The following is a 144,179-nucleotide window of genomic DNA, read 5'->3' as shown; positions in this document are numbered from 1 at the left end:
TGTATCTCTGTTTTTAATAAATTGCATTTTATCCCATATAATCAATCATTCCTACATACCAGACTTAAGTGATTAAAAATTTCTTCTCTTGAAGCACAAAACTTCTTGATAATTAGTCAAAATCTGGAGACTAAAAGAGGTCGTATTTGCACAAGCATGACACATCAGGGTTTTTCATCATCATTAAACACTGTATTTATTGATAACTTGCTTAAAAGAATTATATGCTTAATTTTATGAAAATAGATCAGCCTCTCTATAAACATAAATGCTGCCAATGTTTTTTGTCTTGTATATTTAGGTGTTTGAGGGCTTCTGAAAATGGAATTAAGATTTCTGCAATAGCATCACCACAAACATTTATTACCATATTAAATTAGGTAAAAAATTTCAGACTGCTGTAGGCTGAATGCATTATCCATTTGAAACATACACTGATTATTCTAATTTTATATTTATCCAACAAACTGTTTTAAACTTGACTTTCTACCTGGTAAAGTAACATACTTCTAAGACAAGAAACTTTGGATTATAAAGTCTGGTTTGTCTCTTGTCTTGAACACTTAGTTATCCTCATTATCTTAATCATAAAACATGATAGTAATGTATGTCTTAGATGTTTATTGTACGAAAATATTTCAAAACTAGCAGACGCTTAAAGGAGTAAATACTTTAAAGGAAATTCTTCAGTTTATTAAAGCATTTTTTAGGTACGTATATATGCAGAGAAATAATAATTTCACCATTTCTTCTAATTGGAACGTCTCAAAGAAATATTCTCCACGGCATCATTGGTTGGATAGAATTTTTTTTTAATTAATTTTTATTAAGCTTCAAGTGAGCATTTACCATTCCAATCAGTCTGTCACATGTAGGTTTACATACATCTTACTCCCTTCTCCCACTTGCTCTCCCCCTATTGAGTCAGCCCTTTCAGTCTCTCGTTTCGTGCCAATTTTGCCATCTTCCCTCTCTCTCTATCTTCCCATCCCCCCTCCAGTCAAGAGTTGCCAAAACACTCTCCAGTGTCCACCTGATTTAATTAGCTCACTCTTCATCAGCATCTCTCTCACCCCCACATACCAGTCCTTTTCATGCCTGATGAGCTGTCTTCGGGGATGGTTCCTGTCCTGTGCCATCAGAAGTTCTGGGGAGCATTGTCTCTGGGATTCCTCTAGTCACACTCATACCATTAGGTACGGTCTTTTCATGAGAATTTGGGGTCTGTATCCCATTGGTCTCCTGCTCCCTCAGGAGTTGTCTGTTGTGCTCCCTGACAGGGCAGACATGGATTGTGGCCGGGCACCAACTAGTTCTTCTGGTCTCAGGATAATGTAGGTCTCTGGTTCATGTGGCCCTTTCTGTCTCTTGGGTTCTTAGTTATCGTGTGACCTTGGTGTTCTTCCTTTGCCTTTGCTCCAGGTGGGTTGAGACCAATTGATGTATCTTAGATGGCCGCTTGTTGGCATTTAGGACCCCAGGCGCCACAATTCAAAGTGGGATGCAGAATGTTTTCATATTAGAATTATTTTGCCCATTGACTTAGAAGTCCACTCAAACCAAGTTCCCCAGACCTCAGCCCCTGCTCCGCTGACCTTTGAAGCTTTCATTTTATCCCGGAAACCTCTTTGCTTTTAGTCCAGTCCAATTAGGCTGACCTTCCTTGTATTGAGTGTTGTCTTTCCCTTCACCCAAAGCAGTTCTTATTTACTGATTGATCAATAAAAAGCCCTCTCCCTCCCTCCCTCTCTCCCACCTTTGTAACCACAAAAGTATGTGTTCTCCGTTTTTTCTATTTCTCAAGATCTTATAATAGTGGTCTTATACAATATTTCTCCTTTTGCCTCTGACTCATTTCGCTCAGCATAATGCCTTCCAGATTCCTCAATGTTATGAAATGTTTCAGAGATTCGTCACTGATCTTTATCAATGCGTAGTATTCCACTGTGTGAATATACCACAATTTATTTACCCATTCATCCATTGACGGACATCTTGGTTGCTTCCAGCTTTTTGCTATTGTGAACAGAGCTGCAATAAACATGGGTGTGCATGTATCTGTTTGTGTGAAGGCTCTTGTATCTCTAGGGTATATTCCGAGGAGTGGGATTTCTGAGTTGTATGGTAGTTCTATTTCTAACTGTTTAAGATATCGCCAGATGGATTTCCAAAGTGGTTGTAACATTTTACAATCCCACCAGCAGTGTATGAGAGTTCCAATCTCTCCGCAGCCTCTCCAACATTTATTATTTTGTGTTTTTTGGATTAATGCCAGTCTAGTTAGTGTGAGATGGAATCTCATCGTAGTTTTAATTTGCATTTCTCTAATGGCTAATGATCGGGAGCATTTTCTCATGTATCTGTTGGCTGCCTGAATATCTTCTTTAGTGAAATGTGTGTTCATATCCTTTGCCCACTTCTTGATTGGGTTGTTTGTCTTTTTGTGGTTGAGTTTTGACAGAATCATATAGATTTTAGAGATCAGGTGCTGGTCTGAGATGTCATAGCTGAAAATTCTTTCCCAGTCTGTAGGTGGTCTTTTTACTCTTTTGGTGAAGTCTTTGGATGAGCATAGGTGTTTGATTTTTAGGAGCTCCCAGTTATCTGGTTTCTCTTCATCATTTTTGGTAATGTTTTGTATTCTGTTTATGCCCTGTATTAGGGCTCCTAGGGTTGTCCCTATTTTTTCTTCCATGATCTTTATCATTTTAGTCTTTATGTTTAGGTCTTTGATCCACTTGGAGTTAGTTTTTGTGCATGGTGTGAGGTATGGGTCCTGTTTCATTCTTTTGCAAATGGATATCCAGTTATGCCAGCACCATTTGTTAAAAAGACTATCATTTCCCCAATTGACTGACACTGGTCCTTTGTCAAATATCAGCTGCTCATACGTGGATGGATTTATATCTGGGTTCTCAACTCTGTTCCATTGGTCTGTGTGCCTGTTGTTGTACCAGTACCAGGCTGTTTTGACTACTGTAGCTATATAATAGGTTCTGAAATCTGGTAGAGTGAGGCCTCCCACTTTCTTCTTCTTTTTCAGTAATGCTTTGCTTATCCGGGGTTTCTTTCCCTTCCATATGAAATTAGTGATTTGTTTCTCTATCCCCTTAAAATACGACATTGGTATTTGGATTGGAAGTGCGTTATATGTATAAATGGCTTTTGGTAGAATAGACATTTTTACTATGTTAAGTCTTCCTATCCATGAGCAGGGTATGTTTTTCCACTTAAGAATGTCCTTTTGAATTTCTTGTAGCAGAGTTTTATAGTTTTCTTTGTATAGGTCTTTTACATCCTTGCTAAGATTTATTCTTAAGTATTTTATCTTCTTGGGGGCTACTGTGAATGGTATTGCTTTGGTTATTTCCTCTTCGGTGTTCTTTTTGTTGATGTAGAGGAATCCAAGTGATTTTTCTATGTTTATTTTATAACCTGAGACTCTGCCAAACTCTTCTATTAGTTTCAGTAGTTTTCTGGAGGATTCCTTAGGGTTTTCCATGTATACGATCATGTCATCTGCAAATAGTGAGAGCTTTACTTCCTCCTTACCAATCTGGATACCCTTTATTTCTTTGTCTAGCCTAATTGCCCTGGCTAGGACTTCAAGTACGATGTTGAATAAAAAAAAAAAAAAAAAAAATTTTTTTTTTTTTTTTTTCCATGATGTTGAATAAGAGCAGTGATAAAGGGCATCCTTGTCTGGTTCCCGTTCTCAAGGGAAATGCTTTCAGGTTCTCTCCATTTGGAGTGATATTGGCTGTTGGCTTTGCATAGATGCCCTTTATTATGTTGAGGAATTTTCCTTCAATTCCTATTTTGGTAAGAGTTTTTATCATAAATGGGTGTTGGACTTTGTCAAATGCCTTTTCTGCATCTATTGATAAGATCATGTGGTTTTTATCTTTTGTTTTATTTATGTGATGGATTACATGAATGGTTTTTCTGATATTAAAGCAGCCTTGCATACCTGGTATAAATCCCACTTGATCAGGATGAATTATTTTTTTGATGTGTTGTTGGATTCTATTGGCTAGAATTTTGTTGAGGATTTTTGCATCTATGTTCATGAGGGATATAGGTCTAAAATTTTCTTTTTTTGTAATGTCTTTTTTACCTGGTTTTGGTATCAGGGAGATGGTAGCTTCATAGAATGAGTTGGGTAGTATTCCATCTTTTCCTATGCTTTGAAATACCTTCAGTAGTAATGGTGTTAAGTCTTCTCTGAAGGTTTGGTAGAACTCTGCAGTGAAGCCGTCTGGGCCAGGGCTTTTTTTTGTTGGAAGTTTTTTGATTACCGTTTCAATCTCTTTTTTTGTTATGGGTCTATTTAGTTTTTCTACTTCTGAATGTGTTAGTTTAGGTAGGCAGTATTGTTCCAAGAATTTATCCATTTCTTCTAGGTTTTCAAATTTGTTACAGTACAATTTTACGTAGTAATCTGAAATGATTCTTTTAATTTCATTTGGTTCTGTTGTGATGTGGTCCTTCTCGTTTCTTATTCGTGTTATTTGTTTCCTTTCCTGTTTTTCCTTAGTCAGTCTAGCCAATGGTTTATCAATTTTGTTAATTTTTTCAAAGAACCAGCTTTTGGCTTTGTTAATTCTTTCAATTGTTTTTCTGTTCTCTAATTCATTTAGTTCAGCTCTAATTTTTATTATTTGTTTTCTTCTGGTGCCTGATGGATTCTTTTGTTGCTCACTTTCTATTTGTTCAAGTTGTCGGGACAGTTCTCTGATTTTGGCTCTTTCTTCTTTTTGTATGTGTGCATTTATCAATATAAATTGGCCTCTGAGCAGTGCTTTTGCTGTGTCCCAGAGGTTTTGATAGGAAGTATTTTCATTCTCGTTGCTTTCTATGAATTTCCTTATTCCCTCCTTGATGTCTTCTATAACCCAGTCTTTTTTCAGGAGGGTATTGTTCAGTTTCCAAGTATTTGATTTCTTTTCCCTAGTTTTTCTGTTATTGATTTCTAGCTTCATTGCCTTGTGGTCTGAGAAGATGCTTTGTAATATTTCGATGTTTTGGATTCTGGAAAGATTTGTTTTATGACCTAATATGTGGTCTATTCTAGAGAATGTTCCATGTGCACTAGAAAAAAAAGTAATTTTTGCAGCAGTTGGGTGGAGAGTTCTGTATAAGTCAATGAGGTCAAGTTGGTTGATTGTTGTAAGTAGGTCTTCTGTGTCTCTATTGAGCTTCTTACTGGATGTCCTGTCCTTCTCCGAAAGTGGTGTGTTGAAGTCTCCTGCTATAAATGTGGAGGTGTCTATCTCACTTTTCAATTCTTTTAAAATTTGATTTATGTATCTTGCAGCCCTGTCATTGGGTGCGTAAATATTTAATATGGTTATGTCTTCCTGCTCAATTGTCCCTTTTATCATTATGTAGTGTCCTTCTTTATCCTTTGTGGCGGGTTTAAGTCTAAAGTCTATTTTGTCAGAAATTAATATTGCTACTCCTCTTCTTTTTTGCTTATTATTTGCTTGATATATTTTTTTCCATCCTTTGAGTTTTAGTTCGTTTGTGTCTCTAAGTCTAAGGTGTGTCTCTTGTAGGCAGCATATAGATGGATCTTGTTTCTTTATCCAGTCCGTGACTCTCTGTCTCTTTATTGGTGCATTTAGTCCATTTACATTCAGCGTAATTATGGATAATTTTTTAGTGCTGTCATTTTGATGCCTTTTCATGTGTGTTGTTGGCCAATCCATTTTTCCACATGCTTTTTTGTGCTGAGACGTTTTTCTTAGTAGCTTGTGAGATCTTCATTTTCATAATGTTTAACTTTATGTTTTTTGAGTCGTTACGTTTTTCTTGGCTTTTTTCTTGAGTTATGGAACTGATATTCCTTTTTGTGGTTACCTTATTATTTACTCCTATTTTTCTAAGTAAAAACCTAACTTGTATTCTTCTATATCGCCTTGTGTCACTCTCCATCTGGCAGTTCAATGCCTTCTATATTTAGTCCCTCTTTTTGATTATTGTGATCGTTTATCTATTGATTTCCATGATTTCCTGTTATGTGTATTATTTTGTTTATTTATTAATTTTTTAGAGTTAGTCTTAATTTGTTTGTTTTTGTGCCTTCCCTATTTGAGTTGCATTGATATCAGGACGTTCTGTTTTGTGACCTTGTATTGTGCTGGTAGCTGATATTATTGGTCATCAGGCCAAACAATCTCCTTTAGCATTTCTTGCAGTCTTGGTTTAGTTTTTGCAAATTCTCTAAGCTTGTGTTTATCTGTAAATATCTTAATTTCTCCTTCATATTTCAGAGAGAGTTTTGCTGGATATATGATCCTTGGTTGGCAGTTTTTCTCCTTCAGTGCTCTGTATACGTTGTCCCATTCCCTTCTTGCCTGCATGGTTTCTGCTGAGTAGACTGAACTTATTCTTATTGATTCTCCCTTGAAGGAAACCTTTCTTTTTTCCCTGGCTGCTTTTAAAATTTTCTGCTTGTCTTTGGTTTTGGCAAGTTTGATGATAATATGTCTTGTTGTTTTTCTTTTTGGATCAATCTTAAATGGGGTTCGATGAGCATCTTGGATAGATATCCTTTCATCTTTCATGATGTCAGGGAAGTTTTGTGTCAGGAGTTCTTCAACTATTTTCTCTGTGTTTTCTGTCCCCCCTCCCTGTTCTGGGACTCCAATCACTCGCAAGTTATCCTTCTTGATAGAGTCCCACATGATTCTTAGGGTTTCTTCATTTTTTTTAATTCTTTTATCTGATTTTTTTTCAGCTATGTTGGTGTTGTTTCCCTGGTCCTCCAGAAGTCCCAGTCTACATTCTAATTGCTCGAGTCTGCTCCTCTGACTTTCTATTGCGTTGTCAAATTCTGTAATTTTATTGTTAATCTTTTGGATTTCTACATGCTGTCTCTCTATGGATTCTTGTAACTTATTAATTTTTCCACTATGTTCTTGAATAATCTTTTTGAGTTCTTCAACAGTTTTATCAGTGTGTTCCTTGGCTTTTTCTGAATTTATCCTAATTTCATTTGTGATATCTTTAAGCATTCTGTAGTTTTTTATATTCTGTATCTGATAATTCCAGGATTGTATCTTCATTTGGGAAAGATTTTGATTCTTTTGTTTGGGGGGTTGGAGAAGCTGTCATGGTCTGTTTCTTTATGTGGTTTGATATGGACTGCTGTCTCCGAGCCATCACTGGGAAACTAGATTTTCCAGGTAGTCAGCTAAAAAAAAATGCAGTCAGATCCCTATCTGAATTCTCCCTCTGGCTCCGGGTATTCGGATGTTAATGGGGCTGCCTGGGGAGGGTGGGGGAGGGATCAGAGAGCTAGGAGTGTAGCACCACAGAATATAGAGCTGAACACCGCGTTCACGCTCCGCCCCCGTTCGCCAAAATCTGGGCGGGACAGGTCCCCGGCTAGGACGCTGCTTTCCTTGCTCGGAGACCAATCACTTCCTCCCGGGGACTTCTCCCTCCGGTGCACAGCACCGCTCGCGTTCACTGGGTGGGCGTTTCCCACACGAACGGGTGGGCCCACCCCCAGGGTCTATTCAGGCGAGTATAATTGGGCCCCGCGGTCACGCCCCGCCCATGCACACGCCCAAATCCCAGCGGGACGACTTCCGGGCTGGGACACTGCTTTTCCCGTTCCGGGACCAGTCACTTCCTCCCGGGGACTTCTCCTTCCGGTGTGCCACACCTCTTGTGCGAACTGGGTGGGCGTCACCCGCACGGCCAGGTGGGCCCGCCCCCGGGTCAATTCAGGGGAATAAAAATGGACCCCGCGCTCACGCCCCACCCGCACGCGCGCCCAAATCCCAGTCGAATGGCTCCCTGTCTGGGACACTGTTTTCCCCGCTCCGAGACCAGTCACTTCTGGGGATTTCTCCCTCTGGTGTGCTGCGCCACATGTACGGACTGGGTGTGCGTCCTCCCGCACAAACGTGCGGGCCCCGCCCGGGGGTCACTTTAGGGAAATATAGCTGACCCCCCCCACTCGCGCCCCGTCCGCTTCTCGCCTAACTCCTGGTGGGATGGCTCCCCAGCTGGGATGCTGTTCTCCCCACTCCCAGATCAGTCACTGCCTCCTGGGTGCTTCTCCCTCCGGCTGCACCGCTACGCCGCCCGTGCCAACCAGCTAGACTTCCTCCCGGGATGGGTTCGGGGGGGAAGGGGTGGGCCCCCCTTCTGTGCCGTCTGCCCCCCGGGCTCTGCCCCAGATCGGGCTCCAAAGGTCACCTGCCTGGTACGCTGGCTCCTGGTTCTGAAAACGGTCGCTGTCTGCCCGTATTTGTTCATTTTCCGTCTCTAAGTCTGTGCTTGTTGTGCAGAGTTCGTAGATTGTTATGTATGTGATCGATTCCCTTGTTTTTCCGAGTCTTTGTTGCAAGAGGGATCTGCGGTAGCATCCACCTAGTCCTCCATCTTGGCCCCCCTGTTTTCAAAGTTTTAACTGAAACACTTTCTAATAACGCCACAATGTGTTTTTTGAAATATCATCACTATCCTTGTCCAGATTATAGATGTTTACACCTAGAGAATTTAACCTATACTCCTTTGGTATAAACCAAAGGAAAAAAAAAAAACAGAAAAATACTGCCATCAAGGCGATTTCAACTCATGGCGATCCCGTAGAATTTCCAAGGCTGCAAACCTCTATGGAAACTGACTGCCACATCTTTATCCCACTGAGGCTCTGGTGGTTTCGAACCAGCGACCTTTCTGTTAGCAGATTGCTTTAACCAGGGTTCCCTTCCCTTGGTTTAGGGACTAAAAAGTTACTGTGTTGGTGGCTCAGATTAAAAGACAAGGTTATTCAGTGTGTGCAACTCATGATTAGTGAAGAAAATTTGCAGCGTATAGAATTCATATGTTAATAATACCGTTTTTCTAATTTACGTATATAAACTATTTGTATCTCTATTTTGAATGAATTAAATTTTACCCCATATAAATCATTCCTATATACCAGACTAAGTGACCAAAAATTCCTTGTCCTGAAGCATAAACTTCTTGATTAGTCAAAATCTGGAAATTTAAGAGGTTGTATTTACATGAGCAAAACACATCAGGATTTTTCATTATTAGTCATTCACCAACAGTAAACAGCATATTTATTGATAACTTACTTGTAATAATTACATGCTTAATGAATGACCTATGAGAATAGATTAACCTCTCTATAAACATAAATGCTGTCTTTGTTTCTTGTTTATTTAGATGTGTGAAGCCTTCTGAAAATGGATTTATGGTTTCTGCAATAGCAACACCTAAATCTTTATTATTGTATTAAATTAGGTAAAAAGTTTCAGACCTCCATATGTTGAAAGCACTGTACATTTGAAACATATATTGATTATCCTAATTTTATATTTATTCAACAAACTGTTTGAGACTTGACCTTCTATCTGGTAAAGTAACATGCTTCCAAGAACAGAAAATTTTGGACTGTAAAACCTGGTGTCTCTTCTCTGCAACACTTAATTATCCTCAATTATTTTAATCATAAAATACGGTAGTAATGCATGCCTTAGATGTTTATAATGTGGAAACATTTTCAAAATAGGCAAACAATTAAAAGAGTAGGTATATTAAAGGAAATTCTTCAATTTATTGGAACTTATTTTCCAGATAAGTAAATTTGGCCCTCTATATAATCTTTTGAAAACCCTGGTGGCCTAGTGGTTAAGTGCTACGGCTGCTAACTAAAGGGACAGCAGTTCGAATCCGCCAGGCGCTCCTTGGAAACTCTATGGGGCAGTTCTATTCTGTCCTGTAGGGTCACTATGAGTCGGAATCGACTCAACGGCACTGGTTATATAATCTTTTAATCCTTTAAAAAAACAGAAGTAAGAATTTAATCCCTTTTTCTAATGGGAAATTGTCAAAGGAATATTCTCCAAACCATTGTTGGTTGGACTGCATTTTCCTAAAGAGAAAATAAAGAAATAGTGCATAACTTTTGTGCAGAAATATGACAGATACGTTTTTGTACTCTGTAGAACTAAAAGGACACATTGATTAATGGTTTAATTGAATTAGTCTTGGAATCATTCATTTATTTATATATTCACTTGTTGATTCAGTCATTCAAGAATTTATGACTGAAAGCCTAACATTTCTCAGCACTTGATTACTGTTTAACCCTTTTCTGTCAATTCTATTGACTCATAGCAACCGTTTAGGACAGAGTAAAACTGCCCCCCAGGGTTTCCAAGGCTGTACTCTTCATAGAAGCAGACTTCTATGTCTTTCTGTCTAAGGCTGGTGGGTTGGAACCACAGATTTTTTTCTTGGCAGCCAAGTGCTTAACCACTGTGACACCACAGCTCCTTTGATTAAAGAGTAAAACCTAGCTTTTAACATGGTGTTTAAATTCTGCAGGTATACATATAATGTAGTCCATTTTAATTTTTTTTTTAATAAAATATTCTCTTTTGTGTTATATTTATGTACTTTTATCTTCCTGCCTTATAATTTTTCTTCAGGGACAGGCTTAGGCCTACCCGCCCCCCAACATTGCTGAGATACTTGCATAGAGTTATTAAATGATTTTTATTTCGGGGGGGGGTGAATTTTCAATTGGTAGGTGCCTTAAAAAAAAAAATACACTCATTTATTTTTGATGGTTTAAATCACCTGAACTCTCATAGTACTTGACATGATGGGCATGGTGTTAGCATACTGATCGCTGGTTCATTGCTTTGTATCAGGTCATGACTAACAGTTGAAATTCTTATTTATTTTGAGTGAATCAGTGTTATGAAATGTTTGGTTTGACTAACATTCTACTGAAATGTGCTATACCAGCACCTATACACAGTTTTGTTTTCAATTCCAATTAATTGTGTCTTCCCAAACAAGATAGGAAAGAAGTGCAAAAGAGTGAGAGGAAGCATCAAAGTGAAAATAAGATACTGGGTCAAAATAATAATAATCTTGAAAAAAATACTATATTGTACACTGGATAGAGGAACACTTTCTTTAATGGCAATTTCTCCCAAACAGGCGATCAGTTGTACCTTATCCAAATGTGCAAACTACTGGCTAAAACGTCAGTGTGTATTCATGCTTTGAACATCTAGTAGACATCAGAGTCTTGGGAGGAATTGAGGAGATCATTGCCTCTTGGCAGTGAATTAATAAGACCCAATTAAATTACATGTGTGGGCACTAGCGTCATATATCTGGAAATACTAATAAACACAAATCTCATAAACTACCTTTCAGAGAAATGGTCTTTCGCCACTCTAGTAGTACGAAAACAAACAAGAAAATATGTCATTGAGTCAATTCCAACTCATAGCAACCCTATGAGAGAGAGCAGAACTGCCCCATAGGGTTTCCAAGGAGTGGCTGGTGGATCTGAACTGCTGACCTTTTGATTAGCAGCCATAGCTCTTAACTACTTTGCTACCAGGGCTCCTCTAGTACTATAAATAGTATGAAGATCATGGAACTTTGATTATCTCATCACTCAGAAAGTTTATAAGGAGAGAACGTATACATTATGGATGTTTTATACTCTAGAAAAAGCTCTGTGGTACACTTCAGCAAATATATCTCAGCTGCAAATTGGGCAAATATCTAATCTCTTAATTTTTTCTTCTAGAACCTTAGGTTATACAGATATGAGTCACTAAAATGTGTGCCTGCAGGAGTAAACAAGCAATTATATATTAAGGTAAATAATATTTTCAAGTAGCTAATAAAAAGTGTTGTCTATTGAGAAGGGGGCAGTGGTGGTTCAATGGTAAAATCCTTCCCTTCCATGCATGAGACCTGGCTCTAATTCCCAGCCAGTGCATGTCATGCTCAGCTGTCACCTGTCTGTCAGTGAAGGCTTGCTTTTTGCTATGATGTTGAACAGGTTTCAGTGGAGTTTCCAGGCTAAGATGAGCTAGGAAGAAAGGCCTGGCAATTTACTTCTGAAAATCAACTTTGGAAAATCCTCTGGATCACAACTGTCCTATTTGCAAATGGTTATGGAATGGCATGGGCATTTTGCTCTGTTGTGCATGGATCCCCTGAGTCAGAGGTTGATGTGGTGGCAGCTAACTGCAACAACCATTGTGAAGGGTGTGCATATAACAGCCCAGTGCTCACACCAACCCTGACCGTGGCTCCCTTAAGGTCATAGGCTTATAAAGCTACAATGTGGGAGTCCTCTGGATTGGAGGAACTTCCAGTCTCTTCACGGTGCAACTTATATCGTTTATCCATTATGGGGTTGTCTGTCTATTCAACTAATGCCTATTGTGCACCAATTTTTACGCACTTTTTTAGAGACAGTAAATAAATCAGACATCAAAATAACAACAACAACAACCACAAAAAGCCCTGCCATGATGGAACCTTAAATTTTATTGTGAGGGGAGAGGTGAATATAGGCTTTAAATAAATACATTACATATATTATTGTTGTTGATAGTTGAATTACAAGAAGATAAATGTAATGTAAAGAAAATGGGATGGTGTCTTGGTCTTCTAGGGCTATTATAACAGAAATACCACAAGTAGATGGCTTTAACAAAGAGAAATTTATTCTCTCACAGTCTAGTAGTCTACAAGTCCAAATTCAGGGCACCGGCTCCTGGGGAAGGCTTTCTCTCTCTGTCAGCTCTAGAGGGAGGTCCTCTTAGTGTAGGAACCTCAGGTCCAAAGGATGCACTCTGCTCCTGGCACTGCTTTCTTGGCGGTATGAGGTCCCCTTGTCTCTCTGCTTGCTTCTCTCTTTCATATCTCAAAGAGATTGCCTTAAGACACCATCTAATCTTGTATATCTAATCAATATAACTGCCACTAATCCATCTCATTTCATCATAGTGATAGGATTTACAACACACAGGAAAATCACATAAAATGGTGGACAATCACACAATCTGGGACTCAGGGCCCAGCTAAGTTGACAGATATTTTGAGAGGACACAATGCAATCCGTGACAGATGGCACAGGGGAGATGCAATTATTAAATGGGTGATCAAAGAAGACTTGATTGGGTGCTATTTGGGCAAAAACATGATGTTTAAGGGAGCAAACCATGCAGATGAATAAGGGAAGAGCATTCCAGGGACAGCAACAGCCTGATATAAGATCATAACTGGTTTGCTTAAGAAATAGGAAAAGATTATTGTGGTTAGGAGAAGGTGATAAATTAACCAGTGAGATTACAATGTTTCTGCCTCTTCACTGTCCTTCAGACACACTGCCTATGTTTCTTAGGAAAGAATTCCCACTCATACTATGTGTACACATATTTGCTCATATTTTAAAAATGGAAAGAGACTTTAGAAAATGTTTACACAAATGAAAAGAAAGGGAGAGAGTGGTGAGGACAGAACCAGAAGTAAGACTCCTTAAAATATACATCATTTTGTAGTTTTGACTTTGAGCCATGTGATTTTTTACGTGATTAAAAGCAGAAACATTATAACTCAGAACTTGCTAATCAACCTAGAGGTTTCCAAATACCTGGCTTCCCATGCACACCTTCTGCAGAATACAGTTATTCTATCAGTTATCTTCGTGTCACTGAGTTATTAAGACATTTGAGTAAGTTAACGGCCCTTTGAAAATTCTAAAATTAAATGATTTTCATTGGTCAATTTTGTTCAGAAGTAGACCACTGGGTCCTTCTTCCTAGTCTATCTTAGCCTGGTAGCTCCACTGTAACCTCTCCACCATGTGTGATCCTGCTGGTATTTGCAATACCAGTGGCATAGCTTCCAGCATCACAGCAACACGCAAGCCACCACAGTACAACAAACTGACAGATGAGTGGTGGCCTAACTCTAGACCCTACCATTTTTTAAACTAATTATCACAATTAAAGAAATTCATTCACAACAATGCATGTGATAGATACACACATGTAAAGATATATATTTATATACATAGAAACAAAACAAATACATAGAAATGTCCTAAATATACATCAAATTGAGGAAATTTTTTATAGTGTATATAAAACAAATATTAAGCAATGCTCAAAATAATGACAAGAGCCTATACTTTATCCCCATGTAATAGGGGAAATAGTATTCTTTTAATATATATTGAAATTAAGCTTCTCATATATGGTCATTTTTTTATCTGGGTTACTTGCTCACAGCCTTTGACTTACTTTTTTACACTCTGTATCTTTTATTTATGGAGGATTAAATAGTAAAATTTTATCATTTCCATTTCATAATTTTATAAACATTTTGTCACAGTTGCTTTCAAATTTTCCAGCATTGATTTGGTGATTTTGATACCCATATGTTATTTTAATAGCCTAAGGTATTATTGTTTTTATGTATTATCTTAGACATGATATCTTGAAAACTTTTAAAAATATATATACGTTTTACATATAAAACAAATTTGTGATATTTCCTGGTAGAAAGGTAAATTTATTAATCTATCTTGACTGAATGAAAATCTCCTGGGATTTTTTAATACCATAGGTTACAGGTAAGAGAGGATTGACCTTGGCATAGGCTTCCTAGTCCCACTCTTTTATTCCCTTTACTCCCTCTGCTGGTGCAGCCACTAAAATAAATGAATTATTTTAATCTATACTTCTACATTGCTGTTACATAGCAATACATATTAATTAAGGCATAATTTTACTTACGCTTTAAAATTTTATTTTAATTATGTATTTCATGATTTCACCACAATAAAGTGATATTAACCTGATTTTCTTTCTTTCTTAAAAAAAAACTTCTCTATCTTGTAGTTGTAAAAACATGTTATTGTATTGTCTTCCAAGAGCTTTAATTTTGTAACATTTGTTTCAAAAATTAAAATATAGAAATGATATATGACCAAAATTCTAACTGATAGAAACCTAATCTAGTTATACTGATGAAAGAGAAATTAAACTTTAAAGCAAAGATCATTATTAAAGGAAAAGAAAAATATTTCGTAATGATAAAAATGTCCATCCACTCATATAACACTTCCACAGATGTGTGAATCTAATAGCATAAAGTTCAAAATATGTAAAGCAGAAGAGGCTGACCAAGATGGTAGAGTAGTCAGACACTTCCTGTGGTCTCTCTTACAACAAAGACCAAAAAAACAACTGAGCTGATTATATATGACAATATAGGAGTCCTGAACACGAAAGGCAAAGTTGAGAAACCGTACTGAGCTGCAGGGGGAGGGAGAAATGGCTCAGAAGCAGAAAAGAGTTGCCAGACCTGACCCAGTGGGAACTGGCACCCCGCAGGCCAGTTCCAGTGGCACAAGCACAGTGAGGAAAGCAATAGCATTTAGGAGGTGTTTTCCATATCTGGAAAGAACAAGTGATGGAGAGTCTACTCACACCTCCAGAATCAGCAAATAGCAGCCCTCAACTGACAAAAAAAATACATGCCTTTAACCTACCATGCAGATCAAAAAATACCCCTTTAGGAAAAAACTCTCTCTAACTTACCTTTTTCCCTTCTCACCCTGCACTGGGTCACAGCCAGCTTCAGAGACTGCCTCATAGCCTAGCACTCACCCTGAACCACTCTCCTGGCCTTAGAGAAGGGATATTTTAACAAACAGGGAAAAAATAATCTGCCAGCTCCCCTAAGTTGGGTACTCAGGGCAGAAACAGCTCCTTACCTAGGCACAGGCATTAGGGGACCATGGATGTTGATTGCCTTTCACCCCTGCATAGACCTGTGTGAGCCCATTTCAACAGCATAGGCCCTCAGTGGCACAGTACAACAGGGTATATACTTGAAGTCTAACTTCAGCTGTTTCAGCTATGTGAAGGAGAGGCAGGTTCGTGACATATGATACCACTCTGCCTATTAAACAGAGTCCTCACCTACACACATCAGGGGCCTGAGGACTAGTGGCTTCACCCATGCCACCTAGCAACCCATGACAGAGGTCCAAGAATAAGTGGTGCCTTCCAGTTCTTACAGCCAACAGCATTGGGTGCCCAAAATCCAGCAAAAAAACCCACCCACCTATGTGCTCTAGGGAACAGGAACAAGCTTTCCTCACAGACACTCAGGGGCAGGGTCGGCTCCCTGCCTTACTAAAATCATGACCCCCTAGATACTTGTTCCTACAGCAATCACCTCTGCTCATCTAGGACTATAGGTGAGAGCTTACACCACACACTTGGTGACTGACTACCTAGACACCTGAGTTGAACCCATACAAGAAAAGTGAACAGATTCCTGGTCTCACATACCTACTAACAGGTCTAACCACCTGGTGACAGGAAATTAGAGCTTCAAAGGTGCAAAAAATCAAACTAGATCACTCGAGCAGCCTACTTGGACATATCAAAAAAAGTAGCTAAGACACAATAAGTAAACATAAAATAAATAAATACAATAATTTATTGATGGCTTAGAGACAACGGTCAATATGAAATCACTTAAACAGGCAGACCATGATGGCTTCAGCAAGCTCCCAAAACAAAGAATCAAGAAATTTTCCTAATGAAGAGAAATCCCTGGAATTTCCAGAGGTAGAATACAAAAGATTAATATACAGAACTCTTCAAGAGATCAGAAAGCAGACAGGCAAAACATAGAACAAGGCAAGCAGCACAAAAACAAAGCAATAGAGGAACTGAAGAAGATGAGAGAAGAGCATAATGACAAATTTAATAGGCTGTAAGAATCCATAGAGAGAAAGCAGACAGAAATCCAGAAATTTAACAATAAAATTTCAGAACTAGACAACTCTATAGAAAGTCATAAGAGTAGAATTGAGGAAAGGCACGTCATAATTAGAGAGATTGAAGATAAAGCACTTGACACCAACATATCTGAGGAAAAATCAGATAAGAGAATTTTAAAAATGAAGGAACTCTATGATTAATATGGGATTCTATCAAAAGCACTAACTTGGAGTACCAGAACAGGGGGAGATAACAAAAAATACAGAGAGAATTGTTGAAGATTTGTTGGCAGAAACCTTCCCCAATATTGTAAAATATAAGATGATATCAATCCAAGATGCTCACTGAACCCCACACAAGGTAGATCCCAAAAGAAAGTCACCAAGACATATTATAACCAAACTTGCCAAAACCACAGATAAAGAGAATTTTAAGAGCGGCTAAGGATACACGAAAAGTCACCTACAAAGGAGAGTCAGTAAGAATAAGCTCAAACTACTCAGCAGAAACCATGCATGCAAGAAGGCAATGGGATGACACATGTAAAGCCTTGAAGGAAAAAAATTGCCAGCCAAGAATTTATATCCAGCAAAGCTCTCTCTCAAATATGATGGTGAAATTAGGACTTTTCCAGATAAACAGTAGTTTAGGGGATTTGCAAGAACCAAACCAAAATTATGAGAAATAAAAGAGAGTACTCCAGTTAGAAAATCAATAACATCAGATAACAACCCAAGACTACAACACAGGACAGAACAACCAGATACCAACCCAGACAGGAAAACCAAAAAAATAAATCAAAGCTAAAATGCTCAAAACAGGGAAACAGCAATGTCCTTATGTAAAAGAAGACAACATTAAAACAAAAAAGGAATTAAAAAATGCAGTCACAGGCCTTTCTTTTGGAGAGGAAGTCAAGGCGTTATACATACATTAAAAAAAAAACAGTTGTTTAAATGTAGAAAAATAGTGGTAAATATTAAGGTAAATACAAAGGAAACTAACAATCCTACACAACAAAATAAAAAACAAGAAAAACATAAAGACTCAACAAATAAAAAATCAACAACAATGAAAAAGGGGAAGAGAAAATATATAAAGACAAACGACTCAGCACAGAAAATTAAGTGGAAAAAGAAACTCAACAACACACAAAAAAAGACATCACTAAACTCATGCCTATCAAATATTACACTGAATGTAAATGGATTAAATGCACCATTAAAGAGACAGAGAATGACAGAATGGATAAAAAAACACAATCCATCTATATGCTGCCTACAAGAGACACACTTTAGACTTAAAGACACAAACTAAAACTCAAAGGATGAAAAAAAATAAATCAAGCAAACAACAGTCAAAAAAGAGTAGGAGTGACAATATTAATTTCTGGTAAAATAGACTTTAAAGTGAAATCACCACAAAGGATAAGGAAGGACACTATATGATTAAAGGGTCAATACACTAGAAGGACATAACCACAATAAATACTTACCCACCAAATGACAGGGATCCAAAAAACATAAAACAAGCTGTAAAAACATTGAAAAGAGAGATAAACACCTCCACAATAATAGTAGGAGACTTCAACACAAAACTTTTGGGTGAAGGACAGAACATCCAGAAAGAAGCTCAATAAAGACACAGAAGATCTAAATGCCACAATCAACCAACCTGACCTCATAGACATATGTGGAACATTCCACCAAACAGTGGCCAGGTATACAATGCACAGGGAGCATTCTCCAGAATAGACCACATATTAGACCATAAACTAAGCCTTAACAGAGTCCAAAACATTGAAATATTACAAAGCATCTTTTCTGACCATAAAGCCATAAAAGTAGAAATCAATAATAGAAAAAGCAAGGAAAATAAAATCAAACACATGGAAACTGAACAACACCTTGCTCAAAAAATATTGGGTTATAGAAGAACTGAAGGATGGTAATGAATTGAATTATATCCCCCCCAAAAAATGTATATCAATTTGGCTGGGCCATGATTTCCAGTATTGTGTGATTGTCCTCCCTTTTGCAATTGTAATTTTATGTTAAAGAGGATTGAAGTGGGATTGTAAGGCTCTTAACTAGGTCACATTCACAATCCAATGTAAAGGGAGTTTCCCTGGGGTGTGGCCTGTACCATCTTTTATCTCTCAAGAGATAAAAAGGAAAGGGAAGTATGCAGAGACTTGGGAACTTCATACCACCATGAAAGCAGCACTGGGAAAAGAACATGTCCTTAGACCTGAGGTTATTGTGCTGAGATGCTTCCAGACCAAGGGAAGACTGATAACAAGGACCTCCCTCCAGAGCCAACAGAGAGAGCCTTCTCCTGGTGCCAGCGACCTGAATTCAGACTTCCAGCCTACTGACTGACAGAATAAACTTCTCTTTGTTAATACAGTCCAGTTATGCTATTTCTGTTACAGCAGCACTAGTTGACTAAGACAAATGGAACAAAGAAATTCATAGAATCAAATGAGAATGAAAACACATCCTACCAGAACCTTTAGGACACAACCAAAGCAGTGTTCAGAGGTCAAGTTATAGAAAAAAATGCAGACATGGAAAAAGAAGAAAGAGCCAAATTAAAGACTTAACCCAAGAACTCCAACAAATAGAAAAGAATAGCAAAAGAAACTCTTGGGCACCAGAAGAAAGCAGATAATAAAATTAGAGCAGAATTAAAAGAAATAGACAATTGAAAGAGTTAACAAGACCAAAAGCTGATTCTTTGAAAAGGTCAATAAAATTGAAAAACCATTGACCGAACTGACAAAGGAAAAATAGGAGAGGAAGCAAATAACCCGAATAAGGATTGAGATGGGCAATATCACAACAGACCCAACTGAAATTAAAAGAAATCATAAGAGAATACTATGAAAAATTGTACTCAAACAAATTTGAAAACCTAGAGGAAATGGACAAATTTCTAGAAACACACTACCTATCTATACCAACACAAACGGAGGTAGAACAACTAAATAAACCTATAACAAAAGAAGAGATTGAAAAGGTAATTAAAAAACTCCCATCAAAAAAAAAAAAGCCCTGTGCCTGACGGCTTCACTAGGGAATTCTACCAAACATTCAGAGCAGAATTAACACCACTACTACTAAAGGTATTTTAGAGCATTGAACAAGACGGAATACCCCAAACTCATTCTATGAAGCCAGCATAACCCTGATACCAAAACACACCACAAAAAAAGAAAATTACAGACCAAAACCCCTCATGAACTTAGATGCAAAAATCCTTAACAAAATTCTAGCCAATAAAATTCAAAAACATATCAAAAAAATAATTTACCATAACCACGTTAGATTCATACCAGGTATGCAGGGATGGTTCAACATTAGAAAAACAATCAATGTAATCAATCACATAAATAAAACAAAAGACAATGGACAAATGCCAGAAGTGAAACTAGATAACTGGGAGCTCCTAAAAATCAAACACTTATGCTCATCCAAAGACTTCATCAAGAGAGTAAAATGACAACCTACAGACTAAGAAAAAACTTTTGGCTATGACAAATCTGGTCAGCATCTAATCTCTAAAATCTACAAGATACTGCACAATCTAAACAATGAAAAACAAATAACCCAATCAAAAAATGGACAAAAGATATGAACAGCCACTTCACCAAAGAAGACATTCAGGCCCCTAACAGATACATGAGGAAATGCTCAAAATCATAAGACATTACAGAAGTGCAAATCATAACTACAATGAGATACCATCTCACCCTAAACAAGGCTGGCATTAATCCAAAAAAAAACACAAAATAATAAATGTTAGAGAGGTGTGGAGAGACTGGAACACTTATACACTGCTGGTGGGAATTTGAAATGGTACAATCACTTTGGAAATTGATTTAGCCCTTTCTTAGAAAGCTAGAAATAGAATTACCATACGACCCAGCAATCCCACTCCTTGGAATATACCCTAGAGAAATAAGAGCCCTCACACGAACAGATACATGCACATCCATGTTTATTGCAGCACTGTTTACAATAGCAAAGAGATGGCAACAACCAAGGTGCTTAGCAACAGATGAATGGATAAACAAATTATGGTATGTTTACACAATGGAATACTATGCGACGATAAAGAACAATGACAAATCCGTGAAACATCTCATAACATGGAGGAATCTGGAAGGCATTATGCTGATTGAAATTAGTCAGTTGCAAAAGGACAAAATGTTGAATGAGACTACTACTGTAAGAACTCAAGAAAAGACCTAAACATAGATCTAAACACAGAAGAAAACATTCTTTGATGGTTACAAGGGTGAGGAGGGAGGGAAAGAGAGGGATATTCATTAATTAGATAGTAGACAAGAATTATTTTATGTGAAGGAAAAAACACACACAAACACACGATACAGGGGAAGTGAGTACAACTGGAGTAATCCAAAACCTAAGATGTTTCCTGAATACAACCGAACACTTTGAGGGATAGAGTAGCAGGGGCAGAGGTCTGGGGACCATGGTTTCAGGGGACATCTAGGTCAATTGGCATAAAAAGTGTACTAAGAAAACGTTCTGCATCTCACTTTGGTGAGCAACATCTGAGGCCTTAATAGCTAGCAAGCAGCCATCTAAAATGCATCAATTGGTCTCAACCCACCTGGACCAAAGAAGAATGAAGAACATCAAAGACACTAGGAAAATATGAGCCCAAGAGAAAGAAAGGGCCACATAAACCAGAGACTCCATCAGCCTGAGACTGGGAAACTAGACAGTCCCCAGCTACCATCAATGAGTTCCCTGACAGGGAACACAACAGAGAATCTCTGATAGACAGAAGAAAAGTGGGATGCAGACCTCTAATTCTAGTAAAAAGACCAGACTTAATGGTCTGATTGAGACTGTAGGGACCCCAGAAGACATGGTCCCCTGACTCTCTTAGTCCAAAGTTGAAACCATTCCCAAAGCCAACTTTTCAGAAAAAATTTAGACTGGACTATAAGACATAGAATTGTACTGGTGAGGAGTATGCTTCTTGGGTCAATAGACACATGAGACTAAGTGGTCAGCTCCTGTCTGGAGGCAAATTGAAAAGGCAGAGGGGGACTGGAGCTGGTTGAATGGACACAGGAAATACTGTGGGAGAGAAGGAATGAGCTGTCACATTACAGAGAAAGCAACTAGGGTCACATAACCATGTGTGTATGAGTTTTTGTATGAGAAACTGATGTGAATTGTAAATTTTCACTTAAAGCACAATAAAAAGAATAATAAAATAAAAAATGTTTAAAGCAAAAATGTCAAGTATAGGGAGCAATATCCACAATCTTTGGGAAATATTTTAGGTACATTTCTCAATAACTGACAGAAAAAAGAAAAAAATAAATAAAAAAAGTGCTATAGATTACTAGAAAAATACAATTAACAAAGACATAATGGACATATGTAGAAGACTTTACCTAACAACTGTAAACCATACATTCATTACAAAGTCATCCAAATATATTTTGGTCATGTGTGCTACCATAAAAGAAACCTGGGCAAATTTGAAAGTATTAAAATCCTTTGGAGCACCGTCTCTGAACATTGCTCAGTTAAGCTGGAAATTAATAGATAAAATGATCTATTTCTCCTGCAAATATAGAATTCAAATATTTAATATATTATTTGAAATTTCCCTTGAGTCAAAGTAAACATCATCATAAAAATGAGAAAATAAAATACTTTTGGATAAGAAACATAGAGGAAAATGTATTTCTTCAACCGCATATATATATATTGAGAGAGAGAATGATTAAAAACAAATAAGGCAAATATCCCATCTTGAGAACCTAAAAAAAAGAATAACACTCAGCAAAATGTCAGCTTAGTTAGATATACCACACCTTCCTTCTACAGCAAAGATCAAAAAAATCAAGTGAAACAGATGCACGTAACAATGCTAGAACCCTCAAAGTCATAAAGAAGGATAAAAAATTGAAGCAAACACCAACCGAAAGGAAAAATTGAGCAAATGTAACGAACAAGGAGGGACATGGAGCAGAGGAACTCTGCCAGCTGTCCCAGCTCAAAGGAACTCTGCCAGCCATTCTGATTGATTGTGGTCATCTTAAGACAAAGCCAGTAGTGATCCGGATGAGGAACACAGGAAGGCAACTTCACGGTATCAACAAAAAAGCAACTGAGTAGATACACCCGAAGGGAAGCTAGGTGACCAGAACATGATCTGAATCTACAGTGGGAAAGCACAAGAAGGAAGGTAGGAATTCCAGGGATCCTGGTATACACAGAATTTGGGGGGAGCTGGAATCCAGCGATAGGTTTACTCAAGAGCGTCAGTCCCTAATCATAAAGGTGGGTGGCACCTACGAAGCAATAGATTCCCCACCCAATCAGATTACAGGCAGCCCCTTGCCCCCTACTATCACTTGAATGGGTCCAGGTCCCGATTGCTGACTGCAGCCAACTGGAAATGCCTGGACAACCTTGCGCAACAACTTGAGGAGTGCATTCCCCCTCCCCTCACACTCCTGATGACTAGAGGCATGAATCCCCCTATATTGAAGACAAGACCCTAGGGGCCACAGTTTGAGCCCCTTCTTCTGTCCCCATCACAGTCCCGTTTGCCTTCCCCCCCTGGGCATCTCACCAAGCAGTGGCAGCTACAGTGCTCCCACCCACCTGATCCCACCTCCTACCGAGCAACAGGCCCCGCCAAGCAACTTTGAGCTGCTCAGGAGATTTGGCCCCCTGACCCCACCACTGACCCACTGACCTCTCCAAATGGCATGAGAAATCTCGGACTCCCCAGGCTGCCTGGCACTGCACCCACCTGGCAAGTAGCAAGAGGAGAGCACACTCCCAAGCCCCGTCTCTCCCTACACACCCTATGCACTGACCACACTTACCACCCTACCTAATCAACAAGTGTCTTCACCCATTCCCATGCCACTGAACAGATGAGAGATGACAGCCAACTCTTACCCAGACTGCCCTCAGCCACCATTGAAGACCAGGGAACAGAGAACCCACTCACACCGTAACCCACTGCCCTGACCACCTAGTACAGGTGGTGAGAGCCCCAGAGCTGCCGGACTACTGACCAGCATAGCATATGTGTTCCTTCTGCCCATATACATAAAACAAAACAAAAAATCATGACAAAGCAAACATATAGTTAATTAATTTTTTTTTAGGTATATAGATATAAAAAATTAACATATAAATATATGAATAAAAAAAACCTTAATGCCTTAGAGACAATAGACAATATCAAATCACATAAAGAAGCAGGACAAGATGGCTCCAGAAAGTGACTAAACAAAGTGCCAGAAAACCTTCCTGAGGAAGATATAGTAATGGAACTACCCAATAAGGAATTCAGAAGACTTACATATGGGATCCTCAAAGACAAGAAAGAGATGGAGAAAACACAGACAAAACCAAGGAAAACAGACAAAACTCTAGAAGAATTCAGGAAAGAAATTAAAGAACAGAATAACAAAAAAAATAGACAACTGAAAACCTTACAAAAAGAGCAACTGCAAATCCGGAAGTAAAACAATAAAATATCAGAAATAGATAAAATAAAAAAGAACATAGAAGTAGAATTGAATCAATGGAAGAAAGAATCAGTGAAATAGAGGGGAAAAAATCCCTTGATACTAATTTGACTCAGGAACAACCAAAAAAAGAAAAAGAATGAAGAAACCCTAAGAGTTCTGTGGGACATTATCAAAAGGAATAATCTACGCCTGATTGGAATTCCAGAACAGGAGGAGACAAATAAAAAAAGCGCAGAGAGACTCTTTGAAGATTTAGCTGTAGAAAACTTCCCTAATATCGTGAAAGACAAGATTTCCATCTCAGAAGCCCAGTGAACAACATACAAGATAGACTCCAAACAAAAGTTGCCAAGATACATCATAATCAAACTTTCCAAAAATACTCAAAAGGAATTCAGAGAGCAGCTAATGAGAAACAAAATATCACCTTAAAAGGAACAACAATAAAACTAAGCTCTGACCTCTTGGCAGAAACCATGCAGGCAGAAGGCAATGAGATGACTTTTTTTTTTTTTTAAGCCCTGAAAAATAAGAATTGCCAACCAAGAATCCTATACCCAGTAAAATTGTCTCTCAAATATCATAATGAAATTAGAACATTCCCATATAAACAGAAATTAAGGGAATTTGTCAAAATCAGACCAAACCTACAAGGAATATTAAAGGGAGTCCTTCGGACAGAGAACCAGCAACACCAGCCTACAACTTGACATTAAAATACATGACAGCATCAGCCAGATACCAATCCAGATAAAAGACTTTCAGAATAAAATAAAGCAACAAAAATAAAAACAGGGAAATACAGATGTTAATCTGTAACTGAAGACAACTTCAAAACAAAAAGGGGGAGCAAATGATATAGTGATAGAACTTCCACATAGAGAGGAAGTCGAGGCAATATCAAGAAATAACAGGCTGTTTTAAACTTAGGAAGGCAAAGATAAATCTTAGAACAACTGCAGAGAAAATTAATAAATCTTCTCATCAAAATAAAAAGGAGGAGAAAAAAAAGAGTAAACACAAAATGAACAAAAACAAAGGAAATGAGAGGACAGTTCATAAATAAAAAGAACTCAGCACAGAGAATTAAGCAAAAGAAAAAAAAATCATCAGTACCACACACACACAAGTAAATAACCAAAGACAGCAGCAATTCATATCTACTGATAATCACTCTGTATATAAATGGTTTGAATGTACCAGTCAAGAAACAGAGTGACAGAATGGATTAAAAAAAAAAAAGTATGACCCATCAATATTACCTAGAAGAAATACACCTTAGACACAAAGGTATAAATAGGTTAAAAACCAAATGACAGAAAAAATATATCAAGCTATAAGTAATAAAAAAAAAAAAACAGAAGTGGCAATATTAATCTCTGATAAAATAAACTTTAAATCAAATGCCTTCATAAGAGTCAAAGAAGGGCACTATATACTGATTAAAGTATCAATTCAACAAGAAGACGTAACCATATTATATATTTACGGATCCAATGACAGAGCTCCAAAATACATAAGAAAGCTCTAACAAAATTGAAAAGAGAAAAAGGCAGTTCTAAAATAATAGTAGGAAACTTTAACATACTATTTTGGACAATGGACAGAACAACTAGAAAGAAACCCAGCAAAGATAGAGAAGATCTGAATAACACTATCAGTCAACACGACATATACAGAATGCTCCACCCAACAACAACACAGTACACGCTCGTCTCCAGCACACATGGGTCATTTTCCAGAATAGACCATATTTTAGACAAAAAAGCAAGCCTCGATAAATTAAAAAAAATAAAACAAAGCATCTTCTCTGATCACAACACTATAAAATTAGAAATCAGTAACTGGAAGAACAAGGAAAAAATCAAATACATGGAAATTGAATAACGCTTTGCTTAAAAACCACTGAGTAATAGAAGAAATAAAAAACAAAATTAAAAAAAAATCCTAGAATCAAATGAGAATGAAAACACAACATACAAAAATCACTGTGATACAACAAAAGCAGTGCTCAGAAGAGGCTTCATAGCAATACATTCACACATCAAAAAAGAAGAAAAGGCCAAAATCAATACCTTAACCCTAAAACTTGAACAAATAGAAAAAGAGCAGCAAAAATAGCATACAGTCACACACACAAGAAAAAAAAAATGATTAGACAGAAATAAATGAAACAGAAACTAGAAAAACAATAGAGTCAACAATACTAGAGGTTGGTTTTTTGAGAGGATCAATAAAATAGACAAACCATTGTCCAAACTGACAAAGGCAAAGAATGAGAAGACGCAAATAATGAGAATAACAAATGAGCTGGGTGACATTACAATAGAACCAACTGAGATAAAAAGAATCATAGGAGAATATTATGAAAAACTGTACTCCAACAAATTCGAAAGCCTAGCAAAAACAGGCAAATTCCTAGAAAAACACTACCAACCTAAACTAACACAAACTGGTATAGAAAATTTGAATAGACCAATAACAAAAGAAGAAATTGAAGAGGTGACAAAAAATTCTCAACAACAACAAAAGACTCCAGCCCAGGCAACTTCATTGGAGAATCCCCAACATTCAGAGAAGAGTTGACACCAATTCTATTCAAACATAGAAAAGGAAGGAATAATCCCAAATTCATTTTATGAATCCAGAAAAACCCTGATACCAAAGTCAAAGATACCACTAAAAAAGAAAATTATACACCAGTATTCCTCATGAATACAGACACAAAAATTCTCAAAAAATCCTAGCCAAAATAATTCACCAGTATATCAAAAAAAAAAAACAAAAACAAACACATCTTGACCAAGTGAGATTCATACAAAAGTGTGCAAGACAATAGAGGGTCCTGGACAGAGCTGGAAAAAAATGTAGAACACAATTCTAACTCAACAAGAATAGACCAGACTTACTGGCCTGACTGAGACTGGAGAAACTCTGAGAGTATGGCCCACAGGCACCCTTTTAGCTCAGCACTGAAGTCACTCCTGAGATTCACCCTTCAGCCAAAGATTAGACAGGCCCATAAAATGAAACAAGACTAAAGGGACACACCAGCTCATGCGCAAGGACTAGAAGGCAGGAGGGGACAGGAAAGCTGGTAATATGTAACCCAAGGTTGAAAAGGGAGAGTGTTGACATGTCATGGGGTTGGTAACCAATGTCACAAAACAATATGTGTACTAATTGTTTAATAAGAAGCTAGTTCTGTAAACCTTCATCTAAAGTACAATTTAAAAAAAAAAGATAAAATCATCTTGAAGACAAAAAAAAGTGTGCAAGAATGGTTCACCATTACAAAATCAATCAATTTAATCAACCACATAACTAAAATAAAAGAAAATAATCACATGGTCATTTCAGTTGATGCAGAAAAGGTATTTAATAAAATCTACCACTCATTCTGGATAAAAACTCTCTGCAAAATAAAAACAGAAGGGGAATTACTCAACATAATTAAGGGTAAATATGCAAAACCAACAGCCAATATTATTCTCAATGGAGATATACTGGAAGCATTCCACTTGAGAACGGGAACCAGACAAGGATGCCCTTTATCACCACTTTTATTAGATATTTACTGGAAGCCTAGATAGAGCAATAAGTCAAGGAAGGGAAATAAAAGACATCCAAATCGGTAAGGATGACGTAAAACTATCCCCATTTGCAGGTGTCATGACCCTATACGTAGAAAATCCCATAGACTCTACAAGAAAGCTATCGAAATTAATAGAAGGATATAGTAGAGTGGCAGGGTATAAGACCAACACATAAATACCAACTGGATTCCAGCACACTAACAAAGAGAACTCTGAAACAGAAATAAGGAAAACAATATCATTTATAATAGCCCAAAGAAAGATCAAATACTTAGGAATAAACCTAACTAGGGAAGTAAAAGACTTATACAAAGAAAACTACAAAACACTACTTCATGGAACCAAAATAGACTTATGTAAATGGAAAACGATACCATGCTCATGGACAGGAAGACTTAACATTGTGAAAACATCAATACTACCCAAAGTAATCTGTAGATATGGTGCAATCCCTATCCAAATCCAAAAAGATTCTTTAACAACATGGAAAAATTAATCACCTACTTTTTTATGGAAAGAAAAGAGCTCTCAGATAAATCAACAATCACTTAAGAACAAAGTAGGAGGCCTTACACTTCCCAATCTCAGAACCTACTATCCAGCCATAGTAGTCAAAACAGCCTGGGAGAATAGAAAAAGAAGGAATACTACCAAGCTCATTCTATGAAGCCACCATATCCCTGGTACTAAAAGCAGGTAAAAAAAAAAAAAAAAAGCAGGTAAAGACACCACAAAAATAGAAAATTACAGACCTGTATGCCTCATGAATGTAGATACAAAAATCCTCAACAAAATTCTCGCTAATAGAATTCAACAACATATCAAAAAAAAATAATAATTCACCAAGACCAAGTGGGATTCATACCAGGTATACAGGCATGGTTCAGTATTAGAAAATTAATTAATGTAATCCATCACATAAATAAAACATAAGACGAGAATCACATGATTTTATCAATTGATGCAGAAAAGGCATTTGACAAAGTTCATCATCCATTCATGATAAAAACTCTTAGCAAAATTGGAATAGAAGGAAAATTCCTCAAGATAATAAAGGACATTTATACAAAGCCAGGAAACGCTGGTGGCATAGTGGTTAAGTGCTATGGCTGCTTACCAAGAGGTTGGCAGTTCAAATCTGCCAGGTGCTCCTTGGAAACTCTATGGGACAGTTTTACTCTGTCCAATACAGTTGCTATGAGTTGGAATCGACTCGACAGCAGTGGGTTTGGTTTTTTTGGATACAAAGCCAACAGCCATTATCCTGCTAAATGGAGAGAGCCTGAAAGCATTCCCCTTGAGATCAGGAACCAGACAAGGATACCCTTTATCACCACTCTTATTCAACATTGCCCTGGAGGTCCCAGCCAGAGCAATTAGGATAGATAAAAAATAAAGGGCAGCCAGATTGGCAAGGAAGAAGTAAAATTATCTCTATTAGCAGATGACATGATCTTATACACAGAAAACCCTAAGGAATCTTCAAGAAAACTACTGAAACTAACAGAAGAGCTCAGCAGAATATCGGGATACAAGATAAACATACAAAAAATCACTTGGATTCCTCTACAGCAATAAAAAGAACATTGAAGAGGAAATCACCAAATCAATGCCATTTATAGTAGCCCCCAAGAAGATAAAAAACTTAGTAATAAATCTTACCAGAGATGTGAAAGACTTATACAAAGGAAACTACAAAACACTTCTGCAAGAAACCAAAAGAAACCTATGTAAGTGGAAAAACATACCTTGCTCATGGACAGGAACACTTATTCTATCAAAAGCTATTCTACCAAAAGCGATCTATAGATTTAATGCAATTCGGATCCAAATTCCAACGACATTCTTTAATGAGATAGAGAAACAAATCAACAACTTCGTATGGAAGGACAAGAGGCCCTGGATAAGTAAAGCACTACTGAAAAAGAACAAAAAATTGCGAGGCCTTACTCTACCTGGTTTTAGAACCTATTATACCACCACAATAGTCAAAACAGCCTGGTACAGGTACAACAACAGATACATAGACCAACGGAACAGAATTGAGAATCCAGATGTAAATACATCCACATATGAGCAGTTGATATTTGACAAAGGCCCAAGGCAGTTAAATGGGGAAAAAACAGTCTTTTTAACAAATGGTGCTGGCATAACTGGCTATCCACCTGCAAATAAATGAAACAAGACCCATACCTCATTCCATGCACAAAAATGAGCTCAAAATGGATCAAAGACCTAAATATAAAATGTAAAACTGTAAAGATCATGGAAGACAAAATAGGGATAATGTTAGGAGCCCTAATACATGGCATAAACCGTATACAAAACATTACTAACAATGCAGAAGAGCAACCAGATAACTGGGAGCTCCTAAAAATCAAACACCTATGCTCATCCAAAGACTTCACCAAAAGAGTAAAAAGACCACCTACAGACTGGGAAAAAGTTTTCAGCTATGACATCTCCGACCAGCGCCTGATCTCTAAAATCTATATGATTCTGCTAAAACTCAACCACAAAAAGACAAACAACTCAATTAAAAAATGGGCAAAGGATATGAACAGACATTTCACTAAAGAAGACATTCCAGTAGCTAACAGATATATGAGGAAATGCTCACGATCATTAGCCATTACAGAAATGCAGTTCAAAACTACAATGAGATTTCATCTCACTCCAACAAGGCTGGCATTAATCCAAAAAAACACAAAAGAATAAATGTTGGCGAGGCTGTGGAGAGATTGAAACACTTCTACACTGCTGGTGGGAACGTACAATGGTACAAACACTTTGGAAATCGATTTGGCACTTCCTTAAAAAGCTAGAAATAGAATTACCATAGAATCCAGCAATCCCACTCCTTGGAAAATATCCTAGAGAAATAAGAGCCCTCACATGAACAGATTTATGCACACCAATGTTCATTGCAGCATTGTTTACAATAGCAAAAAGATGAAAGCAACGAAGGTGCCCATCAACAGATGGATGGATAAATAAATTATGGTATATTCACACAATGGAATACTACTCATTGATAAAGAACAGTGATAAATCTGTGAAACATTTCACAACATGGAGGAATCTGGAAGGCATTATGCTGAGTGAAATTAGTCAGTTGCAAAAGGGCAAATATTGTATAAGACAACTAGTATAAGAACTCGAGAAATAGTTTAAACAGAGAAGAAAATATTTTTTGATAGTTACGAGAGGGGGGAGGGAGGGATGGTGGGAGAGGAGTATTCACTAATTAGATAGTAGATAAGAACCACTTTAGGTGATGGGAAAGAGAACACACAATACAGGCAAAGTCAGCACAACTAGACTAAACCAAAAGCAAAGAAGTTGCCTGAATAAACTGAATGCTTCGAAGGTCAGCGTAGCAGAGGTGGGGGTTTGGGGATCGTGGTTTCAGGGGACATCTAAGTCAATTGGCGTAATAAAATCTATTAAGAAAACATTCTGCATCCCATTTTGGAGAGTGGCGACTGGGGTCTTAAACACTAGGAAGCGACCATCTAAGGTGCATCAATTGGTCTCAACCCACATGGATCAAAGGAGAATGAAGAACATCAAGGACACAAGGTAATTACGAGCCCAGGAGACAGAAAGGGCCACATGAACCAGGGACTACATCAGCCTGAGACCAGAAGAAGTAGATGGTGCCAGGTTACAACCGATGACTGCCCTGACAGGGAACTCAGCAGAGAACCCCTGAGGGAGCAGGAGAGCAGTGGGATGCAGACTCCAAATTCTAGTAAAAAGACCAGACTTAATGGTCTGACTAAGACTAGAAGGACCCCGTTAGTCATGGTCCCCAGATCTCCTGTTGGCCCAGGACAGGAATCATTCCCAAAGCAAACTCTTCAGACAGGGATTGGACTGGACGATGGGTTGGAAAGGGATGCTGGTGAGGTGTGAGCTTCTTGGATCAGGTGGACACTTGGGAGTATGCTGGTATCTCCTGCCTGGAGAGGAGATAAGAGGATAAAGGGGGTTAGAAGCTGGTGAAACTGACATGAAAAGAGAGAATGGAGGGAGGAAGCATGCTGTCTCATTAAGGGGAGAGCAACTGGGAGTATGTAGCAAGGTGTATATAAGTTTTTGTGTGAGAGACTGACTTGATATGTAAACTTTCGCTTAAAGCACAATAAAAATTAAAAAACAAAACAAAACGAAAAAAACCTGTGGTTGCCAGAGGATCAAGGGAAGGGAGGGAGTGATGAAAAGTTGGAGCCCAGAGAATTTTTAGGGTAATAAAACTGTTCTTTATATTACAATAATAGTGGACACATGACATCATGTCTTTATCAAAACCCACAGAACTATACAACACAGAGTGAACCCTAATGTAAACTATGGACTTTAGTTGGTAATAATGTCTCAATATTGGTTCATCAATTGTAACAAATGTACCACACTAATACAAAATGTAAATAATAGTAGAAACTGGGGTTGGAGAGGGAGTATATGGAAAGCCTCTAAGTTTCCAGTTATTTTTCTGTAAATTTAAAACTTTTCTGAAAATAAGATCCATTAAATTTTAAAGAAAGAATGTCTGCCTTGAAAATTGTGTTCTATTAAGATTGATCGATCTGTGTATCTTTGTATCTATGTATGTTTGTATGCATGCACCTATCTATCTTATCTCTTAATCTATCATACAGTGTCACTATGAGTTGGAATTGACCAGACAGCACACCATAATAACAGGATCTATATGGGATCAAATTAACAACTGCTTCTTGAATGATTAGATAGGAAACTTTAGGGGCAGTGATTTTAAGCCAATAAGGGAGGAACAATTTGGAAAAGGGGAGTGAGAAAGGTTGCATAACTTGATGAATGTAATAAATGTCACCGAGTTGTACATATTGAAATTGCTTAATTGGTGCATATTCTGCTGTGTATATATTGAAGTGGATTGGAATTATAGGTGTGAGGTGTAAACTCATGGTTTTTAACATGGATAGATATAAAAATAAATACACATGAAAACATATATGTACATAAATATTTATAGAAACTTGAATGTATATTATACAAGGAATATATAACACTATATATAAAAGCATATACATTACTAAGAGTTGAATTTTTGGCCCCTATAAAAGAATTTCTCTGTTTATCATGATGTTGCTTATTGGTCCAGTTGTGAAGATTTTGGTTTTCTTTATGTTGAGGTGCAATCCATACCAAAGTTTGTGATCTTTGATCTTCATTGGTAAGTGTTTCAAGTCCTCTTCACTTTCAGCAAGCAAGGCTATGTCATTTGTATATGGCAGGTTGTTAATTAGTCTTCCTGCAATCCTGATGCCATACTTTTTATCATGTGTTTTAATGAAACAAATGAGTTAAGAAAAAAATGCATGTAAGAAATGGAAAGGTAGAGTCAAGCTTTTCATCAAGTATGCAATATTATTCCCATCAGAAAAGAATACAGAAGTAAAAAAAAAAAAAAAAAAAAAGACATTCTTGGATTCAAGTTGAAGACACAATATTCAACAATCTTTATATACCAGAAAAATCCATGTAGAAATTGTAAAAGAAAACATTTATTCCAGTAATAAAATATAAAACACCTACAACACTTCCATTCAAGGATGTCCACAACTTTAAGAGAAATTATACAATATTTTTGAAGGATATATAGCACATAAGGAAAACATAAATAGATTGAGAAGTATGTGGGAATCTTCAATACACTAAAAATGTCAATTCTGCCCAAGTTACAACATGCTTTGATATAAGAGGAAGGATCGGAAGGAAGAAAGATGATGTGATGTGGAAGCCTGGTGAGACTGGTATTGACAGGCCACGTTTGCCATTTACTGGCTTCTTGACCTTGAGCAATTTACTTCAGCCCTGTCTTTAGTTTCATTATTTAAGAAAATAAATAGTGTAATAAAAGTGATAATAAGAGTCGAGTACCCACCATATACAATGTCTGTGAGTGTTATATGAGTTTACATGCATGCTCAGCACAGTGTTTACTACCCAGGAAGTACTCAGTGTGCTTTCTTGTCATTATCATGCAAGTGAGAAGGAGGAGAAGGTTTTAGGAAGTTCACACTATTACGCAAGGTTGGAGGCATAGTTACCTTCCGTGCACTTAGTGTTTCCTAGAAAAGAAAGCTAATTCTGCCTCGTCCTTGTCCTAGGAGAAAAAAAGAGGAGGTGGAAAACAAAATAAACTATTATAATTAAAGACAAGGGAATGGATTCTCTGGAGTGTTAAAATGTTAAGTTCCTGTCTTGACTGTGGGGAAGCTGAGTAGGGAGTCTCCAGGAATGAAAATCCTTTCAATCTGTACAGCACTTAGTATTTTCCTGTGAAGCTACATAAGGTAAATTTTAAATAAAATCACTGTTCAGAGCAGGTATGAATTCCATATTCTGTGAGTGCTTCTAGAATTTAGTTGGAAATAAATTAATAAATTTAATGCTCAAAAATACCTCAGAAAAGAAACATTTATTTTCTTGTCCATGAATATATATTCATGTTCACAGGTATCTTATAAAATAGAGTGATATGGTTAAATTATGTAATATGCTTTAAAATTATGTTAAAATGAGTGATGGGGTTCAATAATATAACATATTGGAAAATTATGTTAAAATGAAAGGTGTTATGGTGACTCTGAGCCACTGTCATGGATGCTGTTGTATAACCATCCCTAGATGGGACCCTTAACTCTAGTTTATTTCATATTTCCATTCATTTATCAATAATGATAAGGGTTCCAACTGTGTTAGGTGCTGCTCTTTATTGATGATAGAGATTAATATATATTGTTGTGTTGTTGTTGTTAAGCGCCATTTAGTTGGTTCCAACTCACAGCGACCCTATATGCACAATAGAAGGAAGCACTGCCCAGTCCCGAACCATCCTCACAGTCACTGGTATGCTTGAGTGCATTGTTGCAGTCACTGTGACCATCCATCTCAATGAGGGTCTTCCTCTTTTTTGCTGACCCTCTACTTTACCAAGCATGATGTCCTTTTCCAGGGACTGATCCCTCCTGACAACATATCCAAAGTAGGTGAGACATAGTCTCTCCATCCTTGCTTCTAAGGAGCATTCTTGTTATGTGTATATATACATGTATATATAATTCAAATTGAATTAAACTCTCTATATATTAATATACCATGGACTGCCAGAAGAAGGTACATCTTGGAAGAAGTACAGCCAGAAGCCTCCTTAGGAGCAGTTATGGCAAGACTCATCTCACATACTTGGACGTGTTATCAGGCGGGACCAGCCCCTGGAGAAGGACATCATGCTTGGTAAAGTTGATGGTCAGGGAAAAAGAAGACCCTCAATGAGATGGATTGACACAGTGGCTACAACAATGCTTGAGCCCATGACAATGATTGTGAGGACGGCACAGGACCCAGCAGTGTCTCCTTGTGTTGTGCATAGGGTCGTTATGAGTCAGAACCGACTCTACAGCACCTAACAACACAGGTTAAAAAGCAAAAAGGCAATACATATATTTTGTCTCCCCAGGAACCTGCAATCTCAATGAAAATACAAAACACTCAGACTCATACTAAGTGATAAGTAAGATAAATAATCAGGTGAGACCGTGTAAGCTAATGCCAGTCATCTTGCTGAACATGGTGATAACTGACTCCATTCTTAAGTGATTTTTGCACTAAGCATTTTATAAACATTCTTTCATGTCATCCTTACAGTATTCCTTGGAAAAAGATGATACCTTTAGGGATAAGAAAATGGAGGCAGGAGTGGTTATGTAACATGCTACTTCTCAGAGATGGGAAATATAGGACATGAATCTTTTGTTGTTGTGGTGGTTATTTTATACCACACTACTACATCAGCTGTGAGAAAGACATTGGTGGTGAATACGAGTTAGAAGAAGAAAGGCAGGTGAGAATAAGACCTTAACCGACTGACTTGAGAGGCATGTCAGGCCACATTCTCTTTTCTTCTAGTAACCACAGCTCATTTGCTGAGGCTTTACATTTGTCCTGTACTTTTCTAAGCCCTCTACATGATTTATTTATTTTTTTTAGTGGATGACATTTGTGCACCTGATTTTTTTTTTTTTTAATTATTGTGGTAAAATATACACAACATAAAATTTGCCATTTCAACCATTTTCAAGTACACAGTCCAGTGGCATTAATCACACAGTGCTGTGTAGCGATCACTGCTGTGTGCTCCCAAAATGTTTTCATCACCCCAAACAGAAGCTCCGTGCCCATTAAGCAAAATTATTTTAAAATTATTTTATTAAACTTCTAATAAACCCCAAAGTTTACTTACAACATATATGTTAGATATAAAGAATTTTTGTAAAAATGCTTTAAAAAACATTGCCAGTGCTTTTGAAAATCATGGAGTCCCTCTGATTGCATAACCGTCCTGGGCCACTGCGGAGGTAATCATTATCCCAATACTTTGTTTATCATTCTCTTCTTTTCTTTTCTTCTCTTTTTCACCATACTTCTTATATGATACATTGTTTGTGTGTTTAAATTCATACAAACAGATTTATGAAGTTGTTTCCCTGTGGCCTTCTCTGTTCATTCAGCATTCTGTTCCTGAGACTCGTCAATGTTATTACCTTTAGCTTTGGTTTTCAACCCCATTGTCTGTTGTCCATGCACATTTGGTTGTTACAAATAGGGTTGCTATGCTCGCTCATCTATATACCATTACAAGGTCGTGCAGAATAGTCTCACTGCCTTAAATATGATGCCCTGTGTTCCCTCTACTCATCCATTCCACCTTCCCTTTTCCCCATGGCAACCACTGCTTTTTTTTTTTTTTTTTTTACTGTCCGTGTAGCCTTTTCCAGAGTTTCATATAGTTGGACTCCTACAGTATGTAACTTTTTCAGACTGGTTTCTTATACTTGGCAGTAGGCATTTAAGATTCCTCCATGTCTTTTTCTAGCTTAATAGCTCATGGCTTTGTATCACTGATTGTATGGAGTATGCCACAGTCTCTTTCACTTATTTATTTACTTATTCACTCATTTTTTAAATTTTTGTTATCTACTCACATATTGAAGGATATCTTGGTTGGTTCATAAACATACCTGTGCAGGTTTTTATGTTAATATATTTTCAACTCATTTAGGCAAATAGGCAGGAACATTATAGCTGGACCGCATACTAAGCCTATGTTTAGTTTTGTAAGAAACTGAAAAACTGTCTTCCAAAGAGGCTATACCACTTTGCAGTGCCACCAGCAATAAATGACAGCTCCTGTTGCTGTACGTCCTTGTAAGCATTTGTTGTCTGTTTTTTGGATTTTAGCCATTCTTTTAACAGGTGTGTACTGATATCTCATTGCTGTTTTAATTTGCAATTCCCTAATGACAGGTGACGACGAACATCTTTTCTTAGCTTATTTGTCATTTGTCTATCTTCTTTGGTAAACTGTCTATTCAGGTCTTTAGCCTGTTTTGTAATTGTTGTTCATCTTACCGTTGATTTTTAAATGTTCTTTGTTTTTTTTTTACATATCAGTACATTGTCAGATGGGTGTTTTGTAAATATTTTGTCTCAGTCTGTGGCTTATCTTTTCATTTTCTTAATGGTGTCTTTCGCAGAGCAGAAGTTTTTAATTTAATGAAGTTCTACTTATCAATTTTTTCTTTCCTGAATCGTGCTCTTTTGTTGTATCTAAAAAGTCATTGCCAAACCCTAGGCCACCTAGATTTTCTCTTATTTTATCTTCTAGCACTTGTGTAGGTTTACATCTTACAGTTAGATGTATGATCCACCTAGAGTTAATTTTTGTGAAATGTGGAAGATTTGTGTCTAGATTCCTATTTTTCATGTCAGTGCTCCAGCACCATTTGTTGAATGTGACAACTCTTTACTTGTTTATTTTGTTTCCTGATCATTGCTGTTATAACAGAGTAACCTATTTGTCAGTAATAACTTTTTTTTCTTATAATTCTTTGCTTATTTTTTGATTGAAATCTTGGACACTTGTGTCTCTTTTCCATCATTAGTCTCTTCTAAATTTCTGACCATGATTTCATGGTTAGTCTTGCTCTGGGAATGAGCACAGTATCACAGGATCCTGAAATCTAAAGGTCTTGTTGAGAAATGATGAGTTTAAAACATAAAAAAGAATATTCTAAAAAAAAAAAAAAATAGATGTGTGTACTATAAAACCAAAAACCAAACCCACTGCTGTCAAGTCAGTTCCAATACATAGCGATCCTATAGGACAGAGGAGAACTGCCCGGTAGAGTTTCCAAGGAGCGCCTGGTGGATTCAAACTGCTGACCTTTCAGTTAGCAGCTGCAGCACTTAACCACTACCACCAGGGTTTCCGTATGTACTATATCTCTCATAAAGTAAAGAAGTTTATTGTAAGAGAAAACAATGTAGATTAAATAAAATTAACAAATAAAAAAAGAGAAAGTTACAACTAAGAAAAACCAGCTCTGCAAGCATAACGAGTTGTAAATGGAGTCTAAAACCTTGTACCTCATAATATACTTAGTTTTGAGATGTTAATAAGAATTCTGGAGAAAATAAATATGAGGCGTCTAACATTCCAATCTGTCGGGGAAACACTGCTTGTTATACCGCTCCTGCCCAGAGGGCGACTGCTAATGCTGTGCACCATTTGACAGTAAATAGCCCTGTGCAGCTCGGAGTTTGGAGAAGTATTTTGCATTAGATCTATTTTTACAAGAATAAATACCTTGTGGAACCCCAATCCTGTCTGGAAAACGTTTTAGGATTATCTATCCTATGAGTAGCTTACACTGAGCTTCAAAATAGGACCTAATCTACCTGGTGAAGTTAAAAAGTAAGCAAATGCAGCCATATGTTACTAACTGCCTTAGTTATCTAGGCTGCTATAGCAGAAATATCACAAATGGGTGGCTTTAACAAACAGAAATTCATTTTCTCACAGTCTAGGAGGCTAAAAGTCCAAAATTCAGGGTACTGGCTCTAGGGGAAGCCTTTTTAACTCTGTCAGCTCTGGAGGAAGGTCATGGTCTCTTTGAGCGTCTGCTCCTGGGCCATCTTAGTGTGGCTTGGCATATCTCTTCTGCCATCTCTGCTTCTTGTTTAATTTCTTTATACAGGCAATCCCTGTTATGAATGTCTGACTTATGGACAACCCAGTTATTAACCAACTTCCATAAAGACTAGTATATTAACAATTTGAGGTACATACAGTGGTTCCTAGTAACAAATAGGTGCTACTTTGCTATGATCATCAAAACATTATTATTATTATTACTGTATTATTATGTTAAAGATATTTCAGTTTATCTGGAAGTATTTCTTTAATGTTTTCTATGAATAGAAAGGTACGCTATGTATATATATACCGAGACCTATATTTGACTAGCTGCCATTACATACGAACTGTACCTAACTGCTCAACTTACGTTCAAGTTCGACTTAAAGAAAGATTTAGAAAAGGAACTTGTTCATAATCTAGGAATTGCCTGTATCTCAAAACAGATTGACTTAAAAAACACCCTACACTAATGCTGCCTCAGTATAAAAAACACAACCATTTCCAAATGGCATTATAATCACAGGCATAGAGGTTAGGATTTACAATACATATTTGGGGGGGGACACAATCCAATCCATAACAATCCCTACAAGAAATTTCAGTTTTCTCTTGAGAAACATTTTTTCTTAACAGAATATTCTTGAAGAAATATACATACAAATCTTAATGTAGAGGATACTTGGTGATGCAGTGCTCAATACCTTCAGTATGCCACTGTTAAAATGCTATGAAATTTTGATATGGTCATATTTTGTCACATTCTCTGTGAGAAGACAAAGTGAAGACAACTTCAGCAAATGGATGAGGAGAGGTGAGACAGAATGACACAAGTAAGTGTGTGTTTATGTAAGTTCAGCCTGAAATAATGATATAGAAAAGAGAAAATCGAGAGGGAAACATGGGCTTTATATTTTTTTAGCCAATTCTCATTGAATAGTGCACCATTCGGCTTACATTAAAAGTTAAGTAGCAGAAATTTCAGCAAGACTTCCAATACAATTGTCCAACATTTATATGTATTTAATGACCAGGGCAGAATTATCCCCAAATGAGCTAGACAACTTTCTTCACTTAAAAAACAAGCCCTGGTAAGGTCTAACATGAGTCATATCTCAGAGATACTTAAGAAAAATCATGGTGAAACTTTGGAGTAACAAATTCTGTTTGAGTTAATTGGTCTATAATAAGAACTGACAAGTTCAAGGCAATTGGGCACTTATGACATGATTTTCAAAATAGATGGCTCCATCGAATAGTTCAGAAGAATCATTGCACAGAAATAAATTTAATTGCAGGGGTCAGTGGAGATTCAGTGGTAGAAATTTCACCTTCCGATAGGACATCCAAGTTTGATTTTTGGCCAGTGCACCTCACGTGCAACCACCACTGGTCTGTCAGCAGCGGCTTGTGTGTTGCTATGTTGCTGAACAGGTTTCAGAAGGGCTTCCAGACTAAGACAGACTTGGAAGAAAGGCCTGGTGATCTACTTCTGAAAAATCAGCCAATGAAAACCCTATCGATCACAATGTCCAATCCAATTGTGCATAGAGTTGCCATGAGTTGGGGCTGACTCGACAGCAACCAATAGCGACAAGTTTAAATATGTGAGAATTGAAATGATTAATGCAATAATAATCTACATCATGAAAATAATCTGTATAATAATGATAACCTCTTTTCCCCTGAATGAGCTTAAAGCCATGTCCTTTCTTGTAGACAGTGCAAGAGTGGTCTGTGGTAGGGAAATCCTACCGCAAACCTCCTCCCTGTCCCTACCAGAAACTGATTGGGCCTGGAACTGAGTCTACCCAAATTCCTTATAACCATTTGCTTAAAAAAAAAAAACATAAAACAAACAAACAAAAATATCTCTTTACCACCAATGGAGTGAAGTATGAGCCTGATTCTCCTTTCATGTTGATTGACAAAAATGATTCACTTTTGTTTTAGAGATTGCTCTGCTGAGCTTATAAGAGTTTCTTGGTTTAGTTTATCACCTCTTCAGAGGTGCTTTCTGGTAGATTAGTATCCCCAGGGCACAACCATTCTCTAAATGAAATTAAAAATGCTTTTGAGTTTTTCACTTTTTTACACACAACATCATTAGCTATTTATATAAACAATTAGACCTCAAAGGCAGTGCATTTTATTATCTCTCCACTTAAAAATGCAATTCGAACTCATGAGGCTGAACTCCACATCTCTGTCTCTGTGAATTTCTCCTAACTCACATGCCACTCCTAGGCTACTGACCATTTTGTTTTGTATATGTGTTTTTTTTCACCTCTCCTAACTCATGAAAATATATTACACTAATGAATCAGTAAAAGTGCATTTTGGCCTTCTTGTCTTATCCACCAGCCTTATGTTTCTCATTATGACGTCTTTTAGCTGTCAAGAATAACCTGTACTCATCTTTTCCTCATACGTGCATAATTACCTCATACATTAAAATTTAAATGCCACCTCCCTGAGGGACTGAATTGCTGGGATAAGGGCTGTGGGGACCACGGTCTCAGGGAATATCTAGCTCAATTGGAATAACATATGCTGTACATTCTACTTTGGTGAGTAGAGTCTGGGGTCTTAAACACCTGTGAGCTGCCATCTAAGATACTCCACTGACCTCACCCCTTCCGGAGCAAGGGAGAATAAAGAAAACTGAAGATACAAGGGAAAGATACAAAGGACTAATGGGCCACAACTACCATGGCCTCCACCAGACTGAGTCCAGTACAACTAGATGGTGCCTGGCTACCACCACTGACTGCTCTGTCTGACAGGGATCACAATAGAGGGTCCTGGACAGAGCTTCATTAGGTCAGTAGTGAAGTCATTCCTGAGGTTCACTGTTCATCCAAAGATTAGACAGGCCCATAAAAGAAAATGAGACTAAAGGGGCACACCAGACCAGGGGCAAGGACTAGAAGGCAGGAGGGGACAGGAAAGCTGGTAATAGGGAACCCAAGGTCAAGAAGGGAGAGTGTTGACACGTTGTGGGATTGTTAATGAATGTCATAAAACAATATGTGTGCTGTTTAATGAGAAACTAGTTTATTCCGTAAACCTTTATCTAAAGGGCAATACAAAAAATTTATATGCCACAATCAATAAGAAACATAACTCTAAATTAGAAAAAGTTATGTTTTTCTTAATTCTTCTAGACATTTCTATTTTGCGTACTGTCCTCTTAATTACATTCCACTTTGGTAGTTACTCTATCCGCAATGTTTTTTCTTGTTGTGGCCTCTTTCTCACTTTCTCTAAGCCTGTGGCCAAATGTCATCAGATAAGCGAGGTCTTTCTGGGCAATTGGATTCCCCAAATTGAACGTTCCCCTGCAGTCCTAACTTCTTTGCCTTACCTTTTTTCACAGCATTTATCCTCTAATGAATTAAGAGTGGTTATTTTACCACCATCTGATCACATCTCATGGTAACAACACATGTGGGCTGGGGCTTTTCCTGTTGTGATTGCTACACTATCCCCAGTTCCTGACAAAACTCAATAATAGTTGAATGGATAGACCTCAATATTCCCTGAATTTCTATTTTTGTGTTACATATGCTGTATAGGGGAGCCCTGGTGGTGCAGTGGTTAAGAAGTCAGCTGGTACCAAAAGGTCATCAGGGCGAATCCACCAGCTTCTCCTTGGAAATCCTATGGAGAGGCCTACTCTGTCCTACAGGGTTGCTATGAGTCGGAATCGACTTGATGGCAACGTGTTTTATATATATATATATATACACACACACACACACACACACATACTGTATAGGAGGTACTGGACAATTGCAGAAAGGGACCCCAGCATTTATACTTTTATTATTGCATGTATTTTTATATATTTTTTATTATAGCAGTATACATACAATAAAACTTACAATATTTCACCAGTTTCTATATGCTTCAGAATTGATTATATTCTTTAAGTGGCGCAATTGTTCTCGCTATTTTTATCCAAATTATCCCACCTCCATTGGCATACATTCAATGCATTCTGAGCAAACACCGCCACTTCCAGGTGTTGTATTGAAATGATTAAAGAATCTTTTCTCAGTACCTCCACTTAGGGCATAGAGGATTTACTGTAAATTATAAACCAAGCACTGTATAATGTAATAGGCACACAGATATTTATTAACACTGGTAGTGAAAGTACCTACTATCATGAGGGCAAACTTACAAATATTATTTTCAATCTTTGTTATCACATCAGTCACATACTGACAAGTGGAATTTATGTATCAGCTTATCTTTTAAGGAGTTTCTGATGTTTCAGACACTGTCTTTGCTTTTGAGAAGTTCCTGTTTGTAAGACCTACATCAATCATGTTGTTGTTGTTGTTGTTAGGAGTCATCGAATTGATTCTGACTCATAGTGACCATATGTGCAACAGGACAAAACACTGCCCGGTCCTGTGCCATCTTCATAATCTTTTTTATGCTTTAGTCCATTGTTGCAGCCACTGTATCAATACGTCTTAAGGGCTTTCCTCTTTTTTGCTGACCCTCTACAAAGCATGGTATCCTTCTCCAGAGATCGATCTCCCATGATAACATGTCCAAAGTATGTGACATGTAACCTCACCAGTCATCCTTCCTTCTAAGGAGCATTCTGGTTGTACTTCTTCCGAGACAGATTTGTTCATTCTTCTGGCAGTCCATGGTATATTCAATATTCTTTGCCAATATCATAATTCAAAGGTGTCAATCCTTCTTCAGTCTTCCTTATTCACTGTTCAGCTTTCCCATGCATATGAGGTGATTGACAACACTGTGGCTTGGGTCAGGCACACCTTAGTCTTCAAGGTGACATCGTTGCTTTTTAACACTTTAAAGAGGTCTTTTGCAGCAGATTTGTCCAATGCAATGCATCATTTGCTTTCTTGACTGCTGATTCCGTTGGTTGATTGTGGATCCAAGTAAAATAAAATCCTTGAATCTTTCAGTCATTTCTCTGTTTATCATAGTGTTGCTTATTCCATTTGTGAGGATTTTTGTTTTCCTTATGCTGAAGTATAATCCAGACTGAAGGCTGTAGTCTTTGATATTCATCAGTAAGCACTTCAAGTTCTCTTCACTTTCAGCAAGTAAGGTTATGTCATCTACATAACACAGGTTGTTAATGGGTTTTCCTCCAATCTTGATGCCCCATTCTTCTTCATATAGTCCATGAATTGTATAACATGAATATTATTATTCTGATTTTTCAAACGAGAAAAAAAAATGCTCAGAAGGTAAACTTCAGACAAGTTCTGCAATTTCAAAAGTGAAGCAATGCTGACAGATTATATTTCTCTCTGATTCTATAGTTCTTGTTCTTTGAGTTTCCTAATCTTGTTCATTCCATATTGATCACTGACTTACAGAATTTACTAGAACCATGTGCTTTATAAGGCATTGGGTAGACGTTTACCATATTAATGAACTGATGTTCTTTTTTGTCGTTCTAGATAACGGACTTATTAATGATGATGTGGGAGAATCAGACCTTCAGCTCAGAATTCATCCTTCTAGGAATCTTTGATCACAGCCCTACCCACATCTTCCTCTTCTCTCTGGTCCTGGGCGTCTTCACAGTGGCCCTAATGGGAAATACTACCATGATTTTTCTCATATACCTGGACACCCAGCTCCACACCCCCATGTACTTCCTCCTCAGTCAGCTGTCCCTCATGGACCTCATGCTGATCTGTACCATGGTACCCAAGATGGCCTTCAATTACTTGTCTGGCAGAACAACCATTTCTGTGACAGGCTGTGCCACACAAATTTTTTTCTATGCATCACTGCTTAGCTGTGAGTGCTTCCTATTAACTGTAATGGCCTATGACCGCTATGTTGCCATTTGCCATCCTCCAAGATACCCCAGTCTCATGAGTCTTAAAATTTGTGGGCTTATGGTTGCCTCTTCCTGGATTCTGGGATCTTCCGATGGTGTCATTAATGCTGCAGCAACATTTTCTTTCTCCTATTGTGGGTCCCGGGAAATAGCTCACTTCTTTTGTGATTTTCCTTCTTTGCTAAGCCACGTGTGCAATGACACATCAACATTTGAAATGGTTCTCTTTATCTGCTGTATAGTAATGATTGTTATCCCTGTAGTATTCATCATTGTTTCCTATACTAGAGTCCTTCTGGCTGTCATTCGCATGGGATCTGGGGAGGCTCGCCACAAAGCTTTCACCACCTGTTCCTCCCACCTCATGGTGGTTGGAATGTACTATGGAACAGTCTTGTTTGTATATATCCGGCCCACTTCTAATCGTTCCCTCACCCAGGACAAGATGGTGTCCATCTTCTACACCATCCTTACTCGCATGCTTAATCCCCTCATCTACAGCCTCCGCAACAAAGAAGTGACCAGAGCATTCATGAAGGTATTAGGGAAGGGCAAGTCTGGAGAGTAAATTCTGCAATTGTCTTTATTCTTTGTTTTCTGCTAAGTGCTTCTCTTCCAAAAAATCAGGTAATGAAAACTCTATGGAACACAGTTTTACTCTGACACACATGGTATCGCCATGAGTTGGAATCAACTCAAAAACAACAGGTTATAGGACTTTTATTGCAATGCATGAGATTTTTTTTTTCTAAGTAAAACCTTTTGTCCTTTAGTTGGTGTTAGCTGCTGTCAAGTTGGCTCCGACCCATAGCGAGTGGCTCAGTTCTGTGTCATCTTCAGGACTGTTGGTATGCTAAAGACCAGTGCTGTAGCCACTGTATTTTTGAGTGCCTTCCAACCTAGGGAGTTCATCTTAAACAATTACATTGACAATGTTCTGTTGTGATCCATTCGTTTTTCATTGGCTAATCTTTCTGAAATAGATCTCCAGGCCTTTCTTCCTACTTTGTATTAGTCTGGAAGCTCCGTTGAAACCCATCCTCCATGGGTGATCCTACTGGTATTTGAAATACTGGTGACAAAGTTTCCAGAATTATAGCTACATGCAAGCCATCACACTATGAAAAACTGACAGATGGGTGGTAGATTCTTTAGTAGTAAGTATTATTTTTTGTAATAACCTCCAGTTAAAATAAGTTAATTTCAGTTGCACATTATTATTGGTATTATCTAACCATAAAAGGATCAAGTTTTTCCAAAATTGACAATTGCTTTTGCATTTCACCTCAGTGAGTAGGAATACAGCTTATGGAACTTGCATAAAATCATATTATGTATTTTTGGCATAGGAGTTATTGTAAAAAAAAAAATCACACCCAGGATTTTTGTAGTTAAGTGGTCAAACAGGTATTTCCTAAGTGATCCAAGGTAATAATTTAATAAAATATTATTCATACTCTGTGTGCAGTGGACTCTTTTTATCTTCAAATGAATAGTGAACTTGCACATAAATCAATTAATATGCTATCAGTTATCACTTGTTAATAATATTGATCCATAATATGTGTAGATTGATGATTTAAGCATTTCTTTCACCACTTTTATGTATTTAATTTGAAGGAGGGAAGATAAAGAAAATGTCCATTATCCTAATTATTTTCTTAACAATTAAGCAAGAAAGAACTGCATTATTATGTTGTAATCTTACCAAAAAACCCTGGTGGCATAGTGGTTAAGAGCTACGGCTGCTAACCAAAGGTTGGCAGTTTGAATCCACCAGGTGCTCCTTGGAAACCCTATGGGGCAGTTCTACTCTGTCCTATATGGTCACTATGAGCCAGAATCGACTTGATTGCAATGTTTTGTTTTTGTTTTTTTTTTTTAATCTTACCAAGAACAATGGTGTAACAGATTTAATCAGCCAACTAGAAGTCATTTGTCCAAATTAGGAAATTGATTTTTATACGATCATCTCTAACTATAATGCAGTTTGGATTAGTTAAAACATATTTATTGATATTTATGTATCTGTGATTATACTGAAGTGTAGATGATTTAATTCAGATCGACAACTGATATTTTTTTAAACAATAATAAAAAAAGATTGCTTTCTCCTTCTTGCTTTAAAATTAGTTTTACCAAAGTTATCAATGTGTAAACTTATAAATGGTAATAATATTAACTTTTCTAATCACTGGAAAAGTTAACATTATTATTTTTTTTAATCACTGGAAACCCTGGTGACATAGTGTTTAAGAGCTACAGCTGCTAACCAAAAGTTGGCAGTTTGAATCCACCAGGCACTCCTTGGAAACTCTATGGGGCAGTTCTACTTGTCCTATATGGTGGCTATGAGTCCGAATTGACTTGATGGCAATGGGTTTGGTTTTTGCCTCTTTTTCTAATCAGTTGAAATTGCTGATAAGCAAGATGCATCTAGAGAATATTTAAATTTTTCCTGACAATAGAGAAACCAAAGGTGAGCTCTTGCCTTTGTTCCTATCCTGACCAAACACCCAGCATGCAGGACAATTGTCACTGCTCCAGAGGGGCATTTTGCAACTTCCCAATTGAATGATTCATCCTCCTCTAAATTACAGTATCACTAATAATTTAATACTTTCTTCCATCATTTTGTTTATGTGATGAGTGGGTTCCATATCTGTTGAGGGCATGGACTATATTACATATGTTTTAATATTACTTAAAACACTGAGGAAAATTAAGAATTGTTCAAGAAAGTTATATATATATATATATATGAAAACAATTACTATCACCCTGGCTACCATGAAGCACAAGCTCTCTTTCTCCTTTTTTCATTTTTCCTCCCTCTCATGGATTGCTATTGGCCCATCATAGTTCATTTCTAAATTTAGTGGCTTTATCCCTTTGTGTTCAGGAAACTTTCTCTTGAGATCATCTAGAATCAATACTTATCTCAATTTCCTTTAAATTTCTAGCCCTGGATTTTGCCAATCTCATCAAATCCACCAAACTCCCAGTTTCATTGGCCTGCTGATTCTAAATGCAATTTTATAGGTGAAAGTTTGAGATTATCTACAAGTAACAGGGCTTGAATCCTGACTATAACCATACCTAATATTTTATTTCTCTCAGTAATTTAATACAGATATCATTTATTTTAACACCACTTTAATTCATAAACAAAGTAACAAACTAAGAAAGCAATCATGCAATAGGGCAATGTTGCTCTATAGTTTTAGGAAAATTAGGTATTATGTTCATTCAACAATAATATGTTATAGCCAAATTTCTCTGTATCAGTCATATATCTTTATATGTATTTTTGTGACTATATTTTAGACCTCTCCCTTCAACCTTCTGACACACACACACACAAACACACAGACACTATGCATTTTTGTGTTATTGGATGACATTTGAAACCTCAAATCTTGCAAGATATCACTAGGCACATTATGATTTCCCAGGGATAGAAACAGAACACTTCCATGGGTGTTGATTGTGTATCCAAGTCAAATGAAATCTTTGACAAGTTCAATCTTTTCTTCATTTATCACTATGTTGCTTATTGGTCCAGTTGTGAAGATTTTTGTTTTCTTTATGTTGAGGTATAATCCATACTGAAGTCTGTGGTCTGTGATTTTCATCAGTAAGTGCTTCAAGTCTTCTTCAATTTCATCAAGCTAGATTGTGTCTTCAGCATAGAACAGGTTGTTAATGAGTCTTCTTCCTATCCTGATGCTGCATTCTTCTTCATATAGTCTAGCTTCTTAGATTACTTGCTCATCACACAGATTGAATAAGTATGGTGAAAGGATGCAATCATGACACACGCTTTTCCTGACTTTAACAATACAGTATGCCCTTGTTCTGTTCCAACAATTTCCTCTTAGTCTATGCACAGGTTCCTCATAAGCACAATTAAGTGTTCTGGAAATCCCATTCTTTGCAATGTTATTCGTAATTTGTTATGATCCACACAGTCAAATGCCTTTGCATAGTCAAGAAAACAAAGGTAAACATATTTCTGGTATTCTCTGCTTTCAGCCAGGATCCATCTAACATCAGCAATGATATCCCTCACTCTACTTCCTTTTCTGAATCTGACTTGAATTCCTGACAGCTCCCTGTTGATGTACTCCAGTTGCTTTTGAAAGATCTTCAGGAAAATTTTACATGCTGTGATATAATGATATTGTTCAATAATTTCTACAATCGGTTGAATCACCTTTCTTTGAAATAGGCATAAATATGTGTCTATTCCAGTTTGTTGGCCAGGTAGCTGCCTTCTTGGCATAGACCAGTGAGCACGTCCAGCACTGCAACCATTTGTTAAAACATCTCAATTGGTATTCCATCAATTACTGGAGGCTTGCTTTTTGCCAATGCCTTCAGTGTAGCTTGGACCTTTTAGTTCAGTACCATTGGTTCCTGATCATATGCACCTCCTGAAATGGCTGAAGATTTTTATCAACTTCTGCAGTCTGAAATTGATCTAACATGCAATCAGGATGTATTGATAATTACTAGTGGTTGGAATGCAAAAGTTGGAAATAAAGAAGAAGGATCAGTAGTTGGAAAATACACTCTTGGTGACAGAAACAGTGCTGGAAAACACATAACAGAATTTTGCCAGACCAATGACTTCTTCATTGCAAATACCATTTTTCAACAGCATGAATTGCAACTATACACATGGGCCTCACCAGATGAAGTACACAGGAATCAAATCAACTATATCTTTGGAAAGAGACGATGGAAAAGCTCAATATCATCATTTAGGGGCCAAGGGTGGAACAGACCATAACTGCTCATATGCAAGTTCAAGATGAAGTTGAAAAAAATTAGAACAAGCCTACAAGAGCCAAAGTACGACCTTGAGTGTATTCCACCTGAATTTATAGACCATCTGAAGAATAGATTTGATGCATTGAACACTAATGACCAAAGACCAGATGAGTTGTGGAATAACATCAAGGACATCATACATGAAGAAAGCAAGAGGTCATTAAAAAGACAAGAAAGAGAAGACCAAAATGGATGTCAGTAGAGACTCTGAAACTTGCCTTTGAATGTCAAGTGGCTAAAGTGAAAGAAAGAAATGATGAAGTAAAAGAACTGAACAAAAGATTTCAAAGCCTGGCTCTAGAAGACAAGGAAAAGTATTATAATGAAATGTGCAAAGACCTGGAGTTAGAAAACCAAAAGGGAAGAACATGCTCAGCATTTCTCAAGCTAAAAGAACTGAAGAAAAAATTCAGGCCTTGAGTTGCAATATTGAAGGATTCTACAGGGAAAATATTAAATGATACAGGCAGCATAAAAAGAAGATGGAAGGAATACACAGAGCCACTATACCAAAAATAATTTGTTGACATTCAAACATTTCAGGAGGTAACGTATGTCTTCATTGTGGCTATATCAATTATTTCTCAGATTCAGTTAGGGTCTCACTGAATATTCTGTTACTTAAAGATTATGTTGTAAATTTAACCTCAAATATATATATATATTTTAAGTGGGAAGTGGAATTATTAATGTATAATTAATAACTAATAACTACATGTAAATATATAACTAATAACAAATTAAATAATAAAAATAAACACATGCATGTAGCAAACACAGAGAAAATGTTAAACCCATTGCTATCCTCATTTCAGTAATTGGTCACAGGGTCACATTTACTATTTATGACTTCTTTTTTCAAGTACTAATTTCATATTTTCCTTTCCCTCAGCTGGAACCTCAGCTGATATGGATACTTTACCTGGTGAAGTGACTCAAATCTTCATTCTCAAAGGGTCTTGCTTCATTTTTTCTGATTGCTGTAGTTTCCCATTAATCTTTACTATTGGACATGAGGAGAATGATGAGACTTCTCTCACATGCTCTGGACATGCTATCAGGAGACAGCAGTCCTTGGAGAAACACATTTTGCTTGATAAAATAGAGGGTCAGTGAAAAAGAGGAAGACCCTCAACAAGATAGCTTGACGCAGTGGCTGCAACAATTGACTCAAACATATCAAAGATTGTGAGAATGGCTCAGGACTGGGCAGGGTTTCATTCTTTTGTACATAGGGTCGCTGTGAGTTAGAATCTACTCAACACCTAACAACAACATAACGTTAAACATGAATATAGTAAGATATACCCTGCAGAAACTCCTGGGTTTCACTTAGTCTACTGTGCTTCTACTGTATAACAGAAATAAAAATTTCCCTTGGCAATAGAATGAATCACTTCATCCAGTAGATTAACTTTTGTTTTATTTATTTATTTTTCCTGCTTGTTCAGTGTCATAAGAAGCACAAAATGTCTGGATGGCAATCTCGTCATCCAATTATTGGAACCATAGTTGCGTTCTGTAGTGGAATCATTTCCCACATGGGGGCTGCCATATATTGAATTGTGTTCCCCCAAAATGTGTGTCAATTTGGCTAGGCCATGGCTCCCAGTATTGTGTGGTTCTCCACCATTTTGTGATCTGATATGATTATCCTAAGTGTTGTAAATCCTCACCTCTATGACTTTAATGAGGCAGAAGTAGAAGCAGTAATGTTAAAGAGGCAAGACTCGATTTACTGGATTAAGTTATATCTTGAGTCAATCTCCTTTGAGACATAAAAGAGAGAATTGAGCAGAGAGGAGGGGCACATCATGCTACTACAAAAGAAAAGTCAGAAGCAGAGCACATCCTATGGACTCAGGTCCTTGAGATGAAAAGCGCCTACACCAGGGGAAGATTGATGACAAGGACCTTCCCCCAGAACTGAGAGAGAGAGAAAGCCATCCCCGGAAGCTGCCATCCTGAATTCAGACTTCCAGCCTTCTAGACTGTGAAAAAATACATTTCTATTTCTGAAAGACACCCACTTGTGGTATTTAGGTTATAGAAGCACTAGATAACTAAGAGACAATTTGGTACCAGGACAGTGTTTTGCTGCCCTAACTGTTACCTACAGAGTAGAAGTGGTTTGGGAATTGAATAATGGGTAGAGGATGGAAGAGTTTTAAATGGCGTAATAGTAAAAGCCTAGATTGCCTTGAAGAGGCTGTTGGTGGAATTACGGACATCAAACACAATTTTGATGAGGACTCAGAAGGAAGTGAGGAGAGCTGTAACACTGCACAGTGAGAAGCAGCAGCAGAGTAGTGGCAGCAGCAGAATCAGATCAGCATGAGACAGTGTGGGAGCTAACCCACAGAACAAGAGAACTGAGTGCCTTCAGGCAGGAGGCTTCCTGGCAGAGTGGGGCACCTCTTGGCACTTATCAGATGAGCTAGGCTTGCCAACTCACAAAGCAAGAGAGCTATGTGCCTCCGGCCAAACTTTATTGGTGAAGTGGGGTGTCTCCAGGCACTTATTGGTAGAGCTAAGGAACTTTGGAGCATTTGCCTCAGCAGAGCAGATGACAGGCTGGCCCCAAGGGGCCAAAAGGCCAAGGAAACAGAAAGCAGAAGCTGAAGAGACAAGGAACACAAGAAGCAGAGCTGCCTCAGTCTCAAAGGGTAGGGCCACAAACTCTGGGGTTTCAAATGGTGGGGTCATGGTTTCAAAAAGTCAGATCTTCTCCAACTCTGTTCTGGGGTGTGGGGCTGCCTTTTACAAGTGCCAGTGGGTTGGGGCTATATTTACTGTCCCAGCTGAGGGGGCAAGTCTGCCATCCCCAAGGAACAGAAGAATGTGGCCTGCCAGGGCCAAGGGGTGGAGTCGCCACTCAGGTGTCCTAGGACAATGGGGCTACCCAAAGCCAAGGGAACAGATGTGCCATTCCAGGTGGCCTGGAGGTGAAACTGAAGCCCAGGACCAAGGGCCTTCACCCAGAATACAGAGAATGCGACCATCACCCAGAGTCTGGAGGGCAGGGCCATTGCCTAAATGGTCTCAGAGAACAGAGGATTGTTTTCAAACCTTGAGAGCTAATGTAATGTGTACTGCTAGCTTGCTTGGTGCCTGTTATCCCTTCTTTCCCTCCAGTTTCTCCCACTTGTAGTGGAAATGTCTACCTTGTGCCTGTTCCACCATTGTACTCTATAAGCAGATAATTTGTATTCTAGATTTCACAGATGAAGAGGAAGTTTTGGAATTTGGACTTGGAATTGATTTAAGACTTTTGTGATCATATGATGGGTTGAATATATTTTACATGTGGCAAGGACATGAATTTTGAGGTGCCAAGAGATGGAATATCATGGATTGAATTGTGTCCCCCCAAAATGTGTGTCAACTTGGCTAACCCTTGATTGCCTTTATTGTGTTGTTGTCCACCCTTTTGTGACCTGATGTAATTATCCTGTGTCTTGTAAATCTGAATCCCTGTAATGTTTATGAGGCAGGATTAGAAGCAGTTATGTTAATGAGGTAGGACTTGATACAAGATTAGGTACTATTTTGAGCCAATCTCTTTTGAGATATAAAAGAGAGAATCAAGCAGGGAGGAGAAGGTTATCATACCACCAAGAAAGAAGTGCAGGAAATGGATTGTATCCTTTGGACCTGGGGTTCCTGTGCTGAAAAGCTCCTACACCAGTGGAAGATTGATGACAAGGACCTTCCCACAGAATGACAGGCAGAGAAATCCTTCCCTGGAAACTGGCACTTTGAATCTGGACTTCTAGCCTTCTAGACTGAGAGAATAAATTTCTGTTTGTTAAAGCCATCCACTTGTGGTGTTTCATTATGGCAGGGACTAAGATCTCCAAGCCAGCAGAGGTCAGTGTTGCCACCATAAGAAATGAATATTCTGCAAATAGAGTATTAGGTGTAATAGTTAGAGAAGGTACTTCAACTTCTACCCCTTGATACCCAGACTGATGTATTTTGTCTATGGGGGAGAGAGAATCATACCATAATCTCTGACTGAAAGCATAAAACTACATCCAGTAAGATAGATCCCTATCCTTGCAAAGTGTTGTCTCTCAGCTAGTGTGGCAATTGAATTAATAAGCCATTCCACATTTTCATTAGGCCAGCTTCTTCTTTTTGATGATGTACAAGGTAAGATCAGTTGCTTCTCTAGGCATGAACCCATGACTGCACTTTGTTTTCTATGAAATGAGTTCCTTGATCCCATGCAATGCCATGTGGCATTTCATGGTGGTGGATTAGTAAATCTGTGAGTTCAAGAATGATGGTGCTAACAGAAACTAGGACAGCAAATACATATATAGAATATTTGTCTATTCCACTGAGGATAAATTTTAGACCTTTTCATAATAGATCCAATGTTTAACAACAACAACAACAACAAAAACAACCAAATTAAAAAAAAAATGGGCAAAGACTTGAACAGACATTTCATCAAAGAGTATATTCAAATGGCCAACAAGCATGTAAAGAGATGCTCAAAGTCATTAGTGATTAGGGAGATGTAAGTCAACACCACAATTAGATAGTACTTCACTCCCACTAGGATGGCTAAGATTAAGAAAAAAAAAAAAAGGAAAATAACAAATGTTGGCAAGGTTGCAGAGAAATTGTAACTCTCATCCATTGCTGATAGGAATGCAAAATTTGCTGTGGAAAACAGTTTGGCGGTTGCTCAAAACATTAAAAAGGAGCTTTCACATGATCCAGCAATCCCACTCTTAAGTATACATGCTAGAGATCTGAAAGCAGCAATGTTAAGAGGCACATGTACACCAATGTTCATTGCAGCACTACTCAAAATAGCCAAAAGGTGTCAATGAACCAAATACCCATGAACAGATGAATGATAAACAAAATGTAGTATATACACACAATGGAATATTACTCTGCAATAAGGAGGAAGACCTGATACTGATACATGCCATGAAATGGATGAACCTTGAAAATATGTTGAGTGAAGTAAAGATTTTTTATATATATATATATACACTAGGAGGGGGAGGGAAAGAAAAAGAAGGGAATCTTTGTTTAGTTAGCATTGAGTTGCTATTTATGGGAATGAAAAATATGGGAGTGGTTGTTGAAGATGGCTTCACAACTTGATTGATGTAATTTGTTTCATTCAATTGTACAATTGAAAAATATTGGAATAGCAAATATTGTGTTACTTTTATGTTTATAGAAATTTAAAAAATGAACTATGCAGACCACACATGGAGTCACTATGAATCAGAATCAACAAAGAAAAAAGAAAGTGAAAACAACAACATACATAAGGGAGGGAGAGTAGTATAGATACAGATTGTAAGTTACTTAAGTTGGTATCTATATAAGCCTAGTTGTTATAAATTTAAGTGGTTAAATGTAATCATTGTGATAACCACAAAGAAATGAAATAAAGTATACACACACACAAAGAATAAGAATAAGAGAAACAAAATGGTTCAGCACACATATGCAAAAAATCTGTACACAAAAGAAGTCAGCACTGGAGGAAAAGATGAACAAAGAAGATACAAGACACACAAAAAACAAATAGCAAAATGTCAGAAGTAATCTTCCTTTATTGGTAATTACCATGAATTTAAATGTATTAAACATGCTAATCAAGAAACTGATTGGTATAAAGTCAGGAAAGGTGTGTTTCAGGGTTGTATTCTTTCACCATACGTATTTAATCTGTATGCTGAACAAGTAATATGAGAAGCTGGACTATACAAAGAAGAACAGAGCATCAGGATTAGAGGAAGACTCATTAACAACCTGCATTATGCAGATAATACAACCTTGCTTGCTGAAAGTGAAGAAGACTTGAAGCACTTACTAATGAAGATCAAAGACCACAGCCTTCAGTATGGACTGCACCTCAACAGAAAGAAAACAAAAATCCTCACAACTGGACCAATGAGCAACATCATGATAAACGGAGAAAAGATTGAAGTTGTCAAAGATTTCATTTTACTTGGACCCACAATCAACAGCCATGGAAGCAGCAGTCAAGAAATCAAAAGGCGCATTGCATTGGGTAAATCTGCTGCAAAGGATCTCTTCAAAGTGTCGAAGAGCAAAGATGTCACCCTGAAGACTAAGGTGTGCTTTACCCAAGCCATGGTATTTTCAATCACATCATATGCATGTGAAAGCTGGACAATGAATAAGGAAGACAGAAGAAGAGTTGACACCTTTGAATTGTGGTGTTGGCGAAGAATATTGAATATACCATGGACTGCCAAAAGAACAAACAAATCTGTCTTAGAAGAAGTACAGTCAGAATGCTCCTTACAGGCAAGGATGGCGAGACTTACATACTTTGGTCATGTTGTCAGGAGGGATGAGTCCCTGGAGAAGGACATCATGCTTGGCAGAGTACAGGGTCAGCAGAAAAGAGGAAAACCCTCAATGAGGTGTATTGACACAGTGGCTGCAACGATGAGCTCAAGCATAACAACAATTGTAAGGATGGCGCAGGACCAGGCAGTGTTTTGTTCTGTTGTGCATAGGGTCGCTATGAGTCGGAACCAATTCGACGGCACCTAACAACAACAACAACAACAATCAAGAAACAGAGAATGGCAGATTGGATTAAAAAAAAAAATCTGTATGCTGTCTACAAGAAACACACCTCAGGCACAAAGAGTCAAATAAATTGAAAGTTGAAGGATGGAAGAAAACATTTTAAAACAAAATAGACTTTAAGTCAAAATCTATTATAAGAGAAAAAGGACACTATACAATGATAAAAGGGACATTTCATCAAGAAGACATAATTATTATAAATATTTATGCACCTAACATCAGAGCCTCAAAATTTTTAAAGCAAACACTGACAGAACTGAAAGTAGAAATAGAAAGCTCTATACTAATAGTTGGACACTTCAATACATCACATTTGATAATGAATAGAACAAATACAGGATCAACAAAGGAGTAGACTACTTGGACAACATGATCTAAAAGACATACATAGAACTCTCCATTCAGCAACGGCACAATATATATTTGTTTCCAGTGCACATGAGTCATGCTTCAGGATAAGAATACATCAGGACACAGAGCTAGTCTCAATAAATTTAAATAGACTGAAATCATTTAAAGTATCTTTTCTTATCACAATGAGATGAGGCTAGAAATTAGCATAAAGAAAACTGGAAAATACACAAATATACCCACTCCTCATTTTTCAACAGGGTTTGGTTCCGAAGACAGGTCATTATGTTAAAATTAGCGTTCTGCAAAACTGGAGAATGATCACATCAGAACACAAAATGAAGGATGACTGCACCATTACATAACTGCCAAGTTACATGATTTCATAACTACCAAATTTCACCATCATCTCACTGCTAATTACATCATTACAAAACTGCCCAATTACATCATTACATAACTGCCAAAGTACTGAGAATCATGGCTCAGCCAAGTAGACACATATCCTCAATCATCACAGCCGTCGTTAGTCTCACTTTACACCTCATTGTTACTGCCCAACTTTCATTATTAATGTGCAAAATAGATGGATAATAGAATTTTTATAATGAGATAGTCAATAAATGAGGAGTAGGCATAGGTGGAAACTAAATAACACACTACTCAACAACCAACAGGTAAAAGAAGAAATCAAGGGAGAAATAAAATTTCTTAGAGTCAAAGGAGAATAAAACTTCAACATTCCAAAACTTATGTGATGAAGCAAAGGCAGTACTAAGAAGGAAATTTATAGCAATAGATACCTATATTAAAAAGTAGCAAAGATCCCAAATCAGTAACGTAACTTTATAACTTGAGGAAATAGAGAATGAAGAGCAAACCTACTGCCACCAGAAGAAAGAAAATAATAAAGATCCGATCAGAAATAAACGAAACAGAGAACAGAAAAACAACAGAGAAAATCTATGAAAACAGAAGTTGGGTTTTGGAAAAGATCAATAAAATTGACTAATCTTGGACTAGATTGACAAAGGAAAACAAAGAAGATGGAAATATCTAAAATTAGAAATGAAAGTGGGGATATCACAGCTGACCTTATATAAATAAAAAGGATTGTAACGGAATTCTAGGAAGAATTGTACACCAACAAATTAGATGACTTAGAAGAAAAGGGCAAATTTCTTGAAACATAAACTCCCTACATTGACTCAGGAGGAAATAATGGATCTCAATAGACCCATAATAAGTAAAGAAATTGGATCAGTAATTAAAAGACTCTCAGAAAAAAAGAAAAAGATGTTCTAAAGCAAATGGCTTCACTGGGGGATTCTATCAAATAGAAAAAGTGACCCTGATTCTAATTAAAATTATCCAAAAAATAGAAGAGGAAGCCCATCCTAACTCATTCTGTGAGACAAGCATTATCCTGATATCAAAGTCAGGCTGGGACACCACAAGAAAAGAAAACTACAGGTATATATTCTTAATGAACATAGATGCAAAAATACTTAACAAAACGCTAGCAAACCAATTCAAAAACATATTAAAAAGATCATTCATCATGATCAAGAGGGATTTATCCCAGAAATGCAAGGGTGGTTCAACATTAGAAGCTCAATTGATATAATACACCACATTAATAGAATATGGGAAAAGAACCACAAAATTATCTCAATTGATGTAGAAAAGGCAGTTGACAAAATTCAAACACTTTCATGATAAAAACACTTAACGATATAGGAATAGGAGGAAAATTTCAATGTACTGAAGTACATTTATGAAAAACTCACAGCTAATATCATAATCAAAGGAGACAGACTGAAAGCTTCTTATTAAGATTAAGAAAAAGACAGGGGTGCCTACTATTACAACTGCTATTTAACATTGCTCTGGAAGTTCTAGCCAGAACAATGAGTCTAGGGAAAAAAAGTATCCAAACTGGGAAGAAGGAAGTAAAACAATCCCTTCATATGTATAGAAAAACACAAAAATTGTACAAGAAAGCAATTAGAACTAACAAATGAATTCAGCAGATTGTCAGGGTACAAAGTCAATAGTCAGCCTTCTATATGTCAGCAACGAGCAATCAGAAAAATAAATTAAGGAAATATTACCATTTATAATAGCATCTGCTCTGGATTGAATTGTGTCCACCAAAAATGTGTTAACTTGGCTAGGCAATGATTCCCAGCATTTTGTGGTTGTCTACCATTTTGTCATCTGATGCGATTATTCTGTTCTGTTAAGATTATTCTGTAAATCCTAACCTCTATGATGTTAATGAAGCAGGGCTAGAGGCAGTTTTGTTAATAAGGCAGGACTCAATCTACCAGATTAGGTTGTATCTTGACTCAATCTCTTTTGAGATACAAAAGAGAGAACCAAGCAGAGAGGAAGGGGACCTCATACAACCAAAAAGGAAGCCCTGGAAGCACAATGTGTCTTTTGGACCTGGGGACCCTGTGCTGAGAAGTTCCTAGACCAGGGGAACATTGATGACAAGGACCTTCGCCCAGAACTGATAGAGGAAGCATTCTCTTGGAGCTGTTGCCTTCTAGACTGTGAGAGAACAAGTTTCTGTTTGTTAAAGCCATTCACTTGTGGTGTTTCTTTTATAGCAACACTAGATAACTAAGACAGAATTTGGTACTGGAAGGGTGGAGTCCTGATCTAACAGATACCTACAATGTAGAGGCAGTTTTGGAATTAAGTAATTATAGAGGTTGGAAGAGTTTTTAAAGTGTCTAACAGTAAAAGCCTAGATTGCTTTGAAGACACTGTTGGTGAAATTATGAACATCAAAGACAATTCTGGTGTGGACTCAGAAGTAAGTGAGGAGAGCTGTAACACTGCAGAGAGCCCAGAAAGCAAAGAGGCAGTAGAGAAGTGGCAGCAGCAGAAGTAGTAGATCGGCACAAGATGGCACCAGAGCTGACCCACTGAGGGAGAGAGCTGAAAGCCTTTGGGCAGGAGGCTTCTTGGCGAAGTGAGGTGCATCTTGGAACTTATTGGTGAAGCTAGGCTTGCCAATCCATGGAGCAAGAGATCAGAGTGCCCTTTGGCTGAGGTTTACTGGTACAGTGGGTTGCCTCCAGGTGCTTATCATTAGAGTTAAGAGCTTTAGAACACTTGCCCAAAGAGGGCAAATGATGGGCTTGCCTAACAGGCCGAAGAGGCCAAGAGGTCAAAGAAGCAGAAACTGAAGAGACATGGAACCCAAGAAGAAAAGCTGTCTCAGTCTCCACCGGTAGGGTCTCGATCTCTGGATTCTCAAAGGGCAGCCATGCCCTCTGGGGTTCCAAAGGATGGGGCCACAGCCTCCTAGGTTTCTAAGAGTCAGATCTTCACCAAATTGGCTCTGAAGCATGGGCCTAAAATTCATGAGTGCCAGGGTGATGGGGCCAGATCTGTTGCCCCAAGCTGAGAGGGTGGTGTAGCCATGCCCAAGGGACAGGAGAACGGGGCCTGCCAGGGCTAAGGAATAGGGTCACCACTAAGATGGACTAGGAGAATGGGGCTGCTGAAAGCTGAGGGAACAAAGTGGACATTCCAGGGGGTCTGGGAGGTGGGAGCTGAAGTCCAAAGCTAAGGGGCCTCCACCCAGAATCTGGAAAGTGTGGCCAACACCAAGAATCTTGAGGGCAGGGCCATAGTGTAAATGATCTCAGAGAACATAAGATTATTTTCAAACCTGGAGAGCTAAGGTAATGTGTTCTGATGACTTTCTTAGTGCCTCTTATCCCTTCTTTCCCTCCAGTTTCTCCCATTTGTGTTACAAATATCTACCTTTTGCCTCTTCCACCATTGTGCTTTATAAGCAAATAATTTGTATTCTAGATTTCACAGATAAAGAGAAATTGTGCCCCAGAATGGAATTTGGAGTTGGAGTTGATTTAAGACTTTTGCTATGATATGATGGGGTGAATGTGTTTTACATGTGGTAAGGACAAGAATTTTGAAGGGCCAAAGCATGGAATGTTATGGATTTAATTGTGGCTCCCAAAAATGTGTGTCAACTTTGCTAGGCCCTGATTCCCAGTATTGTGTGGTTGTCCATCTTTTTGTGATCTGATGTGATTATCCTAAGTGTTGAAAATCTTAACCTCTCTGATGTTAATGAGGCAGTTATGTTAATAAAGCAGGACTCAATCTACCAGATTGGACTGTATATTGAGTCAGTCTCTTTTGAGTTACAAAGAGAGAATTGAGCAGAGATGAGGGGGAACTCATACCACCAAGAGGGAAGCACTGGGAACACAGCAAGGCCTTTGGACCTGGGGTCCCTGCACTGAAGATCTCCTATATCAGGGGTTATGTGGATTATGTAGATCATAGAAGAAGCAACCAACACTGCCTTGGTCTTTAGGTCAAGCTCCTAGGGAAGGAGTCTTGAAAGGCAGAAAGAATTTAGCAAGGGTGAGAGTACCAGGAACAAAGCAGATAGAAAAAGAGATAAACTTGCAAAGTCATGGAGGTATAAGAGGAAACAAACATTTAGAGAAAAATCTACACAGACAATGGCCAAGCTGTAAAGGTGCTGAAATGAAGTTTATTTTTGTCCCAAAATTTATGAAGGGCCTCTGGATAATTTTAAGGAGGAAATTAATGATGAGATTTGTATTTTATAGGTGTCACTGCTTTGGTAAATAAAGCTTTTGGAGTGAAGAGAGATGTGGTCTGAATATAGGAGAAACTGTGGTGATATTAGGTCAGTAACTGAAGTGAAAAATGGAGTTGTATGTCCGGAAGAAGTGCACTAGTCTGGAGTCTCTATGGAACATTTGTGCTATTTCATTTGCTAATCAAATACATTAAAGGTTCTCTGTGTTTGTTTACATTTTGTTTTGACTCAAGTATTATGATAAAACATACAAGAAATGAGGTAAACATATTACACTCAGTTGACAAGGAAGGCTGATAGATCCATTTGACTTTGTAGTAACTAATCCCTGCTTGAATCGTAACCTTCTTATCTTTTATTTTATAAATATCTAGGTTCATTATTAGCTCTTTATTTCCTAAAGAAAAGTAGGTTTCTAAATGTACATCAACAGATGAATGTATAAACTAAACATGGTACATATATACAACAGAATATTATTCAGCAATAAAAATGAATAAAGTACTGATACATGCTATGACATGGATGAACCTTGAAAACATTATGCTGAATGAAATAAGGCAATCTCTAAGAGACAAATACTGTGTAATTTAAGTCATACAAAATATCTAGAATAGACAAATACATAGAGAGCAAAGGTTATTACTGGTTACCAGGACCAGACAGGAGAGGGGAAGTGGACAGTATTGTTTAGGAAACACTGAGTTTCTGGTAGAAACCCTGGTGGCACAGTGGTTAAGAGTTACGGCTGCTAACCAAAAGGTTGACTGTCCAAATCCACCAGGCTTTCCTTGGAAACCATACGGGGCAGTTCTACTCTGTCCTATTGGGTTGCTATGAGTTGGAATTGACTAGATGGCAATGGGTTTTTTATGGAGTTTCTGGTTGTGATGATGGAAAACCTGGCAATGGATATTGGTGATGGTTGCACACCATGATTAATGTAATTAGTGTCACTAAATTGTACATGTGAAAAATCTTAAAATGACAAATATATATCTTTACAACTATAAAGACAGAAAAATAGATTGATTATGCCATGAAAGTATCAAATTTAAAAGATAATAACTGTAATAATAATAAGTTCGGAAAAGAAAAGTAGCCTATAGAAGCCATCATTTTTGACTCTATAACAAGGAAAGAAAGACTAATTTGACAAAATTAAACAGAGTCTTGGAAACCCATGTGGGTTTTACTTCCTAGGAGAGGTGTTAAAGAGGGCACACTTTTGTATAATTGAAGTCAAGGGACTGAGCTCTCTATAGAGGCAAAGAATTTAAGGTCCATTACACAGTGAGGTTAAGAGATCTCTGAAAACGTATGTGGGTCCTTTGTATCATCTGAATTGATGACGGCGCTTCTTTGCTGGAAGAGACAGCAGGAAAGGTTGAGGCATAGTCAGAGCCAGAGAGAGACTATAGTTTTCCTGAGTATAGAGAATTTAAAACTTAGTGAATCTATACCTTGACCACCACTGGTGAGTATGACTAGAAAGACAGTTTTCTTTTGTGAGAGTTTATTACCCTGCCCGGCTTTGGTGAGACAACATAATATAATGCACATGAAAAAGTTTCTGTTATGCTGTATTGGATTATAAACCTTCCTCAGGATAGTTATTAAAATTATTATTTTATAAATTCACCATAAAAAAAAAACACTGCCATTAAGTTGAGTCCAACTCGTAGTGACCCTACAGGGCAGAGAGGAACTGCTGAGGATGTAAATATTTACACAAGCAGACTGTGACATCTTTCTCCTGCGGAGTGGCTGGTGGGTTCGAAACACTGACCTTTCAGTTAGCAGCCGAGAAATTTCTAACAACATCTTGACAGTGCCATTATTCCCCCTGACAGCTTGTTTTCTCTTTCTCCTTCATGTTGAAAATGAGGAGGATTAGAAAAAAAAAAAGACATGCTCTCCTTAATGATATTATGCATTAATTTATAAAAACATTCATGAAGCCTTTATAATAAAAACAAGTGTCTTCCAATTGGTAGATATACGCCTCAAATGTGGCTTCACATAAACAATCACCTACCAAGCAGCTTCAGTAGATTGCTTTAAAGTACACTGAAGAAAACTTAGATCTGAAAATTTCCTTAGGTGCTCATTTTCAGTTTACAAATTATTGGCAGAGTGATTTGCAGCAAAACAGAACACCGTTTCCTTATTCATATTCCAAATTCTTCAGCAAATATACCAGTTAATGAAATTGTCAGAGCCAGCGTCATGAAGCAGAAGAATTCCGAGGGGTGTGATTTAGTTAAGTCACATAGTGTGTAAAGCTCTCAAGGTATTCTCCATTTTCCATTAACAATTGACATAAAAGAACCAAATTGCTCTAGCTATAATGAGGGGATTTTACAACTTTATATTGAAATTGTGACACAATGCTGTTTTAAAAATGTAGGAACAAAGAAAAAAGCCTGCCAGTTCTTTATTTTGACTACCTTGTGAGTAGGACTATCTTTGACATTAATTTAGATCATTGTAAATATTTTTCTGTATTTTTTTAAATTGTGCTTTAGGTGAAAGCTTACAAAGCAAAGTAGTTTATCATTCAACGATTTATACACAAATTGTTCGTGACATTGGTTGCAATTCCCACGGTGTGTCAACGCTGTCCTCTTCCCCACCCTGGGTCTCCCCTTTCCATTTGCCCATTTTTCTGGTCCCTTCCTGCCATCTCATCATTGCTTTTGGACAGGTGTTGCCTATTTGGTCTTGAATACATGATTGAACTAATAAGCACATTCCTCACGTATGTTATTGTTTGTTTTATAGATCTGTCTAATCTTTGGCTAAATGGCGAACTTTGGGAGTGGCTTCAGTTCTGAGTTAAAGGGGTGCTGGGGTCCATATGTCAGGGGTTCCTCAAGTCTCTGTCAGATCAGTAAGCTTGGTCTTTTATTTATTTTATTTGTGAATTTGAATTTTGTTCTACAGTTTTTTCCTGCTGTTTCTACGACCCTGTCTTGTGATCCCTGTCAGAGTGATTGGTGGCAGTAACCAGTAGTAGCCAAGAATCATCTAGTTGTTCTGGGTTAAGGCTGGAGGAGGTGATGGTACTTGTGGTCCATTAGTCCTTTGGACTAATATTTCCCTTGTGTTTTCTTCATTCTCCCTTGCTTCAGTTGGGATGAGACCAATGGAATATCTTAGATGGCCACTCAAAAGCTTTAAAGACCCCAGATGCTATTCATCAAGTATAATGTAGACATTTTCCTTATAAACTACGCTATGCCAGTTGAGCTAGATGTTTCCCAAAACCATGGTCCCCATGACCCTCAGCCCAGTAATTTTGTCCCTCGGGGCATTTGGACGTGGATAATGGGCTTCCAGGACCTTGCCTTGGGTAAGTTGTACTGCTTTCCCCAGTATTGTGTGCTGTCTTACCCTTCACCAAAGTTATTACTTATCTATTGTTTATTTAGTGTTTTTCCATCCCAACCCCTCCCCTCCCTCATAAAACCATCAAAGATTTTTTTCTTTTTTGTGTAAACCTTTTCATGAGTTTTTATAGTAGTGGTCTCATACCGTATTTGTCCTTCTGTGGTTGGCTTATTTTACTCAGCATAATGCCCTCCAGATTCATTCATATTGTGAGGTGTTTTGAAGATTCATCATTGTTCTTCATGGTTGTGTAGTATTTTCACTGTTTGTATGTACCATAATTTGTTTATCCATCTATCTGTTAATGGACACTTAGGTTGTTTCTATCTTTTTACTGTTGTGAACAATGTTGCCATGAACATGGGTACGCATGTGGTATTCATGTGATGGCTCTTATTTCTCTGGGATATATTCCTAGGGGCAGGATTGCTGGATTATATAGTATTTCTATTTCTAGTTTTTTATGGAAGTACCATATTGTTTTCCATAGTGGTTATACCATCTTACATCCTCACCAACAGTGCATAAGAGTTCCAATCACCCTGTAACCTCTCCAACATTTGTTATTTTCTGTTTTTTTTTTTTTTTTATTTTAATCGTTATCAATATCAGGGTAAGATGGTATCTCAGCACAGTTTTGATTTGTGTTTCTCTAATGATTAATGATAGTGAGATTTTCCTCATGTGTCTGTTAGCCGCCTGAATGTGTTCTTTGGTGAAGTGTATGTTCATATCTTTTGCCCATTTTTAATTGGGTCATTTGTCTTTTGTTGTTGAGATGTTGCAGTATCTTATAGATTTTAGAGGTTAAGCCTAATCAAATATGTTGTTGTAAATAAAAATTTTTTCCCAGTCTGTAAGTTTTCTTTTTTACTTTTTTGGTAAAGTCTTTTGATGAGCATAAGTGTTCAATTATTAGAAACTCCCAGTTATATAGTTTCTCTTCTGGTGTTTGTCCATTGTTAGTTATGATTTGTATCTTATTTATGCTGTATATTAGGGCCCCAAGTGTTTTCCCTATTTTTTTCTTCTATTATCTTTATCATTTTAGTTTTATATTTAGGTTTCTGATCCACTTTGAATGAGTTTTTGTGCATGGTGTGAGGTATGGGTCCTCTTTCACTTTTTTGACAGATGGACATATGGTTTTGCCAGCACCATTTGTTAAAGAGACTGTCTTGTCCCCCATTTAATGGACTTTGGTCCTTTGTCAAAGATTAACTCACTATAGGTGGATGGGTTTATATATGGGTTCTCAATTCTTTTTCAGTGGTCCATGTGTCTGTCGGACCAGTACCTAGCTATTTTTTGACTACCATAACAGTGTGAGGCCTCCTACTTTGTTCTTCTTTTTCAATAGTTCTTTACTTATCTGTGGTCTCTTTCCTTTCCAGATAAAGTTAGTGATTAGTTTTTCCATTTCTCTAAAGAATGCTTTTGGTATTTGAATTGGGATTGCATTATATCTGCAGATCCTTTTGGGTAGAGTTGACATTTTCCTGATGTTGAGACTTCCTACCCATGAGCATGGCATGTTTTTTCATTTATGCAGGTCTCTGTTGGTTTCTTGCAGTAATGTTTTGTAGTTTTATTTGTATAGGTCTTTTACATTCCTGGTTAGATTTATTCTTAAGTATTTTATCTTTTGGGCGGCTATTATAATGATATTGTTTTCCTGATTTCCTTTTTGAAGCTGTTTTTATTGGTGTAGAAGAATTCACCTGATTTTTGCATGTTTATGTTGCATCCTGCTACTCTGTTGACTCTTTTCAGTAGTTCCGGTAATTTTCTTGGGCAATCTTTGGAGTTTTCTATGTACAGGATCATATCATCTGTGAATAGAGATAGTTTTACTTCTCCCTTTCCAATTTGCAAGGCCCTTATTTCTTTTTCTTGCATTATTGCTCTAGCCAGGACTTCCAGCACAATGTTAAACAGGAGAAGTGATAAAGGACATCCTGGTCTTCTTCCCGTTTTCTGGGTAACTGCTTTCAGCTTCTCACTGTTGACAATGATGCTGGGTATTAGTTTTGTATGGATGTCAGATGCAGTACAGCATGTGCTTGTTTTCAACCATTCGGCAGTTGGTCAAGTGGCAGGAGGGGGCGGTGCAGGTTCCTTATAGCCAGGGGCCTGAGCCCTGGGGATGCTGTATTTTTGGCAGCGCATTGGGGGCTTGTGGGAAGGGAGGGGTAGCATACAGGGCTGGGGGGTGGAGAGGTATATAAAAGAAAGGGAGAGAAAGGAAAAAAAAAGGTAGCTGGCCAACGGGTAGGGGCAGGGTGGACCTCGGTGCCAGTAGGACAGGAGAAGAGGTGGCATAGGAAGCTAGATGGGAGGTAGAAAGAAAAGAAAAAAAAAAAATAAGTAAGTGGCAGTGTGGTGGGGCAGGGCGGATCTGGGGAGGGGTGGGCCGGTGGCTCTCTAGCTGAAGCAGGACAGTGGGTTGAAGGAGTTGGGCGGAAGGTGTCATACAGGGCTAGGCCAGAGGGAGAAGGAAAAGTAAAAAAAAAGAAAAGGAAAAAACTAAAAAATAAAAGAAAAACTGACAGTGCAGTGGGGGGTCAAAAGTGAGGGTAGGGCAGACTCCTGGGCTGGTTGGAAGGGAGGGGATTTGATGTACAGAACTAAGTAGAAGGGAGAAAGAAAAGAAATAAGGGGAAAGAAACAAAAGCAAAAAACGAACAAGTCAGTGGGGGGGGGCGGACATGGGGTGGCAGTAAGTGGGTGCCTCTCCAGTTGAGCTGAGAGGCACAGTCTTTCAGGAAGCTGTGGAAGTAGTGTTTAGGGCTAGGTGGAAGGGAGAAAGAAAAGGAAATAAAGGGAAAGGTTTAAAAAAATGGTCCAGTAGGGACTGGGGCAGTGGAGTGCTAATGTCTTTCTGGTGGAGTGGCTCAGCATGGCCCACTGGGAAGCGGTGGGAGGAACATATGGGGCAAAAAGGTGAGGGGTGGGAAAGCATGTCTCTCTGGTTACCAAGTGTTCTGTCTCCTGTTGCAAACTCCATGCCTTCTGGTACTCCCTGTCAGGGTCATTGCTGGCTGTGCTCCAAGATGGCAATGCTGGCAGGCGACCTCCACACTGTAACTCTCCTACTTTTGTTCTCCCTCAGTTTCTTCTTCCATGTGGTGCTTGATCTAGTTCTTTATCCCTTTATTTGATGCTTATGGTTCTAGGATTGATGTTTGTACTATGTTTTTCCTAATTTTTCAGGTCTCTGTTGCAGAAGGACATCATGGTGCATCTGTCTATAGAACTATGCTGTCTTTGCCTCCTTTTCTATATTCTTATTGCCTGGAATTTCATTGTCTCACCATATAAGTAGAATCAAAATATGTGAAAGTAACTTGTACACAGTAGTCATACAAATAAATGGGTTTTATGGCCTACAGAAGAGTTAGTCTCCAGTTTCAATACTTGATATAACTTACCCATTAAGGTACACTTTTATGCCTCAAAATCTATGAAGGGGCAGTGGATAATTTTAAGTAGGAAATTAGTGATGGGATTTCAGTTATCTGGGAATGTACATTTTCTCTTGGAATACTGGCATAACTCCTTAATTCTATGAAATAAAAAAAAAGAGAGATAAAAAGCCATGTGTTTGCTTTGCGTCATTAAAGCAAACAGTCACTATTATTTAGTTTGCCTACTTGGAAAAGAGTTGTACTATTATGTATAGTTAACACAGGTTTATCTAGCATAGAAAAATGATTTCAAGCTAATTTTTAAATCCTTAATAGGGTTGTGATAGGTAGAGGATACACAAAGCATTAAGGAGTAGCTTAAAGACCATGTCTCAGAAATCTACTCTGTCCTCAGGGGAGTATCAAACAATGATAACTTGATGATATTACATAGAAAAAGGTTGATATACCTCAGCTGATGCCATGCACCACAGGGGTGTCCAGGAGAAAAAAAGAGAGTGTTGAATTTCTTAATTTAATTCAATTAAATAGAGCATATTAAAAAATTTCTACCTGCTGTGTATTTTTTGTTTTAATGGGATGAAGGCTATAGATCAGGAATAAACACTCAAAGTGATAAATGACTCTCAGTCAATAGCTATTCTATATCAAAATGCATGATCTGGGTATAATAATCACAGATTTTAAGCAGCTAAATAAAAAGGAAAAAAGACATCATGAGAAAATAAGAACAAAAAATATTAGAGAATCGCAAGCTTTCAAGTCTGGGACCCTGGAAGAATTTTGGTGGTAGTGATATATACCTGGAAGAAAAATGTGGATCTCTGCTTTGTATTGAGTTTTATTTGCATAAACTTAAAATGAGGCTCTGGAGAACTGTTTATATAATATGATATTTTAGAGGCGGGGTAAAAAAAAAAATCAAGGCCAGAGACAATAGCTGATAACTTGAAGGAGGTATGATTGCTGATTTTGTTTCTATCCAGTCCTCTCTTTCCTCCACTAACATGCCTGGGCTTTACCCAGGCTCCCCTGGATTGCTGAAGTTACCTCCTCTTTCGTCTTCATGCTGGCAGATGTTACCCACTCAATTTATCAATACATTAAATTTTTTTTTTTTTTTTGAGGACACCTCAAATGCAAATTCGATTCACAGCACTCTACAACTTCACTCCACAGCTTAAACCACAACAATAGTTGAAGTACACTATTCTGGCTTTCTATGATCTGCTTCAGTGTACTTCTCCTGGTTTACTTTCCCCAGTTACTTTCAACCCCACACAGTACATCCAGGGCACTGACCGTCTTGACCATGATAGACTGAGTGGCTCATACAATTGTGCTTTGCTCACTATGAAGCAATGTAAATCACCAGTTCATGATATAACACATTGTAGTGAAGCTTTTAATGACCATAAAAGGGATTCTCTTTTGTCCCCTAGATGTTTAGCCCATCTACTCATAACATTTTATTGTAGCAGTGAGAAATTAATTGTCTACCCCACTCAAAAAAAAAATAAGACTGCTGCCCTCTCCACACAGACTGAGAGATGCAAAGTTCTCAGAGAACAGGATGCCTTATTTTTCTTTAAGAAAAAACTTTAATGGGTATTTTGATTAAATGAAGTAAGACTCAGGATCTTGGTCTGTGTTGGAGAGGTTAAAATGCAAGATATTAAAACCTTTTCTGGAGGTCAGAGGTCCGAGTCCACCCAGAGACACCTTGGAAGAAAGAACTGATGATCTACTTTCAAAAAATCAGCCATTGAAAACTCTGTGGAACACAGTTCTTCTCCGACATACATGGGGGAATCTCCAGGAGTCAGAATAGACTCAAAAGCAACTGGTTATGGTTTTAAACACTTCTCTGAATTAAGGTGTACAGGTGCCCACATGGGGGCAATGGTGTTGATTCTCTACGGTTTTTCACTGGGTGGTGAGACATAAATAGATGAGAGTGGGGTCTGAAGAAATCATGAGAACAGAAATTCTATAGTTATTAAGGAAAGCATCAACCTGGAAACATACTATGAGAAAATGGTCATTAAAGAAATTACCTATAATCAGGGATGGTCATAAAATTTAGTAACAGTTATGTATATATATATATTTTTTTTTTCTTAGGCTCTCTATTGAATATATAATGATGGCCAAGCCAGTAAGTTCTTACAAACTTGTTTTCTGGTCTGTAAAATAAAGAAAACACTTACTGAAGTTGGTCTCTATGGAGGTGTAATGAGGAAGAAAACATGAAAGCACTAGGTCCAATCACATAACTTAATGTGACTAGATAGGCCACATAAAGGATTAAGAGACAATTTTCAGCAATTTCCTTGCCTTTGGAGGGATTGTCAAACACTGCTGACTTGCTGATCCAAAACCTGTTGCCAACAAGTCGGCTTTGACTCATAGCAGCCCTAGAGGACAGAGTAGAACTGCCCCATAGAGTTTCCAAGGACCGCCTGGTGAATTTGATCTACCGACGTTTGGTTAGCAGGTGTAGCACTTAACCACTACGCCACCAGGGTTTCCTGATGTTAAATTGAAAAGGCTTCATATGCCTCTTAGATATCTATCCCTTATATGCCTCCTAGGTTGGGGAGAATGTCTCATGCATGAATTATGTGCATGTCTAGTGCCATGATCTTGCCGTGATTACACCTTCAAATCCAGTTTGCTTAATTAATAAATGAGCTTGTACCTTCTTTGGGACTTGCAGCTAAGGGAAAATAACCACCATGGGGTGGGGAAATGAGAGCTTCCACTTGGAATTCATCCTTCTTGGAATTTTTGATCACAGTCCCACCCATACCTTTCTCTTCTCTCTGGTCCTGGCCATCTCCACAGTGGCATTCATGGAAAACACCGCAATGGTTCTTATCATCTACTTGGACACCCAGCTCCACACCCCCATGTACTTCCTCCTCAGCCAACTCTCTCTCATGGACCTAATGCTCGTCTGCACCACAGTACCCAAGATGGCCTTCAACTACTTATCTGGCAGGAAATTTATCTCTCTGGAAGGCTGTGGAACTCAGATACTCTTCTATGTGTCCCTTCTTGGAGCTGAATGCTTCCTGTTGGCTGTCATGGCCTATGACCGCTATGTGGCTATATGCCACCCTCTTCGATACACCATCCTCATGAATCAGAAACTCTGCATGCTCTTGACTGTTGCTTCCTGGATCCTAGGCTCTCTTGATGGCATCATTGTGCTTGCAGCTGCCCTGTCTTTCACTTACTGTCGCTCTCTGGAAATCCATCACTTTTTCTGTGATGTTGCTGCCCTTCTGCCACTATCTTGTACAGACACCTCTGCATTTGAAAGACTTCTTTTCACCTGCTGTGTGGTGATGCTAATCTTGCCAGTTTCAGTTATCATTATTTCCTATTCCTGTGTCCTCCAAGCTGTCATCTGCATGGGCTCTGGGGAAAGTCGCCACAAGTCTTTCACCACCTGCTCCTCCCACCTGACTGTGGTTGGACTCTATTATGGTGCCGCCATGTTCATGTACATGAGACCAGCTCCCAACCATACACCAAACCAGGACAAGATGGTGTCAGCCTTCTACACCATCCTCACTCCCATGCTGAACCCCCTCATTTACAGCGTCCGCAACAAAGAGGTATCCCAGGGACTTAAGAAGTTATTGGGGAAAGGAAACTTAATATAACTTTTTCAAACATCTTTTGAGTACCTGCTCTGGTCAACATTCCAGAAACTGGAATTACTTGCATCATTCTATTCCTGCTAGTTTATCTTTTTCCCCACTTTTTCAAGTTTAAAATATCTTTATTTAGTATAAACTAATCTTTATTTAGTATAATATTATATAAATGACAAGTGTAAAGTGAGCTGGTTTTGGACATCAGCATTGGCTGCTCCACCTCTGGGAATTTCTCTTATGTCATTAGCGCTGTTAGCTATGAGTGCAACCTGGTCTTACTTAGGATGCTTGCTTTCAAGTCAGGTTTAACTCTGAGAATTCTTTGCTGCACCCAAGAATAAGGGTTAGAATTGATTCACTACTTCCGGTTGGAATCCTCTTTGTTCATTAATTGCTTATTTGCCAGTAAAACCAAAAAAAAAAAAAAACCCACTGCCATCGAGTTGATTCCTACTCATAGTGACCCTTTAGGACAGGGTAGAAATGCCCCATAGAGATTCCAGGAAGCACCTGGTGGATTCGAACTGCTAACTTCTTGGTCACCAGTTGTAGCACTTAACTACTACAAGACCAGGGTTACCAGTACTTACCCTCAATTTTCACCTTTCCTTGATCAGGGTATTGGCTGCTTTATTCTTGAGTCTTCTCGACTTAATTCCCAAGCCTTTAGAAGTTGAGAATTAAGTCTCAGCTTATTATGCCATCAAATCTTATGTGAGCATAAATAGCTCTTGAAATCCCTATTTTTTTGCTTCTCTGTATAAAGTATCTAATTGGTTTGGCTGTGCAATCTTCATCTTCATCATGATTGCTTTTATTCCTCACTCATCATTATCATAACAGCCAGAATCCATTTGAAGAGAGAACTATCAGTTCCTGGGATTGTTAACCATGATTATTGACATAGCAATGAAAAAATGATTCCCCAAAAATTATCCTGAAAAAAATTTTAACTTTTACATTCTAAACTGGCAGCTGTTTTCTTGAAGAGATTTAATGGTTTCTAAATCCACCCACACCAGTTGCTGTATTGTACTTGGAGCACACTCTTTGATTATCTCTCTGCTATAATTGAACGGTTATAATTTGCACTTTGAATTTCTATATCGTCTACACCCTTGAAAACTGAAGAAAATGCTTGCCTGCTCCACTGGAACTGCCTTGATTTCTCTATACATATTTTTGTTTTAATTAATCTTTATTATGTAACATTTTATTGCTATATACTTGCATTTATTTTCCAGAACTAAATTTTATGCTTTAAGGACATGCTTTAAGAACACACCTTAGATAAAGTTTACATACAATAAAATTTACCCTTTAAAGTATGCACATCAGTGAGTTTTACTATATTCACAGAAATGTGCAATTGTTACCACTGTATAATTTCAGAACATCCCCATGATTCTGTAACCTTACCCTGTGAATGCCAATAAATTTCCTTTAGTCCTTAAACTAACCCAAGCCAGATTTGTCCCACTTTGCATTTGCAGAAGGACCAGCTGTGACCTCAACAGAGGACTCAGCAACAGGAAAGAATCAGAAGGAAAATCATCACCTGGACCCTATTCTGAAGCAAGAGGTTTGACAAGAATCACCTCACCTCCTGTTTCCTGGCTGCTTTCTAGAATTTTCGCTTCCACATAGGCCTGCTAGGGCTTCTGTGAGTTCGATGGAGACAATAGAGTAATGAATATTTAGTGGACTTCTTCCAATGGCAGTGTATGCTAACTAGGTTGCATGGCATCTGGAATCCAAGATGGAAACCACTGATATTCAAGATGAAGTACTCTCAGCAGCCCTTGGCATCACTTATTATAGGATATAGTGCAAGTGCACTTGATCTTCAGCACTACTTCACCATCTTTGGAGGGTTAAGGGAGGTTAAACAGTGGTCATGCTTTGTTCTTCTGCACATGCAGAGCCTTTTAAAGAGGAGGGGACTGGAAAAACACTAAGAAGGAGATAGCAATTCATGGATTATTCAATATTATCTCATGTTGACAGGATGGATTCCTGTTCACCCAACTTCTAAATGGTAATCTTTTAACAGCTCTTTTGTTCAGCCACCTGCACAGCCAAACCTATCTGTCTCATTAACAAGGGAAATTCCTCTGGCACTCACCTAGTAGATGTTCATACCTGAATTAGTGTCTAATTATCAATGTAAAAGCACCTCGAGCCAGTGGCCACCTTGGTCATGGTTAGGAGACTCACCAGATCCTCCCAAACCAGAGGCTTGCTGCACACACTGAAGGTCGATGGAGGTTTCACTCATGGTCAAGGGCATGCCAGGCTCCAGAGACAGGGTCTGTGTGACACTCTGGCCCCACATTGGGCACCAAAATTGTTACCGAACCCTAGAAGGTGAGACCCTGTCTGATGTTCTCAGACTTGCCAATTATCTGGACACAAGCCTTAGAGAAAGTAACTTTATTGCAATGTGCAAAGCAAGGCAGCAGGAGGAAGTTACTCAGATCTAGCTCCCTGAGCTACAGGAAAAGCAGGGCTTCTATGTGATTTGGGCAGTAAGATGGCAGCCACATGCAAATTATAATGGTTTGAGAGTTAATCAAAGAGTGTGCTCCAAGTACAATACAGCAACAGGTGTGGGTGGATTTAGAAACCATAAAATCTCTTCAAGAAAACAACTGCCAGTTTAGAATGTAAATGTTAAAATTTTTTTCAGGATAATTTTTGGGGAATCATTTTTTCATTGCTATGTCAATAATCATGGTTAACAATCCCAGGAACTGATAGTTCTCGCTTCAAATGGATTCTGGTTGTTTTGATAATGAAGAGTGAGGAATAAAAGGAGACCTTTGTCATCAAGTCAACTCCAACTCATAGAGACCTTATAGGACATTGTAGAACTGCCCCGTACGGTTTCCAGGGCGTGCCTGGTGTATTTGAACTGGTGACCTTTTGGTTAACAGCCATAGGTCTTAACCACTACACCACCAGGGTTTCCTCTTGCAAGATTAAAATCTAAAAAAACAGTTCAAGCTAATGGTACGGGGGGGAAAAAGGAAGGACAGAAAAGCCCCACCTGGAGATGCCTGGGGCTAAAGCCAGGCCAGATAAATGGGGTCATCCATAGAAGCCAGAGACCCAAGGCCATATGCATGTAAATGGGAAGATAGTTAAGTAGAGCAGAGTAAATTGGAATGTTTTAAAAGGGTTATGTGTTCAGGATCATGCATTTATCTGAATGCACCGTGGATATTGAGTGTTTTTCCTACCTCATACCTAAATGTATACTCTGTCCTATAGGGTCGCTATGAGTCGGAATCGACTCAATGGCACTGGGTTTTCGGCCTAAATGTATGCTAGAAATGAATATTGAGTATTATAGATTACAGGGAGCACGTAGCTCTGCCTTCAGTCAGTACTTACTTGGATATGATAAAAGAGGAACTAGGATTTCCTGGCGGAAACACAGGCTTTTTGTTTATAGAGTGGGGGCTTTGGTAGAAAATCTAAGCCCCACTAAAATTTTCATTTATCGACAGTCCTTTCATCTGAAGGTATAGGCCTGTTTCCCAGCTCAGCAGCCGCTACCCCTTCAGCAGAACCCTCTGCCACCCCTCCTGCAAATTGCTCACTGGCCCCACATAAGCCAGAAACTCCCAGTCCTGCTCCCCAGGGTATAGTCTCCCCAGCACATACCACTAGTGGGGTGCAATTTGGCCAGAGATTCACCCAAATCTTCCCAGGGTAATTTCCACTGAGACAAACGCCTGCCGGACTGGATCACAACAGCCAGCCTAGAGGGTTTATCTGGGTCCATACACCGTTCCCAACCTAATTCTAGAGGAATAAAAGATGGTCTTAGAGAAAGCATGTCAAGAGACCTACAGGTTGCGTAACCTCAACCCTCAAAATGATATTAGGCTCCTGGCAGCCCAGGCTGTACCTGCCATCGATATCGGGTGGGGGAAGGACAGCTAGAACATTATAAAAACTAATTGACAGCAAGGGCTTCAAAAATAGAAGAGCCTTAGGAAAGTTCAGGATATACAAAAAGACCCCAAGGAAAATCCCTCCAGCTTCCTAGAATGCTTGTACGAAGCACAGCAACAGTTTACTGATATAGACCCTGAAGACCTAGAGAATGCCAAGTAAATAAATATGACCCTCAACAGCCAAAGTGCCCCCAACAAAAGGCAGAAAATTCAAAAGTTAGTAGGAGGTCTAGGAATGAATGACTACTTCACAACTTGTTGCCCTTAAGGTCTTCAATAATCGGGACTAGATACAAGGGAAAAAGGCTTGCCTCCTGGCAGTAGCCCTTGGAGATAACCCACCACCCTGGCAGACCTCATGTTGGGTAAGTCCTCACGGGACTTAAAAGGGCTGGTGGCAAACCGAAGGCCCCCTAAAGCTAGGTCCCAGACAGTGTGGGTACTGGAAACAAGAAGGCCACTGAAAACAAGAGTGCCCCTTGTAGCCAGCCCAGTCTGAGCAAGAAAACCATAACCCATCTGCAGCTGTCAGCTGATAACTCGGACTGATGGGGCCCAGGGACTCCCCTGCAACCCATGAGGAGCCCCAGGTTGCAGTAACGGTGGGAGGAAAACTTAGTGACACAACAGACCAGAGAGCTGGAGAACAAGGCCTCTGCTGCTGTCCCAGGCACACACGGGACCCTCCAGTCACCCCAGGCAGGGACGAGGTGCAGTCCCAGCCCTCACCCAGCTTCACTGGCAGGGTGGAGAGCTGCCAAACACAGGCAGAGGCAGCACACGGTTTCAGGGCCTGGTGAGATGGTCACCATCCTTACCTCACCCCAAACCCTGACAGGCCCCTGACAGCAAAGAGCATCTTGCACATGGAACTGGAGAAAAGAAAGCCTACTAGAGGTGCCTTTTTTGAATAATGTACTATGGTCAACAGTTATACACCCCCCTAGGCACCAGAAGGGAGAGTCTCACATAATTAAAGGATCAGGCAGCCAAACAAGCCAGTAGAACAAAAATCCCTGACACTTAGTTTAATTTCTAATTTTCAGCTACCAGAAAACCCCCAGTGGACTGAATGTGATATAAACAGAGCTTGTGAATGGGACTTTGACCTTAATAACAGAGCAGAAGATGGGGTGGCTGTACAGTTCTCAAGGACTGGCATTAATACCAGAACACCTGATGCATCCACTAATAAAGGCAGCTCATGAGAGCACTCATTTTGGTCAAGATGCTATGTTTCAATAAGGTGTCACCTGTGCAAAGGACAATCCAAAACCTGGCCCACCACCCCCTATGCCTGAGGTACAAGCCTATGGGACTGGACTCAGAGAAAACTGGCAAATGGATGTAACAGTTATGCCAACAGCTACAGGAGGTTTCAAGTATCTTTTAGTGTTTGTAGATACATTTACCAGAGGGGTAGAAGCCTCCACCTTTGAAGAGAAAAGGCATCCGAGGTATGCAAAGCTCTCCTCAATGCCTAGATTTGGCCTACCTTCTTCAATTTAAGGAAATCCTGGTGGCATAGTGGTTAAGAGCTATGTCTGCTAACCAAAAGGTTGGCAGTTCAAATCCACCTGGCGCTCCTTGGAAACTCTATGAAGCAATTCTACTCTGTCCTATAGGGTTGCTATGAGTTGGAATAGACTCGATGGCAAAGGGTTTTCTTAATTCAATTTAAAGAGATAATGGAGGAACCTTTGTATCCAACATTAGAACGTTTAGGGATTCTGTGGAAGCTACCTGCGCCATGAAGACCACAGTCTTTGTGTGATTAAAAGGTCTAATTAGAAACCTAAGCTAGTGTGGGCAATGTGGGTGACCAACATGCCCTGCATCAAGCTGCTACATGGCCCTGTTTAGAGTCTGGGTGTCCCCTAGAAGCAGGCTCCAATTAAGTGCCTAAGGAATGCTGTGTGGGAGAACTTTCCTTAAGGCAGCCTAGGGATGTAGTGCTTCAGATGATCCTTAAGTAGTCCAGGAACTTAGTCACTGTATGTAACTCTGAAAGCTACTAACCATTATGCTTCCAGTTGTAAGCTCCAAATTTGTCTGCTATGGGAATAATAGCTCTCCTGTACCCTGCTCCATTTACAGTGTTTATAGGGAGGTTGTTAATTGGATTGAAAGGAAAACCTCTGAGTGTATGAAAAGGCCTGGCAGCAGGAGAAAGCCAGTAAAGCTTCTGGTGGCAGTATAACAAAAGGGTCCTGGAGATATCTGCCTGGCTTCAAATCTTGGCTCTGCTATTTTTTGATTTTGGGTCAAGGGGCTTCATGGCATGTGGTTAAGATAAACAGCCAGCTGAGTCACTGACACTTATCCCTTAAGATTAGGAATTGCTATAACTCAAGGAGGGATTGTAACCTGACTCTATGAATGCCAGTAAATTTCCATTAGTCCTTAAACTAGCCCAAGCCAGATTTGGCCTACCTTGCATGAGCAGAAGGGTCAGCTGTGACCACTAAATGACCTTAGCAGAGGATGCAGCAACAGGAGGAATGTATCATAAGGAAAATCATCACCCAGATCCTATTCCGAAACAAGAGGTCTGACCAAGTTACTTCCTGTTTCCTGGCCATCTTTTAGAATTTTCCCTCCCCCATACACTGTGCAGCCACCATCTTCCTGCATGGCCACCAGGCCACCATCCTGCTGCCCAAATCACATATAACCCCTGCTTTTCCCTGTAGCTCCAGTGGGTCCCTGTAGCTCAGGGAGCTGGATCTGAGGAACTTCCTCCTGGCTCCTTGCTCTGTGCATTGCAATAAGGTTATTTTCTCTTTCTCTAAGACCAATAATTGGCAAATCTGAGTGCTCTGGATAAGGGCCCACTTTCGAGGATTCAGTAACAATCTAAAAGAAACCCCTATACCCATTAACAGTCACTGCCCATTTCCTCCAGCCTCAGATTCTGACAGTTAATTTTTTATCATTATGAATTTGCCTATTCTGGAAATTTCATATAAATTTGATCATACGATATGTAATGTTACCCAGTTAAGGTCCGTGCCCTGGAGCAGTCAAGCCAATGAAACGTACTCCAAGTCAGAAAGAGTGAGAAAGTTTATTAAGGAGATATATACACCATGGTATACATCACTGGGGACCCAGCAGCAACACCACTGTCTCTATGCAGTCCCAAAGAGCAATTTCACATTAGAGCTTATATGGAATCTTACAAGTGTTAGAAGTGTCTTTGTAGTCTGCAGATGGCCTGGCCAGAGGAGTTATTCATTACAAGATAGTGACAAAAGACACTTTATCAGACTACAGAGATACATATCAGATACCTGACCTCTGATTTTCCTGTGGGGGTTGTAAGTCACAGGTGGTCTGACAGAACAGAACAAATTTATCTGCATCAGATTAAAACAAAGAACAAAGCCATTCACATTAGGTCAAAACAAAGTCATTAACAGAGGTACGTGAAGGAGGCAGTCAGAGGAAGAAGAACTTAAATATTCATCATGGGGTTAGTTATGTCAAGCTCTCAGTTGCCCATTTTGAAAAAGGAGAAAACATGCTGGGGAGTATTGGGGTCACATGTAACCTTTTGTTACTGGTTTTCTTTCACTTAGCGTAAGGTTCATCCAAGTCAAAGCATGTATCAGTGCTTCATTATTTATATGGTTGAACAATATTTCACTCTATGGTTATATCACATTTTATTTTCCCATTCATCTGGATGGACACTTAGATTGCTTCCATCTTTTGGCTCTTGTGAATAATGCTGCTATGAACACTGGTGTATAAGTATCCGTTTCAGTTCATTTATTCAAATCTTTTGGGATGTATACACTTAGGAGTAGCATTGCTGAGTCACATGGAAACTCTATATTTAACTTTTTAAGGAACTGTCAAAATTTTTTCCAAAGTGGTTGCATAATTTTACGCAATGATGGTTCTGATTTCTCCACATGCTCCCTATTAAAAAAAGTTCTCCTTTAAAAAAAAATATATATATATATATATATATATTATTATAACCATCCTAGTAGGAGTAAAATAGCATATCATTTTGGTTTTGAATTGTGTTTCTTTAATGACTAATGATGCTGAATATCCTTTCAGCTGCTTATTAGCCATTTGGAAGAATGCATACTAAAATATTTCACTTATTTTTAAACTGGATCTTTTGTCTTATTAGTGTTGAGTTATAAGTGTTCTTTATATATTTGGGATACTAAAGCCTTTATTAGTTATATGATTTGCAAATATATTTTTTCCAATTTATGAGTTATCTTTTCACTTTATTGATGATGTCCTTGGAATCACAAATGTTTTTATTTTGTTATTCTCAAGTTGATCTATTTTTTCTCTTATTGTTTATGCTTTTGCTTTTCATGCTATTTGTAAGAAATCATTATACTATCCAAGGTCACAAAGATATAGCCTATGTTTTCTTCTAAGAGTTTTATAATTTTAGTTCTTATATTTAAGTCTTTGATCCATTTTGAGTTAATTTGTGTGTGTGTTGTGAAGTAATTTTATTCCTTTGCATTTGCATTTGCATGTCCAGTTGTTCCAGTATTATTTATTTAAAAGACTTATTTCCTATTGAATTAGTATCCTTGTCATAAATCAATTGACCGTAAATGTATGTGTTTATTTCTGGACCCTTAATTCTAGTCCCTTCATCTATATGTCTATCCTTATGTTAGTACTACACTGGTTTGATTACTGTATTTTATAGGAAGTTTTGAAATTGGGAAGTGTGAGTCATCTAACTTCATTCTTATTCAAGGCTGTTTTGACTATTCTTGGACTCTTAAATTTCCTTATGAATTTTAGGATCAGCTTGTTTGCTTCTGCCCAGGGAAGGTTATTAGAGACTCATCACTTAAGGTTTTTACTGGAGGCTGCTAATATAAGTATCTCTGCCTCACACATATCAAAATTCAAGACTCTGGGAATGAAATAAGGTTTTCATCCTAAACCATTTTGTTTGTATGACCAAAGATGGACTAAACTTGCTATTTGAATGTCTCCTAGAAACATGAAAATCTGGGCCTACATAAAGAACTTAAGAACAGTTTTAGGCAGAGTGAACCACTATTACTAGTTAGGGAATGATGGGAATGTTCTAAGAGTAAAGTTCTTAGACACCAGCCAAGGACCAGTAACACAAGCAGCCTGTTCTAAGGACAGCAGTCTCAGACATGTTATGCTAATGCATTTGTGCAGTCTCCAACCTTGGCTCTTTGCTTTCGGTGCCAACCAAAAATTCTTCTACACGTCATTGGTCACATTCTATTTAAAACCCCAGAATAGTTATGTTAAGGTCACTACTATCCTCAGGACATGAACTATTGACACGCTGTCTAGATTCACTCTTCCTGAATGATTTGATGCACTTTTAGCAGTACTGTTGGCAGACAGCTTTCATCTGTCAGCCTGTACGTTTTCAGGGATTGCTTCAGCAGCAGAGAGTTGCCTTGCCTAGGAAGTCTCACACCCAATGACCGAGTAATGTAGAATTATAAAGACCAAACAATATTGGCCAATTTAGGCCAATGCAAAAGGACAAATCCAACTCCAGAGTTCCCCGTTCGGTAAGCTGAAGCTTTCGTTGGGGTGTCGTAGTTGAATCACTCGTCACCCCGAGGCAATGAGGACCCCATCAGTGAAGGTAAGTGGGGCATAAGAATCCCTGGCACTAGGTGGACACCCAAGGTTTTTTAAAGAGTAGACAGTGGAGACTTGGGATCAGTTATAAAAAGAAAATCATTAGCTGATGTAACATGTCAGGCCTTTGAAAAAATATTTGGCAAATAGTGACTGTCCCTGAAATAGGATGGCTATAGCTAAGTTCAACTGATGTTCTGGAAAATAACCAAAAGATATAAGTAATTAATTGACATTTGAAAGCTACGTGAAAGCCAGATGGATCGTTTGAAATATATTATCTCCTACAGAGAGAGGACAACTTAAGCCACGGTCAAGACAGAAAACTTAATAATGAGAGTAGTGGAGCTTCAAGAAGTTTAAATTACCAACCGAGAGAGCTATCTGATACATGAAATGCTGACATCTGTGTTTATGTCTCTGAATTTCTTGAATTCCTATATTTCTTTAAACCCTCTGAATATGCTGAAGTCTCCCCCCTTCTTGGTAATAATCTAGTCAAAAGCAAGCCAGACAGTTTGCCGTCTAGTTGATTTTTGACTCATGTTGACACCATGTGCAACGTCCCCTTAATCAGAGGCTATGCAGAGGTTTCTACCCCATAAGACAACATACACATCTTCTGGATACACCCTGATAGCCTCTCCTGGCCACAGGGCCTATAAATAGGATTAAGTTACAATTGAACAAAGCAGAGGAATTGCTGGGTCTGATAAAGGAGAAAAGGAAGTGTACCACAAAGAGGTATAATATTTTACCAGTAGAGGCCAGTAGAGTTCAGGTGGGACTGGATGGAATTGAGGATAATAGATCAAACAGACCAAAACATAGGTTAGTAAGGGAGAGTTTATCAACTTAGAAGCACTCACCTAGGACCAGATTTAACATCCTAACAGTAACCCATGAGATGGCCTAAACTTGCTATTTGAATGGCTCCAAGAAACATGAAAATCTGGGCCTACATAAAGAACCAAAGATCTCCTGAAATGAGCAAAATATTAGAGTATTAGACAATTTTTTTTTCTAATTTGAATCACTCTGAAATATAATTGTTTGCTTAAAGCACAAATAATAACAACAAATTGTAAAGTTTATAATGTAAGTAAAACTAAATTGCATAACGACAATAACGCATTGAATGGGACAGATAAATTAGGTGTATATGGTTGCAATGTTCTTATATGTAAAATGGTATAATATTAGAAGATAGACTCTGATCAATTAAAGATGTAATTGTAAACCCTATGGCAACCTCTTCAGAAAAAAAAAAAAAGAAGAAAAAGAAGTGTAACTGACAAGGTAATAGTGGAAATAAATTTCCTAATAAAAATTTCTCATATAATCCAAAAGCAGACAGGAAAAAAGAACAAATGGAATAGAAAAAAATCTAGCAAGAAGGCAGACATAAATCCAACCCTATTGATATTTACATTAAATATACACCATATAATCATTCCAATTAAATAAATATCAAGAATTATGTGAGGACAAAGGTCAGTTGTTCCAATACAAAGTAGGAATGCCTCGCACAGTTTCTTGAATTGAGCCAGTTTTCCAAACTGGAACCATAGACTGATGAGGAAGATGGGTTCCCTGAAGAATCCTGCAACACCATACAGAATGAACATAGCAACAGTTTTACCAGTCCAGGGACTAAAAATGACTCATATAGCCATGTAATTCAATGACTGTGCTCTGCAGAAAGGAGAATATAAACCATTTTGAGGACTATCAGACAGTGTTTGAATTAATTCTGATACTCAGAGTCCATCAGCATTATCATGGCCTTACAGTAGAGTTGACACATGGAGTCCAGTAATAAATTTATTCCTGGCCAGGGTGCAACTTGGACTGTGTCAACTGATCCAGTGAGATAAGAGCTATCACAGTGGGGAAAGTCAAGTGGAAGTCTCTACAGCTGCTCTCCCACACTGGCTAAGGCAGTAAATCAAAACTAATACTGTACCACAGGTGAGATGGTAGCTATAGGGCCATTCTTAAAGGTGTAAAACTGCACTGTCCAATGTAGTATCAGATAGACACGTCATTACTGAGCACTTGAAATGTGACAAATTGAGCTGATAAACTGAATTTTTAATTTTATTTAATTTAACATAAACTGAAGTACTATAAACTTTTTCATCAAACACAGTTTTATTGTTTCGGTACAGGTACATTTTACTTTGACTTACAATTTTTTTTTTTTTTTACATCAGTAAGGTCTTATTATTGTTGTTTTGCAGTTTTCATGTCAAGAGAATTACTGCCAATATGTATTTTTTAATTTTTATTGTGCTTTAAGTGAAAGTTTACAAAGCAAGTCAGTCTCTCATACAAAAATTTATATACACCTTGCTATATACTCCTAAATGCTCTCCCCCTAATGAGATAGCACACTCCTTCCCTCCACTCTCTCTTTTTCGGTGCATACGGCAAGCTTCTGACCCCCTGTGCCTTCTCATTTCCCCTCCAGAGAGAAGATTGCAACAGTCTCATGTGTTCACTTGTTTCAAGAAGCTCATTCTTCACCAGTATCATTTTCTATCCCATTGTCCAGTCCAATCCTGTCTGAAGAGTTGGCTTTGGGAATGGTTACTTCCAATATTATATGTAAACACATCACTGATCTTGTCAGCATACTCAATTTTTTTTTCTATTCATCACTGTAACATTTTAATGCCTTTCTTTTTATATTTTATGCAGATAACATGACTTACAGTGGTACCTATATTTACCATCACTGGTGATTAAACTGACAAATTAATTATTTTAAATATAATTAAATTATTTTCCAGTTTAAAAAAGTACGGGCACTTGAAAAATTAAAGACATATTTTATCTTTCAAAATGTAATTTCTGCAAAATATTTTAAAAAATAGCTTTTATTATGACAAATGATACTCCAGCTGCATTAGGTCAAAATTTTAGATTTACTGGAATTTTAAAAGGGGCTAATGGTGACGGAAAATCTCATTTATTAAGGGTAGGGTTGCACAGCTGGTTATTGTAATTGCTGTCAAGAATTTGTACACCTGTAAAGAGTTGAACTGGCAAAAGTTGTATGATAGATATATTTACAACAATGACAAAAAAAAAAAAAAAAACTCCTCATGGGACTTGGTTCCTTGGTTTAAAGGTTTAGGGTCATGGTTTCAGGGGATATCTCAGTCAACTGGCCTAAAAAAGTATTTAGTGTTCTGTTTTACCTCCTAGTTTTTTGTGTAGTGCCTGGGGTCTTAAAATCTTCCTAGCAGCCATCCAACGCACAAAAATTGGTCTCTGTTCACCTGGAACAACAGAGGAAGAAGGAAAGTCAGGAATAGGAGCAGGATAAGGAATGTGCGGGTAATTGCTTCCACGAACAACTGCCTCCTTTGCCATGAGACCAGAACTGGATGATGCCTGGCTACCAATTTTGAATATTTTGATCAAAGATTCCATAGAATTCTAATTAAAAAGGAAAAAATGCAGAACAGAATTTCAAATTCTCATGGACTCTAGAATTTATGGAGCCATGGAAGCTAGATGAGCCACTAAAACTATTGCCCTGAGATAATCTTTAAACCTTAAACCAGAAATGCCCCCTGAAGTCTTAAAACCAAATAATAGTTTAGCTTAACTAGTAAAAAAAAGTCTGCCTTGAGCACTATGCTCTTTTAAGAACTCTGTATATGGGATCAAATTAACAACAGCAACTCGAAAGATTAGATAGGAAACTTAGGGGGAAGTGAGTTTATGTTAATGGTGGGAACTGCTAAGAAAAGGAGGATGAGAATGGTTGCACAACTCAAAGAATGTAATCAGTGTTACTGAATTGAATATGTAGAAACTTGATGTGTTTTGCTGTGCATATCTCAACAACACAAAACAAATAAAATTAAAAAAGAAGATACTAATATTTCCCTGTTACCTTCAGTCCACTATGTTAAAGGTATTTATGGCTAGCTTTCTGAAACACAATCTATATGTCATAGGTACAGTTGTGAAATTCACTCAGTATATATGGACAAATGCTATGTCATTGATAGTTTGTTCAACTGTTGGAAGAAATAGAAGATAATGAATTAAAAAATTTGCTGTCCTTTGTCAGTGTTCACTGACTGAGTCATGGAAGAGTTTTACGATGATTTGTTCTACTGTTTAATTCAAGATTTTCTTGATAAAAGAAATGCGTGCCAAACATTCAATAATCAAGAAAACAAATGGTAGTGTGATTTATGTTTTATCACTGGTATCACACTGTTTATGTGACCCAGCTAAATTTGAAGCTTTAAGAGAAAGGAAAACTTATTTGTGATCTAATTAAACAAGTATGTGAGAGTATGTTGAAATGGAAAATTTTCTAAGGTATGAATCAATAATAACGGCTTTACACAGTTTGCTCACATATATTGCAGAAGAGTTTAATTGTAACAACAGTGTTATATAAATTGTCTGTAACATCCACATCAAAAATTTGAAGAACACTTTTGACAATGAATTTAGAGTCGCTTTTCAATTTATGTGTTAGCTATTTGCATTTTGTTATAATACTGAGTCAAGAGGGAAGAATTAATTTAGGTAAGTTGAAAGAGAAAATATTTGAAATGGATATGCTTTTGCTTCAAAGTAAAATCAAATTAAAAAAGATGAATGAATTCATAAATATGCATACAGATACTAAAGAAAAATAATTTTTGGTAAATGATTAAATGACTAAAAAAATTTATTTTATTGTGCTTTAAGTGAAAGTTTATAATTTAAGTCAGTTTCTCATATTAAACATATACACACATTGTTATGTGACCCTAGTTGCTCTCCCTACAAGGTAATAGCACCCTCCTTTCTCTCCACTCTGTATTTCCTGAGTCCATTCAATGAGCTCCTGTTCCCCTCTGCCCTCTCATCTCGCCTCCAGACAGGAGCTGCCCACATACTCTCATGCCTCTACCTTAGCTAAGAAGCACACTCCTCACCAGTATCATTTTATGTCTTACAGTACAGTCTAATCTTTCTCTGCAGAGTTGGCTTCAGAAATGGTTTTAGTTTTGGGCTAACAGAGAGTCAGGGGACCATGTCCTCTGGGGTCCCTCCAGTCTCAATCAGACCATTAAGTCTGGTCTTTTTACTAGAATTTGAGGTCAGCATCCCACTTTTCTCCAGCTAGATCAGGGATTCTCTTTTGAGTTCCCTGTCAGGGCACTCATTGATGGTAGCCAGGCAACATCTAGTTCTTCTGGTCTCAGGCTAATGGAGTCTCTGGTTTATGTGGCCCTTTTTGTCTGTTGGGCTAATATTTTCCTTGTGCCTTTGGTGTTCTTCATTTTCCTTTATGCCACGTGGGTTGAGACCAATTGATGCATCTTAGATGGCCACTTGCTAGCTTTTAAAACTCCAGAGGCCACTCACCACAGTGGGATGCAGAACATTTTCTTAATACATTTCTTAATGCCATTTGACCTAGATGTCCCCTGAAACCATGGTTCCCAGATCCCCCCCCCCACTACTCTGTCTCTCGAAGTGTTTGGTTGTATTCAAGGAACTTCTTAGTATATGGTTTAGTCCAGTTGTGTTGACTTGCCCTGAATTGTGTGTTGCCCTTCCCTTTGCCTAAAATAATTCTCGTCTTTTTTTTTTTTCTATCTAATTAGTGAATACTCCTCTCCTCCCTCCCTCCCCACCCTCATAACCATCAAATAATATTTTCTTCTGTGTTTAAACTTTTTCTTCAGCTCTTATAGTAGTGGTCTCATACAATATTTGTCATTTTGCAACTGACTAATTTCACTCAGCATAATGCCTTCTAGATTCCTCCATGTTATAAGATGTTTCACAGATTAATTATTGTTCTTTATTGTTGTGTAGTATTCCATTGTGTGACTATACCATAAAATGTTTATCCATTCATCCATTGATGGGCACCTTGGTTGTTTCCATCTTTTTTGCTATGGTAAACAGTGCTGCAAAACATGGTTGTGCATATATCTATTCATGTGAGTGCTCTTATTTCTCTAGGATATATTCCAAGGAGTGGGATTGCTGGATTGTATGGTAGTTCTATTTCTATCTTTTTAAGGAAGCGCCAAATCGATTTCCAAAGTGGTGGTACCATTTTACATTCCCACCAGCAGAGTATAAGTGTTCCAATCTCTCCACAACCTCTCCAAAATTTATTATTTTGTGGTTTTTGGATTAATGCCAGCCTGTTAGGGTGAGATGGTATCTCGTAGTTTTGATTTGCACTTCTCTAATGGCTAATGATTGGGAGCATTTACTCATATATCTGTTAGACACCTGAATGTCTTCTTTGGTGACATGCCTGTTCATATCCCTTGCCCATTTTTTAATTGGGTTATTTGTCCTTTTATTATTGAAGTTTTGCAGTATCTTGTGGAATTTAGAGATTAGATGCAGATAGGATTTGTCATAGCCAAAATATTTTCCCAGTCTGTAGGTTGTCTTTTTGTGAAGTCTTTGAATGAGCATAAGTGTTTGACTTTTAGAGCTCCCAGTTATCTAGTTTCACTTCTGGTGTTTATTGTTAGTAGTGTTTTCTGTGTTTTTTATGCAGTGTATTAGGTGCCCTAGCATTGTCCTTATTTTTTTCTTCCATGATTTTTATCGTTTTAGATTTTATGTTTAGATCTTTGATCCACTTTGAGTTTGTCTTTGACCTACTTTGAGTTTGTCTTTGTGCATGGTGTGAGGTATGGGTCTTGATTCATTTTTTTGCAGATGGATATCCAGTTATGCCAGCAACATTTGTTAAAGAGAATGTCTTTTCACCAATTAATGGGCTTTGGACCTTTGTCAAATGTCAGCTGCTCATAAGTAGATGAATTTACATCTGAATTCTCAATTCTGTCCATTGGTCTGTGTATCTATTGTACCAGTACCAGGCTGTTTTGACTACCATAGCAGTATGATAGGTTCTAAAATCTGATAGTGTGAGGTCTCCCACTTTGTTCTTCTTTTTCAGTAATGTTTTACTTATCCTGGGCATCTTCCCTTTCTTTATGATGTCAGTGATTTGTTTCCCCATCTCATTAAAAAATGCCATTGGAATATGGATCAGGGTTGCATTGTATCTCTAGATCACTTTGGGTAGAATAGACATTTTCACAATGTTGAGGCTTCTTATCTATGACCAAGGTATACTTTTCTACTTATGTAGGTGTCTTTTGGTTTCTTGCAGTAGTGTCTTATACTTTTCTTTGTATAGGTCTTTTACATCTCTGGTAAGATTTATTCCTAAGTATTTTATCTTCTTGGGGTCTACTCTAAATGGTATTGATTTGGTGATTTCCTCTTCAATGAATGTTCTTTTTGTTGGTGTCAAGGAATCCACCTGATTTTTGTATGTTTATCTTGTATCCTGATATCCTGCTGAACTCTTCTCTTAGTTTCAGTAGTTTTCTTATGGATTCTTTAGGGTTTTCTGTGTATAAGGTCATATCATCTTCTAATAGAGATATCTTACCAATTCGGATGCCATTTGTTTCTTTACTAGCCTAATTGCTCTGGCTAGACCCTCTAGCACAATGTTGAATAAGAGTGGTGATAAAGGGCATCCTTGTCTGGTTCCCGTTCTAAAGGGGAAATCTTTCAGACTTTCTCAGATTACAATGATATTAGCTGTAGGCTTTATATAAATGCCCTTCAGTATGTTGAGGAATTTCCCTTCTGTTCCTATGTTCCTGGAAGTTTTTATCATAAATGGGTGTTGGACTTCGTCAAATGCCTTTTCTGCATCAATTGATAAGATCATGTGGTTCCAATCTTTTGTTGTATTTATGTGATGTGTTAGATTGATTGTTTTTCTAATGTTGAAGCATCTCTGCATACCTGGTATGAATCCCACTTGGTCATTGTAAATTATTTTTTTTTGATATGTTGTTGAATTCTATTGGCTAGGATTTTGTTGAGAACTTTTGATCTAAATTCATAAGCAATGGTCTGTAATTTCCTTTTTTTTGTGGCGTCTTTACCTGTGTATCAGGGTTATGCTGGCTTCATAGACTGATTTTGGGAGTATCCCATCCTTTTCTATGCTCTGAAATACCTTAATAGTTGTAGTGTTAACTCTTCTCTGAAAGTTTGGTAGGGTTCTCCAATGAAGCTGTCAGGACCATGACTTTTTTTTTTTGTTGGGAGCTTTTAAATTACTTTGTCAATCTCTTCTTTTGTTATAGGTTTCTTTAGTTGTTCTGTTTGCGTTAGCTTAGGTAGTGTGTTTCTATAAATTTGTCCATTTCCTCTAGGTTTTCAAATTTGTTAGAGTACAATTTTTCATAATATTCTGTTATGATTCTTTTCATTTCAGTTGGTTCTGTTGTGATATTGCCCATCTCATTTCTTATTCAGGTTATTTGTTTCCTCTCCTGTTTTTCTTTTGTCAGTTTGGCCAATGGTTTACTGATATTGTTGATCTTTTCAAAGAACAGACTTTTGGTCTTGTTAACGCTTTCAATTGCTTTCTATTCTGTATTTAATTCTGCCCTCATTTTTATTATGTGCTTTCTTCTAGTACTCGAGTTCTACTTTTGCAGCTCTCTTTCCATTTGTTTGAGTTCTTGGCTTAATTAGTTGATTTTGGCTCTTTCTTCTTTTTCGATGTGTGCTTTCATTGCTATAAATTGACCTCTGAACACTGCTTTTGCTGTGTCCCAAACAATCTCCTAGGATGTGTTTTCTTTCTCGTTTGACTCTGTGAATTTATTTATCCTGTTCTTAATTTTTTCTATAACCCAGACGTTTTTGAGCAAGGTGTTGTTCAGTTTCCATGTGTTTGGTTTCTTTTCCTTTCTTTTTCTGTTATTGATTTCTACTTTTATGGCCTTAGTCAGAGAAGATGCTTTGTAATATTTCAATGTTTTGGATTCTGTTAAGGCTTGCCTTATGGCCTAATATGTGATCTATTCTAGAAAATGTTCCATGTGCACTGGAAAAGAAAGTATACTTGGTTGCTGTTGGGTGGAATGCTGTGTATATAGCCAAGAAGTTAAGTTGGTTGATTGTGGTATTTAGCTCTCCCTTGTCTTCTTTTTTTTTTTTTTGTCTTTACTGACCTTCTTTCTGGATGTTCTGTCTTTCACCAAAAGTGGTGTGTTGAAGTCTCCTACTATCACTGTGCAGCTCTCTCTCTTTTCAGTACTGTTAGAGTTTGTTTCATGTATTTTGGAGTCCTGTCATTGGGTGCATAAATATTTATTATGGTTATGTCCTTCTGGTGCATATAGTGTCCTTCCTTATCCTTTGTGGTGAATTTTACTTCAAAGTCTATTTTGTCTGAAATTAATATTGCCACTCCTGCTCTTTTTCGATTGTTGTTTGCTTGATATTTTTTTCTATCCTTTGAGCTTTAGTTTGTTTGTGTCTTTAAGTCTAACATGTGTCTTTTAGGCAGCATATAGATGGATCCTATTCTCTAATTCATTCTGTCATTCTCTGGCTCTTTATTGGTGCATTTAGTCCATTTACATTCAGTGTAATTATGGATAGGTATGAGTTTAGTGCTGTCATTTTGATGTCTTTTTTGGGGTGTTGTTGACATCTTCTGTTTTCCACTTAATTTTCTGTCCTGAGTCATTTTTCTTTATATATTTTCTTTGCTTCTTTTTCATTGTTGTTGATTTTGTATTTGCTGAGTTTTTTAAATTTTATTTTGATGTGTAAAATTGTTAGTTTCCTTTTGATTACCTTAAAATCCACCTGTTTTTTATAAGTTTAAAACAATCTTTTATTTCTTTATGTCTCCTTGACTTCTGTCCATATAAAAGATCTATGGCTACACTTTTTATTCCCTCTTTTTTGTTTTGATGCTGTCATCTTTTATATAATGACATCTCCGTTCCCCTGTTTTGAGTGTTTTAGCTTTGATTTATTTTTGTGATTTCCCTATCGGGGTTGATATCTGGTTGCTCTGTCCTGTGTTCTAGTCTTAGGTTGTTATCTGATGTTATCGACTTTCTGACTGAAGGACTCCCTTTAGTATTTCTTGTAATTTTGGTTTCATTTTTGCAAATCCCTAAACTTTTGTTTATCTGGAAATTTTCTAATCTTGCCATCACATTTTTTTTTATAATTTTTATTGTGCTTTAAGTGAAAGTTTATAAATCAAGTCAGTCTCTCACACAAAAACCCATATACACCTTGTTACACACCCCCAGTTACCCTCCCCCTAATGAGACAGCCCGCTCTCTCCCTCCACTCTCTCTTTTTCTGTCCATTTCACAAGTTTCTAACCCCCTCCACCCTCTCGTCTCCCCTCCAGGCAGGAGATGCCAACATAGTGTCAAGTGTCCACCTGATCCAAGAAGCTCATGCCTCACCAGCATCCCTTTCCAACCCACTGTCCAGTCCAATCCATGTCTGAAGAGTTGGCTTCAGGAATGGTTCCTGTCCTGGGCCAACAGAAGGCCTGGGGGCCATGACCACTGGGGTCCTTCTATTCTCAGTCAGACCATTAAGTCTGGTCTTATGAGAATTTTAGGGTCTGCATCCCACTGCTCTCCTGCTTCCTCAGGGGTTCTCTGTTGTGTTCCCTGTCAGGGCAGTCATCTGTTGTAGCCAGGCACCATCTAGTTCTTCTGGTCTCAGGATGATGTAGTCTCTGGTTCATGTGGCTCTTTCTGTCTCTTGGGCTGTAATCACCTTGTGTCCTTGGTGTTCTTCATTCTCCTTTGATCCAGGTGGGTAAAGACCAATTGATGCATCTTTGTTGGCTGCTTGCTAGCGTTTAAGGCCCCAGATGCCACTCTTCAGAGTGGGATGCAGAATGTTTTCTTAACAGATTTTATTATGCCCACTGACTTAAAGATGTCCCCTGAAACCATGGTCCCCAGTCCCCTGCTCCTGCTACGCTGGCCTTTAAAACATTCAATTTATTCAGGAAACTGCTTTTGCTTTATTACAATTGTGCTGACCTCCAATGCATTGTGTGCTGTCCTTCCCTTCACCTAAAGCAGTTCTTATCTACTATCTAATTAGTGAATGCCCCTCTCCCACCCTCCCTCCCTCCCCCCCTCATAACCACAAAAGAATATTTTCTTCACAGTTTAAACTATTTCTTGAGTTCTTATACTAGTTGTCTTATACAATATTTGTCCTTTTACAACTGAGTAGTTTCACTCAACATAATGCCTTCCAGGTTCCTCCATGTTATGAAATGCTTCAAAGATTCTTCACTGTTCTTTATCGACACATAGTATTCCATCGTGTGAATATACCATAATTTACTTATCCATTCATCTGTTGATGGGTACCTTGGTTGTTTCCATCTTTTTGCTATTTTAACAGTGTTGCAATTACACGGGTGGGCATATATCTGTTCATGTAAAATCTCTTATTTCTCTAGGATATATTCCAAGGAGTGGGATTGCTGGGTCATATGGTAATTCTATTTCTAGCTTTTTAAGGAAACACCAAATCAATTTCCAAAGTGGTTGTACCATTTTACATTCCCACCAGCAGCGAATAAGCGTACCAATCTGTCCACAGCCTCTCCAACATTTATTATTTTGTGTTTTTTGGATTAATGCCAACCTTGTTGGAGTGAGATGAAATCTCATTGTAGTTTTGATCTGCATTTCTCTAATAGCTAATGATTGTGAACATTTCCTCATATATCTGTTAGCTACCTGAATGTTTTCTTTAGTGAAGTGCATGTTCATATCCTTTCCCCATTTGTAATTGGTTATCTGTCTTTTTGCAGTTGAGTTTTTGCAGTATCGTGTAGAATTTAGAGATCTGCTGCTGATCAGAAATGTCATAGCTAAAAACATTTTCCCAGTCTGTAGGTAGTCTTTTTATTCTTTTGATGAAGTCTTTGGATGAACATAGGTGTTTGATTTTTAGGAGCTCCCAGTTATCTGGTTTTCTTCTATATTCTTTATGTTTTGCATATTGTTTATGCCATGTATTAGGGCTCCAAATGTTGCCTGTATGTTTTCCTCCATGATCTTTATCATTTTAGATTTTATATTTAGGTCTTTGATCCATTTTGAGTTAGTTTTTGTGCATGGAGTGATGTATGGGTCTTGTTTCATTTTTTTGCAGATGGATATCCAGTTATGCCAGCACCATTTGTTAAAAAAGACTGCCTTTTCCCCGTTTAACTGTTTTGGGGCTTTGTCAAATATCAGCTGCTCATATGTGGATGGATTTATGTCTGGATTCTCAATTCTGTTCCATTGGTCCATGTATCTGTTATACCAGTACCAGGCTGTTTTGACTAATGTGGTGGTATAATAGGTTCTAAAATCAGGTAAAGTACGGCCTCCACTTTGTTCTTTTTCAGTAATGCCTTATTTATCGGGGCCTCTTTCCCTTCCACATGAAGTTGGTGATTTGTTTCTCCATCTCATTAAAGAATGGCGTTGAGATTTGGATCAGAATTGCATTAAATGTATAGATCACTTTTGGCAGAATAGACATTTTTATAATGTTAAGTCTTCCTATCCACGAGCAAAGTATGTTCCTCCACTTATAAAGTCTCTTTTGGTTTCTTGCAGAAGTGTACTGTACTTTTCTTTGCATAAGTCTTTTACATCTCTGGTAAGATTTATTCCTAAGTATTTTATCTTCTTGGGGGCCACTGTAAATGACATTGCTTTGGTGATTTCCTCTTCGATGTTCTTTTTGTTGGTGTAGAGGAATCCAACTGATTTTTGTATGTTTATCTTGTATCCCGATACTCTGCTGAACTCTTCTATTAGTTTCAGTAGTTTTCTGGAGGATTCCTTAGGGTTTTCTGTGTATAAGACCATGTCATCTGCAAATAGAGATAATTTTACTTCTTCCTTGCCAATCCAGATGCCCTTTATTTCTTTATCTAGCCTAATTGCTCTGGCTAGGACTTCCAGTACAATGTCGAATAAGAGTGGTGATAAAGGGTGTCCTTGTCTGGTTCCTGATCTCAGTGGGAATATTTTCAGGCTCTCTCCATTTAGGGTGATGTTGGCTGTTGGCTTTGTATAAATGCCCTTTATTATGTTGAGGAATTTCCTTCTATTCCTTTTTTGCTGAGGGTTTTTGTCATGAATGAGTGTTGAACTTTGTCAAAGGCCTTTTCTGCATCAATTGATAAAATCATGTGCTTCTTGTCTTTTGTTTTATTTATGTGGTGGATTACATTCATTGTTTTTCTAATGTTGAATCACCCCTGCATACCTGATATGAATCCCACTTGGTCATGTTGAATTATTTTTTTGATATGTTGTTGGATTCTATTGGCTAGAATTTTGTTGAGGATTTTTGCATCTGCATTCATGAGGGATATAGGTCTATAATTTTCTTTTCTTGTTGGTGTCTTTACCTGGTTTTTGTATCAGGGTATGGTGGCTTCATAGAATGACTTTGGTAGTATTCCGTCCTTTTCTATTCTCTGAAATACCTTTAGTAGTAGTGCTGTTAACTCTGCTCTGAAAGTTTGGTAGAACTGCAGTGAAGCTGTCTGGACCAGGGTTTTTTTTGTTGTTGGGAGTTTTTTGATTACCTTTTCAACCTCTTCTTTTGTTATGGGTTTATTTAGTTGTTCTACCTCTGTTTGTGTTAGTTTAGGTAGGTAGTGTGTTTCTAGGAATTCATCCATTTCTTCTAGGTTTTCAAATTTGTTTGAGTATAGTTTTTCCAGTAATCTGATATGATACTTTTTTAAATTTCAGTTGGGTCTGTTTTAATATCGCCCATCTCATTTCTTATTCAGGTTATTTGCTTCCTCTGCTGCTTTTATTTCGTCAGTTTGGCCAGTGGCTTATCAATTTTGTTGATTTTTTTCAAAAAACCAGCTTTCGGTCTTGTTAATTCTTTCAATTGTTTTTCTGTTTTCTTTTTCATTTAGTTCCTCTCTAATTTTTATTATTTGTTTTCTTCTGGTGCCTGTGGGTTTCTTTTGTTGCTCTCTTTCCATTTGTTCAAGCTGTAGTGATAATTCTTTGATTTTGACACTTTCTTCTTTTTGGATGTGTGCATTTATTGATGTAAATTGGCCTCTGAGCACCACTTTTGCTGTGTCCCTAAGGTTCTGATAGGAAGTGTTTTCATTCTCATTGGATTCTCTGAATTTCTTGAATCCATCCCTGATGTCTTCTATAATCCAGTCTTTTTTGAGCAGGGTGTTGTTCAGTTTCCAAGTGTTTGATTTCTTTTCTCTGGTTTATCTGTTATTGATTTCTACTTTTATGCCCTTACGGTCAGAGAAGATGCTTTGTAATATTTTGAAGTTTTGGATTCTGCTAAGGCTTGCTAAGGTCTATTCATGCTCTGAACAAGGCAGAGGGCTGAGAACCGACCCCCAGGTGTCTCTGAGGAAAATGCATCTCTTTTCGCTATAGCGTGTTGGTGGGTGGGTTCTGCAGAGGGACCGTGGGCACCTAAAGTTTTTGGTCGTAAGGACTGGGAGGTGCCAGTTATGTTTGGACCCCTGTCGCGGGTGACTGGGTGACCTGCGTGGAGCTACCAGTCCTTAGGTCCCTGATGTGGGTAGGTGAGGACCTTGTTTAATAGGCAAAGCAGAGTCAAACGTCAAACACCCACCTCTGTACCGCATAGCTGAAATAGTTGGAGTTTGCCAACAAGGGCCTATTCTTCCGAAATAGGCCCACACAGGTCCATGCAGAAAGGAAAGGTGCTCAAGGTCCACGGACGGTTTATGCCTGGACAGGAGCTGCTTCTGTCCTGAGCTCCCCAGGTTAATGGAGCTAGCAAATTATCTTTTCCACCCAATTGCAAATTTTTTCCTTCCCCAAGGCTGGGAGGATGGCTCTAGGTGCTCACCAGGGTCTATCTGAGGCCCAGGGATTCAGCCGCTGAAGCCGGCCTGTGGGTTGGGGGGGACGTGGTAAAATATATACAAGTACTTAGCTTTTGTCGAGAGTGCTGTGCTCTCCTCAGGTTCCGGATGTGTGAGTAGGCTGCGTGGCTGGATGCTTCTCCCTGAGGAAACTGTGGCCGAAGGCTAGTGCCACCCCACCACCACTACTGCCGCTGCTGCCACCGCTGCTCCAGGTATGGTGCCTGAGGGCTCTCCGCGATTCAGGTCCCATAACTCTTCTCCACTTCTGAATGGCCTCTTCCTCCCCCTGCCCCTCAGTTCGTTGTCTAAGCTTGCCTTTGATATTCAGGGCTCCTAGCTTGTCACAAATATACACATTTCACTTGTTTTTTTGGGCCTTTGTTGTAAAAAGGGCTCGACGGAAGCATCTGTGTATTCCGCCATCTTGGCTCCACCTCTCTTGCCATCACATTTGAGAGACAGTTTTTCTGGATGTATAATTCTTGGCTGGCAATTTTTTTCTTTCAACGCTTTCTATATGTCATCCCTTTGCCTTCTGGCCTGTGTGTTTTCTGCTGAGTAGTCCAAGTTTATTCTTATCGACTGTCCTTTGTAGATGACTTTTTGTTTATCCCTAGCTGCTCTTAAAATTCTCTATTTTTGGTTTTGGCAAGTTTGATTATAATATTAATTGGTGACTTTTTTGGGGATCCACCATGTGTGGGGTTCGATGAGCATCTTGGGTGGATATCTTCTCATCTTTCATGATATCAGGGAAGCTTTCTGCCAATAAATCTTCAACAGTTCTCTCCATATTTTCTGTTACCCACCCCCCCCTTCTGGTACTCTAATCACTTGTAAGTTATTCCTCTTGAAAGAGTCCCACCTAATTCTTAGAGTTTCTTCATTTTTTTAATTTGTTTATCTGATTTTTCCTCACATATATTTGTCCTAAGTATTATATCTCAGTCTCACTAATTCTGACTCCATTGCCTCATTTCTCCTCCTATGACTTTCTATTGAGTTGTCTAATTCTGAAATTTTATTGTTAATCTCCTGAACTTCTGTTTGCTGTCTCTCTATGGATTTTTGCAACCTGTTATATTTGTCATTATGCTCTTCTCTAACCTTCTTGAGTTCCTCTATTGCTTTGTCTGTGTGCTGCTTGGGTTGTTGTGCATTCTGCCTAATCTCCTTCCTGATCTCTCAAAGTGTTCTGTATATTAATTTTTTGTATTTTACCTCCAGTAATTCAGGAAATTCTCTTCATCTGAAAGAGTCTTTGTTTTGGCATTTGGTGAAGTCATCATGGTCTGCTTCTATATATGATTTGGTATTGATTGTTGTCTCCAACCCATCAATAGGCTACTGTATTTATGGATTTAATGTTTGCTTACATGTCCTAGCTTCTTGTTTTGTCTTGTTTTGGTATGCCGAAATAGGCTGCTCTATTGAGCTAGTTTGATTATTGGCACCTTTGACACTCTAACGTCCTGTCACCATGTTGTTAGAGCTGTTACTAGGTATGTGACCCAAGGAATACATTCACTTTCTTGTATGGATTCAGCTCAGGTGTCCAGGTAGTTGGTCACCAAGTGCATGGTACAGCGTTCTCACCAACAGTCCTAGATGAGAAGTGGTAATTGGTGTAGTCACAGGTATCTGGCTGCAGTAAGAGGTCATGCACTGAGCGATGCAGAGGGCGGACCATCACCCCTGAGTGACCGTGAAGAAAACTTTCCCTGTTGCCTAGAGTGCATAGATTGGTGAGCTTTGCTGCTGGGCTATGGGCACCTAATGACGTAGGCTATAACAACTGGGAGGCATCTCTTATCCTTGGGCCCCTGTCATGGGTGGCTAGGTGTCATGTTTAGACCTAGCCACCAGTCGTCAGGCCCCTGATGTGGGTACGTGAGGACCCTGCTTAACCGGCAGAGCAGTATCAAATGTCATGAACCTACCTTTCCACCACGTATCTGAAACAGTCGAAGCTAGAGTTCAGGTATATACTCTGTTGTACTGTGCTAATGAGGGCCTATGATATTGAAATGGGCCCACACAGGTCTATGCAGGGGTGAAAGGCATTCAAAGTCCATGGACCTCTTATGCCTGTGACTAGGCAAAGGAGCTGTTTCTGCCCTGATTTCCTGGCTTAGGGGAGCTAGCAGATTATTTTTTCCCTGTTTGTTAATTTGTTCCCTTTTTAAGGCCAGGAGAATGGGTCAGCATGAGCGTCAGATCCTACTTCCAGCCTAGAGGATGCAGCCAGCTGTGTCCCAGTGCAGATTGGGAAGGTGCAGTTAAGTGGGAGAGAGATATTTCACAAAGGGATACTTTTCGATCCACACGGGAGGTTAAACGCAAGTACTTATCTTTTGCTGGTTGAGAGCCAATTCTCTCTTGCTCTTAGGGTTGAACAGACTCTCTGGTGCCCAGTCTCTCTCAAAGTGGGAAAGGCGTCCAGAACGCCACTGCTTGCCTCACTGCACTCGCTCCAGTGGAATTGGCCTGCAGGGTGCCTGTTCCCACCGGCTCGGGTCTGGCAATTCCTCACTGCTTCTGGACCATTTCTCCCTCCCCCACTGCTCTGTCAGATTTCTCTATTTTGCCATTGATGTTCAGGGCTCCCAGCTTGCCATGTATAATCAATTCATTTTTGGGGGGGTCTTTGTTTTAAGAGGGACAACAGGAAACGTCTGAGTACTCTGCCATCTTGGCTCTGTCCCCTCTACATGACTAAAAACCTTTTAAACATATTTGGAACAACTTGGCATCATGAATCTAATTTTTTCAAATTTAAATTTTATTAAAGTTAAATATAAGCCTGGTATTTTCAATAAAAATTTGATGCTTAAATTGATATGAACAAGAAATGTAAAATGCACACTTGATTTTAAAGACAGTACAAAAACATAAAAATCTCCCATTATTAATAATGATTACATATTCAAACAGTATTATTTTAGATACATTACCAAACACCAAAACCAAATTTGTTGCTATCAAGTCAATTCTGACTTATAGCAGCCCTATAGGATAGAGTAGAACTCCCCAGTAGTGTTTCCAAGGAGCGACTAGTAGATTCTAACTGCCAACATTTCGGTTAACAGGCAAGCTCTTAACCACTCCATCCCCAGGGCTCCTTAAATATATTAGATTAAGTAATAATTAATTTATATTTAATATTAAATATGCAAATATTGATGTTTATATTTTAAGGTTTAATTACAATATTTAATGTATAAATCTATTTTGTATTTTCTATTAAGTAATTATTGTATTGTTACAATTAATTTAACTTATTTCTTTTCATTTTTAATATGTAATTTTATTAGTTACGAGAAAATTTAAAATTACCTATTCATCTCACATGATATTTCTTTTGGTTTCAGAGGCGGTTGTTCGTATCATATCTCCATTTATTTATTACTCTCACTTCTACAAAAACCATACAGATCCTCAAACACAACTAGGAACCCCTATGTCAGATGTGGCATCTTTACTGGGACAGCTTAATAGCAAGTATAAGGACCTCCTGGTGAACTGCCTGGAGATGGAGAAAATCATGGATGGATTTGACAGGACCATAACCCAGGCGATGGAGGAGGCTCATAATCAGAAGGAGCTTGCCAAAGCCAAAATCCAGAAGGTTCTGAAAGAAAAAATTCAACTTATGCCAGGTTTGAACTCCATGGATAAATCTCTCTCTGATCTTTACAAAGCATGTGAGAAAGAGGAGGATGTGATTGAAGGCTATTACAAGAATGAAGAATCACTGAAGGCATCTACTGAAGATTACATATTAAGAATTGAAAAGGAAGGCCAGAGATACCAAGCATTGAAGGCTCCCACAGAAGAGAGGCACAGCTAGCAAAGGAGGAACTTGCCCAAGTCCAGAGGCAGACCCAGGTAGAAAAACTCACCTTCCAGGTAAGCCTGATAAAGGAACAGATGGGGATCCACTTGCTGGGAAGACCCTGGAAAAGCTGACTGCAGAAAACAATGAACTGATCAGAATCTACAAGGACCTGATTTCACAGGTGGATAAATCTGGTGCAGAAGTCACAGACCGATGACCTTCTTGCCCTCCTTTGGTCTATGTCATGTGTTTATAAGCGAGTCTCCTGTACTTTCTCCTCATTTTTTCTTTTAGTGCAGATCTATGTGATCCTCAAAAAAAATGAAATAGCTACAGAATTAAGTATAAGATATTCTAACTTCTGAATGTTATGCTTTTTCCTGCTGTATTTCACTTATTAAATGATGTTGCTAATTTTTCATTAGAAAGTGTTTATATTTTATCAATTCTGTGATTTTGAGCTGGTATCTTGTAGATTTTTTACTGTGAGAAAAATACAGCTGTGAATTTATCAGACAATAGAACCACAATTAAATTCATTTGGTTTGAACACATGTACTGCAAAAGACTGGTACATAAGTGGTCATGTTGAAGGGCTCAGTCTCCTTAAGAACTGCTAACTGACAATAATAAAATAATTGTTATAACCTGTATTTAATCACATTCTGCAAAAACATAGTGGTTTTTACTATGATTCTCAGGTATATAAATTGCCTATGAAAGAGGTAGTGGAAAAAATGGTAAATGGCTCTTTTTCACTCTTATAAAAAGCTTCAAGGACGGTTCACATTCCCATGGTTAACACATTCTCCATGTCTCAAAGAAGACAAAATTATTCTGCCAGTAAATGTCCATTGGTCTCTGTCATCAGCAATGCCTATGTTAGCACATGGTCAGGCTAATGAAGTGATCAAGCTGGCAGGGATGTAGATGATGGATGGGCCCACCAGCATGCACTCCACTTATCAATGCTGATATTCTGATGTCATGGAAGATTCACCTGAGAACATCAGAGACCAATGCTGAGTCATTGATAGGACACTATCTTCAAAATCAGTCTGTCACATTATAGTGAATTGACTACATCAGACCATGGAAGATTGATAATTTATTCTGACAGGAATAAACACATGTTCTTTGTATGGGTTTTCTTTCTTCCTCTAAGAGAATCACCCACCACCATTTATCTCAAGTGCTTAAGAAATATTCTATACATTTGCACAGTAGACAAGGAGGTTAACTCTTACAAGAAAGAAGGTGTGGGAGTGGATCCATTGTGGCAGGATTCAACGGCTGTATCAAGTGCTGAACCACCAAGACTCTGATAGCTTGAAAGAGTATTGGAAGAGCCAATTAAAGGCACAACAGAAGCATCAGCTCTTAGCCAATACTCTAAGAGGATGGGCATTATCATTCAGGACACACTATACCCTTTGAATCCAGAAGTTTTTTAAGGTGCTGTGTCCAGAATATGAAGAATACATGGATCCAAAAAACCAAGGGCCTCCATTTGGCTTTCCTCCCAATCGATGACTCTCCATGGGACCTTGTGTTTCCTGCTCAGAAAAAAAAAAAAAAAAACTTTATACTTTTGATCAATTGATTTTCAACAAAGGTGCCAAGAAATTAAGTGGGTAAAAACAACAACAACAACAAAAAATACACTTTTCAAAAAATGGTGCTAGGACAATATACAAATAAACATACAATATACAAAAAAATGAACTTACACCCTTAAAAAAAACCCGTGTTCAAATCCCAGACAAGCCCCCCTTACCTCACCATATACACAAAATTCAACACAAAATGGCTCATATACTTAGATAAGAGATAGAACTTTTAGAATAAAGCATGGGAAATATTTCTGTGATCTTGGGTTAGTAAGAGAGTTCTTAAATATGACACCAAAAATTTAATCCATAAATTAAAAAAAAAATAAAGATAAACCAATAACCAAACCAAGCCTGTAGCTGTTAAGTTGATTCTGACTCATAGTGACCCCGTAGGACAGAGTAGAACTGCTCCATAGAGTTTCCAAGGAGCGCCTGGTGGATTCTAACTATAGCTCTTAACCACTATGCCACCAGGGTTTCCAAAGATAAGCCAGACTTCATCAAAACTAAAAACCTTTTTCTCTTCAAAAGACACGATTAGAATGAAAATATAGTACATAGACTGGAAAAAAAAAAACTTGCAAATCATATATTTGATTAAAAAATGTATTCAGAATATATAACTAACTCATAACTCAATTATAAGAATTCAAACAACCCAATTAAAAATGGACAATATTGTGAATGGACATTTCAGCAAACAGTATATGCAAATGTCGAAAAACCACATGAACAGATGCTCCACATAATTCGGGAAATGCAAATTAAAATTATAACAAGATGGCACTTCATGCCCACTGGCATGGTTATAATCAAATGACTTATCAGTATAAGAAAAGTTGTCCAACATTATTAGTTGTAAAAGAAACAAAAATTGAAATACAAATGAGATACCACCAGTAATCTACCAAAATAGATAAAATTTCAAAAAAGAACTGACAGCACCAAGTGAAATCTATTTGTCAACATCTTGGCTGCTAACCAAAAAGATCAGCCGTTCAAATTCACCAGCTGCTCCTTGCAAACCTTATGGGGCAGTTCTACTCTGTCCTGTAGAATTGTAATGAATAAGAATAGACTCAACAGCAACGGGCTTGGTTTGGTTGGCTTATTGAATTTAAACACATAACATCTTATGATTCTGTACATGCTACAGAAAACACGGACCCAAGTGTTAACAGCATCATTTTTTATAGTAACCTCAAACTGAAAACAACATAGATCTATCAATAATTGAGTGGATAAATAAATTGTTACCCAGTGTTTTAGAGCAATAAAAAAGCCATTGCTGTCAAGTTGATTTCAAGTTACGGCTACCGTACAGAATTGCCCCACAGAGTATACAAGACTGTAAATCTTTGAAGCCGAGTGTCACATTTCTCTCCCTTCAAGCGTGGCTGGTGGGTTTGAATCGATGGTCTTTCTATTAGCACCCAAGTGCTTAACCACTGTACCACCAGGGCTTCTTTTTGTTAGAGCAATAGAATACCCATAACAGTTACACTGTCCAGTACTGTAACAAGTCACAACATGAAATTATTGGGTACTTGATTTGTGGCTAGTTAGAAATTTACCATGAATGTAAACTGCACAATGGATATAAAAAGTGTAGTATGTAAGAAATTTTGCATTTAGTATATACTAAAAGAGTATTTTTGATATATTGCAATAAATAAAATGTATTATTAAAATTGATTTCATTGTTCTTTTTGTTTGTTTTTTAATAGGAACAGAATTTTATTTTCTTACACTTCAGGAGGCTGGAAGTCTGAATTCAGGGCACCAGCTCTAGGAGAAAGCTCTCTATCTGTTGGCTCTGGGGCAATGTCCTTATTTCCTTCAGCTTCGGTAGCCTTGACATTCCTGGGTTCTTTGGCGATCCTTATATGACATCTATCTTCACCCCCTTTGTTTGCTTGTCTTTGTGTGTATGCTGCTCCTTATTACTCAGAAGTGATTTGGTGATGACATATCTTACATTGTTATGGACTAATTAACATAACAAAGAAAACCCTATTCCCAAACTGAATTATATCCACAGATATAGCAGTTAGATTCCAACACATATTGGGGAACACAATTTAGTCCATAACAAGCACTGATTAGATTCTGTTTCTCTGGTGGCACTGACAACTTTTACATGAATCATGGTTGTTGTGCTCCATCAAGTCAATTCTGACTCATAGCTGCCCCATGTGACAGTCTTTTTATTTTTTAATGTGGCTGCCAGAAAATTCAAAATAATGCATTTGGCTAGCAGTTGTGACTCTTGTAATTCTATTGTGTGGCACTGTGCTACAACAATGAAAGCAATTAAACTGATTAAATTCAATGATTTAAAAATTAAAATTCAATGACATGGGCAATTCTCATAAATATAATCTTTAGCTGAAGTGTCCAGACACAAGCAAATGCATAGTATTTGATTCTACCAATGTAAATTGGAAAATAAGCAAGATTTGTCTATGGTTTAGGAAGTTATAAAGGTGCTTCCTCTGGGGAAAATAGGTGTTTAGACACTTTTAGGGGATACACAAGGTGTTCCTACAGTGCTGGCAATCTGGTAGATACAAAGCAGAAATAGGTTCACTTTCTGAAAAATAGTCATTAAAGTGTGCATTTTTCTTTGCATATAGAAAGCTTCAAGAAGCAATCTCATTTTAAAAAAGTGTGTGTAATGTTGTTGTTAGGTGCCATCAAGTCGGTTCTGACTCATAGCGACCTTAAGCACAACAGAATGAAATACTGCCCAGTCCTGTTGCATCCTCACAATTGTTGCTATGCTTGAGGCCATTGTTGCAGCCACTGTGTCAATCCAACTTGTTGAGGGTCTTCCTTTTTTTCCTCTGACCCTCTACCAAGCATGATGTCCTTCTCCAGGGACTGATCCCTCCTGATAATATCTCCAAAGTGTGTGAGATGTAGTCTCACCATCTTTGCTTCTAAGAAACATTCTGGCTATACTTCTTCCAAGACAGATTTGTTCATTCTTTTGGCAGTCCATGGTATATTCAATATTCTTTGCCAATACCACAATTCAAAAGTGTTGCAGATGAAGCATTTTCAGGACAAAATATAAAGCATTATGTATACATATTATAATGGAGAAAAACTATAAAGAATGAGATAAGTGTTGATATGAATAAGGAAAAAAGAGAGCAAAATGTACAAAGGAACAAGAAGGAATAGGATAATAAAAATAAAAGGAGACATGCATGCAATAAAAGGATAACATATAATTTAAAAAAAAAAAACAACACTTGGTTTTCTAAGATATTGACATATTGAAATTGGTCAAAATAGAGAAAATATAAATGACAAATATCAGAATAACAAAATGGGATAAAAACCACAGAATGTGTAGCCTTTATAATAAATATAGCAGGATATTAAAAGCACATTTCTTGCCATATATTTGAAATTTACTTAAAATGGGGAAAGTTGATGGCATAACCATCAAGATTAAATATATTTCAAATATTTTTAAACACACAGCCTTTCTCTGGCATCCTTAGTGGGATACATTCTAAGGACAAAATAATCATAAAGGAATCTACATCAAGTAAGATAAAACACATCAAAATATATGAAATAAAAAACCTAAGTAAAAAATCTGTAATTTTAATTAGAAATGTAATATAAAATAATGATTTTTTTTTTTTTAAATAATGTGTTTTTTCTAACTCTCCATTGCAGAGGCTCAGAAGCCATACCAGCCCAGTAATAATGGGCACTACAGTCCCCAAAATGTGGTGTTTATATGCAATTCTCTGGCAAATCAATTGGGATTCCTAAAGGAAATATATACAATAATCCCAAAACACATTGTTATTTTAGAAAGAAAAATAAATATAAATGCTTTTACTTTCTTTCTCTTTTTTGGGGGGAGGGGCCATTAGAAACAGGCATTTCTTTTAAAGATATATATTTCAAGTTATTGTTTTTCTAAGCTCAAATTATCCCATCCTTGGCTAGCGAAGCCCCTTCAAGTTGTTCCCTGCTTCCTTTTGTCCTGAGTTCATTACTCATTTATATCATGTACAGTGTAAACTATGGGTCCAACTTCACTCTTAAGCATACAGAAATCCGACTGCCTCAGCACCATTTATTGAAGCCAGTATTCTTCCCCCACTAAATGGACATGATATCCTTGTTTAAAACCAATTGATATACGTGTATGTGTTTATTTCCAGACTCTCAATTCTATTCCATTAGTCTATACAGCTATCCTTATACCAGTACCACCTACTTTGATTAGCACATTTTTATAACACACTTGGAAATTGGGAAGTGTGAGTTATCTTTCTGTTCTTATTTTTCAAAACTAATTTGGCTATTTGGTGTCTCTGGCAATTCCATATGAATTTGAGGACTCGTTTCTCATTTTTACAAAAAAAAAAAAAAAGGTTGTTTGAATTTTAATTAGGAGTGTGTTGAATCTGTAGATTTCTCTGAATAGTACTGACACCTTAACGATAGTAAGTCTTCCAATCCAAGAACACGGAATGCCTTTACATTTATTTACAACTTCTTTCATTTCTTTCAGAACTTTTTAAAATAGTTTTCTGTGTATGAGTGTTTCACCTTTTTGGTTAAATGTATTGCTAGATATTCTATTCTTTTAAATGATATTATAAGTGGAATTGTTTTCTTAAATTCGTTTTCAGACTGTTCATTAATGGTACATAGAAACACATATGATTTTAATGTGTTGGCTTTGTGTCCTGAAACTTTGCCCAATTAATTTACTAGCTCTAGTAATTTTCTTATGGATTTATTTCAGATGTACTATGTTTTTTATGTATAGGATTATGTCATCTACAGATGGAAACAATTTTTCTTCTTCATTTCTGACTTAAATAACTTTTATTTCTTTATCTTGCCTAATTGCTCTGGCTAGAATTTTCAGTACAATGTTCAATAGCAGTGGGGAAAGTACAAATCCTCATCTTGTTCTAGATCTTACCAGAAAAGCTTTCAGTCTTTCTCCATTTAGTATGATGTTAGTTATGGGTGTTCATTTATGTGTTATATCATATCGAGGAATTCCTCTTCTAATCCTAGTTTGTTGAGTATTTTTATCCTGAAATGATGTTGTAGTTTGTCAGTGTCTTTTCTGCACCAGTTGATAACTATGTGCATAAAATTAAAACTGTACTGAGCTTTAATGAAATGCTGGAGAAAATGTTACTCATGGGGAAAAAGGTGAAATTTTACTCCTAGCTAAAAACAGACAAAAATAAACCTCAAACAGATTAAAAGCAATTATTCAAAACAAAAAACTTAAATACTTACTATAAAATATAGGTGTATATTTCCTATACCACAAGGTAGAAATCAGGTTTTTAAACAAGCCCAAAGAGTGATAACTATAAATAAATTATTGACAGTAGTGACTACATTACAGTTAAGAAAATTCGTCCATCAAAAATTACTTTAAATAGGAGGAGGGGGCCAAGATGACTGACTAGGTAGACACTACCTCAGATCCCTCTTGCAACAAAGACTAGGAAAAACAAAAGAATTGATCACATACATGACAATCTATGAACCCTGACCAACAAACACAGACTTAAAGAGTTGACCTGAGTGACAGAGACCAAGAACAAACAACTACGAGGAAGCAGCAACTGTTTTCAGAGCCTGGAGCCAGCGTCCCAGTCAGGTAACCTTGGCACCAGGCTTTGGACTGGGTGCAGGGGCTCTGAGCACAGCATCCTGTGACAGCGCAAAAACAGGGCACAGCTCTACCCCTTGAACTGACCTCAGGAGGGGGCCCAGTCAGTCAGCATGGGCAGTGACGCAGCTGGTGGGAGGAGAAGTCCCTGGGAGGCAGCGACTGGTTTTGGAGCAGGGAGAGCAGCGTCCCAGCCGGGGAACCTTGGCATGGGGCTTTGGACTGGGTGCAGGGGAGCTGAGCAGGACATCCTGTGAAGGTTCAAACACGGGGCACAGCCCCAGCCCCCTGAACTGACCCAGGGAGGGGGCCCAGATGGTCACCGTGGGCAGCATGGTGACGTGGCTGGCAGGAAGAGAAGTCACTGGGAGGCAGATACTGTTTTTGGAGCCGGGAGTACAGCGTCCCAGTCAGGGAAACTTGACGCTGGGCTTTGGACTGGCAGCGGAGGAACTGAATGCAGCTTCTGAGACAGCATGAGCACGGGACATGGACCTGACCCAGGGGGCAATCTCTACCCAGCCAGGGCACACAGGCGACACGCCCCTCGGATATCTCAGATAAAACAGTCATCCCAAGCAAGATAAGTAACTTTGTCTGTATTCTGGGGTGCTACTCTCTCCTGTTTTTCTGAACCCTCCCCTCCCCTTCCCAGGCAGCTTCATTAAAATTGGAATTTCCTGAGCCAGAGGGAGAACTGCTCCTCAGTTTTTCTTTTCCTTTTTTTTTTGGTCTTTTCCTAACCCATTCTTCTGGCCAGAGAGAAGCAGCCACAAAAAAATCCAGGGACCAAAAATCCTTCCCTAATTGGACTAAAAACACAGAACCAGCTCCAGCCAAGCATATGTGATCCACAGTCTCGGGCTTTCATCCCTACAGGGAACAAGGTGGCTATTATAATGCAAAGGCATTTCTGATAGGGATCTGACTGCATTTGTTTTAGCGGATTTACTGGAAAGACAAGTTTCCCAGGTCTGATATCTCTGCTTATTCAACAGAGCCCACACTGACCCACAACAGGGAACTGAGGGCTGAAGCTCCCCCAGACCACCTAGCCTGTTGCCTTAGGGGTCTAAGGAGGGTATCACCTACCAATCTGTAGAGGTTCTTGCATTGGGGGCTTAAGGTACAGCTACAGAGCCCTCCCATCAAGGTGCTTTAGGAATAGAGACACACCTACCTCACTGGCACTTGGGGGAAGCCTGTCAGCATCCTGCCCCTGCTGGAGTGTGAACCCCTGCTGCTACTAGAATCTGGTGCACACAACTAGCACCACTACTTCTCAAGGTGGATAGGTGATAGGGTGCATCACACACTTGATGACCCAAAATCAGATTCTACTCAACAATAGTGAATGGACTCAGGCATATATATCTGGTAACAGCCCAAACCAGCTGGTAATAGGTCATAAGTAAGTCAAAGGCTACACCAATCAAGACAGCACAATCTAGTAGCCCATCCAAGTATATTGAAAGAAAACAAAACAAGATAAGACTCAGTGAGCAAATATAGAATAAATCACTACAATATCTTAGTGATGGCTCGGAGACAGCACTCGATATCAAACCACCTAAAGAAGCAGACTATGAGTGCTTCTACACCCCCCCAAAAAAGAATCAAAATCTTTCCCAAATGAAGATACAATCCTGGAATTATCAGATACAGAATATAAAAAACTAATTTACAGAATGCTTGAAGACATCACGGTTGACCTCAGAAAAGAAATAAGGCAATCTGCAGAAAAAGCCAAGGAACACACTGATAAAACAGTTGAAGAATTCAAAAAGATTATTCAAGAACATAGTGGAAAAATTAATAAGTTGCAAGAATCCATAGAGAGACAGCATGTAGAAATCCAAAAGATTAACAATAAAATTACAGAATTAGACAACTCAATAGGAAGTCAGAGGAGCAGACTCGAGCAATTAGAATGCAGAGTGGGACATCTGGAGGACCAGGGAATCAACACCAACATAGCTGAAAAAAAATCAGATAAAAGAATTAAAAAAAATGAAGAAACCCTAAGAATCATGTGGGACTCTATCAAGAAGGATAACTTGCGTGTGATTGGAGTCCCAGAACAGGGAGGGAGGACAGAAAACACAGAGAGAATTGTTGAAGATCTGCTGACAGAAAACTTCCCTGACATCATGAAAGACAAAAGGATATCTATCCAAGGCGCTCATTGAACCCCATATAAGATTGATCCAAAAAGAAAAACACCAAGACATATTATCATCAAACTTGCCAAAACCAAAGATAAAGAGAAAATTTTAAAAGCAGCCAGGGATAAAAGAAAGGTCTCCTACAAGGGAGAATCAATAAGAATAAGTTCAGACTACTCAGCAGAAACCATGCAGGCAAGAAGGCAATGGGATGACATATCCAGAGCACTGAAGGAGAAAAACTTCCAGCCAAGGATCATATATCCAGCAAAACTCTCTCTCAAATATGAAGGCAAAATCCAGATATTTACAGATAAACACAAGCTTAGAGAATCTGCAAAAACCAAACCAAAGCTACAAGAAATACTAAAGGAAATTGTCTCGTCAGAAAACCAATAATATCAGATACCAGCACAACACAAGATCACAGAACAGAACACCCTGATATCAATTCAAAGAGGGAAATCACAAAAACAAATTAAGATTAATTAAAAAAAAATGCTCAAAACAGGGAATCATTGAAGTCAATATGTAAAAGACCACAATAATCAAAAGAGGGACTAAATACAGGTGGCATAGAACTGCCATATGGAGAGGGATACAAGGCGATATAGGACAATACAAGTTAGGTTTTTACTCAGAAAAACAGGGGTAAATATTAAGGTAACCACAAAGAGGTATAACAACTCCATAACTCAAAATAAAAATCAAGAAAAACGTAACGACTCAGCAAACATAAAGTCAACTACTATGAAAATGAGGAACACACAATTTACAAAGAAAAATGTCTCAGCACAAAAAAGTAAGTGGAAAAATGAAATTGTCAACAACACACATAAAAAGGCATCAAAATGACAACACTAAACGCATAAAAAAAATGAATGTAAATGGACTAAATGCACCAATAAAGAGACAGAGAGTCTCAGATTGGATAAAGAAACACGATCCGTCTATATGCTGCCTACAAGAGACACAGCTTAGACTTAGAGACACAGCTTAGACTTAGAGACACAAACAAACTAAAACTCAAAGGATGGAAAAAAATATACCAAGCAAACAATAAGCAAAAAAGAGCAGGAGTAGCAATATTGATTTCTGACAAAATAGACTTTAAAGTTAAATCCACCACAAAGGATAAAGAAGGACACTATATAACGATAAAAGGGACAATTGACCAGGAAGATATAACCATATTAAATATTTATGCACCCAATGACAGGGCTACAAAATACATAAATCAAATTTTAACAGAACTGCATAGTGAGATAGACACCTCCACAATTATAGTAGGAGACTTCAACACACCACTTTTAGAGAAGGACAGGACTTCCAGTAAGAAGCTCAACAGAGACACGGAAGACCTGATTACAACAATCAACCAACTTGACCTCATTGACTTATACAGAACTCTCCACCCAACTGCTGCAAAGTATACTTTTTTTTCTAGTGTATTTTTTTTTTTTATGGAAAATTCTCTAGAATAGACCACATATTAGGTCATAAAACAAACCTTTGCAGAATCCAAAACATCGAAATATTACAAAGCATCTTCTCAGACCACAAGGCCATAAAAGTGGAAATCAGTAACAGAAAAATTAGGGAAACAAATCAAATACTTGGAAACTGAACAATACCCTGCTCAAAAAAGACTGGGTTATAGAAGACATTAAGGAGGGAATAAAGAAATTCATAGAATGCAACGAGAATGAAAATACTTCCTATCAAAACCTCTGGGATACAGCAAAAGCAATGCTCAGAGGCCAATTTATATCGATAAATGCACACATACAAACAGAAGAAAGAGCCAAAATCAGAGAACTGTCCCGACAACTTGAACAAATAGAAAGTGAGCAACAAAATAATCCATCAGGCACCAGAAGAAAACAAAAAATAAAAATTAGAGCTGAACTAAATGAATTAGAGAACAGAAAAACAATTGAAAGAATTAACAAAGCCAAAAGCTGGTTCTTTGAAAAAATTAACAAAATTGATAAACCATTGGCCAGAGTGACTAAAGAAATACAGGAAAGGAAACAAATAACCTGAATAAGAAATGAGATGGGCCACATCACAACAGACCCAACTGAAATTAAAAGAACCGTATCAGATTATTAAAAAAAAGTTGTACTCGAACAAATTTGCAAACCTAGAAGAAATGGATGAATTCCTAGAAAAACACTACCTACCTAAACTAACACAATCAGAAGTAGAACAACTAAATAGACCCATAACAAAAAAAGAGATTGAAATGGCAATCCAAAAACTCCCAACAAAAAAAAGCCCTGGCCCGGATGGCTATACTGCAGAGTTCTACCAAACATTCAGAGAAGAGTTAACACCACTACTACTAAAGGTATTTCAAAGCATAGAAAATGATGGAATACTACCTAACTCATTCAATGAAGCCACCATGTCCCTGATACCAAAACCAGTTAAAGACACCACAAAAAAAAAGAAAGAAAATTACAGACCTGTATCTCTTTTTTTTTATCCCTCATGAACATAGATGCAAAAATCCTCAACAAAATTCTAGCCAACAGAATTCAACAACATATCAAAAAAATAATCCTCCATGACCAAGTGGGATTTATACCACGAATTTTTACGCAAGGCTGGTTTAGTATTAGAAAAACCATTAATGTAATCCACCATATAAATAAAACAAAAGACAAAAACCACTTGATCTTATCAATTGATACAGAAAAGGCATTTGACAAAGTCCAACACCCATTCATGATAAAAACTCTCAGCAAAATAGGAATTGAAGGAAAATTTCTCAACATAATAAAGGGCATCTATACAAAGCCAACAACCAACATCACCCTAAATGGAGAGAGCCTGAAAGTACTTCCCTTGAGAACGGGAACCAGACAAAGATGCCCTTTATCACCGCTCTTATTCAACATTGTCCTAGAGGTCCTAGCCAGAACGATCAGGCTAGACAAAGAAATAAAGGGCATCCGGATTGGCAAGGAGGAAGTAAAATTATCTCTATTTGCAGATGACATGATCTTCTACACAGAAAACCCTAAGGAATCCTCCAGAAAACTACTGAAACTAATAGAAGAGTTTGGCAGAGTCTCAGGTGATAAGATAAGCATACAAAAATCACTTGGATTCCTCTACATCAACAAAAAGAACATCGAAGAGGAATTAACCAAATCAATACCATTCACAGTAGCCCCCAAGAAGATAAAATACTTAGCAATAAATCTTACTAAAGATGTAAAAGACCTATACAACGAAAACTACAAACTACTAGTGCAGGAAACTAAAAAGGACCTACTTAAGTGGAAAAACATACCTTACTCATGGATAGAAAGACTTAACATAGTAAAAATGTCTATTCTACCAAAAGCCGTCTATACATACAATGCACTTCTGATCCAAATTCCAATGTCATTTTTTAATTTGATGGAGAAACAAATCACCAACTTCATATGGAAGGGAAAGAAGCCTCGGATAAGTAAAGCATTACTGAAAAAGAAGAAGAAAGTGGGAGGCCTCACTCTACCTGATTTCAGAACCTATTATACAACCACAGTAGTCAAAACAGCCTGGTACTGGTACAACAACAGGCACATAGACCAATGGAACAGAATTGAGAACCCAGATATAAATCCATCCACATAGGAGCAGCTGATATTTGACAAAGGCCCAGTGTCAGTTAAATGGGGGAAAAGATAGTCTTTTTAACAAATGGTGCTGGCATAACTGGATATCCATTTGCAAAAAAATGAAGCAGGACCCATACCTCACACCATGCACAAAAACTAACTCCAAGTGGATCAAAGACCTAAACATAAAGACTAAAACGATAAAGATCATGGAAGAAAACGTAGGGACAACGTTATGAGCCCTAATACAAGTCATAAACAGAACACAAAACATTACCAAAAATGATGAAGAGAAACCAGATAACTGGGAGCTCCTAAAAATCAAACAACTATGCTCATCTAAAGACTTCACCAAAAAGAGTAAAAAGGCCACCTACAGACTGGGAAAAAATTTTCAGCTATGACATCTCCGACCAGCCAGATCTCTAAAATCTGTATGATTCTGTTAAAACTCAACCACAAAAAGACAAACAACCCAATCAAAAAGCAGGCAAAGGATATGAACAGGCGCATCCCTAAAGAAGATATTCAGGCAGCTAACAGATACATGAGAAAATGCTCTCGATCCATTAGAGAAATGCAAATTAAAACTATGATGAGATTCCATCTCACTCCAACAAGATTGGCATTAATCCAAAAAACACAAAATAATAAATGTTGGAGAGGCTGCGGAGAGATTGGAACTCTTATACACTGCTGGTGAGAATGTAAAATGATACAACCACTTTGGAAATCTATCTGGCGTTTTCTTAAAAAGTTAGAAATAGAACTACCATACAACCCAGAAATCCCACTCCTCGGAATATACCCTAGAGAAATAAGAGCCTTTACACGAACAGATATATGCACACCCATGTTTATTGCAGCTCTGTTTACAATAGCAAAAAGTTGGAAGCAACCAAGGTGTCCATCAGCGGATGAATGGTTAAATAAATTATGGTATATTCACACAATGGAATACTACGCATCAATAAAGAACAGTGACGAATCTGTAAAACATTTCATAACATGGAGGAACCTGGAAGGCATTATGCTGAGCGAAATTAGTCAGATGCAAAAGGACAAATATTGTATAAGACCACTATTATAAGACCTTGAGAAATAGTATAAACTGAGAAGAACACATACTTTTGTGGTTATGAGGGGGGGAGGGAGAGAGGGTAGGAGAGGGTTATTTACTGATTAGTTAGTAGATAAGAACTACTTTAGGTGAAGGGAAGGACAATACTCAATACACAGAAGGTCAGCTCAACTGGACTGGACCAAAAGCACAGAAGTTTCTGGGATAAACTGAATGCTTCAAAGGTCAACGGAGCAAGGGCGGGGGTTTGGGGACTATGGCTTAAGGGGACTTCTAAGTCTTTTGGCAAAATAATTCTATTATGAAAACATTCTGCATTCCACTTTGAAGTGTGGCATCTGGGGTCTTAAATGCTAACAAGTGGTCATCTAAGATGCATCAATTGGTCTGAACCCACCTGGATCAAAGGAGAATGAAGAATGCCAAGGTGACATGACAACTATGAGCCCAAGTGACAGAAAGGGCCACGTGAACCAGAGACTTACATCATCCTGAGACCAGAAGAACTAGATGGTGCACGGCCACAACCGATGACTGCCCTGACAGGGAGCACAACAAAGAACCCCTGAGGGAGCAGGAGATCAGTGGGATGCAGACCCCAAATTCTCATAAAAAGACCACTTAATGGTCTGACTGAGACTGGAAGAATCCCGGCGGTCATGGTCCCAAACCTTCTGTTGGCCCAGGTCAGAAACCATTCCTGAAGACAACTCATCAGACTTGGAAGGGACTGGACAATAGGTTTGAGAGAGATGCTGATGAAGAGTGAGCTGCTTGTATCAGGTGGACACTTGAGACTGTGTTGTCATCTCCTGTCTGGAGGGAAGATAGGAGGGTAGAGAGGGTTAGAAACTGGCAAAACCATCATGAAAGGAGAGACTGGAAGGAGGGAGTGGGCTGACTCAGGGGGAGAGTAAGTGGGAGTATGGAGTAAGGTGTATATAAGCTTATATGTGACAGACTGACTTGATTTGTAAACTTTCACTTAAAGCACAATAAAAATTATTAAAAAAAATAGATAAATAGAAAAAGAAGAGGGTTATGCCAAAAAAGAAAATTTACGAATTTGAGAAAGACATTAAAGAAGACCCAAATAAATATTCATGGATTGAAGATTTAAAATCCTTTGATTGAGATTATTCCTCAAACCTTCAAATGTTTCAGTGTAATCATGACTGAAATATCAAGGAAGTTAACATATTTGTAATTGGCAAACTATTAATACTTTTATTAATGTAAAAAGGCTGAGAAGAGATAAAACAATCCTAAATAAATAGAATTAATTCACAGGAATTCCCCTGACAGCAATCAAGACAATATAAAATTATAGTCATATTATTATTCATTACTCTGCCTATAATGAACACAGCTTCCAAATCCCATTTTGAGGATCTGCTTTTGGGGCTCCTCATTCTATAAAATTTAGGATCCCAAGACAACAAACCTTGAGACAAAGGGGTAAACAAACAAACAAACAAAACCATGGCTGTCGAGTCAATTCAGGTATTATTAATTCATTAGAACCATCATAGGGAAAGTGAGTGAAGAAAAGGAGAGAGAGAGGCAGGCAAGGAAGGAGCACCTGGTAGTGAAGTGCATTACCAGCTGGCTACCACTAACTGCCACTAATAGTTTGATATGAAGGGGACATTTTCCACAAATTCATATCACATTTATGTAGGAGAGTTGTCCTAGGTAGGAGAAAGGAGAAAAAGTAATTCAGGGGAACTGGTGTCCTAATTGCACATTTCTATTTCACATAGACACGGGCACCAAATGTTGTCAACATGTTGAGTGAAGTTTGCTTTCTCAATATAAAGAAGGAAGCCTGAGGAAAAGGACAAGAGAAGTGTGAGGCTCTATTGAGTTGTGTGTGTTTGAAGACCTAATCTTCTGAATACATAGATAATATCTATGTAAATCAATAACGTAAGGGTGGGCAAATCAAAAGGAAAAAAGATTAAAACACAAAGAGGAAATGCAAATGTCAAGCTAATCGATGAAAATTTCAACCTCAGGAATCAGGGAAGTAAAAATTAAAATCACAATGAGATAACCACCACACATATTAAACTCTAAAAAAGATTTTTTTTTTTTTTTAAGTTTCACAATGCCAGAAGTTAGATAAACCAACAACCAAACCCACTGCCATCAAGTTGGTTTTGACTAAAAGCGATCTTATGGGACAGAGTGGAACTACATCATAGGGTTTCCAAGGAGTGGCAGGTGGGTTAGAACTGCTGAACTTCTGGTTAGCAGCCAAGCTTTTAAACACTGCCCCACCAGGGCTCCATGAGTGACGTAAAAATCAACAAAATCACATAATGGCTGGTGGATGTATAAATTGGGAGAACTATTTTGGAAACTGATTTGGCATTATGTGGTAAAGATGAATGTGTGAAAAACCTGACCCTAAAACTCCATTTCTAGCTATAACAAATAATAAATCTCATGTACATGGAAACATGTATGAGATTCTTCCTAGACTCATTTTCCATAATAACTTCCATCTGAAACATATACTTCTACACAAATTATTCTCTAATTATGCTGGTTCAGTACAAAGGGATGTGCTAGAGACAGTGGGTTATGTAGACCCATGAAGGAATGATCAAGGTGTTGCCAATGTTCCTCTGACATCCTTTGCAGATTCCCAAAGTGATGCTGTGCATAGCCCTAGATGTAAACTCCAAGAGATTTACAACAAATACAAAAAAAATGTGAATATATTCGTCTCAAGGTAGCTCAAAACTCAGATTTCTTCTGACTTTCCCATTTCAACAAAAGGAGAAGCAGTAGGTAGTTCAGTTAGGAGCATGAGTTGGACAACAAATTTAGAAGATATTTCTATGTGGCGGGGAAGGGGTTAAATGCTGTGGCTCCATCAGTACTTAATTCCATTTATATATGATGAGAATCTGTAACTGGTTGTGATCAATTAGTTGTAATTCAATTAGTTGTTATTCAATGTGAGCAAATAATCTGAGAAGCTGGACTATATGAAGAACGAGACACCAGGACTGGAGAAAGACTGATTAACAACCAGCGATGTGCAGATGATACAATCTCACTTGCTGAAAGTGAAGAGGACTTGAAGCACTTAATAAAAAAAGATCAAAGACAGCCTTCAGTATGGATTACTTCTCAACATACAGAAAAGTAAAATCCTCACAACTGGACTAATAAGCAATATCATGATAAACAGAGAAAATATTGAAATTGTAAAGGATTTCATTTTGCTCGGATCCACAATCAATGCCTATGGAAGCATCAGTCAAGAAATCAAAAGATGCTTTGCACTGGGCAAATCTGCTGCAAAAGAACTTTTTAATGTGTTAAAAAAAAAAAAACAGAGATGTCACTTTAGGGACTAAGGTGTACCTGACCCAAGCCATGGTGGTTTCAATCACCTCTTATGTGTGTGAAAGCTGGACAATGAATAAGGAAGACTAAGGAAGAATTGATGCCTTTGAATTATGGTGTTGGTGAAGAATGTTGAATACACCATGGGCTGCCAAAAGAAAGAACAAATCTGCCTTGGAAGAAGTACAGCCAGAATGCTTATTAGATGCGAGGATGGTGAGAATTCATCTCACATACTTCAGTCTTGTTATCAGGAGGGACCAGTCCCTGGAGAAGGACATCATGCTTGGTAAAGTAGAGGGTCAATAAAAAAGAGGAAGACCCTCAATGAGATGGATTGACACAGTGGCTGCAACAATGGGCTCAAGCATAACAATGATTGTGAAGACGGTGCAGGACTGGGCAGTGTTTTGTTCTGTTGTACATAGGGTCGCTATGAGTTGGAACTGACTGGACAGCACCTAACAACAACAGCAACGTGATGGGAATAATTAGTATAGGAGGCAGGACAGGACATTTTTCTCTTAGCTGTGTCCTGTCTGGGAACACCTGAGATAGCCAGATATTTTTGACTGAGACCCACAGAAAGGAATACATTTTACCTCACCTCATGGCACACAGATCCCTCTCCCTTCATCCCCAAGCACCTGAGAAATAGTTCCCAAACAGGGTTATGAAGGTACATCACATGAAATGTTTCCCCTAAAGTTCTATTCTACTACCCTTCTGTCCTTTTACAAGGACAAAATAGAGCTGTGACCCAATAAATGAATGATCCAATTAATGTTTGAAATCCAAGTTTTCTTTCTTCTCCTTTAGCATGCACCTTCCTGGGGCCAGATTTCCTCACTATCAAGAGGGAGATCTGTAAAGAGTTGAGCTTGCCTGTAGATTTAGGAATAAAAAGGAGAAGAGGGAACACAGGTGGTTAGAACAGCTCTGCAGTCTAGTCCAGCTCTTTAAGCAACTGAATCAGGGACTGAAGAAAAATAAACAAAAAATGATGGTATTTTTTTATTGTAAAGGGTCTGTTTGGCTGTCATTGACCAGTACGTATATTTCTTTCAAGAAGGCTGTCTGAGTAGATACGGAGAATAAAAGCTGGACAGTTGGGATCCTGAGTCCTTGCGTAAATATCCTCATGATTTATACCAATCTGAAGTGCCTTATAGCCAAGGTCACTGAAAGTAAGAGTATCAATGATATTCTACAGCAAATTAAAGGTGAAAAGACCTCAGAAATGAAATGATCTAATGGCTTTCTTCTTCAGCCCTTCTTTTGCACAAATGTGATAACAGTGAAATGATTGACTAAAAGGTTGACTACCAAGCCCTTGTTTACTTTCTTTACATGCTTGTATATTAAAATATTAAAAAGCAAAGGCAGATTGGGAATAGCAGCACCCCCATCTTTCTAGGTTTGAGAGGTTGTGTCACACAGCCGCTCGAAAACCACTGGGTTTGTTGGATTTACTGTGGCATTCTTTACATATATTATTTGAATTTATATGGATTCTAAAATGTGTTGAGAGAGATTTTGGGGTATTCTGTTAATCAGTATATTAAAAGCGAAATTGGTAAACAAATGGTAAAGGGAATTTGACCTTTCAACCAACTGGAAGCCAAGTTCTACATAAGCTTTGATTCACTTTTTCCCTCACACCAAGTGAACAGGATGTTCACTAACAGGGACAGAAGGCAGTAATCACTAGCAACTGTGTGTCTGGGACCCAAGCATGGAAACCAAGTGCCTTAATTGGAAGAGCAGTGTTCAGGAGGTCATTAAATCAGGCGTCTGTGATTGTGGTAGAAAACTTTTAATAAGCTTTGGCAAAGTTGAGCACCCAGAGAGCCTTGTTAAATAGCCTTCTAATTAGCAAGAGTTAAAACACTATTTGGTCCCCTTGGAACCTGTGGATAACTGACACCTTAACCTATTAGAGGAATTGCAGGAAATTCTCAGGGACCAGTAAGGACCCTTTCTTTGTTAATAAACTCAAAGGAGACAAAGTTATGTGGTTGCCATGGTGATGTTTGCAGAGAAATGATTCTCATAGCAGCCTCCACTCAACTGTACACCAAACCAGTCAACTACAGCCTGACTATGCTTGGTATGGAGTAATATGATAAACACTTAACAGCAAAACACTGTCTCCAGCTGTCCTAATATAAAGGCATGAAATCAAAGTAGGTTAATTCAAACATACAGATTCAAAAGATAAAAGATTTATCAATATTGCATAAAAAGTCCAGGTATTTTCACTTTAAAATGTAATCACTCTCACTAGCTGTAAAACAAAACAAAACAAAAAAAGTATATTTTTGAAGTAACTAAAGTAGAACTCTGCCTCCAAGTAATATACTGAGGCAATTTATTCCATCTTTTCAATTTATAATGGGTCATTGTATATTCATGCAGTGAAATTTCTTTTGGGTTTAAAGGCAACCAAGGATCCAATTACAAAACTATCTTCAGCTTTTTTTACAGTGACTCTTCAGTTAGACACATGCGATAGTTTTCAGTCAGAATGCTTTCATAAAAAGAACAAATATACAGACAAGAGTACTGACTGCTGTCAGGTCCATTCCAACTCATAGCGACCCCACAGGGTTTCCAAGGCTTTAAATTTCTACCAAAGTGCACTGCCACATCTTTTTCCGTGGAGCTGCTGGTTGTTTCAAACTGCCAACCTTTCACATAGCAGTCAATTGCTTTAACCACTGCACCACCAGGGCTCCTTTACAGACAAGAGTAGGCATGATATAATGAACATCTAAGTTTATCTTACTTAAAATTATACAATTCATTCCTGACCTTTTTTAAAAATAAAATATAGCATACAGACTCAAATGAGCTCCCCCAGATGCCTTCCCTAATTCCAGTCAATCCCTTTTCTTTCGCCTTCTGCTCCTCCATGAGTAATCAGTAGCATAAATTTAGTATGAGTCAATCCTTATGTGTGGTGAATACTATAGATTTTCTCACTCAAACACCATTCCTCTATTCTTCTAATTGGAAACCTACAAACGTGACTCTCTAGAACCCCTTGCTTCCTTCATTCTCTGCACATGTTAGCTGTTCAGCCAGTTAGATATGCACTACATGGTCTGAAAGGTGGAATTGGAGCAGAAGTCACTCTTGTCTCCAGTTGACAGCTGTTGCTATGAATCAAAATCATGGAAGTGAGAACATCCCACTTTCTCTGCAGTAGCCTTCCAGCATCCATCTTCTTCCTTCCTATATGTTCCCATGGTGCTCAGTTCTGAGACATGCTAGAGTATGGGTGGTTGGAGGGAATACTTAGGTATTTAGCACCAAATTCTCATATTAAAAACTTTCCCTTTCAGTTTCCTTCACCAAAACATGTTTGAGAAAAGAAAAAAAAATTATGGTTCCATTTTTGGATAAAAAATGTATAAATCATTGAAGACTACAAAATATTGCTTGAAATACCTCAAAATTTTAATCGTACAATATATTGTACGTATTATTATAAAGCTTGTATATGTAACCCTCTTTTAGCAAATTTTTGTAATTTGAAGTTTAGAGACCATGCACAACTTTCTAACAATTTACTCTTAAGTATTTTATGTTTGTTTTGGTCCAAAACTAAAAGACTTTTTAAATTTTTATTTTCTAATTTTTACTATTAATATATGTTGTTGTTGTGGTTATGTGCCATGGAGTCACTTTAGACTCATAGCTACCCTATGTACAACAGAATGAAACACTGCTTAGTCCTGGGTTATTCTCACAGTCATTGCTTTGCTTGAGCCCATTGTTACAGCTACTGTGTCAATCCACCTCCTTGAGGGTCTTCCTCTTTTCAACTAACCCTCTACTTTACCCTTATGAGTTGGAATCTACTGGATGGCACTGGGTCTGGGTTCTACTTTACCCTAGTGGTGTAGCGGTTAAGAGCAACGACTGCCAACCAGGAGATCAGCAGTTCGAATCCACCAGGTGCTCCTTGGGAACTCTGTGGGGCAGTTCGACTCTGTCCTGTAGGGCCACTATAAGTCGGAATTGACTCAATGGCACTGGGTTTTTTTTCTACTTTAGCAAGCATGATGTCCTTCTCTAGGAACTGGTTCCTTCTGATAACATGTCCAAAGTAACTGAGACGAAGTGTCACCATCCTTGCTTCCAAGGATCATTTTGGCTGTACTTCTTCCAAGACAGATTTGTTCATTCTCTGGCAGTCCTCTGTATATTCAACATTCTTTACCAACACCATAATTCGAATGCATGAATTTTTCCTTATTCATTGTCCAGCTTTCGCATGCATATGAGGTGATTGGAAATACCATGGCTTGGGTCAGACCACCAATTGCTCATATGCATGTTCAAGTTGAAGATTAAGAAATTTAAAACAAGTTCAGGAGAACCAGAATACAACCTTGAGTATATCCCACATGAATTTGAAGACTACCTCAAGAATAGATTTGCCACATTGAACACTAATGACTGAAGACCAGACTAGTTGTGAGACGACATCAAGGATATCACTATTACTATTAAAAAAAAAAATTATATAGAAATATGTTTTATTTTGAATATTCACATTTGATCTTGAAATTTAAAATCACACAGATTTTTCAGTGTAGATAAATGAATCTCCTATAAATAAAGATATATTTACTTATCAATTTTTATGACTTTTTTCTTGTCTTATTTCACAGATGTGTTTTGTTGAATGTATCAATAAGTTTTTCCTTTTATGCTGAGTATTATTCCATTGTATGTCTGCATGCAAACTTGTTTATCCATTTACCTGATGATAGTCAGTTGTACCCAGATTTTATCTGCAAAAAAAAAAAAAGTTGCCATGAATGTTTGTATACAAGCCAATTTATGTTTTTGGGTTTTTTTTTTTTTTTCTGGAAAGTGCTTTTGATGTTATGCCCAATAACTTTTTTCAAAAAGCCCTAGGTCCCCCAAATTTTCTCCTGTTTTTTTTTTTTTGAAAAAAAATTTTATGGTTTTACATTTCGCATTTAAATCTATTATCCCCTTTGACTTAATTTTTCATTAAAAAAAAAAATTGCCATCAAGTGGATTCCTACTCAGAGCAACCCTGTAGGAGCGAGTTAAACTGCCTCATGGGGTTTCCAAGGCTGTAGATCTTTATGGAAGCAGATGGCCACATCTTTCCCCCATGGAGCCGCTGGTGGGCTCGAACCACTAACCTTTTTAGTTAGCAGCTAAGCCCTTTAACTACTGTATCATCAGATCTCCAATTTTTGCATAAGATGTGAATTTAAATCAAAGTTAATTTTTGCTTATGTATATATCCAAGTGTGTCAGTATCATTTGTTGAAAAGACTGTAATTTCTCCCTTGAATTGTTTTTGCACCTTTGTCAAAAAATGTGTGATTTATTTCTGGGTTCTTTATTCTGTTCCATTCATCTATATGTCTATCCTTCCACCAAAAACCAAAATGTTTTCATTGTATTATCTACACGGTAGTTCTTGATATTAGGTATGGTGATCCTTTCCATTGTATTATTCCTACTCAAAATTATTTTAAGTATTCTGATTCATTTGACTTCTCATATAAATTTTATAATACTGTTGTATATCTACAAAAAAAAAATCTTGCTGGATGTTGATAGGAATTACATTAAATCTATAAATCATTTGGGGGAGAATCGATGTGTTTACTCTTTTGTCTTCCAATCCACGATCAAGACATATCTCCACACAGTTTCTTTGTTTTGTTTTGTTTTAATCACATTTTTTTTGTCTTCAACATGTGCATCCCATATAATTCTTGGTAGATTTTATCTAAATGTATTGTTGTTATTTTTCTTGTATGTTTGTTTTGTTTTTGAGTGATTTTAAATATTATTGAACTTCTAATTTTGATTTCTCTGTGTGCTAGAATATAGAAATGCCATTGATTTTTTGTATGTTGACCTATGTGACCTTGCTGAACTCACTTATTTGTCTTAAAAGTTTTTCGTAGATTTTTTTTTTAGGATTTTCTACACAGACCATCGTGCAATAATCAAATAGTAATAGTTTTATTTCCTCTTTTCTGATCTATATGCATTTTGTTGCTTTGCCTTGCCTTGCCTTATTGTGTTGGTTAGAACTTTCAGTATTATATTAAATAAGATTGATGAAAGCAGACATTCTTGCCTTGTCATCACTCTTAGGGAGAAATTATTCGGGCTTTTACCATTAAAAATGATGTTAATTGAAATTTTTTTTTTGTATAGGAGGCAAAGTTTATTGTATTTACCCATGTTCTTTCTCCTTGAGATTTCAAATTCCTTCTTTTGTCATATTCTTTCTGTTTTAAGAACTTCCAACATTTTCGGTATCTCTGTGTTGTTGGCTGTTGAGTGTCCTTTCTCGTTCAAGTTGAGATTTTCTTCATACTTTGCATAATTATTGAATTTCAATTCTACTTTAGGCGTTTTGGATATTGTATTTTGTTACTCCAGATCTTATTTAAATCTTCTGTTTTAGTAGATCTTCTCTGACATTGCAATGGAAGAGAAAAATGGTAATCACATTGTTACTTCCTGGTGAGAGTGGAATCCTGGTTTCCCACTCAGCCTCCCTTAGTATATGGGGGAGAGGGTTGTCTCATTATACCTCCCAGTATGGTAGTCATTGACATTGTGGGTTTGGGGAAAATTACAGCTTTCCCCCCAGTCTCATCCAATAACACCTGGATAGGGATTGGGGAAGGCACCTCATTACTGCTGATTTATGGTAGAAATTTAGTCTCTCCACATGCTCTCCGCTGACACTATGGTGTTATCCTTGTTAACTTCCAGTGTGGTTAAAAATCCTGGCTTCCCACTAGGTCTTCTCTGACATGCCCCTGGCAGGGGAAAGGGTGACTATATTATCCTTTTTTATAAATTATTGAGCTTGCTTTACTAATATTTTGCTAAGAACATTTGCATATATGTAAATGAAGGATTAAAAAACAAACAAACCAAATCCGTTGCCATCTAGTCGATTCCAACTCGTAGCAACCCTATAGGAGAGTAGAACTGCCCCAAGTTGTTTCCAAGGAGTGGTAGGTGGATTCAAAATGCCGACCTGTTGGTTAGCAGCCATAGCCCTTAAACACTACACCACCAGGTTTTCCAATTATGGATACGTATATGAAGTATATGAAATGCTTAGTGTACTTTCGTTCTCATGTAGTGATATCAGAATTCTGGTAGTCACAATATATGAGTTGGGAAGTGTTTCTTCCTCTTCCTTTCTCTGAAATAGCTTGTGTAATATTAGTATTTTTTTTCCATAAATGTTTGATTAATTATACCACTGAAATTACCTGGCCCTGGATTTTTGTTGGTTTGTTGTTTTTATGAGTTTTTACATAGAATGCGATTTTTATCATTAATTTTATGCTTTCTTTTGAAATTTCCATTTGTTTCCCTTTGTTATTTATAAATATGCTGCTTAATGGTCAAAAATTTTGAAATTAACTGAGATAAGTAATTGAATGTGACAAGATGGCAGAATACGGAGTCAATGACAAAATATGTTGTATTTCTATATAAAAAATTCTTTTTTAATTTCTATATAATTTCCATTAATAACTTAAAATGAAATTTAAATATTTACTAATAAAATTTTTGATTACACCAAAAACTAAAATAAAATACATAAAAATAAGTATAAGAAAAATTACATAAGGGCCATCATCAAAACTATAAAATTTGCTTAAAGAAATTGAAGAAAAATAAATTAAGATGTATAACATGTTGATATGTTTTTAAGATACATTTAAGGTTACAAATCTCCCTCATTTGATCTTTTTTTTTTTTAATTGTGCTTTAAGTGAAAGTTTACAAACCAAGTCAGTCTCTCATATAAAAACTTATGTACACCTTCCAATATGCTCCTAGTTGCTCTCCCTCTAATGAGACAGCACACTCCTTCTCTCCACTGTCTATTTTTGTGTCTATTCATTCAGTTTCTGATCCCCTCTGCCCTCTCATCTCTTCTCCAGACAGGAGCTGCCCACATAGTACCATGTGTCTATTTGATCTAAGAAGCTCGCTCTTCACCAGTATCATTTTCTATCCCATTGTCCAGTCCAATCCCTGTCTGAAAAGTTGGCTTTGGGAATAGTTCCAGTCTGGGGCTAACAGGAGGTCTGGGGACCATGACCTCTACAGTCCTTCTAGTCTCAGTCAGACTATTAAGTCTGGTCTTTTAAAGAGAATTTGGGGCCTGCATCCCACTGTTCTCCTGCTCCCTCAGAGATTCTCTGTTTTGTTCCCTGTCAGGGCAGTCATCAGCTGTAGCCAGGCACCATTTAGTTCTTCTGGTCTCAGGCTGATGTAGTCTCTGGTTTATGTGGCCCTTTCTGTCTCTTGGGCTCATAATTACCTTGTGGCTTCGGTGTTCATTCTCCTTTGCTTAAGGTAGGTTGAGACCAATTGATGCATCTTAGATGGCCACTTACTGGCGTTTAAGACCCCAGACGCCACTATCTAAAGTGGGATACAGAATGTTTTCTTAATGGATTTTATTATTCCAGTTGACTTAGATGTCCCCTGAAACCATGGTCCCCAAACCCCTTCCCTGGCTACATTGGCCTTCGAAGTGTTCAGTTCATTCAGGAAACTTCTTTGGTTTTGGTTTAATCCAGTTGAGCTGACCTCTCCTGTATTGTGTGTTGTCTTTCCCTTCACCTAAAATAGTTCTTACCTCATTTGATCTTTTGTCTAATATAAACATTAAAGCTTTTGGATACTGTATTTATATCCTTGCAGTATACAAAGATTTCTTAACATACAAAGAAAAAAAAAAAAAAAACACTAATTATTAAAGAAAAAAATATGACTTGGAGTTTATCAATATTAAAACCTTCTCAGAAAAAAAGTAAAAAGACCATTAAAAGAATTTAAAATGTCCATTTAAAATGCAGGAGAAAGTATTTACAATATGTGTATTTAACAAAGTGCTATTGTCCAGAATACGTAACAAAATTTTACAACTCAATAATATAAATACAAACAAAAAATAAGTAAAAGACTTGAAGATACCTGTTACAAAGAAGATATTTGAATGATCAAGCAGTAGCTGAGATGCTCATCATTGTTCTTCAAGGAAATATGAATTAAAAAATCGTATGCAGCCATAAACACACCAGTCCAGGGACAAGGATGAGAAGGCAGGAGGAAACAGGAAGCTGATAATGGGAAACCCAAAGTCAAGAAGGGGAGAGCGTTGACACATCATGGTGTTGGCAACCAATGTCACAAAACAAGAAGTGTATTAATTGCTTACTGTGACACTGGTTTGTCCTGTAAACTTTCATCTAAAGTACAATTAAAAAAATAAAATAAAATAATAATACCCAGATACAATAAATGAAGATTGATGGATTTTTTTATACCAAAATAAAGAACCACAGAATTCATTTTTAAGGAATGTGAGGAAATTGAAATAAGGCCTGAATATTAGATGACATTATAGAAATTTTATTACTTTTCAAGATACTATAATATTATTGTTGTTGGTGCCGTTGGGTCAGTTCTGACTCATAGAGACCCTATACACAACAGAATGAAACACTGCCTGGTCCTGTGCCATCCTCAAAATTGTTACTCTGCTTTAGCCATTGTTGCACCCACTGTGTCACCTCATCTTGTTGAGGGTCTTTCCCTTTTTCGCTGATGCCCTACTTCACCAACCATGATGTCCGTCTCCAGGGACAGATTCCTCCCGACAACATGTTCGAAGTACATGAGGCACAGTCTCTGTATCCTAGCTCCCAAGGAGTATTCTGGTTGTATTTCTTCCAAGACATATTTGTTTGTTCTTTTGGCAGTCCATGGTATATTCGATATTCTTCACCAACACCACAAATCAAAGGCGTCAATTCTTCCTCAGTCTTCCTTATTCATTGTCCAGCTTTCACATGTATATGAGGTGACTGAAAACACAAAGACTTGAGTCAGATAGACCTTAGTCCTCAGGGTGATATTTTCGCTTTTTAACACTTTAAACAGATCTCTTGCAGCATATTTTCACAAAGCAATGTGTCTTTCGATTTCTTGACTGCTGCTTCCATGGGTATTGATTGTGAATCCAAGTAAAATGAAATCCATGACTATTTCAATCTTTTTCCGTTTATTATGATGTTGCTTATTGGTCCAGTTGTGAGGATTTTTATTTTCTTTATGTTGAGGTGCAATCCATACTGAAGGCTGTGGTCTTTGATCTTCATCAGTAAGTACTTCAAGTCCTCTTCACTTTCAGCAAGCAAGGTTGTGTCATCTGCACAATGCAGGTTGTTAATGAGTCTTCCTCTAATGTGATGCCCCATTCTTCTTCATATTGTCTGGTTTCGCAGATTATTTGCTCAGCACATAGACTGAAAAGGTATTGTGAAAAGATACAACCCTGATGCACACCTTTCCTGACTTTAAACCTTGCAGTATCCCCTTGTTCAGTTTGAACGACTGCCTCTTGATCCATGTGCAGATTCTTCATGAGCACAATTAAGTGTTCCAGAATTCCCCTTCTTCACAATGTCATCCATAATTTGTTATGAGTCACGCAGTTGAATGCCTTAGCATAAAACACAGGTAAACAATCTTCTGGTATTCTCTGCTTTCAGTCAGGATCCATTTGACATTAGCAATGATACCCCCGGTTTTACACCCTCTTCAAAATCCAGCTTGAATTTCTGGCAGTTCCTTTTTGATATACTGCTGCAGCTGCTTTTGAATGATCTTCAGCAAAATTTTCCTTACTTGTGATATTAATGATTTTATTTGATAATTTCTGTTTTCAGCTGGATCACCTTTCTTGAGAATAGGCATAAATATGGATCTCTTCCAATTGGTTGGCCAGGTAGCTGTCTTCGAAGTTTCTTGGCATAGACGAGTGAGCACCTCCAGTGCTACATCCATTTGTGGAAACACCTCAATTTATGTTCCATCAGTTCCTGAAGCCTTGCTTTTCTCCAATGCCTTCAGTGCAACTTGGACTTCTTCCTTCAGTACCATTGGCTCCTGATCATATGTTACCTCCTGAAATAACTGAGTGTTGACCAATTTTTTTGGTAGGGTGACTCTGTGAATTCCTTTCATCTTCTTTTGATTCTTCCTGTATCATTTAATATTTTCCCCATACAGTCCTTCAGTACTGGAACTCAAGGCTTGAGGTTTTTCTTCAGTTCTTTCAGCTTGAGAAATTCTGAGCATATTCTTCTCTTTTGGTTTTCTATCTCCAGGTCTTTGCACATGTCATTATAATGTTTTGTCTTCTTGAGTTGCCCTTTGAAATCTTCTTCAGCTCTTTTACTTCATCAGTATGACTCTAGTAGAACTGGAAATCATCAAAAATGCAATGGATCACATAAATATCGATATCATGGGCATCCATCAATAGACTGGTATTGGTCACTTTGAATCAGACAATCATATAGTCTACTCTGCTGCGAATGACAACTTGAAGAGGAACGGCATGGTATTCATCATCAAAAAGAACATTTCAGTATCTATCCTGAAGTACAATGCTGTCAGTGATAGGATAATATCCATACACCTACAAGGAAGACCATTAACATGATATTATCCAAATTTATGCACCAACCACTAAGGTCAAAGATGAAGAAATTGAAGATTTTTACCAACTTCTGCAGTCTAAAATTGATCGAACATACAATCAGGATGCACTGATAATTACTGGTGATTGGAATGGGAAAGTTGGAAACCAAGGAAAAGAATCAGTAGTTGGAAAATATGGCCTTGGTGATAGAAACGATGCCAGAGATCACATGATTGAATTTTGCAAGACCAATGGCTCCTTCATTGCAAATACCTTCTTTCACCAACATAGATGGCAACTATACACATGGACCTCACCATATGGAATGCACGGGAATCAAATCGACCACATCAGTGGAAAGAGACAATGGAAGGGCTCAATCTCATCAGTTAGAACAAGGTCTAGGGCCAACTGCAGATCAGATCATCAATTACTCATATGCAAGTTCAAGTTAAAACTGAAGAAGATTAGAACAAGTCCATGAAAGTACAACCTTGGGTATATCCTACATGAATTTAGAGACCATCTCAAGAATAGATTTGTGCATTGAATAATAATGACGGAAGACCACATGAGTTGTGGAATGACATCAAAGACATCATACATGAAAAAAAGAAGATCATTAAAAAGACAGGAGAGAAAGAAAAGACTTAAATGAATGTCAGAAGAGACTCTGAAACTTGCTCTTAAACATCGAGTAGCTAAAGCAAAAGGAAACAAAAAAGAAAGAAATAATATTATTGCAGTAATAAATATTATTGCAGTAATATATATTATTGCATTTGTACTTCTGTGATTGATACCTGCTGAGGAATTAGGAATTAAGTCATGATTTCTGCAAATTACTGCCGAAAATCTCAACATAAAGGAGAGGAGTAAAATAGCATAAAACTAACAAATTTAAGACTTAGAGGGAGTATATTTTGATGTTTATTCTATTCTTTTGACTCTTTCATATGAATGAATATTTTCATATGCAATTGTTGGAGAAAAATTTAAATGGTGAAAGATTGAAAGGTTTCAAACTGAAAAACACAAGAGGTTATTACATGTTGGAAAAAACTAAACATCGCATGAGATTCATGGTCATAATTTATAGTTGTAAGTAATTAGTTCTTGATTACTTGGCTAAAGCCATAGAGAGGATAAGATCAATAAGTGAGGATCAATGGAGTATAGGCCTGAGGACTCTTTTGGACTATTGCAACTTAAATGAAGATAACCCATTAAGAAAATTGAAAAGTAGAGATCCAGGATGCAGGAAGGAAAGAGAAAAGAAGTTAAATTACCCAAAATGAAAATGAACAGCCTTTTTTAAGAACATTAAAGTCATAAATATTAAAATTTACATTCATTAAAAGACTATGAAAGAGTAAAAAGAAAACATACAGACTAGGAAAAATTCTTCAGGAACAGTACATCTGATAAGGGTCTAATATCTAAAACATGTATAAAATTTACACAACTTAGCAACAAAAAGACAAATAACCCAATAAAAAATGAGCAAAGGACATGAACAGGCACTTCACCAAAGAGGTATTCAAATGGCCAACAAACATATGAACAAGTGCTAAACATCTTTAACCATCAGAGAGATGCACATCAAAATCATAGTGAGATTTCATTTCACTCCCACTAGGATGACTAAGATTACAAACAAACAAAACAAAAAACAACACAAGTTGATGATGATGTGGGGAATCTGGAACATTAATCCTTGCTGATGCCAATGCAAAATAGTCCACTGTTGTGCAAAACAGTGTGGTGGTTCCTTAAAAAACTAAACACAGAACTGCCATATGACCCAGTAATTCCACTGCTAGGAATATACCCTAAGGGCTTGAAAGCAGTGATGAAAACAGTCATATGTACACCATTGTTCATTGTAGTAGTAGTCACAATAGCTGAATGATGGAAACAACCTGAATGCCCATGCATGGATGAATAAATAAGCAAAATGTAGTACATACAAACAAAGGAATACTACTCACCGATAATGAGAGTCCCGATGCATGCCTCATAGAGGTGACAAAGCTCGAAGACATTATGTTGAGTTAAATTAGGCAATCACAGAAAGAAAAACATCATGTGGACTCACACAAAAAGACAAGGACAGGGAAATTTACAGAAACTAAAGTTTATTAGTTTATTAGTGGTTACCAGGGGGCAAAAGGGAGGGAGAAAGGGGGAGTTTTTGCTCATGGGGCACTGAGTTTCTCTTTAGGTTGACAGAAAATTTACTTTTATTAAGAATAATTGTTGTACAGTCAATGTAATTGATGTCAAAAGTTGTACACCTGTAAAAAGTTGAATTGGCAAATGTTTTGTGATATGTTTTTATTTAAAAAAAAGAGCAGATGTTGATACTGTTTATGTATAACCAAACACTTCACTGATTTTTTTTGTTTTTTGGGGTCTGGAGTTTTAGGATCATGGTTTCATGGCACAGCCGATGTAATTGGCCTAAGATACAAAAACTGGTCTGTATTTGCCTGGAGTAGCAGAGGAAGAAGGAGAGTCAGGAATAGGAAGACGAAATGGAATTCTTACCTAATTTCTTCCGTGAATAAATGCTTCCTTTGATATGAGACCAGAAGAACTGGGTGGTGCCCAGTCATTACTGAACATTTTAATCAGATATTCTAAAAGAGAATCCTGATCAAAAGGGAGAAAATGTAGAACAGAATTCCACATTATCATGGAATCCAGGCTTTCTGAAGCCATTGCAGCTAGATGAACTCCTGAAACTTTTGCCCTGAGATCATCTTTAATTATTAAACCTTAAACCACAAATATTCCCTTAAGTCTTCTATAAAACAAATGAACAGCTCGTTTAGTAAAGAACATTGTCTTGAACATTGTGCTCTTCTGACGAATTATCTATATGGGATCAAATTGACAACAGCAAATGAAAAGGTCAGATAGTAAGCTTAGGGGGCAGTCAGATGATGTTAATGGGGAAGTAAAAATTTGGGAAAGGAGAGCAAGAACGGTTGCACAACTTGAAGAATGTAATCAATACCACTGAATTGTACATGTAGAAATTGTTGATTGATGTACGTTTTGCTGTGTATACTTTCAACAACAGTAATAATAATAAAAGAACTTGGTCATAAGCTCTGTTAATTCTCAATGATAGAACTGACAAGATGGAGATAATTAGTGACCTTATAAAGTGCAATTTTGGTGAAATTTATTTAGAGATATATTTGATTCACTCCATTTATAAAGTGTCTGGACCATGTACGGATATTTTTTTTCCATCTTGCTTTCCAGATCAGGGAAAAGCATTTGAGCAAATACTGAACTGAGGACATGTATAAGGTGCAGGCTTTATCAGGAGAGTGAGTGGCTTTGATGATAGTTCCTTGGAAGGAAAAAGAGTAAGCTTCCCAATTTGCCCACCCAATTTTGAGTTTGAATTGGCTGTAATGTAGAAGTAATGATAGATATGATCATTTTGTGGATGAAAGCTATATGCTAGATGTATGATGTAAAATAGAAGGTATATGCTAGAAGTAGAGAGACAAACACCTTAGGGAAATAATGGTACTGTGCCTCTACCTTTTCATTACAAGATAATTCATTTTTTAACAAACAAACCGCTGTCATATTTAAAAGAATAATATTTCAAGTTTTTAGTACCAGGTGCTGAGTACAATCCCTAGCACACAGACACACAATTTCAACACCCTTGCATATACCTCACCACACATATGACTAAGAATGAGATTTAATTGGTGCTAAGATTTTGCTGCAGCCCCAGTGGTGCAGTGGTTAAGAGCTCTGGTACTAATCAAAAGGTTGGCAGTTTGACTCTACCAGTTGCACTAGGGAGCAGTTCTACTCTGTCCTATAAAGTCACTAGAAGTTGAAATAGAATTGACAGCAATGGGCTTTGTTTTTATTTTTTAAGATAAGAGTTTGCCATAATTTTTTGTGCCTCCTTTCATTTTTACAACAAAAAATTATTTCTACAATTGTTTACTATTACATATATGCAAAAAATGTATAGTGAATTTACACCAGTCATTTTATAATCATATTTATTATAAAATTGTCATTAATTTATCAATTATCATTTCGCTTTAGTCACAAAACTCTGAATATACATGTTTATTTGAACAAATTGAAAAAAAACTACCATCATTTAGAAAACTATCAAGAAGTCTGTTATTTTACTTTCATAGTAAAAAAAAAAAAAAAGAAAGAGGGCTGGAGATCCACCTCCAAATCAAAACACATATGCCTCGTGGAAGATATTACAACTAAACTAGGAGCTTTGAAATAAATCATATTGGAGATTTATATAAATAAGGAGAAGGGAATGCTGCAAGCACGCATAGAAAACCTGGCTAGCATAATGTTGGACAAAGGAGATCACTTCCTCCCTCCCCCCTCCCCGACCCCATCATACCTGTGAAGACAATTTACACAGGAAATCTGAAAAAGCACTAAGTACTTGAAGTAACATAACGCTAGAGTGCCCTCTAGGGGAAGTTAGAGAGATAGAGAGAAAAAATAATAAGAAAGACAAGACAACCCAAAAATCAATCTTGGGGGAAAAATAAAAGAATCAAAACCCCAGAATTACCTCAGGAAAATATCCAAATGTCCTAAGTTGAACAAAAGATTGTAAGGCATACAATGAAACAAGGTAAGAAGAACCAATTTAAGGAACAAGATCAAGAAGTAGAAATTACTATCGTAGAAATAAGGACAATAAAAAAACAGAGGACTTTCAAACAATAAACTTAAATATGATGAAATAATACAAAGAACACACAAATAACAGACTAGTGGAGATCAGAAAGAATATGAGAATCTTTATAGATGGGAAGCATAAAAAAGAAGCAAACAGAAATACTAGAATTGAAGAATAGTTGAACTGAAAAATGCAAGAGAGGGACATAACAATAGACTTTATCAGGTAAAAAAAAAGGGGGGACAAAACAACTGAGTTTATGAAATCCCAAGGAGAATAAGATAAAAAAATCAAATAAAGCCAAATGGAAGTATGGAGCAAAATTAAGAGCGTCAATATACAAATTACAGGAATTCTAAAAGGTGGGGAAAGAAACAAAGGAACTGAAAGAACATTTGAAGAAATTATAGCAGGAAACTTTCCAAACTGAAGTAAAGTACCGGACTCACAAATCCAGGAAGTTTTGCAAACACTAAGTAAAGTGAATGCAAAGAGAGAGTCACCAAAATACATTGTAATCAAACTATTGAAGACTAAAGAAGAAAAAAAAAATCATTAAAGCATCAAGAGAAAAACAAAATAACAGGAAAGCAGTCCTCAATAAGATTAAATGCAGACTTCTTTTTTGAAAGCTTGGAGGTCAGAAGGTAGTGGAAATATATATATAAAGCACTGAAAGATAAAAAATGTCAACCAAGAATTCTTTACCAGGGAATATTATCCTTCAAAAATGAGGGTGAACTCTTCTTCAAGATTGTACTGGAGATCCTAACCAGAGCAGTTAGGCTAGATAAAGAAATAAAGGACATCCAAATCGGTAAGGAAGAAGTAAAAGTATCACTATTTGCAGATGATATGATCTTATATGACAAGTTAGGAGCCCTGAACATCAAAGACAAAGTTGAGAAATTGGACTGAGTGGTGGGAGGAGGGAGAAACAGTTCAGAAGCAGTGAGGAATTGCCAGACCTGACTCGCTGGAACTGACACCCTGCAGGCCAATTCCACACAGCGGAGTTTGGGACGTGTTTTCCACATTGGGAGAGAATGAGCGGCAGAGAGTCTGCTCAACTGTCAAGAACAGGTAAGAAATAGCCCTCAGTTGGCAAAAGATAAGTACCTGCATTTAACCTAACACATTGATCCAAAAGTACCTCTTTGGGAAAAACCTCTCTCCCACTTACTTGCTCTCCTCCCGCTCTGCACTGAATCCCAGCTGGCTGCATCCCCTGGGCCAGAAGAAGGATCCTGCACTAGCTCTGAGCCATTCTTCCAGATTTGGAGAGGGAAAAAATTAACAAACAGGGAAAAAATAATCTGCCAGCTCCCCTAAACCAGGAACTCAGGGCAGAAACAGCTCCTTTGCCTAGGCACAGGCATAAGGGGTCCATGGGCTTTGAATGCCTTTCACCCCTGCATACACCTGTGTGGGCGCATTTCAACAGGATAGGTCCTCATTAGCACAGTACAACAGGGTATATACCTGAAGTCTAACTTCAACTCTTTCAGCTACAGGATGGAGATGCAGGTTTGTGATATTTGACATGGCTTTATTAAACATCGTCCTCATCTACCCACATCAGGACCTGAGGACTGGTGGCTCTACCCACAATACCTAGACACAATCACATGAGACTGAAAATAAATTGCCTCCCAGTCTTTACAGCCAACAGCATTGGGTGCCCATAGTCCAGCTGCAAAGCCCACCCACCTATGATGAGCTTTAGAGAAGAGGGACACTCTTTCTTCACAGACACTCAGGGGCAGTTGTCAGCTCCCTGCCTAGCTCAGTGTGTGACCTGTTACCTGCAGCCAGATACCTGTGCCTACACCTATCATCCCTGCTTTTCTAGGACTGTAGGTGAAAGCCTGCACCACACACTTGGTGACTGGCTACCTGGAGAAGTGAGCTGAATCCGTACAAGAAAAGTAAATGGATTCCTGGGTTTACATACCTAGTAATGACTCTAACCACCTGCTGATGGGATGGTACAGTTTAAAAGGCATCAATAATCAAACTAGCTCACTGGTGCAGCCTAGTTGAGCATATCAAAACAAAACAAGAAGCTAGGACACAGTAAGAAAACATTAAATAAATACAATAAATTATTAATGACTCAGAGACAACAGTCAATATCAAATTACATAAAGAGGCAGACCCAGATGGCTTCAGCAAGCTCCCAAAACAAAGATTCAAGAAATCTTCTGGAGGAGGAGAATTTCCTGGAAATACCAGTGGTAGAATATAAAAGATTAATATACAGAACTCTTTAAGAGATAAGGAATGAGATCAGGCAAAAGGTAGAACAACCCAAGCAGCACACAAAGAATTATAGGAACTTAAGAAGATTAAAGAATAGCTTAATGACAAATTTAATAGGCTGCAAGAATCCATAAAGAGACAGCGAACAGAAATTCAAGACTATTAAAAATAAAATTTTGGAATTAGACAATCTAATGGAAAGTCATAGAAGCAGAATCAAGGCAATGGAAGTCAGAATTAGTGAGATTGAAGATAAAGCACTTGGCACCAATATATTTGAGGAAAAGTCAGAGAAAATAGTTTAAAAAAAGTGAAGAAGCCCTAAGAACTATTTGGGACTCTATATAGAGGAATAACCTTGAAGTGACTGGAGTACCAGAACGGGGGTGGGGGTGGGGGAGAAGCTAATAAAAAATACAGAAAGAATTGTTGAAGATTTGTTGGCAGAAAACTTCCCTGATATCTTGAAAGAAGAGATCTATCCAAGATGCTCATTGAACTCCACACAAGGTAGATCCCAAAAGAAAGTTACCAAGAAGTATTATGATCAAACTAGCCAAAACCAAAGATAAAGAGAGAATTTTAAGAGCAGCTAGGATAAACAAAAAGTCACCTACAAAGGAGAGTCATTAAGACCAAGCTTGGACTACTCGGCAGAAGCCATGCAGACAAGAAGGCAAGGGGATGGCATACATAAAGACTTGAGGGAAAAAAAAAATTGCCCACCAATAATTATATACCCAGGAAAACTGCCTCTCAAATATGATGGTGAAATTAGGACATTTCCAGATAAACAGAAATTTAGGGAATTTGCAAAAAAACAAAACAAAACTCCAAGAAATACTAAAGGGAGTACTCTGGGTAGAAAGTCAATAACATCAGATAACAGCTGAAGACTAGAACGCAAGACAGAGCAACAAGATATCAACCCAGATGGGGATATCACAAAAATAAATCAAAGCTAAAATGCTCAAAACAGCGAAACAGAGACATCATTATGTAAAAGACGACGATATTAAAAAAAAAAAGCAATTGAAAAATGTAGTCATACACCTTTCATATGGAGAGGAAGTCAAGGCGATATAACAAAATAAAAGATGGGTTTAATACTAGAAAATTGGGGTAAATTTTAAGGTAACTGCAAAGGAAACTAACAATTCTACACATCAAAATAAAACACAAGAAAAACATAAAGACTCAGCAAATATAAAAACAACAAAAGAGGAAAAGAAAATATATAAAGACAACTTAGCACAGAAAATTAAGTGGAACAAAGAAACTGTCAACAAGACACAAAAAAGGACATCAAAATGACAGCACTAAACTCATACCTAACAATAATAAAGCTGAATGTAAATGGGCTACATGCACCAATAAAGAGACAGAGAGTGGTAGAATGGATTAAAAAAAAAAAAAAGTTAGTCTATATGCTCTTTACAAGAGACACAACTTAAATTTAAAGACACAATTGAAAACTCAAAGAATGGAAAAAAAATATATCAAGCAAACAACAATCAAAACAGAGCAGGAGTGGCAATATTAATTTCTGACAAAATAGACTTTAACATTAAACCCACCACAAAGGATAAGGAAGGACACTGTAAAATGGTTAAAGGGTCAATAAACCAGGGGGACATAACCATAGTAAATATTTACCCAACCAATGACAGGGCTCCAAAATACATAAAACTCTGACAGTATTGAACAGCGAGATAGACTGTTGAACAATAATAGTAGGAGGCTTAAACACACCACTTTTGGTGAAGGACAGGCTATCCAGAAAGAAACTCAATAAAGACAGGTAAGATTTAAATGCCACAATCAACCAACTTGACCTCATAGATGTATACAGAACATTCCATCCAACAGCAGCCAAGTATACTTTCTTTTCCAGCACACATGGAACATTTTCCAGAATAGACAATGTATTAGGCCATAAAGCAAGCCTTAGTAGAATCCAAAACACAGAAATATTACAAAGTATCTTTTGTGACCATAAAGCCATAAAAGTAGAAATCAATAATAGAAAAAGCAATAGAAAAAAAAATCATACACATGGAAACTGAATAATATCTAGCTCAAAAACCAATGGGTTATAGAAGAAATTAAGGGCAGAATAAAGAAATTCATAGAATCAAATGGGAATCAAATCACAACCTACCAGAAACTTTGGGATACAGCAAAAGCAGTGCTCAGAGGTCAATTTATAGCAATAAATGCATACATGCAAAAAGAAGAAAGGGCTAAAATCAGAGAATTGACCCTAAAACTCAGACAAATAAAAGAGAACAGTGAAAGAAGCCCTCAGACACCAGAAAAAAACAAATAATATAAATTAGAGCAGAATTAAATGAAATACAGAATAGAAAAACACTTGAGTTAACAAGACTAAAAGTTGGTTCTTTGAAAAGATGAATAAAATCTATAAACCACTGGTCAAACCGACAAAAGAAAAACAGGGGAGGAAGCAAATAACCCAAATAAGAAATGAGACATCACAACAGATCCAACTGAAATTAAAAGAATCATAACAGGCTATGATGAAAAATTATATTCTAACAAATTCGAAAACCTAGAGGAAATGGCCAAATTTCTAGAAACACACTATGTACTTAAGCTAACAAAGAGGTAGAACAACTAAATAAACGTATAACAAAAGAAGACTTTTAAAAGGTAATTAAAAAACTTCCAAAAAAGGAAAAAAAGCCCTGGCCCTGATGGCTTCACTGGAGAATTCTATCAAACTTTCAGAAAAGAGTTAACACCACTAATACTAAAGGTATTTCAGAGCATAGAAAAGAATGGCATACTCCCAAACTCATTCTATGAAGCCAGCATAACCCTGATACCAAAACCAGGTAAAGACACTATAAAAAAAAAGAAAATTGCAGACCTGTAGCCCTGATAAACATAGATGCAAAAAACCTCAACAAATTTCTAGCCAATAGAATTCAACAACATATTAAAAAAACGATTCACCATGACCAAGTGAGATTCATACCAGGCGTGCAGGGATAGTTCAACATTAGAAAAACAATCAATATAATCCACAATGCACATAAAACAAAAGACAAGAACCACATAGTCTTATCAATTGTTGCAGAAAAGACATTTGACGAAGTCCAACACCCACTGATAATAAAAACTCTCAGCAAAATAGGAAAGGAAGGAAAATTCCTCAACATAATAAAGGACATTTTTACAAAGCCAACAGTCAACGTCAACCTAAATGGAGAGAGTCTGAAAGCATTCCCTCTGAGAATGGGAAACAGACAAGGATGCCCTTTATCACTGCTCTTATCAACACTGTGCTGGAGGTCCTAGCCAGGAAAATTAGGCTAGAAAGAGAAATAAAGGGCATCCAAATTGGAAGGAAGAAGTAAAATTATCTCTATTTGCAGATGATGTGATCTTATACACAGAACCCTAAAAAATCCACAAGAAAACTACAGGAACTAATAGAAGATTTCAGCAAAGTATCAGCATAGAAGATAAACATACAAAAAATCAGTTTGATTCCTCTACGCTAACAAAGAGAACATCAAAGAGGAAATCACCAAATCAATACCATTTACAATAGCTCCCAAGAGGATAAAATGCTCAGGAATAAATCTAACCAGAGACCTAAAAGACCTGTACAAAGGAAACTAAAGACACTACTGCAAGAAACCAAAAAAGACCTACTTAAGTGGAAAAACAGACTTTGATCATGGATAGGAAGACTCAACATTGTAAAAATGTCTATTCTACCCAAAACAATCTACAAAAAAAACCCAAAACAATCTACAGATACAATGAAATCCCTATGCAAATTCCAATGGCATTTTTTAAGGAAATGGAGGAAAAAATCACCAAATGCATATGCAAAGGAAAGAGGCCCCAGATAAGTAAAGCATTACTGAAAAAGAACAAAGTAGGAGGCTTCACACTACCTGATTTTAGAATCTATTATACTGCCAAAGTAGTCAAAGCAGCCTGGTACTGGTACAACAACAAATATACAGACCAATGGAACAGAATTGAGAATCCAGATGTAAATTCATTCACTTACAAGCATCTGACATTTGACAAAGGCCAAAGCCTATTAACAGGAAAAAATAGTCTCTTTAACAAATGGTGCTGGCATAAATGGATATCCATCTGCAAAAATATGTAACAAGACCCATATGTCACACCATGCACAAAAAACAAACTCAAAGCAGATCAAAGTTCTAAATATAGATCCTAAAACAATAAAAGTCATAGAAGAAAAAAATAGGGACAATACTAGGAGCCCTAATACAAGGCACATACAGTATAGAGAACACTACTAACAATGCACAAACACCAGAAGAGAAACTCCTAAAAATCAAATATTTATGCTCATCCAAAGACTTCACCAAAAGCATAAAAAGACAACCTACAGACTGGGAAAAAAAATTTGGCTATGAAAATCCAATCAGCATCAAATCTGTAAAATCTACAAGATACTGCAAAACCTCAACAACAAAAAGACAAATAACCCAAGTAAAAAATGGGCAAAGGATATGAACAGGCATGTCACCAAAGAACACACTCAGGCAGCTAATAGATACATGAGGAAATGCTTATGATCATTAGCCATTAGAGAAATGCAAATCAAAACTACCATGAGATACCACCTCACCCCAAGAGCCCATTAATCCAAACTACACAGGATAATAAATGTTGAAGAGGTTGTGGAGAGACTGGAACACTAACACACTGCTTGTGGAAATGTAAAATTTTACAACCACTTTGGAAATCGACTTGGAGCTTCCTTAAAAAGCTAGAAATAGAACTACCATATGATCCAGCAACCCCACTCCTTGGAATACATCCTAGAGAAATAAGAGCCATCACACAAATAAATATATGCACACTCATGTTCATTGCAGCACTGTTTTCAATAGCAAAAAGGTGGAAACAACCAAGGGGCCCATCAATGGTTGACTGGATAAACAATTAATGGTATATTCACACAATGGCATACTTTGCAACGATAAAGAACAGTGATGAATCCGTGAAACATCTCATAACACAGATGAATCTGGAAGGCATTATGCTGAGTGAAATTAGTCAGTTGCAAACGGACAAATATCGTATGAGACCACTGTTATAAGAACTCAAGGAAAAGTTTAAACACAGAAGATATTGTTTGATGGTTACGAGGGTGGGGAGGGAGGGAGGGGGTATTCACAAATCAGTTGACAAGAACTATTTTAGGTGAAGGGAAAGACAACATATAATACAGGGGAGGTCAGCACGACTGGGCTAAACCAAAGGTAAGAGGTTTCATAAATATGACCAAACACTTCGAAGGCCAGAGTAGCAGAGACAGGGGTCCAGGGACCATGGTTTCAGGGGACATCTAGGTCGACTGACATAACAAAATGTATTAAGAAAATGTTCTGCATCCCACTTTGGTGAGTGGCATCTGAGGTCTTAAACACTAGCAAGTGGCCACCTAAGATCCATCAATTGGTCTCAACCCACATGGAGCAAAGGAGAATGAAGAACACCAAAGACAAGGAAAATATGAGCCCAAGAGGATTAAAGGGCCACATAAACCAGAGACTCCATTAGCCTGATACCGGAAGAATAGATGGTGCCCAGTTAACACCAATGAATGCCTTGACAGGGAACAAAACAGAGAATCCCCGATGGAGCAGAAGAAAAGTGGGATGCAGGCCTCAAATTCTAGTAAAAAGACCAGACTTAATAGTCTGACTGAGACTGGTGAGACCCCAGAGGTCATGCCCCTGGACTCTCTGTTAGCCCAAAACTAAAACCGTTCCCAAAGCCAACTCTTCAGGCAAAGATTAGGCTGCATTATAAGAGCTAAAATGATAGTGATGAGGAACGTGCTTCTTAGCTGAAGTAGGCACATGAGACTATGTGGCAGGTCCTGTCTGGAGGTGAGATGAAAAGGTAGAGGGGACAGGAGATGGTTGAATAGACACAGAAAACACAGGGTGGAGAGGAGGAGTGTGCTGTCACATTGTAGGGAGAGCAACTAAGGTCACATAACAATGTGTGTGTAAGTTTTGTATGAGAAATTAACTTGAATTTTAAACTTTCCCTTAAAGCACAATAAAAATTTTTTTAAATGCATAAATTCACAGCCTTTGTGCATATAGAGGAGTGTAGACCTCTTTACTTCTGGGATGAGCAGTGCAGCGTGATTTCATCAAAAGCTTAAAAGACATCGTGATCTCTGAACTGTGATGTAGACCGTGTCTGGTCATAGGTGACTGTAGACAGAGAGATGGTGATGACACTTTTTCATCTGTAGGGTCTGATCTTGTAAATACTCTTCTGCTACAAAAGTTAGGTGGCAGACAGAGCCCCTCTCTTTCATAGCCGTCTCATGAGCAGGTGGTCTCCAACATGAACATGCAGATTAGAACTGAACAACACAATAATATTAACATCCTTGAAATGCCTATTTTAAGCACTGGAAATCAGGGAAATAAACAGTCTACCTAATTAAGGTTTTACCAATCCTTGTTAATTAGCACTGCCTTCTATACAGCACCTCTTTTATGTACTATTTAAAACATCTTTCTCCTATTATTACCCTGGGTCCTTAACTCCTTGACTGCAGATTTCCTCTGCCTCTCTTATGTCTTCAAACAGATTCATCCTTTTGACATGGGGATGTATGGACAAAAGAACACTGGATTTAGGATAAGAAATTCTGGTTTAAGAATCATTTCTGTCATTTTCTCTCTGAGGGATGAGTGAGAAGATAGTTAAACGTTCTTTTTTTTTTTTTTTTTGCTAAACTGACTCATATGTTTTAAATTATGAACAGATTCCTCAAAGAAGTAAAAGATATATTTTGTATGAAAAAGTTTTAAAATATTTTAGAAATCATTTTATCTGTTCAGACATAATATTTATTTTAAATTTTAATTTGTCAGCCTAGATCATATGTTGCCAGCTTTTTCCCACCCAACAACCAGCTTGAGTGATAGCATAAAATACCAATGTGACCATTTGACTTGGCTGCCGACATGAAAGACAAACGCTAAGATTTCAAAATTTAAATGGTTAACTTGCTTTAGAATTTGAACCGGCACAGTATATAATAAAGGCAGCATCTTTGCGGTGCTAGCTAAGCTTTGGAAATCCGGAAAATAAACAGAGTCAACTTTACCTCATCAAGTCTTTGCCAATCTTTGTTAATTTGTGCCACCTTCTATCTTGTACGATATCGTATCGCACGGGTAACAGAATCTAAACTTTTTTTTTTTTTTTTAGAAATAACTATTCCAGAGCCATAGGTAGATGCGCAGATGGTTGAGATACACATACACACACATGTTTAATTAAACTATCATTACAATTTCAAGCCACAACTTTCTACTTTAAAGTGAAAAGTTAACAAATAAAGAGGTAGATAAATAAATCTGTATAACCCATGCTGTGAAAAATAATGTATAATATTGTATCAAGTTAGACTTCTCAACATATAAAAGTCAGATAATTTCACAGAAACATCCCTTTAGTTTAAACGTATTACTGAATTCTTTCATGTATATAGGGCTAACACAGCTTGAATAATTTCAAAGGTTTTTTTTTTAATAAAGCATTTTTGTTTGCATTATGGATATATACCTGCATTTATTTGCTAAGTGAAACATTTAACCCTTAGTTAAAAAGCTACATATAAACTCAACAAATAAGAAAATATGAACAGATGCTTACAAGTATTTCTTCTTTAGGTAAACTCGTGGACTGAATTAACATGGAGCTGTTAAATTGGATAGCTGGAATTGAATAGTTAAAAAAAAGTAAACTATACTTTTTTATATATTTAAAAGTAAAGTATACTTTTTTATATATACTTTATATATATAAAGTACATATGTATATAAAGCATATATACATATGTGTATGCGTGTGTGTGTGCGTATACACACACTTTTTTTTTCACAAGTGAGAGAAATATTCCCCTCCAGAAATAGGTGATGGATAGTTTTTAAGTGTACATGTATGCATCCTTAAGAAAAACAGGAAATTCTTTCTCATTATCTTTAAAGTAATAGCATAACTTGCCCTGATTTTTTCCTTATTTATTCTAGGTCCTTTATTTGGAAAATATCTAAGCAATTTTGTTTCTATTAACCTCAAAGCCATGCCCTTTGTGATGAGTTTAGGGAAACAGACAACCGTCCCCTTTTCCATACTCACACTTACTTGTAAGCATAGGTAGAGAACCATTGTCCTGGACTATTGGCGTTTCATTCCACACTCTCCTTTTTCCTTCCTTCTGCCATCCTGCCCTCCACAACCACAGTATCTCTATGTCCACAAAATAACAAAGCCAATTTCTTGAAACAGCCTCCCTTCAGTGAAAAATTCTGCTAATACAAGCTCAGTCATTTGACTGAATTGACTGCTTATTTAAGAAGACTTTTTGGTCGGCTG

General features: G+C 37.7%; 2 protein-coding genes across 2 annotated transcripts; both read left to right on the top strand.

The window, feature by feature from the left end:
- Nucleotides 1–44,243: 44,243 nt before the first annotated feature.
- Nucleotides 44,244–45,185, top strand: LOC126070440 (olfactory receptor 2M3-like). Its single transcript, XM_049874641.1, has one exon. The coding sequence runs from the start codon at nt 44,244–44,246 to the stop codon at nt 45,183–45,185; it is 942 nt and encodes a 313-aa protein (XP_049730598.1).
- A 25,402-nt stretch (nt 45,186–70,587) lies between these two features.
- Nucleotides 70,588–71,523, top strand: LOC126070468 (olfactory receptor 2M4-like). The gene has a single exon (XM_049874667.1). It carries the CDS (start codon nt 70,588–70,590, stop codon nt 71,521–71,523), a length of 936 nt encoding a protein of 311 aa, XP_049730624.1.
- The last annotated feature ends 72,656 nt before the right edge of the window (nt 71,524–144,179 follow it).

This window comes from Elephas maximus, chromosome 2 (assembly GCF_024166365.1).
Source record: "Elephas maximus indicus isolate mEleMax1 chromosome 2, mEleMax1 primary haplotype, whole genome shotgun sequence".
Taxonomy (NCBI): Eukaryota; Metazoa; Chordata; class Mammalia; order Proboscidea; family Elephantidae; genus Elephas; species Elephas maximus.
The sequence above is the reverse complement of the archived record's forward strand: the minus strand, read 5'-3'. Positions and strand labels throughout refer to the sequence as shown.

What these genes read in the sequence shown, in the direction of transcription:
- LOC126070440 (XM_049874641.1), top strand. Translation starts at nt 44,244, where the DNA reads ATGATGATGTGGGAGAATCAGACCTTCAGCTCAGAATTCATCCTTCTA.
- LOC126070468 (XM_049874667.1), top strand. Translation starts at nt 70,588, where the DNA reads ATGGGGTGGGGAAATGAGAGCTTCCACTTGGAATTCATCCTTCTTGGA.